At 37.1% G+C, this 144179-nt stretch overlaps 7 protein-coding genes, 1 long non-coding RNA gene and 3 pseudogenes across 8 annotated transcripts; 1 reads left to right on the top strand and 10 right to left on the bottom strand.

Annotated features, from left to right (window-relative positions):
• LOC139196262 (wall-associated receptor kinase 3-like) overlaps positions 1-4518 on the bottom strand; it is a 5330-nt pseudogene extending 812 nt beyond the window's left edge.
• Positions 4519-51744: 47226 nt separating this feature from the next.
• Positions 51745-58165, bottom strand: LOC139196552 (uncharacterized). The gene is made up of 2 exons (XR_011581596.1): positions 53716-58165; positions 51745-52911 (listed from the first exon to the last, which is right to left on the bottom strand). It is a non-coding gene; the product is annotated as an uncharacterized lncRNA (long non-coding RNA).
• Positions 58166-80441: 22276 nt separating this feature from the next.
• On the bottom strand, positions 80442-88880 carry LOC114825170 (wall-associated receptor kinase 3-like; annotated as a pseudogene).
• Positions 88881-90628: 1748 nt separating this feature from the next.
• On the bottom strand, positions 90629-93502 carry LOC114824995 (putative wall-associated receptor kinase-like 16). Its single transcript, XM_029103037.2, has 3 exons — positions 92475-93502; positions 92197-92361; positions 90629-92019 (listed from the first exon to the last, which is right to left on the bottom strand). The coding sequence occupies exons 1-3, from the start codon at positions 93361-93363 to the stop codon at positions 90809-90811; spliced, it is 2265 nt and encodes a 754-aa protein (XP_028958870.1). The 5' UTR covers positions 93364-93502; the 3' UTR covers positions 90629-90808.
• Positions 93503-94308: 806 nt separating this feature from the next.
• On the bottom strand, positions 94309-99107 carry LOC114825264 (putative germin-like protein 2-1). The gene is made up of 3 exons (XM_029103674.2): positions 98849-99107; positions 98151-98654; positions 94309-94759 (listed from the first exon to the last, which is right to left on the bottom strand). The coding sequence occupies exons 1-3, from the start codon at positions 98961-98963 to the stop codon at positions 94683-94685; spliced, it is 696 nt and encodes a 231-aa protein (XP_028959507.2). The 5' UTR covers positions 98964-99107; the 3' UTR covers positions 94309-94682.
• Positions 99108-102072: 2965 nt separating this feature from the next.
• LOC103446096 (putative germin-like protein 2-1) lies at positions 102073-103150 on the bottom strand. Its single transcript, XM_008385155.4, has 2 exons — positions 102946-103150; positions 102073-102811 (listed from the first exon to the last, which is right to left on the bottom strand). The coding sequence occupies exons 1-2, from the start codon at positions 103055-103057 to the stop codon at positions 102276-102278; spliced, it is 648 nt and encodes a 215-aa protein (XP_008383377.2). The 5' UTR covers positions 103058-103150; the 3' UTR covers positions 102073-102275.
• A 4666-nt stretch (positions 103151-107816) lies between these two features.
• Positions 107817-108933, bottom strand: LOC114825263 (putative germin-like protein 2-1). The gene is made up of 2 exons (XM_070821652.1): positions 108783-108933; positions 107817-108653 (listed from the first exon to the last, which is right to left on the bottom strand). The coding sequence occupies exons 1-2, from the start codon at positions 108895-108897 to the stop codon at positions 108118-108120; spliced, it is 651 nt and encodes a 216-aa protein (XP_070677753.1). The 5' UTR covers positions 108898-108933; the 3' UTR covers positions 107817-108117.
• A 5996-nt stretch (positions 108934-114929) lies between these two features.
• Positions 114930-115888, bottom strand: LOC114824994 (putative germin-like protein 2-1; annotated as a pseudogene).
• A 1119-nt stretch (positions 115889-117007) lies between these two features.
• LOC114824993 (tubulin beta-7 chain) lies at positions 117008-119433 on the bottom strand. Its single transcript, XM_029103036.2, has 3 exons — positions 118906-119433; positions 118145-118414; positions 117008-117906 (listed from the first exon to the last, which is right to left on the bottom strand). The coding sequence occupies exons 1-3, from the start codon at positions 119297-119299 to the stop codon at positions 117236-117238; spliced, it is 1335 nt and encodes a 444-aa protein (XP_028958869.1). The 5' UTR covers positions 119300-119433; the 3' UTR covers positions 117008-117235.
• Positions 119434-127992: 8559 nt separating this feature from the next.
• On the top strand, positions 127993-130345 carry LOC103446161 (uncharacterized). The gene has a single exon (XM_029103035.2). It carries the CDS (start codon positions 128652-128654, stop codon positions 130128-130130), a length of 1479 nt encoding a protein of 492 aa, XP_028958868.1. The 5' UTR covers positions 127993-128651; the 3' UTR covers positions 130131-130345.
• A 1246-nt stretch (positions 130346-131591) lies between these two features.
• Positions 131592-132479, bottom strand: LOC114825262 (putative germin-like protein 2-3). Its single transcript, XM_029103672.2, has 2 exons — positions 132363-132479; positions 131592-132247 (listed from the first exon to the last, which is right to left on the bottom strand). Exons 1-2 carry the CDS (start codon positions 132475-132477, stop codon positions 131709-131711), a joined length of 654 nt encoding a protein of 217 aa, XP_028959505.1. The 5' UTR covers positions 132478-132479; the 3' UTR covers positions 131592-131708.
• Between the last annotated feature and the right edge of the window lie 11700 nt (positions 132480-144179).

Below are 144179 nucleotides of genomic sequence, written 5' to 3'. Positions count from 1 at the left end.
GGTGTCTCCAAATAGCAACCTAGTGTTGGGGCTTAAAAAGACTTCACTACTTTGGAGATATTTATCTCACAAAGAAGAATGTAACGCAGCGGAATTGATAGGCAAGAGAAAGAAAGAACACTCAAAGTTTTTACACAAAATTTTTATTCACTCACAAACTAGTACAAGAGGAAACACTCAAACACTTTTAGAAGCTTTGTTGCTTCTTCTCACTTCTCACTACTTACTCTCTTGGTTATTTCAAATGGTGTGGATGCCTTCTCCTTTTATAGGTATGGATGGAACCTTGGAGAAGCATGGAAGCATCATGCTAGAGATATCTAGATAATTCCACTACCTTCTGATGCGTAAAATAAGTTAACACACAAAATTAAACCCTCTTTTTATCAAATGTAGTAAAGTATGTAAGTAGGGATCGTTCTAGGCCGGGGATTAGGAGGGATTGCTAAACACTTGAAAACTGACTTAAAAACATAAAAACAAAATTTAAAACACTAAACTAGACTCAAAGAATGCAAAACTATACTTTAAAATACTTAAATAAACATAAAACTCAAAACAGCAACCTAATGACTCAAAACTGCCTAAAAACCACTTTCTGGGCAGTTTTGAGAACCTAACAAGAACTTGGACGAAGTTGGATGAAAACTTGAATCAAAACACTTAGAAACACAAATCAAAACACTTTCTAACTAATCTAAGACTTCAAAATAAAGGGGGATTTGTTTTGGACGAAAATTGAAAACAAAACAGAAACTTTAAAACAAAACAGATTGTAAAACGTTTTTGGATGAAAAGGATGGATAAAAGGCTAGTTAGGAGGTTCTTCTCCACACATGACACACTTGCAAACAAAATGATTTTCAGTTGTTCTTTCAATAAATTATGAAACTCAACACCCCAAGTTAATTAGATACGCTTAAATTAACCTTCAAGTTCTCCTTAAGTTAATGGATTGGATGGAAAAGCGCATACAACAATTCAAAGCATTCCTCAAAGGTTCCTTACGTGATGAGCACAATAAAGATACAATCAAGAATCATGAAGCACAATGAGAACTATAAGTGTTGACGAGGCATTCGTTACTATGATGAGCATGAAACTAGTGCCAAGAATTCATTCAACGCGATCGTTTTCAAGCGACCTTCACTACTTGTGATTATAAGATTGTAACTATTAGGTGAAACTCCCTCATAATCTAGCATTATATTCATGCATGAAAACTAAGTGTGCACTCTCAATCAACATACACAAATAAGTTATCAATCAAGTAGATGAACGAATTGAATCCGCAACTTATGAAATAACAACTGAATGTAATCAAATCATATTGCAAGCATGTACATGGTTTCGAATCACCCCCCAACTAAGGGGGTTTAGTTCCTCATTCTTGCAATACAAAGATACATAAAATTAGACATTAAAATCAAAGGAAAGAAAACACCTAAAATGCTCCAACTTGGAAAGCAAGTGCATCAATGGATCTCCCTTCCTCCTTGTTGCGGCATGAAGCTTGTGGACAGATTTTTGGGTGGATTTATGGTGTAGAATGGATGGGGAATGATATGGAGGGGTTTAGGGTGAGTGTGGAAGAGTGTTTGATGGTTGGAAGGTGGTGGAGAACTAGGCAAAGAAGGTGGAAGAAGGTGGAGTGGCTGTTATGTTTTCTAGGCACTAGAATGGTGTTTTTGGGGTGTTTTGCTTCCTAGGGTGTGTATGGACGAATTTCTGTGATAAAATGATGAATATGGGGGATTATCTTTTGCCAAGGGGTGTAAACATGTATTTATAGGCCCCAAAAACCTTAGAAAATCAGGTTAGGTTAAGGATGAAATGCATGGCAATTTGTGTGTGTGGTGTGCAATGGTCCAAGGGTGAAAATGAAGTGATGATGCAAAGTGTGAAGGGTAAAATGGAGTGGTCTTGTAGCTAGGGGGCATGAATGATTGTGTACATTGCATAGAGATGGAAAGGGAGGTGAAAATGTGTCAATAAATGGGTCAAAGGTGCAGCAACATGTGGTACACAAGGCATGGGATTCCAAATGTGAATGATGGAGCATCAATTGGTGCATGTAATGGATGTAAATGTTGTCTAAAATCTAATGAGTGAAGGGAACAAGAGGTATCAAGCAATTGAGTGTAATAATTAAATGAATTGAAGCATGAAATTAGAAATTATGTAGGGGACAAGAGTGATCAAGCATGGCATGGAATCCAAAGGGAATTCTATGTGGTTTGCATGGCAAGGAATGCAAGTTGGGGTGACAGATTTTTGGGCTGTTTTCTTCATCTTTTGGACCATAATTCTTCATATTCTTGGCCTCTTTAGTTCTCAAATTCGTCCATCCACTTGGCCCATGCATTTGCTATCCATTCCAAGCCTGAAACATGCTCCGAAGGCCTCCAAAATGCATCTTCTTGCATACTTTGTACTTAGAGTCTGAAAACACACGAAAATGACTTTAAACATTAAAATAACTAAGGAAACACGACATAAATGCACAAGAACAAGCCAACTAAGTCGCATAACCTATCACCTTCATAAGCTAGAATTATCTACATTAATCTTATATGTTGGTGGAATCCTCAACATTCTTCTAGACTCTTCCACCAACTTGAACTTTACTAGAATTCTCTAGCATGTGCATGGATCTTCCTTTGTGTATGGGCCGGATCAATTGTCTTGGGCCAAGACAAGATTACATTTCAACATCCCCCCTTAATCTTGTCTTGTGACGCCGATTGATTTCCTCAATCTAACAAAGTCTTCTTGTTTGAGTGGCTTGGTGAATATGTCGGCAACTTGGTCTTGAGACTTCACGTATTCCACTTGCACATCCTTTCTTGCAATACACTCTCTTATGTAATGATAACGGGTATCTATGTGTTTGCTCCTGTCATGGAATACTGGATTCTTTGCTAGAGCTATTGCAGACTAGTTGTCGACATAGATCTTTGTTGGCTCTTCTTGTGGCATGCTTAATTCTTTCAACAAGTTTCTCAGCCAAATTGCATGACAGACACATAAGGTAGTAGCTACGTATTCAGCTTCGCAGGTAAAAAGAGTGACAATCAGTTGCTTCTTCGACATCCATGTGAATGAAGTGTCTTCCATGAAGAACACAAATCCAGTAATGCTTTTTCTATCATTGAAATCTCCTACCCAATCACTATCGCTATACCCAACAAGTTTGTAGTTATCAGAACTTGAATAGAACAAGCCAAAGTTAATAGTACCTTTAAGGTATCGAAGAATTCTTTTGGCTGTCTTCAAATGTGTAGTTGTGGGATTCTTTTGGCTGTCATTTTTGTACCCTTTCGGACATTCACAAGAATAATTTCCCACTGAATTTATGCAGGTTCCAATACTGCAGGAGTTGGAAGCTTTGCACATCAATATCTGAAAAGAAAAAGAATGAATTAAAATCCAATATAAGGTAAAATCTCAAATTTGAGCCATTCTGTCAACAACTCACTGCTAAAAAATGCCAAAGGCCACAGTTCATGTACTATATATCAATATATACAAAACCACAGCATTTGTGGCTAATTGGTATAATTATTCTCACATTATATCAATATATACAAAATGAAGGAAATGTTCTTTAGCTTATTACTGCATAGTGCATGCTTTACTAATGTAGTCATCACCCAATTTTCTTGTCTCTAGCTAACAGCAATTCGCACCCCAACCAAAGTGGCAATTATTTGCTTACTACTGCTGTTTTTTTCTGCTAGTACTTCGCAACAGATGATAAGATATAAAGGGATCCAATGTATGCTGAATCCCTCAACGCAACTCCAATGAGCCTAACAATACAATCATATATACCAAGAAAGTCGAGCAAATTGAAAATTTATTTGTTTTTTTTTTTTTTTGAACAAACGATATTATCTACACTAAAGGGGTGAGGAGCTAAGCCTCACAATAGGCTACCAATAATGTGATTTAACCATAATCAAATAAGTAGGCAGTTGAATATCAGAGTGCGCAATGAACGAGATTAACAAAATAATATGAATATTATTAAACTAACGAGAATGCCGGAACGGCTACAAAACCCTAAGAAACTACATTGTGACTAGCTTGATTTCTAATGAATAACAAAGCATCCTATTTATAATAACCTAACCCTAATCTCTAACAAAACCTAATTCTAACGGGCTAAGCCCAGAAAACCAAACATTCAAATAAACCAAAATACTAATATTTTCCAACACCCCCTGTCAAACTCATGACGGTATACGACACGTGTTTGTAAACAAGCAGATGCGGACTGGCTCCGTTAGGCGGACAGACAGGCAGGCTCTGCAACGTGGATAGACAAGCAGGCAGGCTCCGCAGCGCGGACAGACAGGCAGGCCTTGCAGCGCGGACAAACAGACAGACAGGCTTCGTAGCGCGGACAGACAGACATGCAGGTTGGCGAACTGGCTAACTGATTCTTGATTCTTGCTGGCAAACTAAATCTAATTCAAACTGGCTAGTGTTGAGAGTATGGAAATAACCCGTCATTAAACGAACGAGATTTTCATATCCTAATTGTAGCAACGAACGAACGAACAAACACAAATACTATCACTTGTGTGGCCCAAACACAAACTTAACCATGTTTTTTTTTTTTTACCTTGCCCGTGAGGACCTAAAACAAACAGCAACAATTTTTTCTTTTTTCTTTTCTTCACTTCCTTTTGCTTCTATTTTCCTTTCTTTCTTTTTCCTTTTTTTTTCTTACTTCCCTTTCCAAAGATCTGGTCTTCTTCATACCTGCAAAACAAGCACAGCAAATGCAGGTTTAGCAGCATGACAGAGTTGGGTCGAAGGCGGCGGGAGGTTCATCAGATCCGATCCGACGCGGCGCTCAGGCAGCAACTTCAAGTGCGGGTCATCGGGTGTTTCAGACTGGGTGCAGGGTGGCGAGGTGGTGCGGGTCTAGACGCAGCAGTAGTTCAAGGAACGAAGTGGTGATACGGTTGGTATTGGAGACGAACGGCAGTATGCTGGGTTTCTAGTTGCAGTGGCAAGGTGCAGATTGGGTTCACGGGTCTGGGTGAGAGTGAGAACGAGTATACGGGTCAGCGGACGAGTTTACAGGTTCAGCATGCAGGTGGTTCCAGGCGGCAGCGAGATGGTGATGGTTCGGTATGATGATCAAGCGGCTACAGGGTAGAGGGTTGGTCAGGCAGTAAGTAGCGATGTTATTCTGGTGGGTGTGATGGCGAGTTTCTGGCTCGATGACGGAGTGGAGTGGATGCCAACGGCAGCTTCGGTGCAGGTTTGGGTTCTGGTAGATAACGAAAGGCGCAATGAGTTTTGGGTTCTGGATTCAATTTTTTTCTTCGTTTTCAAACAACAAAACCCGAACTAAAAAAAAATTGATAGTTTGATACTGAACAAACAGATCGATATCAACCCCCCCAAAATAGATTAATTCCCGAAGGATTTAACCTGCTTTGATACCAAGTTGAATATCAGAGTGCGCAACGAACGAGATTAACAAAATAATATGAATATTATTAAACTAACGAGAATGCCGGAACGGCTACAAAACCCTAAGAAACTACATTGTGACTAGCTTGATTTCTAATGAATAACAAAGCATCCTATTTATAATAACCTAACCCTAATCTCTAACAAAACCTAATTCTAACGGGCTAAGCCCAGAAAACCAAACATTCAAATAAACCAAAATACTAATATTTTCCAACACCCCCTGTCCAACTCATGACGGTATACGACATGGGTTTGCAAACAAGCAGATGCGGACTGGCTCCGTTAAGCGGACAGACAGGCAGGCTCCGCAACGTGGACAGACAGGCAAGCAGGCAGGCTCCGCAGCGCGGACAGATAGATAGGCAGGCTTCACAGCGCGGACAGACAGACAGATAGGCTTCGCAGCGCGGATAGATAGACAGGCAGGTTGGCGAACTGGCTAACTGATTCCTGATTCTTGCTGACAAACTAAATCTGATTCAAACTGGCTAGGGTTGAAAGTAAGGAAATAACCCGTCACTGAACGAACGAGATTTTCATATCCCAATTGTAGCAACGAACGAACAAACAAACACAAATACTATCACTTGTGTGGCCCAAACACAAACTTAACCATGTTTTTTTTTTACCTTGCCCGTGAGGGCCTAAAATAAACAGCAACAATTTTTTCTTTTTTCTTTTCTTCACTTCCTTTTGCTTCAATTTTCCTTTTTTTTTTCTTACTTCCCTTTCCAAAGATTTGGTTTTCTTCATACCTGCAAAACAAGCACAGCAGATGCAGGTTTAGCAGCATGACAGAGTTGGGTCCAAGGCGGCGGGAGGTTCATCAGATCCGATCCGACGCGGCGCGCAGGCAATAACTTAAAGTGTGGGTCATCAAGTGTTTTAGACTGGGTGCAGGGTGGCGAGGTGGTGCGGGTCTAGACGCAGCAGCAGTTTAGGGAACGAAGTGGTGATGAGACTGGTGTTGGAGACGAACAACAGATGTGCTGGGTTTCTAGTTGCAGCGGCAGGGTGCAGATTGGGTTCACGGGTTTGGGTGAGAGTGAGAACGAGCATGCGGGTCAGCGGACGAGTTTACAGGTTTAGCAGGCAGGTGGTTCCAGGCGGCAGCGAGATGGTGATGGTCTGGTACGATGATTAAGCGGCTACAGGGTAGAGGGTTGGTTAGGCAGTAAGTAGCGATGTTATTTTGGTGGGCGTGATGGCGGGTTTGCGGCTCAATGACAGAGTGGAGTGGATGCCAATGGCAGCTTCGGTGCAGGTTTGGGTTTTGATAGATAACGAACAGCGCAATGAGTTTGGGGTTCTGGGTTTAGCGCGGTGTGCATCCCAAGTCCCAAACAAACAGATTCAATTTTTTTCTTTGTTTTCAAACAACAAAACCCGAACTAAAACAAAATTGATAGTTTGATACTGAACAAACAGATCGATATCAACCCCCCCAAAATAGATTAATTCCCGAAGGATTTAACCTGCTCTGATACCAAGTTGAATATCAGAGTGCGCAACGAACGAGATTAACAAAATAATAGGAATATTATTAAACTAACGAGAATGCCGGAACGGCTACAAAACCCTAAGAAACTACATTGTGACTAGCTTGATTTCTAATGAATAACAAAGCATCCTATTTATAATAACCTAACCCTAATTTCTAACAAAACCTAATTCTAATGGGCTATGCCCAGAAAACCAAACATTCAAATAAACCAAAATACTAATATTTTCCGACAAAACATACATACATACATACATTTACAAACACACATGTATACTATGTTGGGTAAATCGCCAAAATGGTCCCTAAGATTTGCATAACTCATCATTTTGGTCCCTGAGATTCCAAATCGATAAAAGTGGTCCATGAGATTGTCCACCATCCATCATTTTGGTCCTTCCATTAAAAACTCCGTTAAGTGTCCCAGAGCTCTTGGCCGGAAGTTTAGGCAATTTTCAAAGCTTCGGAACTCAATCGTTTCTTAACCAAATTCGACCCATAATATATCAAAATGAAGATAGAAAAGTGTAGAATAATATTATACCTATTTCGAAGCCCAATGGTTTCCAGAGATTGCCAGAAAATAGCCTTAAAGTTGACTGGTCAGAGTGAAAACTTGAAAACTCGTCGGAAACTGGGTAAACTTTAAACGTTCATAACTTCTTCAATACTCAACGAAATCAAGTGATTTAAAAACTAAAATCATATTTCTCGACGAGACAAAGAGAGTGGTACTTTTTTTTACAGCTAAATCGCTGTGGTTTGGCCAAAAAAAGGCTCAAAAGTGGCTGAGTTCGCCACTTTTGAGCCTTTTTCCGGCCAAAACACGGCGCTTTAGCCATAAAAAAAGGTACCATTCTCTTTTTCTCATCGAGAAGTATGATTTTTGTTTTTGAATCACTTAATTGCATTGAGTATTGAAGACGTTATGAACGTTTAAAGTTTACCCAGTTTTTGGCGAGTTTTCAAGTTTTCATTCGGACTAGTCAACTTTGAGGCTATTTTCTGGCAATCACCGGCAACCATTGGGCTTCGAAAGAGGTATAATCTTATTCTACACTATCCTATCTTCATTTTGATATATTATGGGTCGAATTTGGTTTAGAAACGATTGAGTTACGAAGCTTTGAAAATTGCCAAAACTTCCGGCCAAGAACTCTGGGACACTTAACGAAGTTTTTAATAGAAGGACCAAAATGATGGATGGTGGACAATCTCAGGGACCACTTTTATTGATTTGGAATCTCAGGGACCAAAGTGATGAGTTATGCAAATCTCAGGGACCATTTTGAAGATTTACCCTACTATGTTTTGATAAACACAAAATTGTTCATCATAATAATCAAATGGTCAAATGGTGTCTAGATTTATTCGCCTTGCATGCAAAAGTGCACACGATAATAATCAAATGGTGTCTAGATTTATTCACCTTCGCAACCACCTAGGAGGTATGGGTTCCCTACGAAACCTGGCAGGCACCATCATGTGTAACCTGAAGACCGATCATGGCAGGAGTATTTGCCTTGCATGCAAAAGTGCTCTCGTTATTAGCTGCTATATCACATTACTCATCCCCAATTTCCCAATCAAGAATCGCCGAAAGTCGGGTTGTGTCGTTTAGTTCTTGAAAACTTGTACTGTTGAAGTTGAACTCACCTTCTTGCACAAGCAAGGCGTAGCTGCATGGGTTGAAGTCCCACACATCCGTATGATTGTTAAAGGTTCTCAAATTTAGAGTCTGATTTTTCAGCCCACTAGGGATTTTAGTTTGGCTACATCCAACGCCAGAGGAAGTGTCTAACTGATCGATAGCGTTGTCAAGATTGTCACATATGGACATGCACCCGGTTGTGTACTTTTGTTCACACGGTGACCGATAAAAAAAGCACATGTGTCGCATCCAACTACGACGAACCTGTTTTTAATTTCGGTGATAAGACAAAAGCTGAGTATCAAGCACACTGTGTATCGAAGAATTGTTACAGAAGCTGAGTATCGAGCTCATCCATAGAAGTTGAGTATTGAGCTCTTGCTATCACAACTGCTTAAATAGCCTGGATAAGATAGTTATTTTGTGATTTACACATTCCCCTTTATCAAGCACCAATGAATCACTGTGATAACATCTCAGCCATAACTCTATCAACCAATCCTGTGTTTCATGCCAAGTCCAAACCCATCGAGATCGACTATCACTTAATTTGTGAAAGAGTTACACAAGGAGATCTTTAATAGCAACATGTTTTAAGAAATGTCATGGATCTTCATTCAGAAATTGTGGCATGTTTGGGTATATTTGTTGCACTGTTTAGAAGTAGTGAGCTCAATCAACAGTTACCCATAAAATTTGAAAATCTCAAGCGCGGGAACCAATTAAATTTTGACATTCAGCTTAGAAGTGTAATTGTTCTAAAACAAGAACATTGAACTAAACCTTAGAAGTTTGTGTGTTTTTTTTTATCTTAAAGTTCTACTAGTGTCATAAAGTTGTTTGGATAAGAAGCTAAACTGGTTAAGCTTAAGCTGCCTGTAGCAGATATATTGTTGGCCGATATCCAGTTGATCATTTTAACATTGTTAAAACCTTAAATGCCAACAAACTAACGAGGACACTGATTTGCGGGTTTTCCAAGATCGTAGCAGATGACCACATATTTACATTTTGATAGTTTTAGATGGAGAGGTTTGTCTCCACTGATGTAGCAAAGTTACATGTTAAAAAGGCAATGCTAAGATTTTCTATTTTGAAATGTTTGCAACCAATTTATGTGCTCATGTATAGACTAGTTAGCCCATTATTGTAATAGACAAGTTCTGACGGTAGCTATGTTAGCGTATATTTGAAGCTTTCACATATCTACCTGTTACAAAAGATCAATCCGTACCTTGAATTTCTGATACGAGTATGTGTTCATGATCATTCTTTTATGAATTAGAGTGATGTGTTTACCGCATTTGTTTACAAAATCGCTAATCGCTTGGTCAACAAAGAATTAGTTTTCAAAGAACCATTGTCATTTGATGAATGAAGAAAAAAGATTGTGCGTTATAATCACATCACATTTACAAAATAGTTAGATGAAGAACTATATAGTAAATATTTACATAATGGTAATGTCGTGAAGATCATTATCTCTTGTGTTTCGGAAGACTTATTCTAATATAAGACAAGCTACGCGCCTGTTCTCCCCCTCACAATCATTGTATATGAGTTCGATGATGAAGCATGCATCGTCACCCCATGCAATGATACGCTTGGTCGAGATCCATGGGCAGATATCATTACTTGGTTACCAACAATAACCTAGTGCTTATCTAGAGTTATATCTCTTCTGGCGACCTAGTTACCTGAATACGAGATCGAGTTGACATATAAACTTGGTTAATAACAATCAACTAGTTCTTAGTCTAGAGTCATTGCTATTCCAAATATATCGCCAGTTCAGAAACAACGAAACTTAATAGCTTTTCGCTACACGTGTTGTATTGAATTCAATACTTGCCAGATTCATGTAACAGTCATTGATGCGGATAATTAAAAAGAAAGTTGAACTTGATTATATTTAGAAACAATTATCAATTAATTAGTTATGAATAAGGGGATTTTTGCGGTTACATCATACTAATCTCACAATGAGTTTAGATAAAGAACAATATATATAGTATATATATAAAATAATGGGCATCATCTTCAGCTGAAAAGGGTAGACTTTGGGTAATGGCTTGAAGTTTCATCAATCACTTGTGGTTGCGAAGATTTATTTTAATTTACGACCACTTCGGCACCTCTGCGATAACGACGAGATGGCGGCGGCAGGCAACGTTAGTCCTTACAATGAATGGGCTGGTCGTGCCTCATGACTGAATAACCAATGAATTTTGCACTCGCTGTTTCGATGCAAACCGAGCACACCAAGACAGCAATGATGCAAAGTGTAAACATCTTGGACATGGCCATATTTTCAGAACAAATTTTAAATGGTTCAACTTGGTCTCTATAGAGGCTAGTCAAATAATGAGGATTGTGGGAGATCGGATGGGATTTAGAAGAGGTGATGATGTCAGGGATTTGAGAAATTCCCTATTTATTGTGATGGCATTTGGCAATTTTAGGCAATATTTGTTGCAATTTTGTTTATTCATTGTTGGTATAATGTCATTGTGACATCTTGTTTTATAACTCAAAATTTCTATATATGGTTTTCAACAACATGATAGCTCTGGATTGAAGGGTTAAGCTAGAAATGTGTTTGGACTTTGAACCGAGGTCTTGGTTTTGTAAAAAATATAGAGTTGTCGAAATGCTTTCTTTTTAATTTTTTTCAAGAAATTTAAAACAAAAATGAACAAACGGGCAACCAAAGTGAAATTTAGGGATAGTAAGAAGATATTAAAGAAACAACGTTCCCATGCACTACATTAATTACCAACTGTCCAGATCTTTGCAGCTGCAAACTTAAAGTCATAGTACACCAGAGTATATCTTATGATGTTTATCTTCTACCACAGAATTTCATTACTTCGTAGCTTGATCCTACAAAATATTTAAGGCAGTATTAGTGAAGCATAATTGAAGGTTAGGAAAATCTATTTTGTTCAATGCTTTCTCCGTTTCCACATTCCTTCCATTTCTGAAAAGAGACATACACACATCATCAGGAGGATGAAACAAGAAACACGAAAATTGGTAACATGTTTAAGAAATGCCATGGATCCTCTTTAAGACAATGTGGTATGTATGGGTATATTTGTTGTACTGTATAGAAGTAGTGAGCTCAATCAACAGTTACCTCTACAATTTGAAAATCTCAAGCGCGGGAACGAGTTAAATTTTGACCTTCGGCTCAGAAGTGTAATTGTTCTAAAAAAGGAACATTGAACTAAACCTTACAAGTTTGTGTGTTTTTTTTTTCCGTAAAGTTCTATGAGTGTCATAAAGTTGTTTGGATAAGCAGCTAAACCGATTAAGCTTAAGTTGCCTGTAGCAAATATATTGTTGGCCGATATCCAGCTGATCATTTCAGCATTGTTAAAACCTTAAATGGCGACAAACTAACGAGGACACTGATTTGTGTGTTTTCCAAGATCTTAGCAGATGACCACATATTTACAATCTAATAGTTTCAGATAAAGAGGTTTGTCTCCCCTGATGTAGCAAAGTTACATGTTAAAAAGGCAATTTTAAGATTTTCTATTTTGAAATGTTTGCAAAGAATTTCTGTGCTCATGTATAGACTAGTTAGCCCGTTATTGTAATAGACAAGTTCTGATGGTAGCTATGTTAGCGTATATTTGTAGCTTTCACATATCTACCAGTTACAAAAGATCAATCCGTCCCTAGAATTTTTGGAACGAGTATGTGTTCCTGATCATTTTTTTTACGAATAAGAGTGATGTGTTTACCGAATTTGTTTACAAATCGCTAACCGCTTGGTCAACAAAGAATTAGTTTTCAAAGAACTATCGTCATTTGACGAATGAAGCAAAAAGATTGTGCGTTATAATCACATTACATTTACAAAATAGTTAGATGAAGAACTATATAGTAAGTATGTACATAATGGTAAAGTCTTGAAGATCATTATCTCTTGTGTTTCGGAAGATTTATTCTAATTTTAGACAAGGTACGCGCCTGTTCTCCCCCTCACAGACATTGTATATGAGTTCGATGATGAAGCATGCATCATCACTCCATGCAACGATGCCTGGTCGAGCTTCATGGGCATATATCATTAGTTGGTTACCAACAATAACCTAGTTCTTGTCTAGAGTTATATCTCTTCTGGCGACCTAGTTACCTGAATACGAGATCGAGTTGACATATAAACTTGGTTAATAAGAATCAACTAGTTCTTAGTCTAGAGTCATTGCTCTTCCAAATATATCGCCGGTTCGGAAACAACAAAACTCAATAGCTTTTCGCTACACGTGTTGTATTGAATTCAATACTTGCCAGATTTGTGTAACAGTCATTGATGCGGATAATTAAAAAAGAAAGTTGAACTTGATTGTATTTAGAAACAATTATCAATTAATTAGTTATGAATAAGGGGATTTTCACGGTTACATCATACTAATCTCACAATAAGTTTAGATAAAGAACAAAATATATATATATATATAGTATATATATAAAAGAATACGCACCATCTTTAGCTGAAAAGGGTAGACTTTTGGTAATGGCTTGAAATTTCATCAATCTATTGTGGTTGTGAAGATTTATTTTAATTTACGACCACCTCGGCACCTTTCCTTAAGCTCACAACCTCTGCGATAACGAAGAGATGGCGGCGGCAGGCAACGTGAGTCCCTACAATGAATGGGCTAGTCGTGCCTCATGACTGGATAACCAATGGATTTTGCACTCGCAATTTCGATGCAAACTGAGCTCACCAAGACAGCAAGAATGCAAAGTGTAAACGTCTTGGACATGGCCATTTCTTCAAAACAAATTTTAAATGGTTCAACTTGGTCTCTATAGAGACTAGTCAAATAATGAGGATTGTGGGAGATCGGATGGGATTTAGAAGAGGTGATGATGTCATGGATTTGGGAAATTCCCTATTTATTGTGATGGCAATTGGCAATTTTAGGCAATATTTGTTGCAATTTTGTTTATTCATTGTCGGTATAATGTCATTGTGACATCTTGTTTTATAATTCAAAATTTCTATATATGGTTTTCAACAACACGATAGCTCTGGATTGAAGGGTGAAGCTAGAAATTTGTTTGGACTTTGAACCGAGGTCTTGGTTTTGTAAAAAATATACAGTTGTCGAAATGCTTTCTTTTTTAATTTTTTTTAAAGAAATTTAAAACAAAAATGAACAAACGGGCAACCAAAGTGAAATTAAGGGATAGTAAGAAGATATTAAAGAAACAACGTTCCCATGTCACCACATTAATTTCCAACTGTCCATATCTTTGCAGGTGCAAACTTAAGGTCATAGTACACCAGAACATATCTTATGATGTTTATCTTCTACCACAGAATTTCATTACTTCGTAGCTTGATCATACAAAATATTTAAGGTATTATTAGTGAAGCATAATTAAGGGTTAGGAAAATCCACTGTGTTCAATGCTTCCTTCGTCGCCACAGTCCTTCCATTTCTGAAAAGAGATATACACACATCATCAGGTGGATGAAACAAGGAACACGAAAATTGGTAACATGTTTTAGAAATGCCATGGATCCTCGTTAAGACAATGTGGTATGTATGGGTATATTTGTTGCACTGTTTAGAAGTAGTGAGCTCAATCAATAGTTATCTGTAAAATTTGAAAATCTCAAGCGCGGGAACGGGTTAGATTTTGACCTTCAGCTTAGAAGTGTAATTGTTCTAAAACAAGAACATTGAACTAAATCTTACAAGTTTGTGCGTTTTTTTTTCCTTAAAGTTCTACTAGTGTCATAAAGTTGTTTGGATAAGCAGCTAAACTGGTTAATCTTAAGTTGCATGTAGCAGATATATTGTTGGCCGATATCCAGTTGATCATTTCAGCACTGTTAAAACCTTAAATGGCGACAAACTAACGAGGACACTGGTTTGCGTGTTTTCCAAGATCGTAGCAGATGACCACATATTTACAATCTGATAGTTTCATATAGAGAGGTTTGTCTCCACTGATGTAGCAAAGTTACATGTTAAAAAGGCAATGTTAAGATTTTCTATTTTGAAATGTTTGCAACCAATTTATGTGCTCATGTATAGACTAGTTAGCCCATTATTGTAATAGACAAGTTCTGATGGTAGCTATGTTAGCGTATATTTCTAGGTTTCACAAACCTGTTACAAAAGATCAATCCGTCCCTTTTATTTTTTATATGAGAATGTGTCCATGATCATTTTTTTTACAAATAAGAGGGATGTGTTTACCGAATTTGTTTACAAAATTGCTATCGCTTGGTCAACAAAGAATTAGTTTTCAAAGAATTATCGTCATTTGATGAATGAAGAAAAAAGATTGTGCATTATAATCAAATCACATTTACAAAATAAGTTAGATGAAGAACTATATAGTAAATATGTACATAATGGTAAAGTCTTGAAGATCATTATCTCTTGTGTTTCGGAAGACTTATTCTAATTTAAGACAAGGTACATGCCTGTTTTCCCCCTCATAGTCATTGTATATGAGTTCGATGATGAAGCATGCATCGTCACCCCATGCAACAATACGCCTGGTCGAGATTCATGGGCAGATATCATTACTTGGTTACCAACAACAACCTAGTTCTTCTGTAGAGTTATATCTCTTCTGGCGACCTAGTTACTTGAATACGAGATCGAGTTGACATATAAACTTGGTTAATAAGAATCAACTAGTTCTTAGTCTAGAGTCATTGCTCTTCCAAATATATCGCCAGTTCGGAAAGAACGAAACTCAATAGCTTTTCACTACACGTATTGTATTGAATTCAATACTTGGTAGATTCGTGTAACAGTCATTGATGCGGATAATTAAAAAAGAAAGTTGAACTTGATTGTATTTAGAAACAATTATCAATTAATTAGTTATGAATAAGGGGATTTTTACGGTTACATCGTACTAATCTCACAATGAGTTTAGATAAAAAAAATGTGTATATCTATATATATATATATATAGAATATATATAAAAGAATGGGCACCATCTTCATCTGAAAAGGGTGGACTTTTGGTAATGGCTTGAAGTTTCATTAATCTCTTGTGGTTGTGAAGATTTATTTTAATTTACGACCACCTCGGCACCTCTCCTCCGGCTCACAACCTCTGCGATAACGACGAGATGGCGGCGGCAGGCAACGTGAGTCCCTACAATGAATGGGTTGGTCGTGCCTTGTGACTGGATAACCAATGGATTTTGCACTCGCTGTTTCGATGCAAACCGAGCACACCAAGACAGCAACGATGCAAAGTGTAAACGTCCAGTACATGGCCATTTCTTCCGAACAAATTTTAAATGGTTCAACTTGGTCTCTATAGAGACTAGTCAAATAATGAGGATTGTGGGAGATCAAATGGGATTTAGAGGAGGTGATGATGTCATGGATTTGAGAAATTCCCTATTTAATGTGATGACATTTGGCAATCTTAGGCAATATTTGTTGAAATTTTGTTTATTATTTGTTGGTATAATGTCTTTGTGACATCTTGTTTTATAACTCAAAATTTCTATATATGGTTTACAACAACACGACAACTTTGGATTGAAGGGTGAAGCAAGAAATTTGTTTGGACTTTGAACCGAGGTCTTGGTTTTGTAAAAAATATACAGTTGTCGAAATGCTTTCTTTTTTAATTTTTTTTAAAGAAATTTAAAACAAAAATGAACAAACGGGCAACCAAAGTGAAATTAAGGGATAGTAAGAAGATATTAAAGAAACAACATTTCCATATCACTACATTAATTACCAACTGTCCATATCTTTGCAGCTGCAAACTTAAGGTCATAGTACACCAGAACATATCTTATGATGTTTATCTTCTACCACAGAATTTCATTACTTCGTAGCTTGATCATACAAAATATTTAAGGTAGTATATATATATATATATATATAATCTCACAATGAGTTTAGATAAAGAACAATATATATATATATATATATATATATATATATATATATATATAAGAATGGTTCAGCTGAAAAGGGTGGACTTTTGTTAATGGCTTGAAGTTTCATCAATCTCTTGTGGTTGTGAAGATTTATTTTAATTTACGACCACCTCGGCACCTCTCCTCCGGCTTACAACGTCTGCGATAACGACGAGATGGCGGCGGCAGGCAACGTGAGTCCCTACAATGAATGTGCTGGTCGTGCCTCATGATTGGATATCCAATGGGTTTTGCACTCGTTGTTTCGATGCAAACCGAGCACACCAAGACAGCAACGATGCAAAGTGTAAACGTCTTTGACATGGCCATTTCTTCCGAACAAATTTTAAATGGTTCAACTTGGTCTCTATAGAGACTAGTCAGATAATGAGGATTGTGGGAGATCGGATGGGATTTAGATGAGGTGATGATGTCATGGATTTGAGAAATTCCCTATTTATTGTGATGGCATTTGGCAATTTTAGGCAATATTTGTTGCAATTTTGTTTATTCATTGTTGGTATAATGTCATTGTGACATCTTGTTTTATAACTCAAAATTTCTATATATGGTTTTCAACAACATGATAGCTCTGGATTGAGGGATGAATCTAGAAATTTGTTTGGACTTTTAACCAGGTTCTTGGTTTTGTAAAAAATATACAGTTGTCGAAATGCTTTCTTTTTTTTTAATTTTTTTATAAGAAATTTAAAACAAAAATGAACAAACGGGCAACCAAAGTGAAATTAAGGGATAGTAAGAAGATATTAAAGAAACAACTTTCCATGTCACTACATTAATTACCAACTGTCCATATCTTTGCAGTTGCAAACTTAAGGTCATAGTACACCAGAACATATCTTATGATGTTTATCTTCCTCCACAGAATTTCATTACTTCGTAGCTTGATCATACAAAATATTTAAGGTAGTATTAGTGAAGCATAATTAAGGGTTAGGAAAATCCACTGTGTTCAATGCTTCCTCCATCGCCACAGTCCTTCCATTTTTGAAAGGAGATATACACACGTCATCAGGTGGTTGAAACAAGAAACACGCAAATTGGTAACATGTTTTAAGAAATGTCATGGATCCTCATTAAGACAATGTGGTATGTATGCGTATATTTGTTGCACTATTTAGAAGTTGTGAGCTCAATCAACAGTTACCCGTAAAATTTGAAAATCTCAAGCACGGGAACCAGTTAAATTTTGACCTTCAGCTTAGAAGTATAATTGTTCTAAAACAAGAACATTGAACCTTACAAGTTTATGTGTTTTTTTTCCTTAAAGTTCTACTAGTGTCATAAAGTTGTTTGGATAAGTAGCTAAACTGGTTAAGCTTAAGCTGCCTGTAGCAAATATATTGTTAGCCGATATTTAGTTCATTTCAGCACTGTTAAAACCTTAAATGGCGACAAACTAACGAGGATACTGATTTGTGGGTTTTCCAAGATCGTAGCAGAAGACCGCATATTTACATTCTGATAGTTTCAGATGGAAAGGTTTGTCTCAACTGATGTAGCAAAGTTACATGTTAAAAAGGCAATGCTAAGATTTTCTATTTTGAAATGTTTGCAACGAATTTCTGTGCTCATGTATAGACTAGTTAGCCCGTTATTGTAATAGACAAGTTTTGATGGTAGCTATGTTAGCGTATATTTGTAGCTTTCACATATCTACCTGTTACCAAAAATCAATCCGTCCCTTGAATTTCTGGTACGAGTATGTGTTCATGATCATTCTTTTATGAATTAGAGTGATGTGTTTACCGCATTTGTTTACAAAATCGCTAATCACTTGGTCAACAAAGAATTAGTTTTCAAAGAACTATCGTGATTTGATGAATGAAGAAAAAAGATTGTGCGTTATAATCACATCACATTAACAAAATAGTTAGATGAAGAACTATATTGTAAATATGTACATAATGGTAATGTCTTGAAGATCATTATCTCTTGTGTTTCGGAAGAATTATTCTAATTTAAGACAAGTTACGCGCCTGTTCTCCCCCTCACAATCATTGTATATGAGTTCGATGATGAAGCATGCATCATCACCCCATGGAACGAAACGCTTGGTCGAGATGCATGGGCAGATATCATTACTTGGTTACCAACAATAACCTAGTTCTTGTCTAGAGTTATATTTCTTCTAGCAACCTAGTTACCTGAATACGAGATCGAGTTGACATATAAACTTGGTTAATAAGAATCAACTAGTTCTTAGTCTAGAGTCATTGCTCTTCCAAATATATCGCCGGTTCAGAAACAACAAAACTCAATAGCTTTTCGCTACACGTGTTGTATTGAATTCAATACTTGCCAGATTCGTGTAACAGTCATTGATGCGGATAATTAAAAAAGAAAGTTGAACTTGATTGTACTTAGAAACAATTATCAATTAATTAGTTATGACTAATGGGAATTTCGCGGTTACATCATACTAATCTCACAATGAGTTTAGATAAAGTTGAACTTGATTGTACTTGATGCGTGAATTACTTGACACACAAATTAAACCCTCTTTTTGACAATTGTAGTATAGATGTAAGTAGGGTATCGTTCTAGGCCGGGGATTAGGAGGGATTGCTAATCTATTAAATTAACTTAAAAATATTAAATAAGACTCAAGGACACAAAACTAGGCTAAAAACTCTAATAACTCGAAACACACTTAAAATGACTCAAAATAATGAAAACAATTAAATTAAACACTAGGAACTGAAATGGACGGAAATTAAATTAAAAGACTAACAATAAAGAAAACTAACTAAATAATATAATTTAATAATGGAAGGGTGTTTGGTTTTGACTAGAAGTAAATTAAACTTAAATAAATTACAGAATTGACAAAAACATAAAATTAAGGTAAAATGATAAATGACGGACTAGCTAGAGGGTTCTTCTCCACACATGTTATACTTGCATACAAAATGATTTCCAGTTGTTCATTTAATAAATTGTGAATCTCAATACTCCAAATTAACCGTGAATAGCACTTTTTTAATCTTCAAGTTTTCCTTAAGTTATTGAATTGGACGGGAAAACGCATACAACAATTCAAAACATTCTTCAAAAGTCCCCTACGTGAAAAGCACAATAGAGATAAAATCAAAGATCATTAAACTTTGTGAAAACTATAAGCATTGACGAGGCATTCGTAACTATGAAAAGCATGATACTCTTGCCAAGAATTTACTTAACGTGATTGTGACTAGCAACCTTTACTACTTGTGAAAATAAGTTCATAACGATTAGGTGAAATTCACTTATATTCTAGCATCAAATTCATGCATGTAAATTAAGCGTGCACTCTCAACCAACATACACAAATCAGTTTTTATACGAACGGATAAGTAAATTGAAATCACAACTTATGAAATCACAACCGAAGGTAATCAATTCATATTACAAATATATTCATGGTTTTGAATTAACCTTTAGCCAAAATAAATTTAATTACACATTATTAAAAATAGAAATAAAATAGAAGTTTAGAGAGATTAAACCGAAAGAGAAAAAGATCTCTGTCTGCGTTTCCACTGAGCAGCCCTCTCGCTGCCCAAAGGCAGCGCCTATCTTTCTGCGTGCTGTCTCCTGCTCGTTTCTGGTTCTCTCCACCCCTTTTCTCTCCGCAGCTTCACGCTGCCCAAAGGCAGCTCCTATTCTTTTGTTTTTCTTTTCTGACCTGCCCGTTATTTTTTTTTTTATTCCATCTTTTTCAGCTGCCCCAGCAGCTTTCTTTTCCTTTCCGTAGCTGTCTCCCCCCCCGTGCTCACCTCTTCCCTTTTTCACGTTTTCTGCTTGCCTTCTTTATCTCCTTTGCCTTTTTTCCTCGTCTATGCTATTATTCCCCCTTTTGTTTGCCCCTTGTTGACCTGCTTTCCTCCAGCTGCAAAGGCAGCTTGCTTTCCTCTATATTCTCCTCCCGATGCTCTCCATTCTGTTTTCTTTCTTTTTTTTTTTACGCAAATTAAGTGGAATCCCCACTTTTCTGGCAAAGCCACGCACCTTTTATTTTCATTTAGTTTCTAGCAGCCCCACATAGCAGAAAAATAAGTTCTTTCGATCATGTTACTCCTACAAACACAATATATCAAAAGTATCATAAATACTTAAAGCTTCCAACTAAATTAGACAAGAAAAGAAATATAAAAGGATGAAATATATAGTTTAAATATTGGTTTATCATTTAGCGTCACAATGGGTTAGCAATATTGTAATTTAAATTTGCTTTTGACGAATTTATTACATAAAACTTCGCTAGTTCTATTTTTATTTTCTTTGCATAACAAATCCTATAAACACAAAAATAACGTAAATAGCTCAAAAATATAAGGAACTAACTAAGAAAAGATGAGTGAATTCGAAGTAAAAATATATATAAATATGATCCGATCAAATACCCCCACACTTAACTTTTGCTAGTCCTCGAGCAAAACAAAGAAAACATGAAAAAGTACTAACATGAAAAACATTAGTTTCCCCCTATGTGACCCTCATAGAATTTCATTCGAGAAAACAAATCGTCAAGAACCATAGCTAGCACCAAACAAGTTAATCCAAGTTCATCTTCCTTATTCAAATATTAGCAGTAATCTTTGAATCATCCTTGAAGTGTAGTGTGTGAGATAGCCATGCTAATGCAATTTCAAGTTTTTATTTTTAAAATCATCATATGCAAACTAGTAACCTTCTCACGGGATATGCACTCAATCACACATGTGTTTAGTTTTAATGTGTTTCGCTCAAAGAATCAAATGTGAAATTTCTACCATAAGCTTACATAAAGATCACTTCTCCACAGTCATAATTGCAAAACTTAAATCAAGAGGACTTTTATTGGATGTAATGAGGCTTAGGGATAGGGTTATTGAAATGAAAGAATAGGAAAACACAAGTTCCAAGCTACATTGCAAGCAATTCTTTTCTTTAGATTTATAAGAACTCAAGCTCTCCAGCAATTCTTCTAGCACCTCCAACCATACTCTTAAACTGAAACTTGAACAACTTTTTATTTTCTTTGTGTACAATTTTTCTTTTTCTTTTTCTTTTCTTCTCTTTTTTTTCCTTTTTTTTTTTTTTTTTTTTTTTTTTTTTATAATCACAAACATGAAATACCCCCACACTTATTCTTTTGCCAAACATCTTCACAGTACTTCACAAACGTTTCTCATAAGACAATCTCGCATTGCTCGCTTGGAAAGGGTAAGAAAAAATGTTTCAGGTATAAGGGTAGACATATCTGGTGATAAGAAATAAAAGGTTCAACATACACGGCTCAAATTGGCAATCTAATGATATCATTTTTCTTTGGGAAACATGGTTCTTTGGGCCATATTGGTAAACCTAATGCCTCTATCATTTCCAAATTCATGCAATCAATGACAAACATTTCGAAAGATCGTTACGCAAGTTCTAGAGATGTATCTCACATAAGTTCATCACACATAAAAAAAATAGGAGTGTATGAAAAATGCACACACTTTCAATAGGCTCAAAAACTCACATAGGATGTATATGGTCACTAAATTCACATATGAAGCTTTAAGTCATGCTTTAGTTTCACATCAACAAGGCTATGTGCATTTGGTTTTTTCAAAGATGATCAAACATGTACAAAACTAACAAGAGAATTAGGAATTTCACAAAACACATGTTAACTAAGTTCTTGATAATCATGATTCAAAATTTGATCCAATTATATCATTGGGTCGGGAAACTAACAAAAATCTAATTCAAAACAATAAGGGAAACAAGACAATTTTTATTTTTTAAATTTTCCGATTTTTTTTTTATTTTTTTTATTTATTTTTTATTTTTTTATTTTTATTTTTTTTTTAAAGAAAACAAAAAGCAACAACACAGAAACAAATGAAAGTCTAGAGATGTCTACCCCCACACTTAAACTTGACATTGTCCCCAATGTCAGAAAATATTATAATGCAAATAAAAAATAAAATAAAACAAATAAATAATAAGAAACAAAATAACGCAATTGGACTGAAAACTTCCCTAATTTGCAGTAAAATCAAGCGATGACCCCCAAGCTAAAATTCTGCAATCAACTTCAAGGGTGGAAATAACCAAAAGTTCCTGCAAAGAAAAGAAATAATTCAGTTAAGTACGCAAGAAAATTAATTAAAAAAAAATTGCAAACGAAAAATTGAAAATTACGATAAAAGATAATGAATAAAACTAATAAGTAATCATTGGTCGTGCTTGTTGACTTTCCACAGCTTTCCTCTTGAACAGGGTGACACTTAGCTTTTTACTATTTGATGATATTGTACGGCGGAGCTTTGCTCTTTGGTTATGTTGCAGTTCCTTATTTGTTCTCCAAGCAGATGTGGCAGCTTCTCTAGTTCCTCAGTTCGGACTCCTTCCGCTGGGATGATTGTGCAAGCTGCATTCTTCTCTGCTTGTTTCTTCTGCACAACGGGCAGGCACGAGGGAAAGGTGTTGGTCCTTATTTTTTTCTTCAATCTTTCCAAGTGCCCACCTCTTGCTTTCTTTCTCCTTGTCCCTAGCTGAATTGTCTCCACATGCTTCGAGGTATCATTTTCACTTCCCTTACTGTCCCCCAGGCAGATGTGGTAGACGAAGAGAAAGCATAAAATGATGAAGATGAGTACTCGAGAGCAAGGCTAGGTAAGCAATCAGGAAGGGGTTCCAGGCAGTTGGCTCCAGATTGGAAGATTGATACCAAATGCTGGCTGATTGCTCTCTTTCTCCTTGTCGGAAAACAAAGACAAGGAGAAGGACATGGAGAAAGCATGATATGAGATACTCTTGCTTTGAACCTTTATGATATGAAATACTTTTGCTTTGAATGGGTTGTTCGCAGGAGTATCCCAAGGAATGAGGAACACAGAGTGACTCGAGAGGATTCTTTGGGAATGCATTTTCGGAGATGAAGAAGTGTTGAGAGGGTGTGCTGAGAGAGTGTGCTTTTGCTGTGGAAGGCGAAGGTAGAAACTTATAGGACTTGTCTTCACAACCGGAACTGTTCTCTCACTTAGTGTCGGCAGCCGGTGGATGGGTGAAGAATACAAATTACGCGCTTTCTGACAAAGCTGCCCGTAATTTCCGCAAAGCTGCCAGTTGCATGTGACAAGTGCTGACTAGGCTGAGAGAGACAGATGGTTGGAATCGGCACTTCGACAGACTGCCCGTGATTTTCGCAGAGCTGAGTTTGCGTGTGACGGGTGACAACACGTCTGGACGAATTGATCTTGCGAAATCCGGGGTTCGGCTCGTGGTTTCTGAGCAAGCCCAATTTTTAAGAAATGAAACGCCTCTTTTGAGAAAAGAATCCGACTTTTGAGAAAGGAGCCCCTCTTTTGAGAAAAAACTCCGGCTTTTGAGAAAGGAGCCCCGACTCTTCGATTTGCGAGAGGACGCCTCTCTGAGGAGCGCCTCTTTGATTTCTTCTTTTTATAGAGGCGTTAATTTTGTTCCACAACACACTTGAGTACCCTCCTGTAAACACTCCCTTCTTGCACTTGTTTAATCTTGATCATTCCGACTCTCTTCTTTCTTTACCACCTCTGAAAAATGTCTGGCCCTTCTGATCGTCGTTTTGACTTGAACATTGGTGAAGAGGCAGCTCCGCCTTCACCAGACAACATATGGCGGCCATCCTTCATATCCCCTACCGGTCCCCTTACCGTGGGGGATTCGGTGATAAAAAATGATATGACAGCTGCGGTGGTGGCCCGAAACCTTGTCACCCCCAGAGATAACAGACTGCTCGCAAGGCGGTCTGATGAATTGGCGGTTAAGGAGTCTCTGGCTCTTAGCGTGCAGTGTGCCGGTTCCGTGTCCAACATGGCCCAACGCCTATTTGCCAGAACCCGTCACGTTGAATCCTTGGTGGCTGAAATACAGAGTCTCAAGCAAGAGATTAAAGGGCTCAAGCATGAGAATAAGGAATTGCACAAGCTCGCACACAGCTATGCCACCAGCATGAAGAGGAAGATTGACCAGATGCAGGACACCGATGGTCAAATTTTACTTGATCATCGGAGGTTTGTGGGTTTGTTCCAACCGCATCTGCCTTCGTCTTCTGGAGCGGCACCGCGTAGTGAAGCTCCAACTGATCAACCTCTGCTGCCTCCTCCTTCTGTGGCCCCGCCGACTGCTGAAGCCCCGCCTACTACTGAAGCACCACCCGACCAATGAATACTATTAGTTTACATCATTGTAAAATATTTGTACTTTTTTTTATTTTTTATTTTTTATTTTTAATTTTTATTTTTATTTTTTAAAAAAAAAATTTTTTTATTATTTTTTTTTTTATGTAATTTTTTTTTTTTTATCATTAATTTTAAATTTTATCTTTTTTTTTTTATTTTTATTTTTTATTTTTATTTATTTAAATTAAAGTAGAAAGACTTTGGTTAACCTTCCCCCATACTTAAACTAAATAACACAAACTCACAGAAATCAAACAAATAACACAACTAACTAAACAAAACAAAATGAAAGCAGTAAAGATAAGGGTGTAAAAATGCAAATCTGATTGGGTTAGCGATTCCAAAGTCTCCCTTCGTTGAATGCTTGGGTTGCCTCCCAAGAAGCGCTTGATTTAACGTCTTTAGCCGGACGCATCTTTCCTTTAAATTTCCCTCAGCTCCATTTGTGCCTAAAATCAAAGAAAGAAAAATAAATCAAATATCAAAAGTAAAATACACAAACACCAATATAAACATAAACAAAAACAAAAATAAAAGGATTAGCAAAGTTACTAATCCCCGGCAACGGCGCCAAAATTTGATGCGTGAATTACTTGACACACAAATTAAACCCTCTTTTTGACAATTGTAGTATAGATGTAAGTAGGGTATCGTTCTAGGCCGGGGATTAGGAGGGATTGCTAATCTATTAAATTAACTTAAAAATATTAAATAAGACTCAAGGACACAAAACTAGGCTAAAAACTCTAATAACTCGAAACACACTTAAAATGACTCAAAATAATGAAAACAATTAAATTAAACACTAGGAACTGAAATGGACGGAAATTAAATTAAAAGACTAACAATAAAGAAAACTAACTAAATAATATAATTTAATAATGGAAGGGTGTTTGGTTTTGACTAGAAGTAAATTAAACTTAAATAAATTACAGAATTGACAAAAACATAAAATTAAGGTAAAATGATAAATGACGGACTAGCTAGAGGGTTCTTCTCCACACATGTTATACTTGCATACAAAATGATTTCCAGTTGTTCATTTAATAAATTGTGAATCTCAATACTCCAAATTAACCGTGAATAGCACTTTTTTAATCTTCAAGTTTTCCTTAAGTTATTGAATTGGACGGGAAAACGCATACAACAATTCAAAACATTCTTCAAAAGTCCCCTACGTGAAAAGCACAATAGAGATAAAATCAAAGATCATTAAACTTTGTGAAAACTATAAGCATTGACGAGGCATTCGTAACTATGAAAAGCATGATACTCTTGCCAAGAATTTACTTAACGTGATTGTGACTAGCAACCTTTACTACTTGTGAAAATAAGTTCATAACGATTAGGTGAAATTCACTTATATTCTAGCATCAAATTCATGCATGTAAATTAAGCGTGCACTCTCAACCAACATACACAAATCAGTTTTTATACGAACGGATAAGTAAATTGAAATCACAACTTATGAAATCACAACCGAAGGTAATCAATTCATATTACAAATATATTCATGGTTTTGAATTAACCTCTAGCCAAAATAAATTTAATTACACATTATTAAAAATAGAAATAAAATAGAAGTTTAGAGAGATTAAACCGAAAGAGAAAAAGATCTCTGTCTGCGTTTCCACTGAGCAGCCCTCTCGCTGCCCAAAGGCAGCGCCTATCTTTCTGCGTGCTGTCTCCTGCTCGTTTCTGGTTCTCTCCACCCCTTTTCTCTCCGCAGCTTCACGCTGCCCAAAGGCAGCTCCTATTCTTTTGTTTTTCTTTTCTGACCTGCCCGTTATTTTTTTTTTATTCCATCTTTTTCAGCTGCCCCAGCAGCTTTCTTTTCCTTTCCGTAGCTGTCTCCCCCCCCGTGCTCACCTCTTCCCTTTTTCACGTTTTCTGCTTGCCTTCTTTATCTCCTTTGCCTTTTTTCCTCGTCTATGCTATTATTCCCCCTTTTGTTTGCCCCTTGCTGACCTGCTTTCCTCCAGCTGCAAAGGCAGCTTGCTTTCCTCTATATTCTCCTCCCGATGCTCTCCATTCTGTTTTCTTTCTCTTTTTTTTTACGCAAATTAAGTGGAATCCCCACTTTTCTGGCAAAGCCACGCACCTTTTATTTTCATTTAGTTTCTAGCAGCCCCACATAGCAGAAAAATAAGTTCTTTCGATCATGTTACTCCTACAAACACAATATATCAAAAGTATCATAAATACTTAAAGCTTCCAACTAAATTAGACAAGAAAAGAAATATAAAAGGATGAAATATATAGTTTAAATATTGGTTTATCATTTAGCGTCACAATGGGTTAGCAATATTGTAATTTAAATTTGCTTTTGACGAATTTATTACATAAAACTTCGCTAGTTCTATTTTTATTTTCTTTGCATAACAAATCCTATAAACACAAAAATAACGTAAATAGCTCAAAAATATAAGGAACTAACTAAGAAAAGATGAGTGAATTCGAAGTAAAAATATATATAAATATGATCCGATCAGTACTTAGAAACAATTATCAATTAATTAGTTATGAATAAGGGGATTTTCGAGGTTACATCATACTAATCTCACAATGAGTTTAGATAAAGAACAATATATATATATATATATATATATATATATATATATATATATATATATAAGAATGGTTCAGCTGAAAAGGGTGGACTTTTGTTAATGGCTTGAAGTTTCATCAATCTCTTGTGGTTGTGAAGATTTATTTTAATTTACGACCACCTCGGCACCTCTCCTCCGGCTTACAACGTCTGCGATAACGACGAGATGGCGGCGGCAGGCAACGTGAGTCCCTACAATGAATGTGCTGGTCGTGCCTCATGATTGGATATCCAATGGGTTTTGCACTCGTTGTTTCGATGCAAACCGAGCACACCAAGACAGCAACGATGCAAAGTGTAAACGTCTTTGACATGGCCATTTCTTCCGAACAAATTTTAAATGGTTCAACTTGGTCTCTATAGAGACTAGTCAGATAATGAGGATTGTGGGAGATCGGATGGGATTTAGATGAGGTGATGATGTCATGGATTTGAGAAATTCCCTATTTATTGTGATGGCATTTGGCAATTTTAGGCAATATTTGTTGCAATTTTGTTTATTCATTGTTGGTATAATGTCATTGTGACATCTTGTTTTATAACTCAAAATTTCTATATATGGTTTTCAACAACATGATAGCTCTGGATTGAGGGATGAATCTAGAAATTTGTTTGGACTTTTAACCAGGTTCTTGGTTTTGTAAAAAATATACAGTTGTCGAAATGCTTTCTTTTTTTTTAATTTTTTTATAAGAAATTTAAAACAAAAATGAACAAACGGGCAACCAAAGTGAAATTAAGGGATAGTAAGAAGATATTAAAGAAACAACTTTCCATGTCACTACATTAATTACCAACTGTCCATATCTTTGCAGTTGCAAACTTAAGGTCATAGTACACCAGAACATATCTTATGATGTTTATCTTCCTCCACAGAATTTCATTACTTCGTAGCTTGATCATACAAAATATTTAAGGTAGTATTAGTGAAGCATAATTAAGGGTTAGGAAAATCCACTGTGTTCAATGCTTCCTCCATCGCCACAGTCCTTCCATTTTTGAAAGGAGATATACACACGTCATCAGGTGGTTGAAACAAGAAACACGCAAATTGGTAACATGTTTTAAGAAATGTCATGGATCCTCATTAAGACAATGTGGTATGTATGCGTATATTTGTTGCACTATTTAGAAGTTGTGAGCTCAATCAACAGTTACCCGTAAAATTTGAAAATCTCAAGCACGGGAACCAGTTAAATTTTGACCTTCAGCTTAGAAGTATAATTGTTCTAAAACAAGAACATTGAACCTTACAAGTTTATGTGTTTTTTTTCCTTAAAGTTCTACTAGTGTCATAAAGTTGTTTGGATAAGTAGCTAAACTGGTTAAGCTTAAGCTGCCTGTAGCAAATATATTGTTAGCCGATATTTAGTTCATTTCAGCACTGTTAAAACCTTAAATGGCGACAAACTAACGACGATACTGATTTGTGGGTTTTCCAAGATCGTAGCAGAAGACCGCATATTTACATTCTGATAGTTTCAGATGGAAAGGTTTGTCTCAACTGATGTAGCAAAGTTACATGTTAAAAAGGCAATGCTAAGATTTTCTATTTTGAAATGTTTGCAACGAATTTCTGTGCTCATGTATAGACTAGTTAGCCCGTTATTGTAATAGACAAGTTTTGATGGTAGCTATGTTAGCGTATATTTGTAGCTTTCACATATCTACCTGTTACCAAAAATCAATCCGTCCCTTGAATTTCTGGTACGAGTATGTGTTCATGATCATTCTTTTATGAATTAGAGTGATGTGTTTACCGCATTTGTTTACAAAATCGCTAATCACTTGGTCAACAAAGAATTAGTTTTCAAAGAACTATCGTGATTTGATGAATGAAGAAAAAAGATTGTGCGTTATAATCACATCACATTAACAAAATAGTTAGATGAAGAACTATATTGTAAATATGTACATAATGGTAATGTCTTGAAGATCATTATCTCTTGTGTTTCGGAAGAATTATTCTAATTTAAGACAAGCTACGCGCCTGTTCTCCCCCTCACAATCATTGTATATGAGTTCGATGATGAAGCATGCATCATCACCCCATGGAACGAAACGCTTGGTCGAGATGCATGGGCAGATATCATTACTTGGTTACCAACAATAACCTAGTTCTTGTCTAGAGTTATATTTCTTCTAGCAACCTAGTTACCTGAATACGAGATCGAGTTGACATATAAACTTGGTTAATAAGAATCAACTAGTTCTTAGTCTAGAGTCATTGCTCTTCCAAATATATCGCCGGTTCAGAAACAACAAAACTCAATAGCTTTTCGCTACACGTGTTGTATTGAATTCAATACTTGCCAGATTCGTGTAACAGTCATTGATGCGGATAATTAAAAAAGAAAGTTGAACTTGATTGTACTTAGAAACAATTATCAATTAATTAGTTATGAATAATGGGAATTTCGCGGTTACATCATACTAATCTCACAATGAGTTTAGATAAAGAACAATATATATATATATATATATATATATATATATCTTGATTGTACTTAGAAACAATTATCAATTAATTAGTTATGAATAAGGGGATTTTCGAGGTTACATCATACTAATCTCACAATGAGTTTAGATAAAGAACAATATATATATATATAAGAATGGTTCAGCTGAAAAGGGTGGACATTTGTTAATGGCTTGAAGTTTCATCAATCTCTTGTGGTTGTGAAGATTTATTTTAATTTACGACCACCTCGGCACCTCTCCTCCGGCTCACAACGTCTGCGATAACGACGAGATGGCGGCGGCAGGCAACGTGAGTCCCTACAATGAATGGGCTGGTCGTGCCTCATGATTGGATATCCAATGGGTTTTGCACTCGTTGTTTCGATGCAAACCGAGCACACCAAGACAGCAACGATGCAAAGTGTAAACGTCTTTGACATGGCCATTTCTTCCGAACAAATTTTAAATGGTTCAACTTGGTCTCTATAGAGACTAGTCAGATAATGAGGATTGTGGGAGATCGGATGGGATTTAGAAGAGGTGATGATGTCATGGATTTGAGAAATTCCCTATTTATTGTGATGGCATTTGGCAATTTTAGGCAATATTTGTTGCAATTTTGTTTATTCATTGTTGGTATAATGTCATTGTGACATCTTGTTTTATAACTCAAAATTTCTATATATGGTTTTCAACAACATGATAGCTCTGGATTGAGAGATGAATCTAGAAATTTGTTTGGACTTTTAACCAGGTTCTTGGTTTTGTAAAAAATATACAGTTGTCGAAATGCTTTCTTTTTTTTTTAATTTTTTTTAAGAAATTTAAAACAAAAATGAACAAACGGGCAACCAAAGTGAAATTAAGGGATAGTAAGAAGATATTAAAGAAACAACTTTCCATGTCACTACATTAATTACCAACTGTCCATATCTTTGCAGTTGCAAACTTAAGGTCATAGTACACCAGAACATATCTTATGATGTTTATCTTCCTCCACAGAATTTCATTACTTCGTAGCTTGATCATACAAAATATTTAAGGTAGTATTAGTGAAGCATAATTAAGGGTTAGTAAAATCCATTGTGTTCAATGCTTCGTCCGTCACCACAATCCTTCCATTTCTGAAAAGAGATATACTGACATCATCAGGTGGATGAAACAAGAAACATGCAAATTGGTAACATGTTTTAAGAAATGTCATGGATCCTCTTTCAGACAATGTGGTATGTATGGGTATATTTGTTGCACTATTTAGAAGTAATGAGCTCAATCAACAATTACCTGTAAAATTTGAAAATCTCAAGCGTGGGAACCAGTTAAATTTTGACCTTCAACTTAGAAGTGTAATTGTTCTAAAACAAGAACATTGAACTAAACCTTACAAGTTTGTGTATTTTTTTTCCTTAAAGTTCTACTAGTGTCATAAAGTTGTTTGGATAAGCAGCTAAACTTGTTAAGCTTGAGCATCCTGTAGCAGATATATTGTTGGCTGATATCCTGCAGCTAAGAATTTTTGTATTCATCATTTCAATGCAAATAGAACACAACAATGAGCAACGACACAAAGGGTAAATGTGTTGCTCATGGCCATTTGATCTTTGGAACAATTAAGATAACTAGAGGACAATGGGGATTGTCAGACATGATTCGAAGAGATGGAATACATATTATCAGATTAAGAAATGATAAATGAAATGAAAATCTAAAAACCTGATAACTCTTTGGTACACACACCAATCCGAAAAATAATAACATTTGATTTGCAAATTGTTCAAATTGCTCTAAAAGAACAAGATGACCCACTTACTCATATACATGGTCAAATATGGCATTACTTGGTTACCAACAATAACTTAGTTCTTGTCTAGAGTTATATCTCTTCTGGCGACCTAGTTACCTGAATACGAGATCGAGTTGACGATAAACTTGGTTAATAAGAATCAACTAGTTCTTAGTCTAGAGTCTTCCAAATATATCGCCGGTTAGGAAACAAAGAAACTCAACAGCTTTTCGCTACATGTGTTGTATTGAATTCAATATTTTCCAGATTCGTGTAACAATCATTAATGCGGATAATAAAAAACGAAAGCTGAATTTGACTGTATTTAGAAACAATTATGAATTAATTAGTTATCAATATGAGGATTTTCGCTGTTACATCATGTTGTTGAATTGTAATCTTGTCTTGGCCCAAAGATAATGGATCCAGCCCATGCACAAAGAAAGATCCATGCACATGCTAGAGAATTCTTGCAAAGTTCAAGTTGGTGGAAGAGTCTATAAGAATGGTGAGGATTCCACCAACATACAAGATTAGTGTAGACAATTCTAGCTTAGGAAGGTAGTGGAATTATCTAGATATCTCTAGCATGATGCTTCCATGCTTCTCTAAGGTTTCATCCATGCCTATAAAAGGAGAAGGCATCCACACCATTTGTAACAACCAAGAGAGCAAGTAGTGAGAAGTGAGAGTGCCAAGTGAGAAGTGAGAAGAAGCAACAAAGCTTCTAAGAGTGTTTGAGTGTTTCCTCTTGTACTAAGTTTGTGAGTGAATAAAAATCTTGTGTAATACTTTGACTATTCTTTCTTTCTCTTGCCTATCCATTATGCTGCATTACATTCTTCTTTGTGAGATAAACATCTCTAAAGTAGTGAAGTCTTTTTAAGCCCTAACAAAGTGGTACCAGAGCTATGGCTAGCAACGTTATGGCAGCCTTCCAAGTTCCAGTGCTCAACAACAACAACTTCGATAATTGGAGTATCAAAATGAAGGCCCTTTTGGGAGCACACGATGTATAGGAAGTCGTGGAGAATGGCTACACTGAGCCAAAATATGAAGCTACTTTGTCCCAACCCCAAAATGAGAGTTTGAAAGATTCAAGAAAGAGAGACAAGAAGGCTCTCTACCTCATCTACCAAGCATTAAATGACAATGGCTTTGAGAAGGTCTTGAGTGTAACCTCTGCCAAGCAAGCATTGGAGAAGCTTCATACCTCTTACAAAGGAGCCTAACAAGTGAAAAATGTTCGACTTCAAGTATTAAGAGGTGAGTTTGAATCTCTACAAATGAAATGGTCTGAATCAATCTCTGATTATTACTCAAGAGTCTTAGCCGTTTCCAATCAATTAAAAAGAAACGGAGAAAAGTTAGAAGATGTTAGAATTATGGAGAAGATACTATGCTCGTTGGACCCCAAGTTCGAGCACATTGTCGTGACGATTAAAGAAACTAAAAACTTGGAACAAATTAGTATAGAGCAATTAATGGGTTCGCTACAAGCATATGAAAAGAAACATAAGAAAAGGAAAGGGAATGATGAGCAACTCCTCAAGACGCATGTCCAGCCAAAAAAGAAAGAAGAAAGCTTCGACAACGAGAGAAGCCAGTACGGAAGAAGTCGTAGTCGAGGTCGCGGACGTGGACATGGACGTGGACGTGGTTGGAACTTCAACAACCATAGTAACTACGAAAGAGGAGAAAGCTCAACAAAAGGTCATGGAAGAGGACGCTCAAACTTGAGGTATGAAAAATCTCAAGTTCAATGCTACAATTGTCACAAGTTTGGGCATTATGCTTGGGAATGTAGAGCTCCAAGCAACAGGCTTGATGAGAAGGTCAATTATGTGAAAGAAGAGAAAGAAGATAATGACGTTGTGCTACTAGCATGCAAGAACAATGATGGAGACCAAGACTATACATGGTACCTTGACACCGGCGCCAGTAACCACATGTGCGGAAGAAGAAGCATGTTCATAGAGCTCAATGAATCGGTGAGTGGCAACGTTTCTTTTGTAGATGAATCCAAAATACCCGTAAAAGGAAAAGGTAACATCCTAATTCCCCTAAAAATGGTGCTCATCAATTAATTTCAAATGTCTACTATGTGCCCAATATGAAAAGCAACATTTTGAGCTTAGGTCAACTCTTAGAAAAAGGTTATGATATTCACATGAAAAATTATAGCCTTTTTCTTAGAGATGACAAAGGAAGAATAATTGCCAAGGTGAAAATGTCAAAGAATAGGATGTTTCCTATGAATATTCAAAATGATGTTGCAAAGTGCCTCAAAACATGTTACAAAGACACATCCTGGCTTTGGCATCTTCGTTTTGGGCATTTTAATTTTGGGGGACTAGAGTTATTATCAAGAAGGAGATGGTGAAAAGCTTACCGTGCATCAACCACCTTAATCAAGTTTGCGAAGGATGTTTACTTGGGAAACAGTTCAGGAAAAGCTTTCCAAAGAAGTCGACCACAAGAGCCCAGAAGCCACTCGAGCTTATTCACAACGATGTGTGCGGTCTAATAAAACCAAGCTCTTTGGGTAAAAATAATGATTTCCTTCTCTTCATTGATGATTTTTCAAGGAATATATTTCTTGAAGCAGAAATTAGAGGCCTTTGGAGCATTCAAGAAGTTCAAAGTCGCTGTAGAAAAAGAAAGTGGTTGCAAGATCAAAGCCATAAGATTTGATCGAGGAGGAGAATTCACTTCGAAGGAATTTCAAGAATTTTGTGAAGCCAATGGAATTCGTCGACCTTCGACAGTTCCAAGATCCCCTCAACAAAATGGTGTGGCGGAAAGAAAAAATTGAACTATCCTTGACATGGCTCGAAGTATGCTCAAAAGTAAGAGGTTGCCTTAGGAGTTGTGGGCAGAAGCGGTAGCATATGCTGTCTACCTATCAAATCAGTCTCCAACAAGAAGTGTGTGGGAAAGACTCCATAAGAAGCATGTAGTGGAAGAAAGCCGGGTATCTCCCATCTAAGAGTTTTTGGAAGCATAGCCCATGTACATGTACCAGACGAAAGGAGAACCAAACTCGACGACAAAAGTGAGAAGTGAAGGAATTATTTTGAAAAACATGTTCATTTGAGCAACATCATATAGCATGCAATTAACAATTAAAGGCGGAATCATGCTTGTATGCACCCAAAAACAAAACATTACCATGAAATTCAAAGCCTAGTAGATTGGTGAACCAATAATCAACTCAAAACAAAGTGAGTTGAAATTAATACCTTTGTAGATTCCTCTTTGCATAAGCAAAGGCTAATCACTCAAAGAGATAGGGCCTTCATTCCTTGCTTCTTAGATCCATGGATTTGGATGGAAGAATAGGTTCTCTAAGTTCCCAAAATTGAGAACCTCTAAGTCTCTTCACCAAGGTTAGATTGTAGAAGAAATGAGTGACCTTGGAGTTGTTAGGATTGCTAAATGTACCCTCCAAGGTGTTGGCCTCTTTAGAGAGAAAATGGAGAGACTATTCTCACCAATTTTCCCCAAAATAAAAACCCTTAATCACTTTTTGAATATTTGGCTATAAAGTCATTTATATAGTCACTTCTTTAAGTGACCTAAACAACCAAAACCCTAATTCATACACTATGGCCGGCCATATTGGGATTTTTGGGCTTTTGGGCTTTAATGAATCTTTATTCATTAAATTGTCATACAACTTAAGTTAATGGGCTTGACGTTCGAAGCCCATTGGGCCTTAAGGTCCAAAACTATCCCGAAGTCTTTAACGAACTTATTCGTTTGATTATTTAACATATTAATTAATCCTTGCCATAAATAAATGATTAAACCATTTAATCATTCTTACTCATTTCCGTTTAATCTCCAATCTCTACCTTTTATGGTGTGCGATCCATTAGGTTCCTTTTAGCGAGGTAGTGGGCGATTAAAACCATTTTACATCGATTGTGAATTGAAACTATTTTCAATTCTCCCTTTAGTGATTACACACGTTTAGGGCTTCCACAAACCATGAGTGACACCTAGCAGCATATCATGGTTACCCAAGCTAATCAGAAGAGGTTAGAGAACCTATTCAGTTCGGGATTACAAATGCAATACGGTCTTTCTCTAATCTAATACTCTTGACCACATTGTTTGGTTTGATAGTTTATTTGCTCATGTCTACTATCCAATGTGAATCTTGTGCTTATATGATTTACTTGAATGTGATTTGGAACGCATTCCCTAATCTCATTCATACTCTGGCCAGAGATTCTAAATCATATCATAGAGTATTCTCCCTCAACTGTTTGAAGGTTAAAGATCCCTTGTTGCGCATTCACTTGTCTCCATAGCTAAGTCACTTGACCCCAACGATGCCGTGGACACCCCGAGGGGGTGACTTTGACATAATCAAAGATCAAGGACTTAACCATAAGACAACTGTGATGCCTCAGGTCAAAGGACTACTTTGCATTATCCCAACCATGAGTTCTTATGTGACATGGAATATGAGAACTCTTCGTTGATCACGTTCAGTGTACTCATTCTCTATTGAGCACCTACGTACTTGTCTTGATGTCACACACACCAATGACTCGAGACTAATCACTCTCCCTGAGAGAAGACATAGTACGTACCGATCTTAACGGACTGTCAATGCCCAATTGACAATCCTATGATCAGGAACATTTAGGATGTGTCTACGAAAGAATGGTCTCATGAATCTAACTTCATTAGATTACATTCTCCCAATCACATATTCCTTGGACTTTATCGTTTAAGCATATAACATTTATATGAGACGGCTCAAACAATAATCTTTGCCCTTTATATGTAAAACTAGATTAGTTTAACATATGAAATGTCCGTAAAGTATCATCACATGATTGGCTTTAGGGCACATTTCCAACAATCTCCCACTTGCACTAGAGCCAATCAGCTTGATAATCAATGATGATACCTCTTCTGCAGTCATTTCATAAATGGCTGAATAGTAGGCCTAGACAGTGGATATCTATATGTGTTATCCATAGAAGCAACCTTGAGAATAACGACATCACCATTATACATGATTCTCAATCATGTGGTTCAGTCTCTCATTTGAGTTCGGATCTTGATGAGACCTTGATTCCCAGGCTTGAGCTATCGCCCCATTAGTGTCAAACACTTTCTGGTTGGAACCGAATAGAGAGTTCATAAATGAACTTTCCCATCCAAACAACATTGTTGTAAACTTCTATATGGCAATATATCTTGCATTCATAATGGAACACACTAAAGTCATTACTTTAATGTTTCCATCCAAATATCTCTTTAGTCATAATAAAGAGATATCTGTTTATCTCTTCATTCATAATGGAGAAACATCCAATGATGGATTAGATTCATAATCTAATACATTTACGCTTCCTTTTCGTTACTTTGATTCTTCCTCGATCTTTGAGGAATTTATCCTTTAGTATTTCTTAAATACTTAAGGACTCTTGACAGTTGTCATGGTTCTGATCCTGGGCTTGCACTGATATCGTCTTGTACCGTTCTAGGTACAACTCATATCAATGTTTTTCATACAATATGAAATACATAAATAACCTTTCTGCGTATGCATAAAGGATTCAATTTACGCATTATTTCTTTGGGAGTCAAAGGGGCACGTTCCCTTTGAGAAGGGCAACTTACTAGTCTTACTAGAGTCATCCTTCTTATTGAAGTTTATCATCATATGAGAAACTTCCTAGCATCCATTGTCTATTATTAGGGATTGATATAATCCAATTATATCATGAAATATATCATTATAGATTTCCATCCCATGTATATAGACTATATCTCCCATATACATTCTATCTTCATATAATGTATTAAAGTCATAACTTTAACGAAGAAGTATTCTTTTCATTTCCAAAATTAATATATCATATATACTTAAATTTTAGGAACATGATTAACTCCCACTAATCTTTTGTAAAACTCGTAAACAAAAGATTCATTTACATCTTTATGAGAAATCAAACGATTTGATCCTTTTTCCTCATAAAATGCAAATAGCTCCCACTAACTTGCTAAGATCCATGATGGATGGATCTCTACAACTTACATGTCTTGTGATTTATAGTTTTAGACATATATTATCAAGACTATCTTAATAATGGTTTCGGAAACCCATATTATGTCCAAACATTGAATCACCATTTAGTTGTAGCTAGCAATCTTCGAAATTAATTGAAACTAAGACTACGTCAAAAATGGTTCCTTTAAAGTCAACCATTCTCTTTGATTGTAGTCACCTTAAGCTACCAATTAGCTTATGAAGGTTTCATTATTTCGAGTCAAATGGTACTTTATCATTTCCTTGAGTATATATCGTATATGCACTCAATGTAGTCATAAGGATTTTCATTCTTATCGACTACTTTGGAGCTTGTGGTATAGGAACTCGGTTGTTATATTTGTTGATTACTTTCTTGTCTCTCAAAGAACCCATTCTTTGAGTTCTATCTCTCGTTCATTTGCTTTTAGGCAAATCACATTGTAGAATTACAATGAACTACCCAACAAAACAACATTTGTTAGTTGGTTTATAGAAGCGATATCCAAAAGTTATTTTAAGGATATCCTACAAGATTGTTATCAAACAAATATTGCTTATTAGCACACAACCCCAAATCTTTAACATGCTTAAGATTTGTCTTTCTTTCCAACTACATCTTATGGAGTCATGAAAATATTGGAAGATCTTCTCATTGACAATCATATTGTTTTAGAAGTATATATCCTATATATATGGGTAATAGATAACATCTAACGAACTAAATCTTATTCAAGTTCGTTCTTCTCCTAATGGAGAAATACATTATCTTATGATGCTTATTTCCTTGATATCTTTCAAGGAAACTGTTCTAAAGTGTTACCTTATCTTGGATCAAATCTAAGGAGGTAAATACTTTAGACGTCTTACTCATCAACTTACATTTCTTGAATTCTTTGAAACATTTTGCAAAGTATTCGGACTTGTGTTTATTCAAAATAAACTATAGTCCAACCAAGAGTGTTCTTCGGTGAATGTCATACAACATGAGTAGTATTATGTTTGTGGACAAATGCCACTAACATTTAAGTGAATTAACCTCAACAACTTTGTGATTCTTTCTTCTTTCCAAAAGAATAAAGATTCGAACATTTCGCCTCCATACAATTTTAACAAGAAGGTATTGGATCCGGATCTAACGATCCAAAGCGTCCATCTATGACCAACTCGTAATTTATGTTTTAGAGGTATCACAACTTTAGTTGGGATTAGTCACTTCCTTGCAACCTTTTGGGTTTTAAGCATCATTATTTTCTAAACAGTTAACACTACCATATTATCTCTACTATAGAGATAATTAATTAGATTACCATAATCCAATCATTGATTAATAAAGAACATTGTTTTGTCAAACAAAACATTTATCCATTTCACATAGTGACGGAATTTAGTTCCTTAAAATTGGAATATAAAGACAATCTATGTTTTTCCAATTTCTTTGGTAGTTCATATGAGGAAGTAAGTACCATCTGCTTTCGCAGAGATCTATATTTGATTCACGTTTCCGAATGTGAAGCACCTTTTCTTCACTCATATATCTTCTACTTCTTATTAGTCACACTTTTACAACGATTTGTAAAACATAGTTACTAATACGGAATCAAGCATTCAAGTAGAAGAACCAACTGTTTTGAACTTTTCAAGAACATTTTACAACACCTTCGAAAGGTGTGTTCTTGACACTTGCAAGACATTTCTTGCAAATACCCCTTCCAATGTCCATCCTTTCATAAAGAAAGTTTGTTCCCTTGGAGTTATTTATCTTCTTCATTTGACTTCTTCTTTGACTACAATAGTCATGGTCCCTAAACTCCCACTATCTCTCTTGAAACCTTTTTCAATTGTGTTATACACATCAAACATTTTGGAGAGCATGTGGTTTATTGTTCACTACATAGTTTACAATAAGCTTAGTGAACGATTAGGATAGGGAAACAAAGGTGAAGTCCTTGCCTAGTTTCCGTCTCGTTAAGTGTTTTAACACTTCAACACTTAATGTTTCAAAATCATCATAAGTCCATGTTAATGGACTATTTTTGTCAACCAACCATTATGTTCTAAACATAATTACAAACCTTCAAGAGTTGTACAAGGCAACTCTCATTTCTTCATACAACAATTGTAAATGAAGAATCATGGCACATTAAGTGTTCATGCCTTTGTGCTTTCTTCTCAAGTTCCTTGTTCATGCAACAAAGAAACAAGCACTAAGTGTTTGTATTGACTAAGAGTTGTTCAAAGCAACTCCTATTTCTTCATACAACAAATTGTAATTGAAGAATTATGACATTTTAAAAGTGTTGTCCTCTTTATGATAGACCTTTTCTAACATATTCTTCTAATGATACATTATCAATAGTAAGATTGTGAGGATGAGACTACTTAGATACATATGCAATCCTTTTAAGACATTCTTTGGGATTGTGTTACCTAAGTACGGAAACTAAAACATTCGGTTTTTATTTGTCAAGTGTTGGATAGCGTTTGCAAATATATTGGTAAACAAATACATAACGAATATAAATTGATTGATTTTAAGCCATTTGATTCGGGTCTTTAAATCAAAATAGCACCACCCACTATTTTTGGCAAATTCCATATCCCTCATCGGAATTCGAGAGTTTTGGATGAAACTCTTAGTAGGTTATGGGAGACTCACTATTACCAAGCCCACCTCAGAAGAACTCCATATTGGCTAGCAACAATAATAATGAGAGAGTACGCTTACTCATTTGCAACTAATGCAAGTACCCATCTCGTTTGGCCTCTAGAGAATGATGCCTCAGAAGAACTCCATATTTGCACCATTGCACTTAGTTAAGTCATTCCCACCATGCTAGTTCAAGTAGGGGTTCAAGAATAGCCTCAGAAGAACTCCATATTGGCCACACTCGTTGCCTACCTTTCACTTCATCATATGTTTATAGGCTTCTCCTGAATGTAAGCACATACTTTGCAACCCCAGAACTGGACGAATACATTGTACGAGTCACAAACGATTGAAGCCCACCACGGTGGAAGGCCACGAATGAGTGTTCTAAGCACTCTCACGCTTATCAACTTAATAATGGTTTGGTTGAGGGTTTTAGGTCTCATCACATATCAATATACATTTTAATCTCTATTAAAACAATTTTGGTCCTATTACAACTATTGGTCCATATGATTGTTTTAGTTGTACATAATACTCCCACTATGCTTTTAAAACGGTTTTTAAAGCAAGAGTATATGTTACTACTAACATAAGGTTTGCATTCATTTGATGGACTATATAGTTGCCTTAGGGTCTTAGGATGACTATGAACCTTTGTTTAGATTCAACACGAGCCTTGTGTTGAATCTCGGTCTAGGGATGGAGATTGATTTTAATTACGCGTTTAATCACATTAAGGCGTGTTGTCATAGGGGCGTTGAACCCAATTACTTCATTTTCATGCATATCATATAAAGCAAGAAAGAAATACTTCAAAGTAAAAGTGAGCTTATGCTCATTACAACATTTGAACAATTCAAATTACAACCAAAATCTTATCTACACATTCCCATGGTTCAAACAAATTTGAAACGGCCTTTCACATAGCTCAATTATTATAGGCTTAGGTTCATAATCATCCTTTAATTAATTAACATTTTAACTAATTAAATTGAATGCAACATTTTCATTTGGATTTTGTATCCATAAAATTGATTTAAGTGGAGCTAAACAAAATGAAAATCCAATTCTCATTTAAAGAGACAAAACAATTTTGTTCTCATCCTATTTGGGCCATCATGCAATAACCACAACTTTTTGGGCCATATTGCGAAAACATAAACTTTTGGGGTCACTTTGTAAAAACACAAAAGTCACTACTTCATGTAAATACAACTAGAACCCAAAATTTAAATAAACTCAAAACTTCATTAAAGGAGCAAAACAATTTGTCCTTTAGCGTTTTTAGGCCTTAACGTCAAAACGTAAACTTTCGGGTCAAAGTACAAATACACAAAAGTATCAAAACTTTATGTAATTGCATAAAAGCCCCAAAAATACCCTATTTTAATAGGGTGGCCGGCCATTTAGGGATAAAAGGTGTGGTGTGTGTTTTGATTTATTAGTTTTGTCAAAAACATTCAAGTGGTGCATAAGAAAAGAAATTCTTATCACCTTTTCTTTTACCTTTCATAATGATGATATATATTTCTTTTGCTATTTAATCAAATATCTAATATTTTAAATATATGATAAATCATTTGAAAAACATATAACATAAACTTTATGAAATAATCAAAACTTTGAATCAAAACACAAAACCTTTTAGTTCTTGGCAAGAACATCAAGAACAATGAAGAACATCCATGAAAACCCATAAGAGCTCCATGAATGTTTTCAAGCCATAAAACTCAAATTTTCACCATTCAAAATGATGTTAACATCCTAGGGTACTTAGGGGTTACAAAAGTCACCTCAAAACACTTTTAACAAGACAAACATGAACCCAAAAAATCACCCTTTGGATTTGGCCGAAAATCCCCAAAATCATGGCACCAAATTTTAGCTCCAATATTCATCCTCATATGAACTACATCTACAACATTTGAGATGGCAAATTTTCAAACAAAATTTACATTCAAAGAAGTAAGAATAAAGCTTGTAACAATTACAACTTTTAAATCATAAACTTATGAACTACAAAACCCAAAAGGATTCACCAACTACTAGACCTAGGCTCTGATACCACTTGAAGGAATTATTTTGAAAAACATGTTCATTTGAGCAACATCATATAGCATGCAATTAACAATTAAAGGCGGAATCATGCTTGTATGCACCCAAAAACAAAACATTACCATGAAATTCAAAGCCTAGTAGATTGGTGAACCAATAATCAACTCAAAACAAAGTGAGTTGAAATTAATACCTTTGTAGATTCCTCTTTGCATAAGCAAAGGCTAATCACCCAAAGAGATAGGGCATTCATTCCTTGCTTCTTAGATCCATGGATTTGGATGGAAGAATAGGTTCTCTAAGTTCCCAAAATTGAGAACCTCTAAGTCTCTTCACCAAGGTTAGATTGTAGAAGAAATGAGTGACCTTGGAGTTGTTAGGATTGCTAGATGTACCCTCCAAGGTGTTGGCCTCTTTAGAGAGAAAATGGAGAGACTATTCTCACCAATTTTCCCCAAAATAAAAACCCTTAATCACTTTTTGAATATTTGGCTATAAAGTCATTTATATAGTCACTTCTTTAAGTGACCTAAACAACCAAAACCCTAATTCATACACTATGGCCGGCCATATTGGGATTTTTGGGCTTTTGGGCTTTAATGAATCTTTATTCATTAAATTGTCATACAACTTAAGTTAATGGGCTTGACGTTCGAAGCCCATTGGGCCTTAAGGTCCAAAACTATCCCGAAGTCTTTAACGAACTTATTCGTTTGATTATTTAACATATTAATTAATCCTTGCCATAAATAAATGATTAAACCATTTAATTATTCTTACTCATTTCCGTTTAATCTCCAATCTCTACCTTTTATGGTGTGCGATCCATTAGGTTCCTTTTAGCGAGGTAGTGGGCGATTAAAACCATTTTACATCGATTGTGAATTGAAACTATTTTCAATTCTCCCTTTAGTGATTACACACGTTTAGGGCTTCCACAACCATGAGTGACACCTAGCAGCATATCATGGTTACCCAAGCTAATCAGAAGAGGTTAGAGAACCTATTCAGTTCAGGATTACAAATGCAATACGGTCTTTCTCTAATCTAATACTCTTGACCACATTGTTTGGTTTGATAGTTTATTTGCTCATGTCTACTATCCAATGTGAATCTTGTGCTTATATGATTTACTTGAATGTGATTTGGAACGCATTCCCTAATCTCATTCATACTCTGGCCAGAGATTCTAAATCATATCATAGAGTATTCTCCCTCAACTGTTTGAATGTTAGAGATCCCTTGTTGCGCATTCACTTGTCTCCATAGCTAAGTCACTTGACCCCAACGATGCCGTGGACACCACGAGGGGGTGACTTTGACATAATCAAAGATCAAGGACTTAACCACAAGACAACTGTGATGCCTCAGGTCAAAGGACTACTTTGCATTATCCCAACCATGAGTTCTTATGTGACATGGAATATGAGAACTCTTCGTTGATCACGTTCAGTGTACTCATTCTCTATTGAGCACCTACGTACTTGTCTTGATGTCACACACACCAATGACTCGAGACTAATCACTCTCCCTGAGAGAAGACATAGTACGTACCGATCTTAACGGACTGTCAATGCCCAATTGACAATCCTATGATCAGGAACATTTAGGATGTGTCTACGAAAGAATGGTCTCATGAATCTAACTTCATTAGATTACATTCTCCCAATCACATATTCCTTGGACTTTATCGTTTAAGCATATAACATTTATATGAGACGGCTCAAACAATAATCTTTGCCCTTTATATGTAAAACTAGATTAGTTTAACATGTGAAATGTCCGTAAAGTATCATCACATGATTGGCTTTAGGGCACATTTCCAACAAGAAGTTCATCTTCATCGGCTATGACTTAATTTCAAAAGGCTATAAGTTGTATAATCCAAACAATGGGAAAACGGTGATTAGTCGAGACGTGACGTTTGATGAAGAAAAAGAATGGGATTTTGGCTCTCATGCAGGTAATCTTCACTTCTTTCCTCGGTTTGAAGAAGAGAATGAACAAGGGATGATGAAGCAAACAAGAGAGGTTCAACAAGAATCCACTACTCCATTTGTTTCACCAATATCAACCAATCATGGTAATTCACCAACATCAGCATCATTGAGTGGGAGTCTAAATGAAAGAGAAGTACCACGCACAAGAAGTTTATGAGATCTCTATGAGGTAGCTGAAAGACTCGATAATCATACACTTTTCTATCTCTTTGCTAATTGTGAACCAGTCGACTTTGAAAAAGCAGTGCAAGATACTAAGTGGAGGATAGCAATGGATGAAGAAATCGAATCAATCCAGAAAAATGGGAACTCGCTATTCTTCCGAAAGAACACAAAGCCATCGGAGTCAAATGGGTGTACAAGACAAAGAAAAATTCCAACGAAGATGTCGAAAGATACAAGGAGAGACTAGTGGCGAAAGGCTATAGTCAAAGAGCTGGAATCGACTACGATGAGGTATTTGCACCCATTACTCGGTTGGAAACTATACGATTACTAATTTCTTTGGCAGCTCAAAATAAATTAAGATTCAACAAATGGGTGTGAAGTCCACTTTCCTAAATGGAGTCCTTGAAGAAGAAGTCTACATTTAGCAACCGCCAAGCTATGAAATCAAAGGGCATGAAGACAAAGTTCTGAAGCTGAAGAAAGCCCTCTATAGGTTAAAACAAGTGCCACGAGCATGGAATAGTCTCATTAACAAGTACTTCCAAGAAAACAACTTCACCAAGTGCCCTTATGAACATGCTCTCTACGTCAAAGTCAAAAATGGAGATATTCTAATTGTGTGCTTATATGTGGATGATCTAATCTTCACCGGAAGTAATCCAAGCATGTATGAAGAGTTCACGAAAGTGATGACCAAAGAATTCGAGATGACCAACATCGGGCTGATGGCATACTACCTAGGCATTGAAGTCAAGCAAAACGAAGAAGGAATTTTCATCTCCCAAGAAAGCTACACAAATGAGGTACCAAAAAAGTTCAAAATGGACGACTGTAAGCCCATAAGCACACCAGTGGAGTGCGAAGTCAAACTAACCAAGCATGACAAAGGAGAAAGCGTAGATCCAACATTTTTCAAAAGTCTAGTTGGAAGCTTGCACTACTTGACTTGCACAAGACCAGATATTCTTTATGCCGTCGAATTAGTCAGTTGCTACATGGAGAATCCCACAACTACACATTTGAAGACCGCAAAAAAAATTCTTCGATATCTTTACGGTACTGTTAACTTTAGCTTGTTCTATTCAAGTTCTGATAACTACAAACTTGATGAATATAGCGACAGTGATTGGGCAGGAGATTCAGATGATAGAAAAAGCACTACTGGATTTGTGTTCTTCATGGGAAACATTGCATTCACATGGATGTCAAAGAAACAACTGATTATCACTCTCTCTACCTGCGAAGCTGAATACGTAGTTGCTACCTTATGTGTCTATCACGCAATCTGGCTGAAAAACTTGCTGAAAGAATTAAGCATGCCACAAGAAGAGCCAATTGAGATCTATGTCGACAACAAGTCTGCAATAGCTCTAGCAAATAATCTAGTATTTCATGATAGGAGCAAACACATGGATACTCGCTATCATTACATAAGAGCATGTATTACAAGAAAGGATGTGCAAGTGGAATAGGTGAAGTCACAAGACCAAGTCGCCGACATATTCACCAAACCACTCAGGCAAGAAGACTTTGTTAGATTGAGGAACACAATCGGTGTCACAAGACAAGATTAAGGGGGGATATTGAATTGTAATCTTGTCTTGACCCAAAGATAATGAATCCAGCCCATGCACAAACAAAGATCCATGCACATGCTAGAGAATTCTAGCAAAGTTCAAGTTGGTGGAAGAGTCTAGAAGAATGGTGAGGATTCCACCAACATACAAGATTAGTGTAGACAATTCTAGCTTAGGAAGGTAGTGGAATTATCTAGATATCTCTAGCATGATGCTTCCATGCTTCTCCAAGGTTCCATCCATGCCTATAAAAGGAGAAGGCATCCACACCATTTGTAACAACCAAGAGAGCAAGTAGTGAGAAGTGAAAGTGCCAAGTGAGAAGTGAGAAGAAGCAACAAAACTTCTAAGAGTGTTTGAATGTTTCCTCTTATACTAAGTTTGTGAGTGAATAAAAATCTTGTGAAATACTTTGAGTAATCTTTCTTTCTCTTGCCTATCAATTCCACTGCATTACATTCTTCTTTGTGAGATAAACATCTCCAAAGTAGTGAAGTTTTTTTATGCCCCAACACATACTAATATCACAATGAGATTAGATAAAGAATAATATATATAGTATATATATAAAAGAATAGGCACCCTCTTCAGCTGAAAATGGACTTTTGGTAATGGCTTGAAGTTTCATCAATCTCTTGTGGTTGTGAAGATTTTAATTTACGTCTTTTCCTTGGTATTCTGCATACTATTCCTCTGATTGTAGTTGATTCAAGGAGAGAGGTTGATGAAGTAAAAGAATTAATAATCATTGTAAAGGAGTATGTTCTGGGTTTGAAGATGGAGATTAAGAGGAGGGAACTTAAAGGCGATCCGGTTCGCCAACAGGAGCTAGCAGCTTACTTCACCCACTGTAACCTTCAGATCCCTCACTTGAGGCTAGCATTACTAAATGCCTCGACTGTTTGCTATAAGGCTGGTAATCTCAACACGGCAGCTAACTTTGCCAGGCGACTTTTGGAGACCAACCCCAGCGTTGAAAACCATGCAAAGACAGCAAGACAAATCCTGCAAGCTGCAGAAAAGAACATGACTGATGCAACCCAGCTAAACTATGACTTCAGAAACCCATTTTGAAGGAATTATTTTGAAAAACATGTTCATTTGAGCAACATCATATAGCATGCAATTAACAATTAAAGGCGGAATCATGCTTGTATGCACCCAAAAACAAAACATTACAATGAAATTCAAAGCCTAGTAGATTGGTGAACCAATAATCAACTCAAAACAAAGTGAGTTGAAATTTTTACCTTTGTGGATTCCTCTTTGCATAAGCAAAGGCTAATCACCCAAAGAGATAGGGCCTTCATTCCTTGCTTCTTAGATCCATGGATTTGGATGGAAAAATAGGTTCTCCAAGTTCCCAAAATTGAGAACCTCTAAGTCTCTTCACCAAGGTTAGATTGTAGAAGAAATGAGTGACCTTGGAGTAGTAGGATTGCTAGATGTACCCTCCAAGGTGTTGGCCTCTTTAGAGAGAAAATGGAGAGACAATTCTCACCAATTTTCCCCAAAAATAAACCCTTTTAATCCTTAATGAATATTTGGCTATAAAATCATTTATATAGTCACTTCTTTAAGTGACCTAAACAACCAAAACCCTAATTCATTTCATCATGGCCGGCCATTTAGGGGATTTTGGGCTTTTGGGCTTTAATGAATCTTTATTCATTAAATTGTCATACAACTTAAGTTAATGGGCTTGACGTTCGAAGCCCATTGGGCCTTAAGGTCCAAAACTATCCCGAAGTCTTTAACGAACTTATTCGTTTGATTAATTAACATATTAATTAATCCTTGCCATAAATAAATGATTAAACCATTTAATCATTCTTACTCATTTCCGTTTAATCTCCAATCTCTACCTTTTATGGTGTGCGATCCATTAGGTTCCTTTTAGCGAGGTAGTGGGCGATTAAAACCATTTTACATCGATTGTGAATTGAAACTATTTTCAATTCTCCCTTTAGTGATTACACACGTTTAGGGCTTCCACAAACCATGGTTGACGCCTAGCAGCATGTCATGGTTACCCAAGCTAATCAGAAGAGGTTAGAGAACCTATTCAGTTCGGGATTACAAATGCAATACGGTCTTTCTCTAATCTAATACTCTTAACCACATTGTTTGGTTTGATAGTTTATTTGTTCATGTCTACTATCCAATGTGAATCTTGTGCTTATATGATTTACTTGAATGTGATTTGGAACGCATTCCCTAATCTCATTCATACTCTGGCCAGAGATTCTAAATCATATCATAGAGTATTCTCCCTCAACTGTTTGAAGGTTAGAGATCCCTTGTTGCGCATTCACTTGTCTCCATAGCTAAGTCACTTGACCCCAACGATGCCGTGGACACCCCGAGGGGGTGACTTTGACATAATCAAAGATCAAGGACTTAACCACAAGACAACTGTGATGCCTCAGGTCAAATGACTACTTTGCATTATCCCAACCATGAGTTCTTATGTGACATGGAATATGAGAACTCTTCGTTGATCACGTTCAGTGTACTCATTCTCTATTGAGCACCTACGTACTTGTCTTGATGTCACACACACCAATGACTCGAGACTAATCACTCTCCCTGAGAGAAGACATAGTACGTACCGATCTTAACGGACTGTCAATGCCCAATTGACAATCCTATGATCAGGAACATTTAGGATGTGTCTACGAAAGAATGGTCTCATGAATCTAACTTCATTAGATTACATTCTCCCAATCACATATTCCTTGGACTTTATCGTTTAAGCATATAACATTTATATGAGACGGCTCAAACAATAATCTTTGCCCTTTATATGTAAAACTAGATTAGTTTAACATGTGAAATGTCCGTAAAGTATCATCACATGATTGGCTTTAGGGCACATTTCCAACACATTTGTGGTTTGAGGGGGAACATACGTGCCTATTTACCGTGGACAGAAGGATGTGTCATGCCCGTACTGCAGCTCTCGGTTTGTTCCGGACCATGAAGGGAAGATCTGTTCTGTTTGTGATCTTGCAGTGGTTGGATCAGATGCATCTGGTTTGCTCTGCTCTCCTACCCAGATAAGATGATCTCCTGTTTCAACCTTCACATATGACAACGGTTATGTTTAACTCTCTCGTCTCCTTGAGCAAGGTTTATCTTTTAAAGAACGCAATTTGATTAGGTTGTGCTTCTCTTGTATTTCTATTTCAAATTTTATTGCAAGGTTCGTGATCATGATTTTCACTGTAATGAACAGGTTGAGCATTTTGGTCTCAGTGATTCTTGTGACTTTCGAGAATAAACAAATTAGATTGAGTTGTCCAAATTACTTGCTTTTTCTGAGACTTGTAGCTTTGAAATTCCATATATTGTAGACACCATTTTCGTGTTAGAACTCGTTTGTGAATTCCACCGGAGAAATGTCAATCTGCCGGGGATTTTGAATATGTTGTGCTTGAAATGTATTTCATTTCTTGTGTGCCTGAGTAGCTTTCTGTTAATTATATTCGAAGATGTACACTATTGAGAAACGATGGATTATCGACCATCACCCTGTCGCATTAACATTTCGATTTGCATGCATTCGTACACACTAGTTGCACCAATGGTTATGCTACTACTAGAACAACTATCACCTCTAGCATAAGCCATTGAAGGCGGCTCGAGCAAGTATTCATTATCCTCTGGACTGAAATCAGCAGTTCGTGGATGCTTCGCCGCAGTTTGTATCCCCTCTAGCTCCATTATTACCTTTTTCATGCTAGGCTTTTCCCCCATTTTCACCCTTAAGCATCTACTTGCAAGATTAGCCACTCTTTTCAGTGTCTCAAGATTTCTGTCGGTGACTATGTCGTCATCGAGAATTTGAGTCAAGTGATCCTGTTCCACGGAACAAACGAAGAAGTTTGCCAGGTTTCTCTCTTCTTCAGGCCTGGTAAATGATAGTGCCAGTTTTCTTGTTAGTAGCTCCACAAGAACAACTCCGAAACTGTAGACGTCACTCTATTCTGTTAGCTGGTTCGAATGGAAGTATTTAGGGTCCAAGTACCCTAGCATCCCTTGCACTAGAGTTGTGATTTGAGCTTGATCTAGATAAATCAATCACGAAGCTCCGAAGTCCAACATTTTTGCTGTTTAACTTTCGTCTAATAATATATTTATTGTTTTCACATCTCGGTGTATGATTGGCATGGAAGTTGAGGAGTGCAAATACGTTAGTGCTCCGGTAGTTTCAGCTGCGATCTTCAACCGTCAACTCCCACGAAAGTGACGGTTCTTTTCTCTTTACGTTATGAATATGATAATGAAGAGTTCCTCTGGCGATGAACTCGTAAACTAGTAAAGGCACTGGTGTCTCCAAATAGCAACCTAGTGTTGGGGCTTAAAAAGACTTCACTACTTTGGAGATATTTATCTCACAAAGAAGAATGTAACGCAGCGGAATTGATAGGCAAGAGAAAGAAAGAACACTCAAAGTTTTTACACAAAATTTTTATTCACTCACAAACTAGTACAAGAGGAAACACTCAAACACTTTTAGAAGCTTTGTTGCTTCTTCTCACTTCTCACTACTTGCTCTCTTGGTTATTTCAAATGGTGTGGATGCCTTCTCCTTTTATAGGTATGGATGGAACCTTGGAGAAGCATGGAAGCATCATGCTAGAGATATCTAGATAATTCCACTACCTTCTGATGCGTAAAATAAGTTAACACACAAAATTAAACCCTCTTTTTATCAAATGTAGTAAAGTATGTAAGTAGGGATCGTTCTAGGCCGGGGATTAGGAGGGATTGCTAAACACTTGAAAACTGACTTAAAAACATAAAAACAAAATTTAAAACACTAAACTAGACTCAAAGAATGCAAAACTATACTTTAAAATACTTAAACAAACATAAAACTCAAAACAGCAACCTAATGACTCAAAACTGCCTAAAAACCACTTTCTGGGCAGTTTTGAGAACCTAACAAGAACTTGGACGAAGTTGGATGAAAACTTGAATCAAAACACTTAGAAACACAAATCAAAACACTTTCTAACTAATCTAAGACTTCAAAATAAAGGGGGATTTGTTTTGGACGAAAATTGAAAACAAAACAGAAACTTTAAAACAAAACAGATTGTAAAACGTTTTTGGATGAAAAGGATGGATAAAAGGCTAGTTAGGAGGTTCTTCTCCACACATGACACACTTGCAAACAAAATGATTTTCAGTTGTTCTTTCAATAAATTATGAAACTCAACACCCCAAGTTAATTAGATACGCTTAAATTAACCTTCAAGTTCTCCTTAAGTTAATGGATTGGATGGAAAAGCGCATACAACAATTCAAAGCATTCCTCAAAGGTTCCTTACGTGATGAGCACAATAAAGATACAATCAAGAATCATGAAGCACAATGAGAACTATAAGTGTTGACGAGGCATTCGTTACTATGATGAGCATGAAACTAGTGCCAAGAATTCATTCAACGCGATCGTTTTCAAGCGACCTTCACTACTTGTGATTATAAGATTGTAACTATTAGGTGAAACTCCCTCATAATCTAGCATTATATTCATGCATGAAAACTAAGCGTGCACTCTCAATCAACATACACAAATAAGTTATCAATCAAGTAGATGAACGAATTGAATCCGCAACTTATGAAATAACAACTGAATGTAATCAAATCATATTGCAAGCATGTACATGGTTTCGAATCACCCCCCAACTAAGGGGGTTTAGTTCCTCATTCTTGCAATACAAAGATACATAAAATTAGACATTAAAATCAAAGGAAAGAAAACACCTAAAATGCTCCAACTTGGAAAGCAAGTGCATCAATGGATCTCCATTCCTCCTTGTTGCGGCATGAAGCTTGTGGACAGATTTTTGGGTGGATTTATGGTGTAGAATGGATGGGGAATGATATGGAGGGGTTTAGGGTGAGTGTGGAAGAGTGTTTGATGGTTGGAAGGTGGTGGAGAACTAGGCAAAGAAGGTGGAAGAAGGTGGAGTGGCTGTTATGTTTTCTAGGCACTAGAATGGTGTTTTTGGGGTGTTTTGCTTCCTAGGGTGTGTATGGACGAATTTCTGTGATAAAATGATGAATATGGGGGATTATCTTTTGCCAAGGGGTGTAAACATGTATTTATAGGCCCCAAAAACCTTAGAAAATCAGGTTAGGTTAAGGATGAAATGCATGGCAATTTGTGTGTGTGGTGTGCAATGGTCCAAGGGTGAAAATGAAGTGATGATGCAAAGTGTGAAGGGTAAAATGGAGTGGTCTTGTAGCTAGGGGGCATGAATTATTGTGTACATTGCATAGAGATGGAAAGGGAGGTGAAAATGTGTCAATAAATGGGTCAAAGGTGCAGCAACATGTGGTACACAAGGCATGGGATTCCAAATGTGAATGATGGAGCATCAATTGGTGCATGTAATGGATGTAAATGTTGTCTAAAATCTAATGAGTGAAGGGAACAAGAGGTATCAAGCAATTGAGTGTAATAATTAAATGAATTGAAGCATGAAATTAGAAATTATGTAGGGGACAAGAGTGATCAAGCATGGCATGGAATCCAAAGGGAATTCTATGTGGTTTGCATGGCAAGGAATGCAAGTTGGGGTGACAGATTTTTGGGCTGTTTTCTTCATCTTTTGGACCATAATTCTTCATATTCTTGGCCTCTTTAGTTCTCAAATTCGTCCATCCACTTGGCCCATGCATTTGCTATCCATTCCAAGCCCGAAACATGCTCCAAAGGCCTCCAAAATGCATCTTCTTGCATACTTTGTACTTAGAGTCTGAAAACACATGAAAATGACTTTAAACATTAAAATAACTAAGGAAACACGACATAAATGCACAAGAACAAGCCAACTAAGTCGCATAAATATGCTCCTATCACCTTCATAAGCTAGAATTATCTACATTAATCTTGTATGTTGGTGGAATCCTCAACATTCTTCTAGACTCTTCCACCAACTTGAACTTTACTAGAATTCTCTAGCATGTGCATGGATCTTCCTTTGTGTATGGGCCGGATCAATTGTCTTGGGCCAAGACAAGATTACATTTCAACATCCCCCCTTAATCTTGTCTTGTGACGCCGATTGATTTCCTCAATCTAACAAAGTCTTCTTGTTTGAGTGGCTTGGTGAATATGTCGGCAACTTGGTCTTGAGACTTCACGTATTCCACTTGCACATCCTTTCTTGCAATACACTCTCTTATGTAATGATAACGGGTATCTATGTGTTTGCTCCTGTCATGGAATACTGGATTCTTTGCTAGAGCTATTGCAGACTAGTTGTCGACATAGATCTTTGTTGGCTCTTCTTGTGGCATGCTTAATTCTTTCAACAAGTTTCTCAGCCAAATTGCATGACAGACACATAAGGTAGTAGCTACGTATTCAGCTTCGCAGGTAAAAAGAGTGACAATCAGTTGCTTCTTCGACATCCATGTGAATGAAGTGTCTTCCATGAAGAACACAAATCCAGTAATGCTTTTTCTATCATTGAAATCTCCTACCCAATCACTATCGCTATACCCAACAAGTTTGTAGTTATCAGAACTTGAATAGAACAAGCCAAAGTTAATAGTACCTTTAAGGTATCGAAGAATTCTTTTGGCTGTCTTCAAATGTGTAGTTGTGGGATTCTTTTGGCTGTCATTTTTGTACCCTTTCGGACATTCACAAGAATAATTTCCCACTGAATTTATGCAGGTTCCAATACTGCAGGAGTTGGAAGCTTTGCACATCAATATCTGAAAAGAAAAAGAATGAATTAAAATCCAATATAAGGTAAAATCTCAAATTTGAGCCATTATGTCAACAACTCACTGCTAAAAAATGCCAAAGGCCACAGTTCATGTACTATATATCAATATATACAAAACCACAGCATTTGTGGCTAATTGGTATAATTATTCTCACATTATATCAATATATACAAAATGAAGGAAATGTTCTTTAGCTTATTACTGCATAGTGCATGCTTTACTAATGTAGTCATCACCCAATTTTCTTGTCTCTAGCTAACAGCAATTCGCACCCCAACCAAAGTGGCAATTATTTGCTTACTACTGCTGTTTTTTTCTGCTAGTACTTCGCAACAGATGATAAGATATAAAGGGATCCAATGTATGCTGAATCCCTCAACGCAACTCCAATGAGCCTAACAATACAATCATATATACCAAGAAAGTCGAGCAAATTGAAAATTTATTTGTTTTTTTTTTTTTTTGAACAAACGATATTATCTACACTAAAGGGGTGAGGAGCTAAGCCTCACAATAGGCTACCAATAATGTGATTTAACCATAATCAAATAAGTAGGCAGTTGAATATCAGAGTGCGCAATGAACGAGATTAACAAAATAATATGAATATTATTAAACTAACGAGAATGCCGGAACGGCTACAAAACCCTAAGAAACTACATTGTGACTAGCTTGATTTCTAATGAATAACAAAGCATCCTATTTATAATAACCTAACCCTAATCTCTAACAAAACCTAATTCTAACGGGCTAAGCCCAGAAAACCAAACATTCAAATAAACCAAAATACTAATATTTTTCAACACCCCCTGTCAAACTCATGACGGTATACGACACGTGTTTGTAAACAAGCAGATGCGGACTGGCTCCGTTAGGCGGACAGACAGGCAGGCTCTATCCAAGCAGGCAGGCTCCGCAGCGCGGACAGACAGGCAGGCCTTGCAGCGCGGACAAACAGACAGACAGGCTTCGTAGCGCGGACAGACAGACATGCAGGTTGGCGAACTGGCTAACTGATTCTTGATTCTTGCTGGCAAACTAAATCTAATTCAAACTGGCTAGTGTTGAGAGTATGGAAATAACCCGTCATTAAACGAACGAGATTTTCATATCCTAATTGTAGCAACGAACGAACGAACAAACACAAATACTATCACTTGTGTGGCCCAAACACAAACTTAACCATGTTTTTTTTTTTTTTACCTTGCCCGTGAGGACCTAAAATAAACAGCAACAATTTTTTCTTTTTTCTTTTCTTCACTTCCTTTTGCTTCTATTTTCCTTTCTTTCTTTTTCCTTTTTTTTTCTTACTTCCCTTTCCAAAGATCTGGTCTTCTTCATACCTGCAAAACAAGCACAGCAAATGCAGGTTTAGCAGCATGACAGAGTTGGGTCGAAGGCGGCGGGAGGTTCATCAGATCCGATCCGACGCGGCGCTCAGGCAGCAACTTCAAGTGCGGGTCATCGGGTGTTTCAGACTGGGTGCAGGGTGGCGAGGTGGTGCGGGTCTAGACGCAGAAGTAGTTCAAGGAACGAAGTGGTGATACGGTTGGTATTGGAGACGAACGGCAGTATGCTGGGTTTCTAGTTGCAGTGGCAAGGTGCAGATTGGGTTCACGGGTCTGGGTGAGAGTGAGAACGAGTATACGGGTCAGCAGACGAGTTTACAGGTTCAGCATGCAGGTGGTTCCAGGCGGCAGCGAGATGGTGATGGTTCGGTATGATGATCAAGCGGCTACAGGGTAGAGGGTTGGTCAGGCAGTAAGTAGCGATGTTATTCTGGTGGGTGTGATGGCGGGTTTCTGGCTCGATGACGGAGTGGAGTTGATGCCAACGGCAGCTTCGGTGCAGGTTTGGGTTCTGGTAGATAACGAATGGCGCAATGAGTTTGGGGTTCTGGGTTCAGCGCGGTGTGTGTCCCAAGTCCTAAACAAACAGATTCAATTTTTTTCTTTGTTTTCAAACAACAAAACCCGAACTAAAAAAAAATTGATAGTTTGATACTGAACAAACAGATCGATATCAACCCCCCCCAAAATAGATTAATTCCCGAAGGATTTAACCTGCTTTGATACCAAGTTGAATATCAGAGTGCGCAACGAACGAGATTAACAAAATAATATGAATATTATTAAACTAACGAGAATGCCGGAACGGCTACAAAACCCTAAGAAACTACATTGTGACTAGCTTGATTTCTAATGAATAACAAAGCATCCTATTTATAATAACCTAACCCTAATCTCTAACAAAACCTAATTCTAACGGGCTAAGCCCAGAAAACCAAACATTCAAATAAACCAAAATACTAATATTTTCCAACACCCCCTGTCCAACTCATGACGGTATACGACATGGGTTTGCAAACAAGCAGATGCGGACTGGCTCCGTTAAGCGGACAGACAGGCAGGCTCCGCAACGTGGACAGACAGGCAAGCAGGCAGGCTCCGCAGCGCGGACAGATAGATAGGCAGGCTTCACAGCACGGACAGACAGACAGATAGGCTTCGCAGCGTGATGTGAGAATTACTTGACACACAAATTAAACCCTATTTGTGACAATTGTAGTAATGATGTAAGTAGGGATCGTTCTAACCGGGGATTAACTAGGGGTGCTAAACACTTGACTCAAATAAATAAAACTAACTTTTAAAACACTAAGACAAACCAAAAGACTCAAAACAAGTTCAAAAGACTCCAAATACTTAAAAAGCATAAAATAAGATAGATTTTGAACGACTAAGACTTTAACAAAATATGGGGAGGGGGAATTGAGTTGTTTTTGACGAGATTAAATTAAATGGACAGATTATAATTAAGGGCAAAATGTAAATATGAATGCGATGAAAAATATGGATGATGGAATAGCTTAAGGGGTTCTTCTCCACACATGTCACACTTGCAATACAAGATCGATTCTCAGTTGGTCTTTCGATAAATTATGAAACTCAACACCCTAGGTTAATTAGGTCCGCTTAAATTAACCGTCAAGTTCTCCTTAAGTTAATGAATTGGATGGGTTTGCGCAACGCAATTCACAACATTCTCCAAAAGTCCTTTACGTGAAAAGCACAATAAAGATACAATCAAAGATCATTAAGCATCATGAAAACTATAAGTGTTGACGAGGCATTCGTTACTATGAAAAGCATGAAACTAGTGCCAAGAATTCATTTAACGCGATTGTTTATAAGCAACCTCCACTACTTGTGAATATAAGTTCATAACGATTAGGTGAAACTCACTTATATTCTAGCGTCATATTTATGCATGAAAATTAAGCGTGCACTCTCAATAAACATACATAAATAAGTTATCAATCAAATGGTTAAACAAATTGAATCCACAACTTATGAAATTCCAACCAAAGGTAATCAATTCATATTGCAAGCATAAACATAGTTTCGAATCACCCCCTAGCTAAAGGGTTTAGTTCCTCATACTTGCAATTAAACAAAAACAATTGATATTAAACATAGAGAAACAAAGTAGAAAACACCTAGAATGCTCCAACAACTCCAATGGAATGGCTAGCACAACTCCAAGCACTCATCCTTCTTTGCAAGCCTTGGAACTAATGGAAATGTGTATGAATTTCTGTGTGTCTTCCTTGAAGGCTGAATGGTGCTTATATAGAGGTTGGAAATGAAAAGAATTGCAAGGCAATGGACATGACAACTCACGGCAAAGAAGAAAGGATGATGCCAGCTTTGTTTTTGCATGTGTGTGTGCTGTTTTTGTGCTCTTTCCACCTAGAAACAATCATTCCAAAGCCACCCAAAGTTATAAGTGGAAGACCAACCAGAAATCCACCTCATAGTGGTCCAATTTCTGCCATTCCTTGCTGTCCATTCACTACCAAAGTTGTAGAAATCTGCCAACTCCATTCCATTGCCGTGTGTGTGTGTTTGTGTTGTCATCATCACTTCCCACTCTTCCATGCTTTAATTTCTGATTCCTTGCTGCCCATGTGGTGTGTGTTTTGCTGTTTTCTTTCCTTCTTGCTGCCCATGTGGTGTTTATACTTGCACATGCATGTTCTTCATCCATTTAGCTAGCAATAAACACATTTTCTGCCATCACATGGCAGCTATGATGTTTGAAGTTGTAGGCCAACACTTTGCACACACACATGCAGATTTCTAGCCCTTTGAATCATCAAATTCGTCCATCCTCATGTCTCCATGTTTGCACCATCCAATCTTGGCCCAAAAATGCTCCAAAGTGCTCCAAAATGCACCTACTTGCATCCTTGGCCCAAAGAACCTACAAACACACAAAAATGGCTTAAACTACTAACATAACTAAGAACTAAGAACATAAATGCACGAAAACAAACATACTAAGTCGCATAAATATGCTCCTATCACAGCGCGGACAGATAGACAGGCAGGTTGGCGAACTGGCTAACTGATTCCTGATTCTTGCTGGCAAACTAAATCTGATTCAAACTGGCTAGTGTTGAAAGTAAGGAAATAACCCATCACTGAACGAACGAGATTTTCATATCCCAATTGTAGCAATGAACGAACAAACAAACACAAATACTATCACTTGTGTGGCCCAAACACAAACTTAACCATGTTTTTTTTTTACCTTGCCCGTGAGGGCCTAAAATAAACAGCAACAATTTTTTCTTTTTTCTTTTCTTCACTTCCTTTTGCTTCAATTTTCCTTTCTTTCTTTTTCCTTTTTTTTTTCTTACTTCCCTTTCCAAAGATTTGGTTTTCTTCATACCTGCAAAACAAGCACAGCAGATGCAGGTTTAGCAGCATGACAGAGTTGGGTCCAAGGCGGCGGGAGGTTCATCAGATCCGATCCGACGCGGCGCGCAGGCAATAACTTAAAGTGTGGGTCATCAAGTGTTTTAGACTGGGTGCAGGGTGGCGAGGTGGTGCGGGTCTAGACGCAGCAGCAGTTTAGGGAACGAAGTGGTGATGAGACTGGTGTTGGAGACGAACAACAGATGTGCTGGGTTTCTAGTTGCAGCGGCAGGGTGCAGATTGGGTTCATGGGTTTGGGTGAGAGTGAGAACGAGCATGCGGGTCAGCGGACGAGTTTACAGGTTTAGCAGGCAGGTGGTTCCAGGCGGCAGCGAGATGGTGATGGTCCGGTACGATGATTAAGCGGCTACAGGGTAGAGGGTTGGTTAGGCAGTAAGTAGCGATGTTATTTTGGTGGGCGTGATGGCGGGTTTGCGGCTCAATGCCAGAGTGGAGTGGATGCCAATGGCAGCTTCGGTGCAGGTTTGGGTTTTGGTAGATAACGAACGGCGCAATGAGTTTGGGGTTCTGGGTTTAGCGTGGTGTGCATCCCAAGTCCCAAACAAACAGATTCAATTTTTTTCTTTGTTTTCAAACAACAAAACCCGAACTAAAACAAAATTGATAGTTTGATACTGAACAAACAGATCGATATCAACCCCCCCAAAATAGATTAATTCCCGAAGGATTTAACCTACTCTGATACGAAGTTGAATATCAGAGTGCGCAACGAACGAGATTAACAAAATAATAGGAATATTATTAAACTAACAAGAATGCCGGAACGGCTACAAAACCCTAAGAAACTACATTGTGACTAGCTTGATTTCTAATGAATAACAAAGCATCCTATTTATAATAACCTAACCCTAATTTCTAACAAAACCTAATTCTAATGGGCTATGCCTAGAAAACCAAACATTCAAATAAACCAAAATACTAATATTTTCCGACAAAACATACATACATACATACATTTACAAACACACATGTATACTATGTTGGGTAAATCGCCAAAATGGTCCCTGAGATTTGCATAACTCATTATTTTGGTCCTTGAGATTCCAAATCGATAAAAGTGGTCCATGAGATTGTCCACCATCCATCATTTTGGTCCTTCCATTAAAAACTCCGTTAAGTGTCCCGGAGCTCTTGGCCGGAAGTTTGGGCAATTTTCAAAGCTTCGGAACTCAATCGTTTCTTAACCAAATTCGACCCATAATATATCAAAATGAAGATAGAAAAGTGTAGAATAATATTATACCTATTTCGAAGCCCAATGGTTTCCAGAGATTGCCAGAAAATAGCCTTAAAGTTGACTGGTCAGAGTGAAAACTTGAAAACTCGTCGGAAACTGGGTAAACTTTAAACGTTCATAACTTCTTCAATACTCAACGAAATCAAGTGATTTAAAAACTAAAATCATATTTCTCGACGAGACAAAGAGAGTGGGACTTTTTTTTACAGCTAAATAGCTGTGGTTTGGCCAAAAAAAGGCTCAAAAGTGGCTGAGTTCGCCACTTTTGAGCCTTTTTCCGGCCAAAACACGGCGCTTTAGCCATAAAAAAAAGGTACCATTCTCTTTTTCTCATCGAGAAGTATGATTTTTGTTTTTGAATCACTTAATTGCATTGAGTATTGAAGACGTTATGAACGTTTAAAGTTTACCCAGTTTTTGGCGAGTTTTCAAGTTTTCATTCAGACTAGTCAACTTTGAGGCTATTTTCTGGCAATCACCGGCAACCATTGGGCTTCGAAAGAGGTATAATCTTATTCTACACTATCCTATCTTCATTTTGATATATTATGGGTCGAATTTGGTTTAGAAACGATTGAGTTACGAAGCTTTGAAAATTGCCAAAACTTCCGGCCAAGAACTCTGGGACACTTAACGAAGTTTTTAATAGAATGACCAAAATGATGGAGGGTGGACAATCTCAGGGACCACTTTTATTGATTTGGAATCTCAGGGACCAAAGTGATGAGTTATGCAAATCTCAAGGACCATTTTGAAGATTTACCCTACTATGTTTTGATAAACACAAAATTGTTCATCATAATAATCAAATGGTCAAATGGTGTCTAGATTTATTCGCCTTGCATGCAAAAGTGCACACGATAATAATCAAATGGTGTCTAGATTTATTTACCTTCGCAACCACCTAGGAGGTATGGGTTCCTTACGAAACCTGGCAGGCACCATCATGTGTAACCTGAAGACCGATCATGGCAGGAGTATTTGCCTTGCATGCAAAAGTGCTCTCGTTATTAGCTGCTATATCACATTACTCATCCCCAATTTCCCAATCAAGAATCGCCGAAAGTCGGGTTGTGTCGTTTAGTTCTTGAAAACTTGTACTGTTGAAGTTGAACTCACCTTCTTGCACAAGCAAGGCGTAGCTGCATGGGTTGAAGTCCCACACATCCGTATGATTGTTAAAGGTTCTCAAATTTAGAGTCTGATTTTTCAGCCCACTAGGGATTTTAGTTTGGCTACATCCAACGCCAGAGGAAGTGTCTAGCTGATCGATAGCGTTGTCAAGATTGTCACATATGGACATGCACCCGGTTGTGTACTTTTGTTCACACGGTGACCGATAAAAAAAGCACATGTGTCGCATCCAACTACGACGAACCTGTTTTTAATTTCGGTGATAAGACAAAAGCTGAGTATCAAGCACACTGTGTATCGAAAAATTGTCACAGAAGCTGAGTATCGAGCTCATCCATAGAAGTTGAGTATTGAGCTCTTGCTATCACAGCTGCTTAAATAGCCTGGATAAGATAGTTATTTTGTGATTTACACATTCCCCTTTATCAAGCACCAATGAATCACTGTGATAACATCTCAGCCATAACTCTATCAACCAATCCTGTGTTTCATGCCAAGTCCAAACCCATCGAGATCGACTATCACTTAATTTGTGAAAGAGTTACACAAGGAGATCTTCAATAGCAACATGTTTTAAGAAATGTCATGGATCCTCATTCAGAAATTGTGGCATGTTTGGGTATATTTGTTGCACTGTTTAGAAGTAGTGAGTTCAATCAACAGTTACCCATAAAATTTGAAAATCTCAAGCGCGGGAACCAATTAAATTTTGACATTCAGCTTAGAAGTGTAATTGTTCTAAAACAAGAACATTGAACTAAACCTTAGAAGTTTGTGTGTTTTTTTTTTATCTTAAAGTTCTACTAGTGTCATAAAGTTGTTTGGATAAGAAGCTAAACTGGTTAAGCTTAAGCTGCCTGTAGCAGATATATTGTTGGCCGATATCCAGTTGATCATTTTAACATTGTTAAAACCTTAAATGCCAAAAAACTAACGAGGACACTGATTTGCGGGTTTTCCAAGATCGTAGCAGATGACCACATATTTACATTTTGATAGTTTTAGATGGAGAGGTTTGTCTCCACTGATGTAGCAAAGTTACATGTTAAAAAGGCAATGCTAAGATTTTCTATTTTGAAATGTTTGCAACCAATTTATGTGCTCATGTATAGACTAGTTAGCCCATTATTGTAATAGACAAGTTCTGACGGTAGCTATGTTAGCATATATTTGAAGCTTTCACATATCTACCTGTTACAAAAGATCAATCTGTACCTTGAATTTCTGATACGAGTATGTGTTCATGATCATTCTTTTATGAATTAGAGTGATGTGTTTACCGCATTTGTTTACAAAATCGCTAATCGCTTGGTCAACAAAGAATTAGTTTTCAAAGAACCATTGTCATTTGATGAATGAAGAAAAAAGATTGTGCGTTATAATCACATCACATTTACAAAATAGTTAGATGAAGAACTATATAGTAAATATTTAAATAATGGTAATGTCGTGAAGATCATTATCTCTTGTGTTTCGGAAGACTTATTCTAATATAAGACAAGCTACGCGCCTGTTCTCCCCCTCACAATCATTGTATATGAGTTCGATGATGAAGCATGCATCGTCACCCCATGCAACGATACGCTTGGTCGAGATCCATGGGCAGATATCATTACTTGGTTACCAACAATAACCTAGTTCTTGTCTAGAGTTATATCTCTTCTGGCGACCTAGTTACCTGAATACGAGATCGAGTTGACATATAAACTTGGTTAATAACAATCAACTAGTTCTTAGTCTAGAGTCATTGCTATTCCAAATATATCGCCAGTTCAGAAACAACGAAACTTAATAGCTTTTCGCTACACGTGTTGTATTGAATTCAATACTTGCCAGATTCATGTAACAGTCATTGATGCGGATAATTAAAAAGAAAGTTGAACTTGATTATATTTAGAAACAATTATCAATTAATTAGTTATGAATAAGGGGATTTTTGCGGTTACATCATACTAATCTCACAATGAGTTTAGATAAAGAACAATATATATAGTATATATATAAAATAATGGGCATCATCTTCAGCTGAAAAGGGTAGACTTTTGGTAATGGCTTGAAGTTTCATCAATCACTTGTGGTTGCGAAGATTTATTTTAATTTACAACCACTTCGGCACCTCTCCTCCGGCTCACAACCTCTGCGATAACGATGAGATGGCGGCGGCAGGCAACGTTAGTCCTTACAATGAATGGGCTGGTCGTGCCTCATGACTGGATAACCAATGGATTTTGCACTCGCTGTTTCGATGCAAACCGAGCACACCAAGACAGCAATGATGCAAAGTGTAAACATCTTGGACATGGCCATATTTTCAGAACAAATTTTAAATGGTTCAACTTGGTCTCTATAGAGGCTAGTCAAATAATGAGGATTGTGGGAGATCGGATGGGATTTAGAAGAGGTGATGATGTCAGGGATTTGAGAAATTCCCTATTTATTGTGATGGCATTTGGCAATTTTAGGCAATATTTGTTGCAATTTTGTTTATTCATTGTTGGTATAATGTCATTGTGACATCTTGTTTTATCACTCAAAATTTCTATATATGGTTTTCAACAACATGATAGCTCTGGATTGAAGGGTTAAGCTAGAAATGTGTTTGGACTTTGAACCGAGGTCTTGGTTTTGTAAAAAATATTGAGTTGTCGAAATGCTTTCTTTTTAATTTTTTTCAAGAAATTTAAAACAAAAATGAACAAACGGGCAACCAAAGTGAAATTTAGGGATAGTAAGAAGATATTAAAGAAACAACGTTCCCATGTCACTACATTAATTACCAACTGTCCAGATCTTTGCAGCTGCAAACTTAAAGTCATAGTACACCAGAGTATATCTTATGATGTTTATCTTCTACCACAGAATTTCATTACTTCGTAGCTTGATCATACAAAATATTTAAGGCAGTATTAGTGAAGCATAATTGAAGGTTAGGAAAATCTATTTTGTTCAATGCTTTCTCCGTTTCCACATTCCTTCCATTTCTGAAAAGAGACATACACACATCATCAGGAGGATGAAACAAGAAACACGAAAATTGGTAACATGTTTAAGAAATGCCATGGATCCTCTTTAAGACAATGTGGTATGTATGGGTATATTTGTTGTACTGTATAGAAGTAGTGAGCTCAATCAACAGTTACCTCTAAAATTTGAAAATCTCAAGCGCGGGAACGAGTTAAATTTTGACCTTCGGCTCAGAAATGTAATTGTTCTAAAAAAGGAACATTGAACTAAACCTTACAAGTTTGTGTGTTTTTTTTTTCCGTAAAGTTCTACGAGTGTCATAAAGTTGTTTGGATAAGCAGCTAAACCGATTAAGCTTAAGTTGCCTGTAGCAAATATATTGTTGGCCGATATCCAGCTGATCATTTCAGCATTGTTAAAACCTTAAATGGCGACAAACTAACGAGGACACTGATTTGTGTGTTTTCCAAGATCTTAGCAGATGACCACATATTTACAATCTAATAGTTTCAGATAAAGAGGTTTGTCTCCACTGATGTAGCAAAGTTACATGTTAAAAAGGCAATTTTAAGATTTTCTATTTTGAAATGTTTGCAACGAATTTCTGTGCTCATGTATAGACTAGTTAGCCCGTTATTGTAATAGACAAGTTCTGATGGTAGCTATGTTAGCGTATATTTGTAGCTTTCACATATCTACCAGTTACAAAAGATCAATCCGTCCCTAGAATTTTTGGAACCAGTATGTGTTCCTGATCATTTTTTTTACGAATAAGAGTGATGTGTTTACCGAATTTGTTTACAAATCGCTAACCGCTTGGTCAACAAAGAATTAGTTTTCAAAGAACTATCGTCATTTGACGAATGAAGCAAAAAGATTGTGCGTTATAATCACATTACATTTACAAAATAGTTAGATGAAGAACTATATAGTAAGTATGTACATAATGGTAAAGTCTTGAAGATCATTATCTCTTGTGTTTCGGAAGATTTATTCTAATTTTGGACAAGGTACGCGCCTGTTCTCCCCCTCACAGACATTGTATATGAGTTCGATGATGAAGCATGCATCATCACTCCATGCAACGATGCCTGGTCGAGCTTCATGGGCATATATCATTAGTTGGTTACCAACAATAACCTAGTTCTTGTCTAGAGTTATATCTCTTCTGGCGACCTAGTTACCTGAATACGAGATCGAGTTGACATATAAACTTGGTTAATAAGAATCAACTAGTTCTTAGTCTAGAGTCATTGCTCTTCCAAATATATCGCCGGTTCGGAAACAACAAAACTCAATAGCTTTTCGCTACACGTGTTGTATTGAATTCAATACTTGCCAGATTTGTGTAACAGTCATTGATGCGGATAATTAAAAAAGAAAGTTGAACTTGATTGTATTTAGAAACAATTATCAATTAATTAGTTATGAATAAGGGGATTTTCACGGTTACATCATACTAATCTCACAATAAGTTTAGATAAAGAACAATATATATATATATATATATAGTATATATATAAAAGAATACGCACCATCTTCAGCTGAAAAGGGTAGACTTTTGGTAATGGCTTGAAATTTCATCAATCTATTGTGGTTGTGAAGATTTATTTTAATTTACGACCACCTCGGCACCTTTCCTTAAGCTCACAACCTCTGCGATAACGAAGAGATGGCGGCGGCAGGCAACGTGAGTCCCTACAATGAATGGGCTAGTCGTGCCTCATGACTGGATAACCAATGGATTTTGCACTCGCAATTTCGATGCAAACTGAGCTCACCAAGACAGCAAGAATGCAAAGTGTAAACGTCTTGGACATGGCCATTTCTTCAAAACAAATTTTAAATGGTTCAACTTGGTCTCTATAGAGACTAGTCAAATAATGAGGATTGTGGGAGATCGGATGGGATTTAGAAGAGGTGATGATGTCATGGATTTGGGAAATTCCCTATTTATTGTGATGGCAATTGGCAATTTTAGGCAATATTTGTTGCAATTTTGTTTATTCATTGTCGGTATAATGTCATTGTGACATCTTGTTTTATAATTCAAAATTTCTATATATGGTTTTCAACAACACGATAGCTCTGGATTGAAGGGTGAAGCTAGAAATTTGTTTGGACTTTGAACCGAGGTCTTGGTTTTGTAAAAAATATACAGTTGTCGAAATGCTTTCTTTTTTTATTTTTTTTAAAGAAATTTAAAACAAAAATGAACAAACGGGCAACCAAAGTGAAATTAAGGGATAGTAAGAAGATATTAAAGAAACAACGTTCCCATGTCACCACATTAATTTCCAACTGTCCATATCTTTGCAGGTGCAAACTTAAGGTCATAGTACACCAGAACATATCTTTTGATGTTTATCTTCTACCACAGAATTTCATTACTTCGTAGCTTGATCATACAAAATATTTAAGGTATTATTAGTGAAGCATAATTAAGGGTTAGGAAAATCCACTGTGTTCAATGCTTCCTTCGTCGCCACAGTCCTTCCATTTCTGAAAAGAGATATACACACATCATCAGGTGGATGAAACAAGGAACACGAAAATTGGTAACATGTTTTAGAAATGCCATGGATCCTCATTAAGACAATGTGGTATGTATGGGTAAATTTGTTGCACTGTTTAGAAGTAGTGAGCTCAATCAACAGTTACCTGTAAAATTTGAAAATCTCAAGCGCGGGAACGAGTTAGATTTTGACCTTCAGCTTAGAAGTGTAATTGTTCTAAGACAAGAACATTGAACTAAACCTTACAAGTTTGTGTGTTTTTTTTCCTTAAAGTTCTACTAGTGTCATAAAGTTGTTTGGATAAGCCGCTAAATTGGTTAAGCTTAAGTTTCCTGTAGTAGATATATTGTTGGCCGATATCCAGTTGATCATTTCAACACTGTTAAAACCTTAAATGGGGACAAACTAACGAGGACACTGATTTGCGTGTTTTCCAAGATCATAGCAGATGACCACATATTTACATTCTGATAGTTTCAGATAGAGAGGTTTGTCTCCACTGATGTAGCAAGGTTTCATGTTAAAAAGGCAATGTTAAGATTTTCTATTTTGAAATGTTTGCAACTAATTTCTGTGCTCATGTATAGACTAGTTAGCCCGTTATTGTAATAGACAAGTTCTAATGGTAGCTATGTTAGCGTATATTTGTAGGTTTCACATAACTGTTACAAAAGATCAATCTGTCCCTTGAATTTTTTATACTAGTATGTGTTCATGATCATTTTTTTTACGAATAAGAGTGATGTGTTTACCGAATTTGTTTACAAAATTGCTAACCGTGTGGTCAACAGAGAATTAGTTTCATCAATCTCTTGTGGTTATGAAGATTTATTTTAATTTACGACCACCTCGGCACCTCTCATCCGGCTCACAACCTTGGGATAACGACGAGATGGCGGCGGCAGGCAACGTGAGTCCCAACAATGAATAGGCTGGCCGTGCCTCATGACTGGATAACCAATGGATTTTGCACTCGCTGTTTCGATGCAAACCGAGCACACCTTGACAGCAACGATGCAAAGTGTAAACGTCTTGGACATGGCCATTTCTTCAGAACAAATTTTAAATTGTTCAACTTGGTCTCTATAGAGACTAGTCAAATAATGAGGATTGTGGGAGATCGGATGGGATTTAGAAGAGGTGATGATGTCATGGATTTGAGAAATTCCCTATTTATTGTGATGGCATTTGGCAATTTTAGGCAATATTTGTTGCAATTTTGTTTATTCATTGTTGGTATAATGTCATTGTGACATCTTGTTTTATAACTCAAAATTTCTATATATGGTTTTCAACAGCACAATAGCTCTGGATTGAAGGGTGAAGCTAGAAATTTGTTTAGACTTTGAACCGAGGTCTTGGTTTTGTAAAAAATATACAGTTGTCGAAATGCTTTCTTTTTTTATTTTTTTTAAAGAAATTTAAAACAAAAATGAACAAATGGGCAACCAAAGTGAAATTAAGGGATAGTAAGAACATATTAAAGAAACAACGTTTCCATGTCACTCCATTAATTACCAACGGTCCATATCTTTGCAGCTGCAAACTTAAGGTCATAGTACACCAGAACATATCTTATGATGTTTATCTTCTACCACAGAATTTCATTACTTCGTAGCTTGATCATACAAAATATTTAAGGTAGTATTAGTGAAGCATAATTAAGGATTAGGAAAATCCACTGTGTTCAATGTTTCCTCCGTCGCCGCAGTCCTTCCATTTCTGAAAAGAGATATATGCACATCATCAGGTGGATGAAACAAGGAACACGAAAATTGGTAACATGTTTTAGAAATGCCATGGATCCTCGTTAAGACAATGTGGTATGTATGGGTATATTTGTTGCACTGTTTAGAAGTAGTGAGCTCAATCAATAGTTATCTGTAAAATTTGAAAATCTCAAGCACGGGAACGGGTTAAATTTTGACCTTCAGCTTAGAAGTGTAATTGTTCTAAAACAAGAACATTGAACTAAATCTTACAAGTTTGTGCGTTTTTTTTTCCTTAAAGTTCTACTAGTGTCATAAAGTTGTTTGGATAAGCAGCTAAACTGGTTAATCTTAAGTTGCATGTAGCAGATATATTGTTGGCCGATATCCAGTTGATCATTTCAGCACTGTTAAAACCTTAAATGGCGACAAACTAACGAGGACACTGGTTTGCGTGTTTTCCAAGATCGTAGCAGATGACCACATATTTACAATCTGATAGTTTCATATAGAGAGGTTTGTCTCCACTGATGTAGCAAAGTTACATGTTAAAAAGGCAATGTTAAGATTTTCTATTTTGAAATGTTTGCAACCAATTTATGTGCTCATGTATAGACTAGTTAGCCCATTATTGTAATAGACAAGTTCTGATGGTAGCTATGTTAGCGTATATTTCTAGGTTTCACAAACCTGTTACAAAAGATCAATCCGTCCCTTTAATTTTTTATATGAGAATGTGTCCATGATCATTTTTTTTACGAATAAGAGTGATGTGTTTACCGAATTTGTTTACAAAATTGCTATCGCTTGGTCAACAAAGAATTAGTTTTCAAAGAATTATCGTCATTTGATGAATGAAGAAAAAAGATTGTGCATTATAATCAAATCACATTTACAAAATAAGTTAGATGAAGAACTATATAGTAAATATGTACATAATGGTAAAGTCTTGAAGATCATTATCTCTTGTGTTTCGGAAGACTTATTCTAATTTAAGACAAGGTACATGCCTGTTTTCCCCCTCATAGTCATTGTATATGAGTTCGATGATGAAGCATGCATCGTCACCCCATGCAACAATACGCCTGGTCGAGATTCATGGGCAGATATCATTACTTGGTTACCAACAACAACCTAGTTCTTCTGTAGAGTTATATCTCTTCTGGCGACCTAGTTACTTGAATACGAGATCGAGTTGACATATAAACTTGGTTAATAACAATCAACTAGTTCTTAGTCTAGAGTCATTGCTCTTCCAAATATATCGCAAGTTCGGAAAGAACGAAACTCAATAGCTTTTCACTACACGTATTGTATTGAATTCAATACTTGGCAGATTCGTGTAACAGTCATTGATGCGGATAATTAAAAAAGAAAGTTGAACTTGATTGTATTTAGAAACAATTATCAATTAATTAGTTATGAATAAGGGGATTTTTACGGTTACATCATACTAATCTCACAATGAGTTTAGATAAAAAAAAAATGTGTATATATATATATATATATAGAATATATATAAAAGAATGGGCACCATCTTCATCTGAAAAGGGTGGACTTTTGGTAATGGCTTGAAGTTTCATTAATCTCTTGTGGTTGTGAAGATTTATTTTAATTTACGACCACCTCGGCACCTCTCCTCCGGCTCACAACCTCTGCGATAACGACGAGATGGCGGCGGCAGGCAACGTGAGTCCCTACAATGAATGGGTTGGTCGTGCCTTGTGACTGGATAACCAATGGATTTTGCACTCGCTGTTTCGATGCAAACCGAGCACACCAAGATAGCAACGATGCAAAGTGTAAACGTCTTGTACATGGCCATTTCTTCCGAACAAATTTTAAATGGTTCAACTTGGTCTCTATAGAGACTAGTCAAATAATGAGGATTGTGGGAGATCAAATGGGATTTAGAGGAGGTGATGATGTCATGGATTTGAGAAATTCCCTATTTAATGTGATGACATTTGGCAATCTTAGGCAATATTTGTTGAAATTTTGTTTATTATTTGTTGGTATAATGTCTTTGTGACATCTTGTTTTATAACTCAAAATTTCTATATATGGTTTACAACAACACGACAACTTTGGATTGAAGGGTGAAGCAAGAAATTTGTTTGGACTTTGAACCGAGGTCTTGGTTTTGTAAAAAATATACAGTTGTCGAAATGCTTTCTTTTTTAATTTTTTTTAAAGAAATTTAAAACAAAAATGAACAAACGAGCAACCAAAGTGAAATTAAGGGATAGTAAGAAGATATTAAAGAAACAACATTTCCATATCACTACATTAATTACCAACTGTCCATATCTTTGCAGCTGCAAACTTAAGGTCATAGTACACCAGAACATATCTTATGATGTTTATCTTCTACCACAGAATTTCATTACTTCGTAGCTTGATCATACAAAATATTTAAGGTAGTATTAGTGAAGCATAATTAAGGGTTAGGAAAATCCACTGTGTTCAATGCTTCCTCCGTCGCCACAGTCCTTCCATTTTTGAAAAGAGATATACACACGTCATCAGGTGGTTGAAACAAGAAACACGCAAATTGGTAACATGTTTTAAGAAATGTCATGGATCCTCATTAAGACAATGTGGTATGTATGCGTATATTTGTTGCACTATTTAGAAGTTGTGAGCTCAATCAACAGTTACCCGTAAAATTTGAAAATCTCAAGCACGGGAACCAGTTAAATTTTGACCTTCAGCTTAGAAGTATAATTGTTCTAAAACAAGAACATTGAACCTTACAAGTTTATGTGTTTTTTTTCCTTAAAGTTCTACTAGTGTCATAAAGTTGTTTGGATAAGTAGCTAAACTGGTTAAGCTTAAGCTGCCTGTAGCAAATATATTGTTAGCCGATATTTAGTTGATCATTTCAGCACTGTTAAAACCTTAAATGGCGACAAACTAACGAGGATACTGATTTGTGGGTTTTCCAAGATCGTAGCAGAAGACCACATATTTACATTCTGATAGTTTCAGATGGAAAGGTTTGTCTCAACTGATGTAGCAAAGTTACATGTTAAAAAGGCAATGCTAAGATTTTCTATTTTGAAATGTTTGCAACGAATTTCTGTGCTCATGTATAGACTAGTTAGCCCGTTATTGTAATAGACAAGTTTTGATGGTAGCTATGTTAGCGTATATTTGTAGCTTTCACATATCTACCTGTTACCAAAAATCAATCCGTCCCTTGAATTTCTGGTACGAGTATATGAGTTCGATGATGAAGATCATTATCTCTTGTGTTTCGGAAGAATTATTCTAATTTAAGACAAGCTACGCGCCTGTTCTCCCTCTCACAATCATTGTATATGAGTTCGATGATGAAGCATGCATCATCACCCCATGGAACGAAACGCTTGGTCGAGATGCATGGGCAGATATCATTACTTGGTTACCAACAATAACCTAGTTCTTGTCTAGAGTTATATTTCTTCTAGCAACCTAGTTACCTGAATACGAGATCGAGTTGACATATAAACTTGGTTAATAAGAATCAACTAGTTCTTAGTCTAGAGTCATTGCTCTTCCAAATATATCGCCGGTTCAGAAACAACAAAACTCAATAGCTTTTCGCTACACGTGTTGTATTGAATTCAATACTTGCCAGATTCGTGTAACAGTCATTGATGCGGATAATTAAAAAAGAAAGTTGAACTTGATTGTACTTAGAAACAATTATCAATTAATTAGTTATGAATAATGGGAATTTCGCGGTTACATCATACTAATCTCACAATGAGTTTAGATAAAGAACAATATATATATATATATATATATATATATCTTGATTGTACTTAGAAACAATTATCAATTAATTAGTTATGAATAAGGGGATTTTCGAGGTTACATCATACTAATCTCACAATGAGTTTAGATAAAGAACAATATATATATATATAAGAATGGTTCAGCTGAAAAGGGTGGACTTTTGTTAATGGCTTGAAGTTTCATCAATCTCTTGTGGTTGTGAAGATTTATTTTAATTTACGACCACCTCGGCACCTCTCCTCCGGCTCACAACGTCTGCGATAACGACGAGATGGCGGCGGCAGGCAACGTGAGTCCCTACAATGAATGGGCTGGTCGTGCCTCATGATTGGATATCCAATGGGTTTTGCACTCGTTGTTTCGATGCAAACCGAGCACACCAAGACAGCAACGATGCAAAGTGTAAACGTCTTTGACATGGCCATTTCTTCCGAACAAATTTTAAATGGTTCAACTTGTTCTCTATAGAGACTAGTCAGATAATGAGGATTGTGGGAGATCGGATGGGATTTAGATGAGGTGATGATGTCATGGATTTGAGAAATTCCCTATTTCTTGTGATGGCATTTGGCAATTTTAGGCAATATTTGTTGCAATTTTGTTTATTCATTGTGACATCTTGTTTTATAACTCAAAATTTCTATATATGGTTTTCAACAACATGATAGCTCTGGATTGAGGGATGAATCTAGAAATTTGTTTGGACTTTTAACCAGGTTCTTGGTTTTGTAAAAAATATACAGTTGTCGAAATGCTTTCTTTTTTTTTAATTTTTTTTTAAGAAATTTAAAACAAAAATGAACAAACGGGCAACCAAAGTGAAATTAAGGGATAGTAAGAAGATATTAAAGAAACAACTTTCCATGTCACTACATTAATTACCAACTGTCCATATCTTTGCAGTTGCAAACTTAAGGTCATAGTACACCAGAACATATCTTATGATGTTTATCTTCCTCCACAGAATTTCATTACTTCGTAGCTTGATCATACAAAATATTTAAGGTAGTATTAGTGAAGCATAATTAAGGGTTAGTAAAATCCATTGTGTTCAATGCTTCGTCCGTCACCACAATCCTTCCATTTCTGAAAAGAGATATACTGACATCATCAGGTGGATGAAACAAGAAACATGCAAATTGGTAACATGTTTTAAGAAATGTCATGGATCCTCTTTCAGACAATGTGGTATGTATGGGTATATTTGTTGCACTATTTAGAAGTAATGAGCTCAATCAACAATTACCTGTAAAATTTGAAAATCTCAAGCGTGGGAACCAGTTAAATTTTGACCTTCAACTTAGAAGTGTAATTGTTCTAAAACAAGAACATTGAACTAAACCTTACAAGTTTGTGTATTTTTTTTCCTTAAAGTTCTACTAGTGTCATAAAGTTGTTTGGATAAGCAGCTAAACTTGTTAAGCTTGAGCATCCTGTAGCAGATATATTGTTGGCTGATATCCTGCAGCTAAGAATTTTTGTATTCATCATTTCAATGCAAATAGAACACAACAATGAGCAACGACACAAAGGGTAAATGTGTTGCTCATGGCCATTTGATCTTTGGAACAATTAAGATAACTAGAGGACAATGGGGATTGTCAGACATGATTCGAAGAGATGGAATACATATTATCAGATTAAGAAATGATAAATGAAATGAAAATCTAAAAACCTGATAACTCTTTGGTACACACACCAATCCGAAAAATAATAACATTTGATTTGCAAATTGTTCAAATTGCTCTAAAAGAACAAGATGACCCACTTACTCATATACATGGTCAAATATGGCATTACTTGGTTACCAACAATAACTTAGTTCTTGTCTAGAGTTATATCTCTTCTGGCGACCTAGTTACCTGAATACGAGATCGAGTTGACGATAAACTTGGTTAATAAGAATCAACTAGTTCTTAGTCTAGAGTCTTCCAAATATATCGCCGGTTAGGAAACAAAGAAACTCAACAGCTTTTCGCTACATGTGTTGTATTGAATTCAATATTTTCCAGATTCGTGTAACAATCATTAATGCGGATAATAAAAAACGAAAGCTGAATTTGACTGTATTTAGAAACAATTATGAATTAATTAGTTATCAATATGAGGATTTTCGCTGTTACATCATGTTGTTGAATTGTAATCTTGTCTTGGCCCAAAGATAATGGATCCAGCCCATGCACAAAGAAAGATCCATGCACATGCTAGAGAATTCTTGCAAAGTTCAAGTTGGTGGAAGAGTCTAGAAGAATGGTGAGGATTCCACCAACATACAAGATTAGTGTAGACAATTCTAGCTTAGGAAGGTAGTGGAATTATCTAGATATCTCTAGCATGATGCTTCCATGCTTCTCTAAGGTTTCATCCATGCCTATAAAAGGAGAAGGCATCCACACCATTTGTAACAACCAAGAGAGCAAGTAGTGAGAAGTGAGAGTGCCAAGTGAGAAGTGAGAAGAAGCAACAAAGCTTCTAAGAGTGTTTGAGTGTTTCCTCTTGTACTAAGTTTGTGAGTGAATAAAAATCTTGTGTAATACTTTGACTATTCTTTCTTTCTCTTGCCTATCCATTATGCTGCATTACATTCTTCTTTGTGAGATAAACATCTCTAAAGTAGTGAAGTCTTTTTAAGCCCTAACAAAGTGGTACCAGAGCTATGGCTAGCAACGTTATGGCAGCCTTCCAAGTTCCAGTGCTCGACAACAACAACTTCGATAATTGGAGTATCAAAATGAAGGCCCTTTTGGGAGCACACGATGTATAGGAAGTCGTGGAGAATGGCTACACTGAGCCAAAATATGAAGCTACTTTGTCCCAACCCCAAAATGAGAGTTTGAAAGATTCAAGAAAGAGAGACAAGAAGGCTCTCTACCTCATCTACCAAGCATTAAATGACAATGGCTTTGAGAAGGTCTCGAGTGTAACCTCTGCCAAGCAAGCATTGGAGAAGCTTCATACCTCTTACAAAGGAGCCTAACAAGTGAAAAATGTTCGACTTCAAGTATTAAGAGGTGAGTTTGAATCTCTACAAATGAAAGGGTCTGAATAAATCTCTGATTATTACTCAAGAGTCTTAGCCGTTTCCAATCAATTAAAAAGAAACGGAGAAAAGTTAGAAGATGTTAGAATTATGGAGAAGATACTATGCTCGTTGGACCCCAAGTTCGAGCACATTGTCGTGACGATTAAAGAAACTAAAAAGTTGGAACAAATTAGTATAGAGCAATTAATGGGTTCGCTACAAGCATATGAAAAGAAACATAAGAAAAGGCAAGGGAATGATGAGCAACTCCTCAAGACGCATGTCCAGCCAAAAAAGAAAGAAGAAAGCTTCGACAACGAGAGAAGCCAGTACGGAAGAAGTCGTAGTCGAGGTTGCGGACGTGGACATGGACGTGGACGTGGTTGGAACTTCAACAACCATAGTAACTACGAAAGAGGAGAAAGCTCAACAAAAGGTCATGGAAGAGGACGCTCAAACTTGAGGTATGAAAAATCTCAAGTTCAATGCTACAATTGTCACAAGTTTGGGCATTATGCTTGGGAATGTAGAGCTCCAAGCAACAGGCTTGATGAGAAGGTCAATTATGTGAAAGAAGAGAAAGAAGATAATGACGTTGTGCTACTAGCATGCAAGAACAATGATGGAGACCAAGACTATACATGGTACCTTGACACCGGCGCCAGTAACCACATGTGCGGAAGAAGAAGCATGTTCATAGAGCTCAATGAATCGGTGAGTGGCAACGTTTCTTTTGTAGATGAATCCAAAATACCCGTAAAAGGAAAAGGTAACATCCTAATTCCCCTAAAAATGGCGCTCATCAATTAATTTCAAATGTCTACTATGTGCCCAATATGAAAAGCAACATTTTGAGCTTAGGTCAACTCTTAGAAAAAGGTTATGATATTCACATGAAAAATTATAGCCTTTTTCTTAGAGATGACAAAGGAAGATTAATTGCCAAGGTGAAAATGTCAAAGAATAGGATGTTTCCTATGAATATTCAAAATGATGTTGCAAAGTGCCTCAAAACATGTTACAAAGACACATCCTAGCTTTGGCATCTTCGTTTTGGGCATTTTAATTTTGGGGGACTAGAGTTATTATCAAGAAGGAGATGGTGAAAGGCTTACCGTGCATCAACCACCTTAATCAAGTTTGCGAAGGATGTTTACTTGGGAAACAGTTCAGGAAAAGCTTTCCAAAGAAGTCGACCACAAGAGCCCAGAAGCCACTCGAGCTTATTCACAACGATGTGTGCGGTCTAATAAAACCAAGCTCTTTGGGTAAAAATAATGATTTCCTTCTCTTCATTGATGATTTTTCAAGGAATATATTTCTTGAAGCAGAAATTAGAGGCCTTTGGAGCATTCAAGAAGTTCAAAGTCGCTGTAGAAAAAGAAAGTGGTTGCAAGATCAAAGCCATAAGATTTGATCAAGGAGGAGAATTCACTTCGAAGGAATTTCAAGAATTTTGTGAAGCCAATGGAATTCGTCGACCTTCGACAGTTCCAAGATCCCCTCAACAAAATGGTGTGGCGGAAAGAAAAAATTGAACTATCCTTGACATGGCTCGAAGTATGCTCAAAAGTAAGAGGTTGACTTAGGAGTTGTGGGCAGAAGCGGTAGCATATGCTGTCTACCTATCAAATCGGTCTCCAACAAGAAGTGTGTGGGAAAGACTCCATAAGAAGCATGGAGTGGAAGAAAGCCGGGTATCTCCCATCTAAGAGTTTTTGGAAGCATAGCCCATGTACATGTACCAGACGAAAGGAGAACCAAACTCGACGACAAAAGTGAGAAGTTCATCTTCATCGGCTATGACTTAATTTCAAAAGGCTATAAGTTGTATAATCCAAACAATGGGAAAACGGTGATTAGTCGAGACGTGACGTTTGATGAAGAAAAAGAATGGGATTTTGGCTCTCATGCAGGTGATCTTCACTTCTTTCCTCAGTTTGAAGAAGAGAATGAACAAGGGATGATGAAGCAAACAAGAGAGGTTCAACAAGAATCCACTACTCCACTTGCTTCACCAATATCAACCAATCATGGTAATTCACCAACATCAGCATCATTAAGTGGGAGTCTAAATGAAAGAGAAGTACCACGCACAAGAAGTTTATGAGATCTCTATGAGGTAGCTGAAAGACTCGATAATCATACACTTTTCTATCTCTTTGCTAATTGTGAACCAGTCGACTTTGAAAAAGCAGTGCAAGATACTAAGTGGAGGATAGCAATGGATGAAGAAATCGAATCAATCCAGAAAAATGGGAACTCGCTATTCTTCCGAAAGAACACAAAGCCATCGGAGTCAAATGGGTGTACAAGACAAAGAAAAATGCCAACGAAGATGTCGAAAGATACAAGGAGAGACTAGTGGCGAAAGGCTATAGTCAAAGAGCTGGAATCGACTACGATGAGGTATTTGCACCCATTGCTCTGTTGGAAACTATACGATTACTAATTTCTTTGGCAGCTCAAAATAAATGAAGATTCAACAAATGGGTGTGAAGTCCACTTTCCTAAATGGAGTCCTTGAAGAAGAAGTCTACATTCAGCAACCGCCAAGCTATGAAATCAAAGGGCATGAAGACAAAGTTCTGAAGCTGAAGAAAGCCCTCTATAGGTTAAAACAAGTGCCACGAGCATGGAATAGTCTCATTAACAAGTACTTCCAAGAAAACAACTTCACCAAGTGCCCTTATGAACATGCTCTCTACGTCAAAGTCAAAGATGGAGATATTCTAATTGTGTGCTTATATGTGGATGATCTAATCTTCACCGGAAGTAATCCAAGCATGTATGAAGAGTTCACGAAAGTGATGACCAAAGAATTCGAGATGACCAACATCGGGCTGATGGCATACTACCTAGGCATTGAAGTCAAGCAAAACGAAGAAGGAATTTTCATCTCCCAAGAAAGCTACACAAATGAGGTACTAAAAAAGTTCAAAATGGACGACTGTAAGCCCATAAGCACACCAGTGGAGTGCGAAGTCAAACTAACCAAGCATGACAAAGGAGAAAGCGTAGATCCAACATTTTTCAAAAGTCTAGTTGGAAGCTTGCACTACTTGACTTGCACAAGACCAGATATTCTTTATGCCGTCGAATTAGTCAGTTGCTACATGGAGAATCCCACAACTACACATTTGAAGACCGCAAAAAAAATTCTTCGATATCTTTACCGTACTGTTAACTTTAGCTTGTTCTATTCAAGTTCTGATAACTACAAACTTGCTGAATATAGCGACAGTGATTGGGCAGGAGATTCAGATGATAGAAAAAGCACTACTGGATTTGTGTTCTTCATGGGAAACATTGCATTCACATGGATGTCAAAGAAACAACTGATTATCACTCTCTCTACCTGCGAAGCTGAATACGTAGTTGCTACCTTATGTGTCTATCACGCAATCTGGCTGAAAAACTTGCTGAAAGAATTAAGCATGCCACAAGAAGAGCCAATAGAGATCTATGTCGACAACAAGTCTGCAATAGCTCTAGCAAATAATCTAGTATTTCATGACAGGAGCAAACACATGGATACTCGCTATCATTACATAAGAGAATGTATTACAAGAAAGGATGTGCAAGTGGAATAGGTGAAGTCACAAGACCAAGTCGCCGACATATTCACCAAACCACTCAGGCAAGAAGACTTTGTTAGATTGAGGAACACAATCGGTGTCACAAGACAAGATTAAGGGGGGATATTGAATTGTAATCTTGTCTTGACCCAAAGATAATGAATCCAGCCCATGCACAAACAAAGATCCATGCACATGCTAGAGAATTCTAGCAAAGTTCAAGTTGGTGGAAGAGTCTAGAAGAATGGTGAGGATTCCACCAACATACAAGATTAGTGTAGACAATTCTAGCTTAGGAAGGTAGTGGAATTATCTAGATATCTCTAGCATGATGCTTCCATGCTTCTCCAAGGTTCCATCCATGCCTATAAAAGGAGAAGGCATCCACACCATTTGTAACAACCAATAGAGCAAGTAGTGAGAAGTGAAAGTGCCAAGTGAGAAGTGAGAAGAAGCAATAAAACTTCTAAGAGTGTTTGAGTGTTTCCTCTTATACTAAGTTTGTGAGTGAATAAAAATCTTGTGTAATACTTTGAGTAATCTTTCTTTCTCTTGCCTATCAATTCCACTGCATTACATTCTTCTTTGTGAGATAAACATCTCCAAAGTAGTGAAGTTTTTTTATGCCCCAACACATACTAATATCACAATGAGATTAGATAAAGAATAATATATATAGTATATATATATAAAAGAATAGGCACCCTCTTCAGCTGAAAATGGACTTTTGGTAATGGCTTGAAGTTTCATCAATCTCTTGTGGTTGTGAAGATTTTAATTTACGTCTTTTCCTTGGTATTCTGCATATTATTCCTCTGATTGTAGTTGATTCAAGGAGAGAGGTTGATGAAGTAAAAGAATTAATAATCATTGTAAAGGAGTATGTTCTGGGTTTGAAGATGGAGATTAAGAGGAGGGAACTTAAAGGCGATCTGGTTCGCCAACAGGAGCTAGCAGCTTACTTCACCCACTGTAACCTTCAGATCCCTCACTTGAGGCTAGCATTACTAAATGCCATGACTATTTGCTATAAGGCTGGTAATCTCAACACGGTAGCTAACTTTGCCAGGCGACTTTTGGAGACCAACCCCAGCATTGAAAACCATGCAAAGACAGCAAGACAAATCCTGCAAGCTGCAGAAAAGAACATGACTGATGCAACCCAGCTAAACTATGACTTCAGAAACCCATTTGTGGTTTGAGGGGGAACATACGTGCCTATTTACCGTGGACAGAAGGATGTGTCATGCCCGTACTGCAGCTCTCGGTTTGTTCCGGACCATGAAGGGAAGATCTGTTCTGTTTGTGATCTTGCAGTGGTTGGATCAGATGCATCTGGTTTGCTCTGCTCTCCTACCCAGATAAGATGATCTCCTGTTTCAACCTTCACATATGACAACGGTTATGTTTAACTCTCTCGTCTCCTTGAGCAAGGTTTATCTTTTAAAGAACGCAATTTGATTAGGTTGTGCTTCTCTTGTATTTCTATTTCAAATTTTATTGCAAGGTTCGTGATCATGATTTTCGCTGTAATGAACAGGTTGAGCATTTTGGTCTCAGTGATTCTTGTGACTTTCGAGAATAAACAAATTAGATTGAGTTGTCCAAATTACTTGCTTTTTCTGAGACTTGTAGCTTTGAAATTCCATATATTGTAGACACCATTTTCGTGTTAGAACTCGTTTGTGAATTCCACCGGAGAAATGTCAATCTGCCGGGGATTTTGAATATGTTGTGCTTGAAATGTATTTCATTTCTTGTGTGCCTGAGTAGCTTTCTGTTAATTATATTCGAAGATGTACACTATTGAGAAACGATGGATTATCGACCATCACCCTGTCGCATTAACATTTCAATTTGCATGCATTCGTACACACTAGTTGCACCAATGGTTATGCTACTACTAGAACAACTATCACCTCTAGCATAAGCCATTGAAGGCGGCTCGAGCAAGTATTCATTATCCTCTGGACTGAAATCAGCAGTTCGTGGATGCTTCGCCGCAGTTTGTATCCCCTCTAGCTCCATTATTACCTTTTTCATGCTAGGCTTTTCCCCCATTTTCACCCTTAAGCATCTACTTGCAAGATTAGCCACTCTTTTCAGTGTCTCAAGATTTCTGTCGGTGACTATGTCGTCATCGAGAATTTGAGTCAAGTGATCCATTTCCACAGAACAAACGAAGAAGTTTGCCAGGTTTCTCTCTTCTTCAGGCCTGGTAAATGATAGTGCCAGTTTTCTTGTTAGTAGCTCCACAAGAACAACTCCGAAACTGTAGACGTCACTCTATTCTGTTAGCTGGTTCGAATGGAAGTATTTAGGGTCCAAGTACCCTAGCATCCCTTGCACTAGAGTTGTGATTTGAGCTTGATCTAGATAAATCAATCACGAAGCTCCGAAGTCCAACATTTTTGCTGTTTAACTTTCGTCTAATAATATATTTATTGTTTTCACATCTCGGTGTATGATTGGCATGGAAGTTGAGGAGTGCAAATACGTTAGTGCTCCGGTAGTTTCAGCTGCGATCTTCAACCGTCAACTCCCACGAAAGTGACGGTTCTTTTCTCTTTACGTTATGAATATGATAATGAAGAGTTCCTCTGGCGATGAACTCGTAAACTAGTAAAGGCACTGGTGTCTCCAAATAGCAACCTAGTGTTGGGGCTTAAAAAGACTTCACTACTTTGGAGATATTTATCTCACAAAGAAGAATGTAACGCAGCGGAATTGATAGGCAAGAGAAATAAAGAACACTCAAAGTTTTTACACAAAATTTTTATTCACTCACAAACTAGTACAAGAGGAAACACTCAAACACTTTTAGAAGCTTTGTTGCTTCTTCTCACTTCTCACTACTTGCTCTCTTGGTTATTTCAAATGGTGTGGATGCCTTCTCCTTTTATAGGTATGGATGGAACCTTGGAGAAGCATGGAAGCATCATGCTAGAGATATCTAGATAATTCCACTACCTTCTGATGCGTAAAATAAGTTAACACACAAAATTAAACCCTCTTTTTATCAAATGTAGTAAAGTATGTAAGTAGGGATCGTTCTAGGCCGGGGATTAGGAGGGATTGCTAAACACTTGAAAACTGACTTAAAAACATAAAAACAAAATTTAAAACACTAAACTAGACTCAAAGAATGCAAAACTATACTTTAAAATACTTAAACAAACATAAAACTCAAAACAGCAACCTAATGACTCAAAACTGCCTAAAAACCACTTTCTGGGCAGTTTTGAGAACCTAACAAGAACTTGGACGAAGTTGGATGAAAACTTGAATCAAAACACTTAGAAACACAAATCAAAACACTTTCTAACTAATCTAAGACTTCAAAATAAAGGGGGATTTGTTTTGGACGAAAATTGAAAACAAAACAGAAACTTTAAAACAAAACAGATTGTAAAACGTTTTTGGATGAAAAGGATGGATAAAAGGCTAGTTAGGAGGTTCTTCTCCACACATGACACACTTGCAAACAAAATGATTTTCAATTGTTCTTTCAATAAATTATGAAACTCAACACCCCAAGTTAATTAGATACGCTTAAATTAACCTTCAAGTTCTCCTTAAGTTAATGGATTGGATGGAAAAGCGCATACAACAATTCAAAGCATTCCTCAAAGGTTCCTTACGTGATGAGCACAATAAAGATACAATCAAGAATCATGAAGCACAATGAGAACTATAAGTGTTGACGAGGCATTCGTTACTATGATGAGCATGAAACTAGTGCCAAGAATTCATTCAACGCGATCGTTTTCAAGCGACCTTCACTACTTGTGATTATAAGATTGTAACTATTAGGTGAAACTCCCTCATAATCTAGCATTATATTCATGCATGAAAACTAAGCGTGCACTCTCAATCAACATACACAAATAAGTTATCAATCAAGTAGATGAACGAATTGAATCCGCAACTTATGAAATAACAACTGAATGTAATCAAATCATATTGCAAGCATGTACATGGTTTCGAATCACCCCCCAACTAAGGGGGTTTAGTTCCTCATTCTTGCAATACAAAGATACATAAAATTAGACATTAAAATCAAAGGAAAGAAAACACCTAAAATGCTCCAACTTGGAAAGCAAGTGCATCAATGGATCTCCCTTCCTCCTTGTTGCGGCATGAAGCTTGTGGACAGATTTTTGGGTGGATTTATGGTGTAGAATGGATGGGGAATGATATGGAGGGGTTTAGGGTGAGTGTGGAAGAGTGTTTGATGGTTGGAAGGTGGTGGAGAACTAGGCAAAGAGGGTGGAAGAAGGTGGAGTGGCTGTTATGTTTTCTAGGCACTAGAATGGTGTTTTTGGGGTGTTTTGCTTCCTAGGGTGTGTATGGACGAATTTCTGTGATAAAATGATGAATATGGGGGATTATCTTTTGCCAAGGGGTGTAAACATGTATTTATAGGCCCCAAAAACCTTAGAAAATCAGGTTAGGTTAAGGATGAAATGCATGGCAATTTGTGTGTGTGGTGTGCAATGGTCCAAGGGTGAAAATGAAGTGATGATGCAAAGTGTGAAGGGTAAAATGGAGTGGTCTTGTAGCTAGGGGGCATGAATGATTGTGTACATTGCATAGAGATGGAAAGGGAGGTGAAAATGTGTCAATAAATGGGTCAAAGGTGCAGCAACATGTGGTACACAAGGCATGGGATTCCAAATGTGAATGATGGAGCATCAATTGGTGCATGTAATGGATGTAAATGTTGTCTAAAATCTAATGAGTGAAGGGAACAAGAGGTATCAAGCAATTGAGTGTAATAATTAAATGAATTGAAGCATGAAATTAGAAATTATGTAGGGGACAAAAGTGATCAAGCATGGCATGGAATCCAAAGGGAATTCTATGTGGTTTGCATGGCAAGGAATGCAAGTTGGGGTGACAGATTTTTGGGCTGTTTTCTTCATCTTTTGGACCATAATTCTTCATATTCTTGGCCTCTTTAGTTCTCAAATTCGTCCATCCACTTGGCCCATGTATTTGCTATCCATTCCAAGCCCGAAACATGCTCCAAAGGCCTCCAAAATGCATCTTCTTGCATACTTTGTACTTAGAGTCTGAAAACACACGAAAATGACTTTAAACATTAAAATAACTAAGGAAACACGACATAAATGCACAAGAACAAGCCAACTAAGTCGCATAAATATGCTCCTATCACCTTCATAAGCTAGAATTATCTACATTAATCTTGTATGTTGGTGGAATCCTCAACATTCTTCTAGACTCTTCCACCAACTTGAACTTTACTAGAATTCTCTAGCATGTGCATGGATCTTCCTTTGTGTATGGGCCGGATCAATTGTCTTGGGCCAAGACAAGATTACATTTCAACATCCCCCCTTAATCTTGTCTTGTGACGCCGATTGATTTCCTCAATCTAACAAAGTCTTCTTGTTTGAGTGGCTTGGTGAATATGTCGGCAACTTGGTCTTGAGACTTCACGTATTCCACTTGCACATCCTTTCTTGCAATACACTCTCTTATGTAATGATAACGGGTATCTATGTGTTTGCTCCTGTCATGGAATACTGGATTCTTTGCTAGAGCTATTGCAGACTAGTTGTCGACATAGATCTTTGTTGGCTCTTCTTGTGGCATGCTTAATTCTTTCAACAAGTTTCTCAGCCAGATTGCATGACAGACACATAAGGTAGTAGCTACGTATTCAGCTTCGCAGGTAAAAAGAGTGACAATCAGTTGCTTCTTCGACATCCATGTGAATGAAGTGTCTTCCATGAAGAACACAAATCCAGTAATGCTTTTTCTATCATTGAAATCTCATGCCCAATCACTATCGCTATACCCAACAAGTTTGTAGTTATCAGAACTTGAATAGAACAAGCCAAAGTTAATAGTACCTTTAAGGTATCGAAGAATTCTTTTGGCTGTCTTCAAATGTGTAGTTGTGGGATTCTCCATGTAGCGACTGATTAATCTGACAGCATAGAGAATATCTGGTCTTGTGCAAGTCAAGTAGCACAAGCTTCCAACTAAACTCTTGAAAAATGTTGGATCTACACTTTCTCCTTCGTCACGCTTGGTTAGTTTAACTCCGCACTCCACTGGTGTGCTTATGGGTTTGCAGTAATCCATTTTGAACTTTTTCAGTATCTCTTTTGTGTAGCTTTCTTGGGAGATGAAAATGCCTTCTTCGTTCTGCTTGACTTCAATGCCTAGGTAGTATGCCATCAGCCCGATGTCGGTCATCTCGAATTCTTTGGTCATCACTCTCTTGAACTCTTCATACATGCTTGGATTACTTCCGGTGAAGATTAGATCATCCACATATGAGCACACAATCAGAATATCTTCATCCTTGACTTTGACGTAGAGAGCATGTTCATGAGGGTACTTGATGAAATTGTTTTCTTGGAAGTACTTGTCGATGCGACTATTCCATGCTCATGGCGCTTGTTTTAACCCATAGAGAGCTTTCTTCAGCTTCAGAACTTTGTCTTCATGCCCTTTGATTTCATAACATGACGGTTGCTGAATGTAGACTTCTTCTTCAAGGACTCCATTTAGGAAAACGGACTTCACATCCATTTGTTGAATCTTCCATTTATTTTAAATTGCCAAAGAAATTAGTAATTGTATAGTTTCCAACCGAGCAACGGGTGCAAATACCTCATCATAGTCGATTCCGACTCTTTGACTATAACCCTTTGCCAATAATCTCGCCTTGTATCTTTCGACCTCTCCGTTGGTATTTTTCTTTGTCTTGTACACCCACTTGACTCCGATAGCTTTGTGTCCTTTCGGAAGAATAACGAGTTCCCATGTATCATTCTTCTGGATTGATTCATTTTCTTCATCCATTGCTTTCCTCCACTTAGTATCTTACACTGCTTCTTGGAAGTCAACTGGTTCACAATTAGCAAAGAGATAGAAAAGTGTAGGATTATCAAGTCTTTTAGCTACCTCATAGAGATCTCGTACACTTCTTGTGCGTGGTACTTCTCTTTCATTTAGACTTCCACTTGATGATGCTGATGTTGGTGAATTACCATGATTGGTTGATGTTGGTGAAGCAGGTGGAGTAGTGGATTCTTGTTGAACCTCTATTGCTTACTCCATCATCCCTTGTTCATTCTCTTCTTCAAACTGAGGAAAGAAGTGAAGATCACCTGCATGAGAGCAAAAATCTCATTCTCCTTCTTCATCGAACGTCACGTCTCGACTGATCACCATCTTCCCATTGTTTGGATTATACAGCTTATAGCCTTTTGAATTTGAGTAATAGCCGATGAAGATGAACTTCTCACTTTTGTCGTCGAATTTGGTTTTCCCCTCGTCTAGTACATGTACATAGGCTATGCTTCCAAAAACTCTTAGATGAGAGATACCTGGTTTTCTTCGACTCTATGCTTCTTGCGGAGTCTTTCCCCACACACTTCTTGTTGGAAACTGATTTGATAGGTAGACAGCACATGCTACAGCTTCTGCCCATAACTCCTTAGGCAATTTCTTGCTTTTGAGCATGCTTCGAGCCATGTCAAGGATGGTTCGATTTTTCTTTCCGCCACACCATTTTGTTGAGGGGATCTTGGAACTGTCAAAGGTTGACGAATTCCATTGGCTTCACAGAATTCTTGAAATTCCTTTGAAGTGAATTCTCCTCCTCGATCAGATCTCATGGCTTTGATCTTGCAACCACTTTCTTTCTCTACAGCAGCTTTGAACTTCTTGAATGCTCCAATACCTCTGATTTCTGCTTTAAGAAATACACCCAGGTTTTCCTTGAAAAATCATCAATGAAGATAAGGAAATCATTATTTTTACCCAAAGAACTTGGTTTTATTAGACCGCACACATCGGTATGAATGAGCTCGAGTGGCTTCTGGGCTCTTGTGGTTGACTCCTTTGGAAAGCTTTTCCTGAATTGTTTCCCAAGTAAACATCCTTCGCAAACTTGATCAGGGCGACTGATGCACGGTAAGCCTCTCACCATCTCCTTTTTGGATAATAACTCTAGTCCCCCAAAGTTAAGATGCCCAAAACGAAGATGCCAAAACCATGATGTGTCTTTGTAACATGTTTTGAGGCACTTTGCAACATTATTTTGAATATTCATAAGAAACATCCTATTCTTTGACATTTTCACCTTGACAATTAATCTTCCTTTGTCATCTATAAGAAAAAGGCTATAATTTTTCATGTGAATATCATAACATTTTTCTAAGAGTTATCCCAAGTTCAAAATGTTGCTTTTCATATTGGGCACGTAGTAGACATTTGAAATTAATTGGTGACCGCCATTTTTCTAGGGAATTAGTATGTTACCTTTTCCTTTGACGGGTATTTTAGATTCATCTCCAAAAGAAACGTTGCCACTCACCAATTCATTAAGCTCTACGAACATGTTTCTTCTTTCGCACATGTGGTTGCTGGCGCCGGTGTCAAGGTACCTTGTATAGTCTTGGTCTCCATCATTGTTCTTGCATGCTAGTAGCACAGCGCCATTATCTTCTTTCTCTTCTTTCACATAATTGACCTTCTCATCAAGCCTGTTGCTTGGAGCTCTAAATTCCCAAGCATAATGCCCAAACTTTTGACAGTTGTAGCATTAAACTTGAGATTTTTCATACCTCAAGTTTGAGTGCCCTCTTCCACGACCTTTTGTTGAGCTTCCTCCTCTTTCGTAGTTGCTATAGTTGTTGAAGTTCCAACCACGTCTGTGTCCTCGACCACGACTTCTTTCGTACTGGCTTCTCTCGTTGTCCAAGCTTTCTTCTTTTTTCTTTGGCTGGACATGCGTCTTGAGAAGCTGTTCATCATTCCCTTGCCTCTTCTTATGGTTCTCTTCATATGCTTCTAGTGAACCCATTAATTGCTCTATACAAATTTTTTCCACGTTTTTAGTTTCTTCAATCGTCACAACAATGTGCTCGAACTTGGGGTCCAACGAACGTAGTATCTTCTCCATAATTCTAACATCTTCTAACTTTTCTCCGTTTCTTTTTAATTGATTGGAAATGGCTAAGACTCTTGAGAAATAATCAGAGATTGATTCAGACCCTTTCATATGTAGAGATTCGAACTCACCTCTTAATACTTGAAGACGAACCTTTTTCACTTATTCAGCTCCTTTGTAAGAGGTTTGAAGCTTCTCCCATGCTTGCTTGGCAGAGGTTGCACTCGAGACCTTCTGAAAGCCATTGTCATCTAATGCTTGGTAGATGAGGTAGAGCCTTCTTGTCTCTTTTTCTTGAGTCTTTCAAACTCACCTTCTGGGGTTGGGACATAGTAGCTTCATCTTCTGGCTCAATGTAGCCTTTCTCCACGACTTCCCATACATCGTGTGCTCCTAAAAGGGCCTTCATTTTGATACTCCAATTATTGAAGTTGTTGTTGTCGAGCACTGGAACTTGGAAGGCTGCCATAGCATTGCTAGCCATAGCTCTGGTACCACTTTGTTGGGGCTTAAAAAGACTTCATTACTTTGGAGATGTTTATCTCACAAAGAAGAATGCAACGCAGAGCAGTTGATAGGCAAGAGAAAGAAAGAACACACAAAGTTTTTACACAAAATTTTTATTCACTCACAAACTAGTACAAGAGGAAACACTCAAACACTCTTAGAAGCTTTGTTGCTTCTTCTCACTCCTCACTACTTGCTCTCTTGGTTATTTCAAATGGTGTGGATGCCTTCTCCTTTTATAGGCATGGATGGAACCTTGGAGAAGTATGGAAGCATCATGCTAGAGATATCTAGATAATTCCACTACCTTCCGAAGCTAGAATTATCTACATTAATCTTGTATGTTGGTGGAATCCTCACCATTCTTCTAGACTCTTCCACCAACTTGAACTTTGCTAAAATTCTCTAACATGTGCATGGATCTTTCTTTGTGTATGGGCCGGATCAATTATCTTGGGCCAAGACAAGATTACATTTCAACACAGTAGCTTCACCACATTTCTGTGGTTGACTTGAGAAAGAACAATAACTTCGTTTATAAACTGCTCACTTTGGATTGAAGCTCCGGTTTTCGACTTTTTTACGGCAACCACTTCACTGTCTGGTAGTATTCCTTTGTAAATTGTACCGTAGCCTCCTGCGCCGAGGACTCTACTCTAGTCTTAGTTGTCTGTGGCCTTCTCAAGTTCTTCTGCTGTAAAGATTTTTGTTGTCTCCATCAATCCTCCTTGGCGACTCGCTAGTCGTCATTGTAACAACATGCCACCATTTTCTTTGAAATACTTTTCTCTGAGTTTGATGTAGTTATTTTTCTTCATTCCCCAGTAAGTCCATAAGCCTCCACCTTGAAGATGTGAATTTATGTGCTTCCACCTTGAAGTGAATTTGTAGTTGAATTTTTTTGAAGTGAATTTGTAGTTGAATTTTTTTTCTTTGGAAATGAGTTGTTGAAAGTCTTTTGTGAGAGCTGCATAGCCTGTTTTTAGAGTAAAAACAAGAAGGAAATGAAGATGGTGGAGAAAGGATTTATGGACGTTTTATTGGTCTCTAGAAAAATGAAATTAGTCAAGTAAAGTTTATTTAAAGGATTCAAGGACAAAGATTTTGAAAAACATTTTTTCACTTTTTAGTATTAAGTCAAGAATTAATGATTGCCGATAGAAACTTAATTAATCAACTTGGGGAACAAATGAAAAGAAAGATGTGAATTTATGTGTTTACACCTTGAAGTGAATTTGTAGTTGAATTTTTTTTCTTTGGAAACGAGTTGTTGAAAGTCTTTTGTGAGGGCTGCATAGCCTATTTTTAGAGTAAAAACAAGAAGGAAATGAAGATGGTGGAGAAAGGATTTATGGACGTTTTATTGGTCTCTAGAAAAATGAAAATGTAGATATTGATTTCTTGTTTCTCTAGAAACCAATAAAAGGTTGATAAGTTCTTTCTTCTACGCTCTAGCTTTTCCCTCTGGATTTTTAATCTTAAAATACAGACTTACACTATTTAAAATAAGTTAACGAAAAACCCATGATTAACATGAGCAATGGGAAAACGTTTTCCTGCACTAAATTAATATTGGGAAATTTACCAAACAATATAAAAATTTGCAAGGAACAGTACAGTCGCATCATCCGAACGTCAGATCTTACCAAATTAGTAAGTAAAGGCATGCTTATCCTTGGTCGTTTCATCTAAATTCGTCTAAATCGGAAATAATTTAACTAGTAAATTGTTTTCGACTTGTCGTGAATATTTTCATTGTGTTTTCAGCAACATTATATCTATCTATTTTTAGATTGTCACAATTAGATATTGAAATGCATTTGGATTTGGACGAAGTTTTTAAAAATGATCTATGAATGAGAATCTAAAAACTAAATGATTGGGGTCGTGGGAAAATATTGTGAAATGAAACCAAGCACATGGTTAGCACCGTAGTAAGTTAATATAGCTGACTGCGATTAGGCGCTCTTTATATATATATATATATATATATATATATATATATATTAGAACTAGAAAATTTGCCCGTGCTTTGCTACGGGTTCTGAAACCATTGTCCATAATAGACATGAACAATTTCCACATAAAGTAACTAAAATGACGGTCGAGTGCCTAAGAACCAACGAAGTGAAACTTTGCTTGCTATATATGGATATGCATGCTATAAGAAAGATTCATTCTTATTGGTAAAAAATCATTTAGTTTGCAAATTTTGTCTCTCTAACATTATCCTTTTTTTTTAATATTTAACTTATAGGGCACAATTAAAAAAAAATTGTGCTAAGATGAACTTGAAAAGTCATCTAACAGAGTCTTCAGAATAGGGGCCCAAAAAAAAAAACCCTTAGTTGTGCTTACCTCTTTGAGCACAAAACAACATATTGTGCCCTATGATCAAAGGGCACACCCATAGAGAGCACACATAATATTTTAGTTGGTACACTATTGGTGTTCTTAAACCTCATAAGGCATTAATAACTCTTTGTGTACAGAATCCATATTTTTTATGGCGACCTTTTCAAAATTATATATACTAACGGAAATCCATGATAAAAAGTTGATTAGAAAGCAGAAATATGCTCCTATATAATAATATACTTCAAAGAAACCCAATACCCAACACATCAGGGTAGAAATATGCTCCTATATACTAATATACTTGAAAGAAACCCAACACGATCTTGACAAAATCCCACTACACAATTTTGTCAATTTGAGATTTTATTTTTTGGGTACATTACCTGATTTATCTGCCATCATCATATGGCATTAACATTTGGATTTCCATGCTGCCCTTCGTTCCACTAAAGTCACCTCTAACAGCAACAGTACTGTAAGTGTCTGAACTAGGTGAACCAAGATAGTACTGAGTCTCTTCTGGAGTGAAATCAGCTTTCCCCCATGAATGATTTGATGTAGTTCTCATTCCCTCTAACTCCATCGCTACTTCTTTCATCGTAGGCCTGTCCCCTCCTTTTAACCTCACACATCCTTTTGCGAGATTGGCCACATGTTTCACTGTCTGAATGTTTCCATCGTTGACTATGTCTTGATCAAGAATTTGATTCAAGCGATCCTCCTCCATTGCACAAACAAACAAGCTTGCTAGGTTTCTCTCTTCCTCAGGCCTGGCAAAAGAAAGTGCTACTTTGCTGGTTAGTAGCTCCATAAGGACAACCCCAAAGCTATACACATCACTCTTTTCGGTTAGTTGATTCGTTAAGAAGTATTCAGGGTCTAAGTATCCATATGTCCCTTGCACTAATGTTGTTAGCTGATTTTGATCCAAGGGAATCAATCGTGAAGCTCCGAAGTCTGACACTTTTGCTGTGTAATTGTCATCTAATAGTATATTTGTCGCTTTCACATCTCGGTGTATGATTTGCATGAGAGCGGAGGAGTGTAAGTATGCTAGTGCTCCTGCGGTTTCTGCTGCTATCTTCAATCGTAATTCCCATGAAAATGATGATCCTCTGCCATTTTTATGATGGATGTGCTCAAAAAGAGTGCCATTCGTGATGAACTCGTAAACTAGTAATGGCACTGATGTCTCTAAACAGCAACCTAACAGTCTCACCACATTTCTATGGTTGATTTGAGATAGAACAATCAACTCATTAACAAACTGCTCCTTTTGGGTTGGCACACCAATTTTGGACTTCTTTATGGCAACTACTTTATTGCTATCTGGCAATACACCTTTGTAAACTATTCCATAGCCTCCTTCGCCAACGATTCTACTGTCATGGTAATTGTTTGTGGCCCTCTTAAGTTCTTCTCCAGTAAAGATTTTTATTGCCTCCACGGAGCCTTCTTGACTAGCCAGTTGTTGTTGCAACAACAAGCCGCCATTTTCCTTGAAGTATTTTTCTTGGAGTTTGATGATCTTTCTTCTCTGCATTGCCCAATACGTCCATGAAATTCCAGCTAGTAAAATCAAGAACCCACCAGTGACACCTGCACATAATTGAAAAATCACAACTAAGTTTGCTTTTATAAGTTGCTGGGAGCAGATGGACAGTTGCTGACAAAGTAATATGGAAATTGAAACCAGATATATGACTATATGTATATATAGATGAAAATGATTATTATTCATGTTAGGCTGTTAGCATGTAAATTAGTGAAACATACCTAATGAAATCATAAGCAGGAGATTGTTCGGGTTGTCCTTGATGCAACTCTGTCTATCCGTGCCATCATTTTTGTACCCTTCGGGACATTTACAGGAAAAGTTTCCTGGTACATTTACGCACGTTCCGATACTGCACGGGTTTGAGGACTTGCACTCATCAATATCTGAATTAAATGAAAGGAAAATCCATGAAGGTGATACTAAAACCCCAATTTAAATATTTTCTAGGAAAATCAACAAATATGTTAATATATGAATTAATATTAGATAAAACTACCTTGGCAACTATGGGGGAGGTATGGATTCCCTTGGTAACCTCCCAAGCACTGACAAATGTAACCAGAACCACTGATATTAACGGCCCGGTTGACACACACGCTATTATTTGCCTTGCAAGCAGAATAACAAGTCTTATCTTCAATTTCCCAATTAATAACCATCGGAAGTAGGCTTGTGTTGGTGAGTTGATCAAAACTTGTGCTGCTGAATTCGAACTGGCCTTGTTCGACAGTGAAAGCATAGCTGCAGGGATTGAAGTCCATTATAAAGCTATGATTGTAATAGCTACTCAATTGAACCGTACAATTTTTCAGTCCGCTGGGGATGGAAGTTTGGCAACATCCAACGCCTGCGCAATTAGAGTCACTGACGCTTCCAAGGCTGTTGCATAAGGACATGCACCCAGTGATGAACCTTTCTTCGCCTCTATAACCTTGGAAAAGGGCGTAAGTGTCACAACCAACTGCGATGAATCGGTTCTTGGTATCAGAGATGGTATAAGGAGGAGGCAACCAGAGTGCTGGGTTGTTCCGGTAGGTTCTGCGAGCATGGGAGTCAACCATGGCATAGCAATCTCGGGATATGAACATCATTACTTGCAACTCACCCTCACCAAGGGAAAATTTGGTAATACGGAATGTCTGACCGGTTAAGTTTGCTGCTGGGGGTGTGGCGGAGTGGTCACAAGTGATGTTGAATTCCGGTCGGAGGTAACAACCGTCACCTATGCCAAATGGATATGGAATTGTGAGATCACCACATTTGTCTTTGCAGCCAGGCAGGGCTTGAGTCAGGGGTCCATCAGCTGCCGCTAATTTGGTAATTGTAGCAGCTGATATTACGGCCAAAGAGAGTTGAATAAGCAGGGTCCTCCCATTTATGGCCATGGAATTAAGCGCCGGAAGGTATGCTAGCTGCTTCGGTAGTATTGCTGCGCAATGGTACGAATCCCTTAACTAATCCTCTATTGTATTTTCTTATTAGTGAAAGAAGTGGCATTTTACACGGAAGGAATTAGTAAAACTGATTTGTGTTAAATTGCTTTCTGTTCCAGTCAATGATCCGACTTGGTAATGGTCAGTAAGCAATGGCGTCTGCGCAAACTCAAGCACCAATTGTGAGAAGATGACTTGAACTAACAGTAGTCTTTTTATTTTATATTATTTTAGTGCCGTTAACTTTGGGGATAAGCGAAGAAGAACGAAGGTAGATTCAATTGTCCTCTTTTCAATTCATACCTTGTGATTTGTCAATAGGACTGGGAAAGATTGTTTTAAGAAACTATATTATAAGTCTCTATTCACCAAATTAGTAAATTCAAAAATAATTTTATATTTCAGTGGGTTGATAGTCATTTTCACAAGGAGGCGGTCTTCCTGTTATGGTGCTCTTCTCATCCCCTTCTATTTGTGCGGTCACAGTTAAGTCACATCAATATTTTATATTCCTATTACTTTTTATCTTATTATCTTTATAAAAAAATCAATATAAAATGTTGACATGCCTTAACCATGACCGTACAAATAGAAGGGGATGGAAATAACACCATAACAGGAGGGCAGACAATCTACCTCCTTTTCACAAAGGTTAATTGAAACAATTGTCTATTTCAATCAAGGTAAATAAAAACAAATATCCTCTCAAACTCAATCCCACTTGCTAATTGTTTTTCCTTTGGCCTCTCTTTAAAAGCACAAAATATTGGTTGACTCAATCCTGATGTTAAAAATATTTTGTGACACACAACTTACCCCTTTTAAAATAGCTGTTGATTGATCCAACTGAAAATAAATTAATAACTACTGCCCAGCTACAATCCTACAGGTCAATTGATTAATTATCTCCCATCATCAGATGGAGAAATTTTTCAATCGGAAACACGATCGGTACACTATGTCATAATACAAGTAGTTAATTTTTTTTTTTTTCAAGTATTAAATCACTTATATTATGACACACCTTGAAAAATCTCTACATCAAGTGACATTAACATGATTTGCATGCTGACATAGCCGCGTGTAGTACCGAATCAGCAATAACATCGACAAAATAAGTGTCTGAATTAGGTGACCCACGTAAGGACCCAGTCTCTTCTGAACAGAAATCAGCTTTACCCCATGGATGCTTAGCCGCAACTTTCATCCCCTCTAGCTCCTTGGCTACTCCTTTCATTGTAGGCCTTTCCTCCCCTTTGAACCTTAGACATCTATCTGCAAACTGTCTCAATATGTCCATCATTGTTTATGCCATCATCGAGGATTTGATTTAATCGATCTTCCTCCTCTGAACAAACAAAGAAGCTTGCTAGGTTTCATAAAATAAGCACTCAAGTTTCAGAGGTGAAGTATTCGACAAAAAGAAACAAATATCACAAATACATTTATGTGATAACTTAGCAATGACTCTGAATCCGTGATTTATGAAAGCTTGTTTCTTCACATCAATGGTCAGCTTGCCTTTTAAAACGTCTTTCTGGTTGTGCACATAATTTTATTTATTTAGGGGACTTGGCTTCCCGAAAGTTATTAACTATTGATTGGAGTAGGGTGTGTGTGGACCTAACCATGAAGGTGGGCTTGGTCTTTGTGATTGGGCTGCTTTGATCTTAGCGGCTTTGCTTAGTTTTGGTTGGGATGCTTTACAATCTTCCTCTTCGTGGGGTTCTTTTGCTCATCAGCGTTTTCTCTTGCGCCTTACAAACAACAAGATGTCCATTTACGGTCTTCTGTGTGGCATGGTTGAAAGCATGTTTTGCCTAATTTGAATAATAAGTCGTCGGATTACTGGTGATGGGAAGTCAGTCTCTTTTTTGTTCGACAAATGGTTGGATGGCTTGATTATTGGCCCTTCATTATCTTTGGTCATTTCACCTACAGTTCTTTCTTGGGTTTCAAATGCTATTGAAGCTCAAAGGTAGTCTTTACTAGATTATTTTGTAGATTTATTCCTTTCTGTGGTCTAATTGGTTCTTCGTTTACCTTTGCCTTTAAATGTACAGGATGACGAACTGATTTGGGAGCCTTCGTCTACAAGGAAATTTTCCTTTTCTTCTGGTTAGCATCTTATTCGGAAAAAGCATAGCAATTGTGCTTGGGCTAAGGTTATTTGTCGGCATTTTATTTCACGTCGACTGTCTATTTTGGCTTGGCAAATTTTTCATGACAAACTTCCTACCGAAGGTGCATTACAACGACGTGGTATTTTTCTTGCATCCATTTGTTGTTTATTTCATAGTTTTGAGGAATCTACTTTTCATCTTTTCTTCGGGTGCTGGATATCTAGGTAGCTTTAGAGGTAGTTAGCTTGTCAATTTGGTACCTTTTTGTCTTTTTCAGATTCATTGGCTATTTTTTTGGATGTCTACGTATGTAAGCCATTTTCCCAACAGATGCACAATCTCTAAATTTTTGTGGATCTTTATACTATTTTGGCTATTTGGAAAGCTCAAAATAAGTTTATTTTTTAGGATTGCCCAATCTATTTTCATCATCTCTGCATGTCTATCAATTATGGGATCATTCCTGGTGCGAAGTTTATTCTTGGTTACTCTTAGGGTTTTGACACTCGTATCATTTCTTCTCTAGGGATTCAACCTATCCCTCGCATGACACTAACTATTCTTCCTGTTCTTTGGTCTTCTCCGTGCTTCCTTTGGATTAAACTTAATACAGATGGTTTGTCTAAAGGAAATCCTGAACCTACTGCTTGTGGAGGAGTTTTTCGGGGATTGTCATGGTCAGTTTCTTGGTGGTTTCTGCCAAGGGATTGGTCATCGCACTTTTTTTACAGAATTACTAGCAGTTATTATTGGTGTAGAGTTTGCATATCAATGGGGTTGACATTGTCTTTGGTTGTAAAGTGACTTTTCTAGTGTTATTTTTGCTATCTAATTTACTAATTTTGGTCATCCTTGGCCTCTTCATATGCAATGGTCTATTTGTTTGGACCACATTCAGGTGATGGCTTTCTACGCCTCTTACATATATCACGAAGGAAATGTGGTTGTGTCTCCCGACCCGAGCTCCACCATATCTCGAGCTCGACTCCGCCGTAGCACGATATTGTCCACTTTGGGCCCTGACCACACCCTCACTGTTTTGTTTCTGGGAACTCATGCGAGTAGAACTTCCTAGTGGGTCACCCATCCTGAGAATGCTCCAGCCTATTCTTGCTTAACTTCAGAGTTCCTACAGAACCCGAAGCCAGTGAGCTCCCAAAAGGCCTCGTGCTATATGGAGGTGGACATGTACATATAAGGCATAAAGGATCCACTCCCCTAGACAATGTGGGATCTAACAATCCACCTCCCTTAGGGGCCCGATGTCTTCGTATGCACACTTCCAGCCAGGGATTGGCTCTGATACCAAATTGTCATATCCCGACTCGGGCTCCACCACATCCCAGGCTTGACTCTGCCGTAGCACGATATTGTCCGTTTTGGGCCTCGACCACGCCCTCATGGTTTTGTTTCTGGGAACTCACGCGAGCAGAACTTCCCAGTAGGTCACCCATCCTGAGAATGATCTAGCCCATTCTCGCTTAACTTCGGAGTTCATACAGAACCCCGAAACCAGTGAGCTCTCAAAAGGCCTCGTGTTATATGGAGGTGGCCATGTACATATAAGGCAAAGAGGATTCACTCATTTGGGCGATGTGAGATCTAACATTGCAGACAATTTTCCTAACATGGGCTTGTCTTCTCCAATTTTGGTATGACTTGATTCCCCTCTGACGATAGTTTGTGCTACTTTGTTTTCAGACTATGTAGGCTTTATTGACTTCTGCTTCTCAAATTAATTTTCTTCTCGGCATATAGGTTTGTCTTACTTTCTTGGTTTTTTTCTTAACCTTGTGAGGTTGCTTGTTCTGTTTGCAGATTTAGACCTTTAGGTTCGGCTTTATAGGGGTTAGGTTTCATGTCCCCCGCTTTTCCTTGTATCCTTGTTGTTTTTGTTTCTAGATGGGTAAGGTTTATGTCACCCCTTCCTTTCGTGTATTTTTTTTATCCTTTTTCATTGTATTATAATGGGTTTGGTTTACGTCCCCCCTGATTATAGGTGTATTATTTCTTCGATATCAATAAAATTTTCCTCATACCATCGATGTTTTCTTAAAAAAAAAAACAAAAAACCATCTTAATTAGTAATTTAAAGAAAAAAAAGTTCTTTACCATATTGAAGACCTAGAAGATCTCAATTCAATGAATTTCCATTTAGCATGGGCTTTCCAAGAATCTCAATTTAGTCCAATAATTTCAAACCTTGTAACATAAAGGAATTTCAAGGCGTTGTAACATAAACATACAAGGCATATGTGAATTATGAGTTAGACCAGTTGGTCAAGGTAATATGCCTATTTCCTTACAATACAATTCGAATTCTCCCTCCTCTTAAATTAAAGTAGTTTACAGTAGAATATCGTATTGTAAAAAAAAAAAAGTATTATACAAGCTAAATGCACCTAATGATTAATTCACCAAGGTAAAGCCACCATCTTGGATGTTGGAATGGATTTCTTATAATTAAGAGATCTTAATTACATATTTCTCTCCTAATGGTCACAATGCAACATAATTGGATAGTGGGGGATAATTTACTGTCACATATATTTAGAGTTTCTTTCTTTTTCAACGAGTTACATATTTAGAATATCGAATGGAGGTAGTTGACAATACCTTTATCAACATGGAATGCCTTCACAAGAATGTCATTGACAATACTAGGCCTGGACCCAAAAACAGAACTGGCAATTATCACCACACCGGGATTTTGGCTGCTGAGAGCTGCAATAGCCACAGCATTACCAGAACCTACATTTCTCTGATAGTGCACAAGTCCAATTGGAAAAACAAACACATCACCCTTCTGCAACACCTTAGTGATGTGACGGTTCTCGGGGCTGGATGTCACAAACCCGACTTCAAGGCTGCCTTCCAAGAGTGTTAAAACTTCGGAGGCGCGAGGATGAGTGTGTGGAGGGTTGACACCTGATGGTGCATAGTCGATTCGGACAAGTGAAATGCCAAGAGTGTTGAGACCTGGTAGTTGAAACACGGTTACTGGTGTCACACTTGACCCAATTGGGTTAGATGTGTTGCCTTCTAAATGAAGTCCACCAAATGAAAAATCATTGTCTTCAACTGTCTTAGGGTCCTTGCAAGCTAGACCATTGACCACCACTGCCACATGTAACTTCGCAAGTTAATTTGTTAAATAAATTTTCTATTGTCCAGATTTCAAGCAAATCCTAGCTAGAGGGTTGGGATACTAATTACATCATAAAAACAACATAATTCCAACCAATTTCAGTCTTTTGGTTAAGTATATATACACAAGAAAAGAAGCAAAAACAGACAAAAAATATAGCTAGTACCTTGACTTTTCGGGTCCGCAACACAGAAATCTTGAAGTGGACTATGATCCGATGCAATGGCGACTGACAAATAAAAAGATAATACAAACCCAAAGAAGGAAATATTAGTGGCCATTTGGTAATTTCAATGTATATGCTGCTCTAGCTAGGAGAAGAACAAGAAGCAGATTTAAATTAAGTTGTGGGAAACGTAGTTTGCTGATTTTCTTTGAACAAGAGCACAACTATATTTATAAATAGTCTTTGTCCCTTCTTTTTCTTTCTCTTTTTTGTTAATGGTTATTGACTAGGCGCGTGCTACGCAGTTCTAGCATGCAGACATGCATTTCTAAATATTGAGAGCTGAGGGGTCGGCCCTATATCTTGGCCTACCATTGACCAAAGTATGTTTATATATAAGAGACAGAGTTATAGCCTTTTTCCCATGCGCACTTTCACATTTTGGTTTTGCTTTGGCATACCTTGATGAGCCAACTAGGAATGGTCTATTCAGTCCACATAGACAGTACTAATATGTGTTGTCTTTATTTATTGTGTGAGAATTCTACATATTTCCTCACATGGTAAAGCCTTTGGCTATATCGGTTTCATGCTTCAGTCATGTGGTTCGATGTGACCATAGGTCATTCAGTTTGATTTTTAGGATGGCTTATGTTGTTGTTGTTCTTATTATTATTACTAGCCTAAGCCGACACACTTTGTGTGTGGAGCAGTCTTTTTGCTTCTTCATTTTTTTTTTTTTTTTTTGAAAATATACGGGAGAGAGAAGTTGGAGAGAAATGCAAAACAAGAGGGAGGGAGGAAGAGAGAGAGAGAGAGAGAGAGAGAGAGAGAGAGAGAGAGAGAGAGAGTGGAGAGATGTTTATAAAAAAAAATTTAAATTAGAGATATGTTGTAATGATAAGTGGGTGAGGAATGAAAAAAATAGTAAAATTTGGCTTATTCGGAATTACATTACTACCCATGATTTTATTTTGTAATATAAGACTCTTTTGATTGACAAAGAGAATTTTGTTAATAGGTAGTTTAGATTATTATTGTTTTTTTTTTTTTTGGAGAATGACAAATCGAAGCAATGCATAGTTGAATCTTGATGGATCGAGGCAGCGTAGTGTTATTGGGGACTTGATGTTAAGTATTGAACTGAACAATGAAAGAGGGTGAAAGGCTGAAAAAATCAGAACACAATAGAGGAAAGGCCTAAAAAAGCAGTAAAATGTTAAAAACTGGACCAGGCCACACAATGCAAGGAAGATAATCAAACAAAACAACATACAACTTGGAGTACAATGCTAGCTAATTGGGCAGGAATAAATTATCATGTAACAGGTCAAACAAATTAAACCAAATAATTTATCTGGTCATACCTCATAACGTTATAGTTGATTCAAGATAACGGAAGCGCGCCTTTGCAAGAACATAACCAGGGATTTCAGGATTTGATCCAAATACCGAATTTACAATGGTAGTAACACCTGGATTTTTGCTGCTGAGAGCTGCATTACCATTTCCAACACTGCGCTGGAAACAAACACCTCACCGGCATGAAGAACCTTAGTGATGAGACGGCTCACGGGATTTGAAGTGACAAAAGGACTATCAAGACTTCACTTGCTCTAGGATGTGTATGTTGAGGATTAATGCCGCATGGTGCATAATCGATACAAGCAATCGAGATGACAAGAGTGTTAAGTCATGCGATTTGAGCTGCGTTAACTGGGGTTAATCGTGAGCCAACTGAGTTTGCCTGCTAGATGAAGTCCACTGAAGAAGTCATTTACTTCAACAAGCGTGGGTCTTTGCAAACAAGACCATTACTGCTACTGAAAGCATAATGAGAACATTACAATAGAAACATGTACAATATATTATGTTGGTTTGGTATTACTGTGCTTTGAAAAAAAACTGCTTCTACTGTGCTGTGAGAATAAGCTCATTTTTGCTGCTTCACGTTTTCAGCTTTTTTTTATCCAAAACTATGAAAATAAGTTGTTTTTAAGTGTTTACCGAACACCTTTTTGAGCTCAATTTTTTTATACTCACTTTTTATAAAAACACTTCAGTACCAAACCAGTACTAAGTTGATAACTGATAAGTACCATGACCGATTTCCACTCACATTTATTTATTTATTTACATAAATGTTCTCATGCCAGATTGTGAATCTAAACTATTTATGAAGTTTAGTATTCCAGAATTGGCAGTTCAAATTGGTCAGTACATGTCTAGCAATTTGTTTTTGTAACGTGTGTGACAATTTGTGATCACTAAAGCTTGTCATTGCTTACCTCACTTTATTTTTAGGTGCCGGCATCCAAAACTTGAAATGGTTATTTCCTGAATATGACAAGTATAGCTAAGCCAGGTCAGGTTTAAGTCTACATTTACTCACAAATCTTACCCTGCAGTATTGGCACTTGCAGATTGTAAAAATCTTACCGCGTGCGTACCTGTTTTGCGCCCCCCCCCCCCCCTCCCTCCCTCCCTCTTTTAATGCATAGATTTATGTCATTCATGTTTTTTATTTACTAGTTATTAATTTGTCCACAAACATGTACTAGTTGTTAATTGGAGTATGCATGCAATTTTGATATAGATAATGTTAGGAAGACTAAATTTGTAGACCAAATTTTGTAAACCAAATGACATGGAAGTTAATGATTGAATTATTACTTAAATGTTAATTAACGTGTTTATTTTTTATTGGTGACACATTATTTGGTTTGCAAATTTGATTTACCCATCATTACTCTTTTCATATATATCATATAGACAAGCAAAGCAGCTGGAACCTTCAGAAAATTTAAAAGAATGATTAATAGTTCATTAAAGTCTTGTTACTTGATTAGAGGTTTCTATTTGTTCGAAGAAAATGTAAATATTGGAAATCCTTTCTACACTCTTTGAATATTGTACACAAGGAACCAGATCATGTCTATACTTAAAAGGCCTGTGTATCATTAGGAGTGGAATTATTTATTATATTAGTTTTTTCAATATTCCGATGTGGGATTTTGTGTTCTTCAACATAAATTTCTGCAGACAGCATTTTAACCAAACATATATGCACGGGCTTGCGGCGAGATGCATATAAATAGGCTGATTCTTAACTGGAAAGTTTTTATATTGTAAATCACTGGTGATGATGAAATATAGAAAGGCCGCGGATAGAAAAAGTTTCCGAATTTAAAGCACTCATGTTTTACCTGAAATTAATTTCAACATATGGAACTTCCAATTTTATAATACAATTATGAAACAAAATAACAACTTAATCACATTTCAATTTAAATCTTTTGAACCAAACAAACCAATAGACCAACACGACTGCCATGAAAAACAAATTGTAACATTTTTCTAAAGCCACACTTCAAATGAGCTATGAATCCCGTTTGATTTAATCAGAGGTTCCAAATTGGAATCTATTCTAAAACTTGGACTGAAGACTGTAGATCGCGTTTGTATCCACTTGGAAAGCCTTTGCAAGAATATCAGCAGGGATATCAGGATTTGATCCAAATACTGCATTTGCAATGGTAATGACACCTGGATTTTGGCTGCTGAGAGCTACAAGGGCAACTGCATTAACATTTCCAATATTCTGCTGGAAATGCACAAGACCTACTGGGAACACAAAAACATCACCCTTCTGAAGTACCTTGGTGATGAGGCGGTTTTCGGGGTTGGAGGTGACAAAACCAACTCTGAGGCTCCCTTCCAGGACTGTCAAAATTTCACTGGCTCTAGGGTGTGTATGTGGAGGGTTAAGACCCCATGGGGCAAAATCAATACGCGCAGCAGAGATGCCAAGGGCATTAAGTCCTCCAATTTGTGCTACACCAACAGGAGTCACACGTGAACCAACTGCGTTTGATGTGTTGCCTGCTAGGTGAAGCCCACTGAAAAAGAAATCGTTGGCTTCAACAAGCTTAGGGTCCTTGCAAACACGACCATTAACCAGTACTGAAACCATGATGAGAAAAATTACATTAACATTAGCAACATATACATAATTACCAATTGATACCTATGATGCATTTTTTTATTTTTGGGACACATGTACAACGGAAAATATACGAAAAAACGATTTTAGCTACCTGAACTCATTGCGTCTGCAACGCAGAAATCCTGAAGAGAACTCGGATCCGATGCCAAAGCAATGGAAGAAGTTACGGCAAGGAATGCAAAAAATAGAAACTGTGAGGCCATTTGAGCAAGGCAGTAAGCGAAGAGAGACTGACCAACTTTGCTCAACTTTGTAAGAGCGAGGATAAATTTGAGCTGTGGATTGAAACCCTATCTATATCTCTGCTTTTATAGAGAGAAGGATCTCTCTGCATGTATTGCTTACTATAAACTCATGAAAAGATTTGGTCTTAAATTTGAAAACGCGTAGTACAAAATTTTAATTTTTATATTCTACACTGAAGGCCGCTGCTTGTGTGTCATGGCACTTATCTGACAACTTTATTTTCAGGTGCCGGCATTGATGCTGGGCCTGCTGGCATTGAGGAATGTTTCCTGTTTCTTGACTTTGAATTGGTTTTCTGGGAGAAAAAAAAAAAAAACTAATGAAAAGAGCTTGAAAACTTTAAGTTTTAACAAAAACAAAATAAAGGATAAAGTGAATAGTATCAAGATTGACTTTTTAGTGTAAAAATGTGGTTTTTCGTTAAAATGAACAGTACCGGAAGCTTTTCGTTAAAGTTCCTCAAAAAAATTGTACTAATTAGCAGCTATTTCTCTGCTTGTTCTCTAACAAAAATAATATAGATTTCAAATTATTATATACATGTATTCTACTCAGCCAATCTTATTTTATCAATATGGTTAATATTTTATTATTCTACATGCAGCTGGAAGCATTAAACAGATTATTATGGACTATTCATATATTGGAGGTTTTTTTTCGTTTTCGAGCAAAGTTTGGTTGAAAAGTTGGTTCTCTTAATTTGACTTGATCAACAAATTAAGATAAAGTTGGAGTAGATAGGGACATGTTATTTGCATACAAAAATAAACCTTAAAAAAATTGTTTAACTTAGATTACTATTATTTTATGATGATTTTTTGGAACCACCTATAGTACTTAGATTACTATTCCTTTTGTTTTTAAATGAAATCATAGATCATTCTGCGCCATGCAGAGATAAACCCTAAGTACATCAGACATCAGAAATGCATTAATTTAGGCTGCAGACCATTCTAACAAAATAGATACACATTCATTTTATCTAACATGGTCTCATCGCAGGGGTAGTCCGCTAAGAGACCATGTTAGTTAATTAGGTCTAAGGGCCATACGCTCCACTCATGAGTAGGCGTGTTGAGAGTGAGTTTTGGTTTTGCTGATTCTTATATGTTGCAGGGTATGCAGACTTGCAATTGATAACTTCCAGGCTTCTGCCATTTATTTTGGGCTCAAGCTTTCTTATTCAACTCTCTGTGGGTAGAGAGTTGAAACTCCAAAGAATGAGGACCATGTTATATATGTGGAAAACTCAATGTGATGTACAGGTTTATATATATGTACTTCCTACATATAGTTTGAAAAACAAAAAGGAGAAGCTTTCCATATATTGATGTAAATTGTGTATATCCATTTGTTGCCTAGGTAACCATTCTTTATAAACGAGCTTAACCTCTGCTAAAAGCATGAATATCGAAAAGAGTATGCATGTTCCTTGAATTATATATATATTCACAAAAGAACGATACCAAACAAACCTGTCATCATTTTGATAAACATTTCTGCTTCGGAGACTAGCTAGTGGCAACCAAGCACTTTCAATTGCTTAGGGTTATTTGGTATTCAATTTGAAAATAATTTGTAGTTTTTAAAAATAATGAAATCTAAAAAATTGGGGTGTCATTTCCTTTATTGGTCATGTTAGGCCGAGCCAGGCGGAGTAGGTTTACTACAAGTCTGCAACTTGATTAAAATGAGGTTTGAGTTGTTTGACGTTCGCAAGAATGAATTCAGAACCAATCCTTGGAGGAACATACTTTTCAGTGGTTACTCTGTTGTTTGGTTCTGCATGATAGGTACTAGCAGGATTGATACTGTTGAGGAAAAACTTAGAGTACACAACTCTAACTCAAGTGTTGGAGAGACAACACAAGTAACAAATTACTTGTGTTACACACACAAAATATTACAACACTCAAAACTCTCAAAGACACTTTAGAAGCAATGACACTCACTCTTTCTAGAGACACACTCTAGATCACTCACACTCCTACAAGACTATTCTTGCTTCTCACTCTCACTTGGTTGCCTAATCACTTCTTCATTATAAGCTTACTTGGTTGGAACCTTGGAGAAGCATGGAAACATCATGCTAGAGATATCTAGATAATTCCACTAACTTCCTAAGTTAGAATTATCTACATTAATCTTGCATGTTGGTGGAAACCTCACCATTCTTCTAGACTCTTCCACCAACTTAAGGAACAACCTTCTAGTCCTTTCTACAAGGGACTACTTTAATCTAGCTAACCAACTTTAGTGAACATTCTAGAATTCTTTACTCTAGATCTGTGTAGATCTTTCAATGAGATGGGGTTGATTTCCTTAACACTCACCCTCAACACCATCTCATTCTTCTCTCTACGCTGGGTTGACAACGCTTTATCTTGAACACCTATTTGCATGATATGAGTTTCACATCTCTTGGCCTTGCCACTGGATCCCAAGTTTGATATTTCTTTAATGCGGCGACCTCTTCTCCTAGCTTTACACCACTCAAAATTCTATGATGCTTTTTTACGCATCTCAGCTTCAACTGCTTCTTCTACTATGGTTGTGTTGGCGTATTTGGGATTTGGCTTCGTTATTCCCGTTGACCTCCTTAGTTGTGATCATGGAGTTGATACTTCCACTTCACTAGGTCTAACTTCTCCTGGTAGTTGATACACACCAGTTTGCCAAGGACTCTTAGGCACTTCTTGCTCAACATCGTCTCTATCAAGCAAATCTTCGAGCTCATCTGGACTCGATTAAACTTAGGCAGCTTGGTCTCCCATTTTCTCCTGCAACGTATCTTCAATCTCTCTCGAGTCAGGCAACACCTCATTTTCTGAGCACCACCAAGAAGATGTTTCAGGGTCCAATTCTTCCTCCATAGCTAGATATGCTATGACGTCCCAATCATCTTCACTTTTCTTCTTTGAGTTGGCGACATTACTCTCTGCGGGCTTTTTGAACTAGCACTCTTTCGCCATGTGGTCCTTTTTTCCACAATTGTAGCACTTGCCCTCAAACCTTTATTATTCTGGGACTAACCACGGTTGCCGTGATACTTCGAAGCTCCCCCTGGTCGAGAACTCCCTCCTCCTTGTCACCATTTCTTTTAGATCCTCCACCAGCACGCTGTTTGAAGCTGCCTTTACTGTTGGTGCAGAGCGCTTGCTCCTCACCTTTTAACGAGACCCTTCCCATTTGCTTTGCCAAAGCTTCTTGATCGGCAAGCAAATTCTCTAACTCAACAAGTGATGGTTGGGTCGGCCATCCTTGTACAGCGACAACGAGGCCTCTATATTCGGGTCTTGATTCATGGATAATTATTCTTTTTATCCTGGATTCTACAATGGCAGCACTAGGATCTAATTCAAAAATTTCACGACAAATTGACTTTACCTTGTGGAAATACTCGGCAATCATCATGTCTCGTTGGGCCACCGATAACAACTCATTCTCGAGAAGCTGCAGCTTTGTATCATTTCTCTTTGCAAAGAGTGTGGCGAAGGTGTCCCACGCTTCTTTTGGTGTCTTGGCCTTCCCTATATGCTCTAACATGTCATCTTCAACTATAGTTTTTAAGGTGAACATTGCCTTACCTACTTTGATCTTCCATTTCCGCAAAGTGTCGCTGATGTCTTCTTCCGGCTGCGTAACTTCATTACCACCAATGACATCCCAAAGATCTTGGTAAGACTCCATACATGTCCCCCATGTGTTGTAATTTTTGTTGTTCAACTTCTTGATTGCTCCAACAACTTGAAGATCTCCCATCGAATCAGCAGAACTTCAATAAGCCGAACAAGATTAACTAATAATCTTGCGAAGTACTAAACTTCTCACGATTCTCGAAAGTTTCACTAGACGGTCCCTGATCGTACCGCTCTGATACCAATCGTTAGGGAAAAACTTAGAGTACACAACTCTAACTCAAGTGTTGGAGAGACAACACAAGTAAAAAAATTACTTGTGTTACACACACAAAATATTACGAAACTCAAAACTCTTAAAGACACTCGAAAAGCAATGACACTCACACTTTCTAGAGACACACTCTAGATCACTCACACTCCTGCAAGACTATTATTGCTTCTCACTCTCACTTGGTTGCCTGATCACTTCTTCGTTACAAGCTTACTTGGTTGGTTGATTGTTACAAATGGTATGGATGCCTTCTTTTATAGGCATGGATGGAACCTTGGAGAAGCATGGAAACATCATGCTAGAGATACCTAGATAATTCCACTAACTTCCTAAGCTAGAATTATCTACATTAATCTTGCATGTTGGTGGAAACCTCACCATTCTTCTAGACTCTTCCACCAACTTAAGGAACAACCTTCTAGTCCTTTCTACAAAGGACTACTTTAATCTAGCTAACCAACTTTAGTGAACATTCTAGAATTTTTTATTCTAGATTTGTGTAGATCTTTCAATGAGATGGGGTTGATTTCTTTAACAGATACCACTGCCCAAAATCGTACTCCATGACAGTTAGGCGATAGTATGAGGCACGTCGAGAAGAGCCTAGCTTGTGACTGACGTAGATATTTGGGGATTGAAGGACGCCAATATTCCTCATAGCAGTAATCCTTCTTGGTTGGGCTTTTGCGCCTCTAAATGAAGTGCATTTTGCATGCTTAAAAAGAAATGAAAAGCCTTTTCATTTTTGGCCTAAACAAATCGAAACAGTTTTCCAAACTCAAAGCGCTCATGTTTTACTTGAAGTTGGTAGCAAACATCCGCTTTTATTATATCTTGGATCAATGGAATAAAGAAATAACAACTTGATCACACTTCAAAAGAGCATACAACAACAAAACGGCCTTATCCCGACATGACCAACAGGGATATCAGGTTTCAACAACATTTCAAATGAGCATATAAACAAATTAAATCTTTTGAGTCAAACAAAACAGTAAACCAACATGACTGCGATGAAAAACAAACTGTAACAATTTTCTAGGACACTTCAAATGAGCTATAAATCCCTTTTGATTTAATCAGAGGTTCCAAATTGGAATTTATTCTAAAACTTGGACTGAAGACTGTAGATCGCGTTCGTATCCACTTGGAAAGCCTTTGCAAGAATATCAGCAGGGATATCAGGATTTGATCCAAATACTGCATTTGCAATGGTAATGACACCTGGATTTTGGCTGCTGAGAGCTACAAGGGCAACTGCATTACCATTTCCAACATTCTGCTGGAAATGCACAAGACCGACTGGGAACACAAAAACATCACCCTTCTGAAGTACCTTGGTGATGAGGCGGTTTTCAGTGTTCGAGGTGACAAAACCAACTTTGAGGCTCCCTTCCAGGACTGTCAAAATCTCAGTAGCTCTAGGGTGTGTATGTGGAGGGTTAAGACCCCATGCGGCAAAATCAATACGCGCAGCAGTGATGCCAAGGGCATTAAGTCCTCCAATTTGAGCTACACCAACAGGAGTCACACGTGAACCAACTGCGTTTGATGTGTTGCCTGCTAGGTGAAGCCCACTGAAAAAGAAATCGTTGGCTTCAACAAGCTTAGGGTCCTTGCAAACACGACCATTAACCAGAACTGAAACCATGATGAGAAAAAGTACATTAACATTAGCAGCATACATAATTACCAATTGATATCTATGGTGGATGTATTTATTTGTGGGACATATTTACAATGGAAAATGTACGAGAAGGCGGTTTTAGCTACCTGAGCTCGTTGCATCTGCCACGCAGAAATCCTGAAGAGAACTCGGGTCCGATGCCAAAGCAACGGAAAAAGTTACGGCAAGGAATGCGAAAAATAGGAACTGAGAGGCCATTTGATCAAGACAGTAAGCAGAGAGAAATTGACCAACTTTTGCTTAAACCTTGTAAGAGCGAGGATTGTGGATTGAAACCCCATCTATGTCTCTGCTTTTATAGAGAGAAGTACCTCTGCATACATGTATTGTTTCCTATGAACTGAAAAAGTCTAGTCTTAATTTGTAACCGCATAGTACAAATTTTTCATAGGAAGCTGGTGCTTGTGCATGTATATGTCATCACTTATCTGATAACTTTATTTTTTCAGGTGCCGGCATTGGTGCTGGGCCGGCTGGCATTGAGGAACATTTCCTTTCTCTCTACGCAAGAAGTTTTGATGTCCCTACACTTGGCGCAAGGTGTACTTTTTTACGTATTATAATATAGATGAACGAAATGGTTGATATTCTATTTCTAAGCTATATTAATAGTTAAAATGAATACAGGCGTTACAAGTGGAATTATGACATCATACTACGGTGTTCCAAGTACACAACAACAATGTAACAGGAAGTGCAAATTTGATGAAGAAATATATTGCTCGCAAATTTGAATTGGCCTTCTAGAATAAATTTTAAACACTCTTATTGACATCCTTTTCTCTGCTCTTTCTCCATTTAACAGAGTACAGATTTCATACATTCAGAAAATCTTATTCAATAAGCATGATTACTACAAATATTCTATTCTGTATGCAGCAGGAAGCATAAAGTAGAATATTGTGGACAATTGATGTTGGAGGTTTCTTTTTGTTTTCAGGCAAATTTTGCTTTGAAAGCTGGTTGTTGCTTGCTTTGACTTAAACAAACTAAGATAAAGTGTGGAGTAGGGGACGCATATATATTCAATATGACGTAATTTGCAGAGGCATGAAACTTTAAAAAAATGTTTAACTTCTATATTAAATATGTTATCTGATTCCTGCATTTTTTTTATGATATGTTGGAATCAAGCTAGCTAGTAATTTTTTTTTTTTTTTAACAAACGATATTATCTATACTAAGGGAAATGGGTTAAACTTAGTCTTATAATAGGCTAGCAATAATGTGGTTCGAATTTGCTCTGGCATGAATCGAACCTTAGACCTCTTCATTTACAAATGAAGAGGAATATCAACGAAGAAATTGCAAAAATGGCACCTGAATTATGGCTTAAGTAGAATAGTAATCGCTGAACTAAAAATTATTAAATTTGATACCTAAATTTGACAAAATGTGGAGCAATAATCCTCAAGTTTAACTCTGTTTACTTTTCACCCATTGTGCTTGTGCGGCATGCACCTGAGGCCCACAATGATATTTTTAATTTTTAATTATAGACTTTTTTATGATTTTTTTTTTTTTTTACAGAAGGAGCCTAAAGTAGAATTGCTAAACAAAGAAATACATCAACCCAAGGGCCTTACACAAATAGCCCGAGTCCTAACAACCCCAAAAATATCATCTAGAAATAAATCAATGTTGTAGAACAGTGGATGTCCACTCAAAGAATTAAATAATGGGTAAGTTGCCCTTCCGAGGCTTGCTTCACACGACTCTTATTTTCTATATAAATACAAACTCCTAACAACATCAAAGGTAAGGAAGATACGGAAGAGGAAGAGAGAAAAGAGAGGAAGAGGAGAGGAGATAATAGAGAGAGTTATTTTTGTACTCCTATTATTCCAAATTAAAATAAAAGCACCACTATTGCCCCGAGGACGTACTCCAGTCACACTGACTATAGAGGAACCTCGTAAATTTTGTGTCTTGTTTCATTTATTCCACTGCACACACCGTCGATTTTACAACACGTTATCAGCACGAGAAGCTCTCATATCAATGGAAAGCATAACGCCATAAATTCGGATAAACACAAGTCGAACTTGCGGTACTAGAAGCAGTTTAGCTCTGAGAAGTAGCACCAGAAAAAACAGAGGAGAGACGGCAAGCCAGACACAACTTGCAATCTCGTATCTCTCTCGTGGACAAGAGAGATGGAGAAATCCTATAGACAAACAAAGGCGCAGCAAAACAAGCAAAGGTATGTCCATTTTTCATCTCTCCCACAGTGCCTGAAGCGCCCACCGAATTCCGATGCGAATTAAAATTTACAACTTGAAGTCGTCACGAGATAAGAAAACTTGTATTTGACAACTAGTTTCCAGAGATCCAGAAGAATCTCATCAAATTTGGAAACCCAGATCGTGTCGTTTTCAATGGATCTTGAAAACTCCCATGAATACTCGGTTGTCTGAGATGGTGATGGCATGACTAACTCCACACAGGCTTCCCTCTCTTATGCCTCTGTCAACCCCACTGTCATTTATGTCTCTGTAGGGAGGTTCTTGCTTTGCGATGCCATGTTCTCTGGGCCATGCAAGAACAACGCCAGTATCTGGTAGCCTTTTTATATTGAATTGGTTTTGTGTGACCTCCACAACAACCCAGCTCGTCCTGGGTTTCGAGATTGATAGAGACAGACAAAGAAAGAAATATATATATTTCATGTTATTGTTATTTATGTGAATGGTGTTGGCTTAAAACACTTTCACAAGTTCTATTTACTTTAAAGCAATTTATTTATCATGGACGGTTTTACCGCCTACTGCTTTAAGTTTTGATTTATGTGAATGGTGCTGAATTAAAGCCCTTGTCACAAGCTTTATTTACTTAAATGCAATTTATTTACTATGGCTGGAATTACCGCCTATTGCTTTAATTTATTTATTGTACTTATCTTTTGTTACGATGAGTATATAACAAGGACCCGAAGTTCCTTGAATAGATCAGAACCTGCAGTTTCTTGATCCTCATTATATAAAAATGATTGGACCTGAAGTTCCATCATGCAAAAAAATCAGGCATGAAGTCCCTTGATCCTCAAGATCATGACATGAAGTTCCTTGATGAATACTTAAGTTTGAAGTGTCGCAGTGCCTCAACTTAATTGTAATAGAGGCTATAAGAGTCTCAGTCTACAAACTATTAAATAAGGACCAGAAGTTCCTTATGTCCATACTCAAAATGATTTAGCAGAAACATTTATTAAGCGAATGAAATTGATTACCCGCGCTCTACTCATGAAAACGAAATTGCCAGTTTTCTACATGAGACATGTAAACTTTACATGATGCATTATTAATTCGGTTGAGACATGTTACCAACCATCAATACTTTTCAGTACAACTCGTGTTTGGGAACTAGCCAAACATTATACTTTTACGAGTTTTTTGTTGTGTTATCTATGTGCCTATTGCACTGCCACAACGTACTGAAATGAGGCATCATCGCGGATTAGGCATTGATGTTGAACATCATCTATCATTCAATATTTGGAACCCTTAACTGGGGATATGTTTACCGTGTGGTTTGCGGACCATCAATTTGATAAAACAATTTTCCCGTTGTTAAGGGGAGAAAATATCGTTCCAGAAGAACGATGAGAAAATATCATTCTAGAATAATAATGAGAAAAGACCATTCCAGAAGAACGAAGAGAATTTGTCTTATTTTGATTCACGAAGCAATCAACATGAAAATGAAGTAAGAATAATTGAATGATGCAACAATGTATCAATCAAATGCCAGATGCATTTAATGATGCAATGAAAGTGATGAAATCACATATATTTGCTGCAAATGTGCCTACAAGAATTGATGTCCCTGTTGGACAAAATAATAAGGCAGTAAATTATTTACCCGTTGCACGCCTGAAGCGTGGCAGACCCTCAGACTAAAAAAAAAGATTCAGTCTTTCGAAAGAAGAAGAATATGGCACTATTGAACTATCGCATTCCTAAAGCATAACTGTTGCATGCCAGAAACATGACAGTCGTCGCATGGATACACGTCCCAGAAAGGACAATCCATGGACATAGGAATATTGATGTCTCATGCATGAAGCATGATAGACGTATAGGTTTTAATGACTCAACTCTCGGAAGTGGAGATTAAAATCCAAGCTCTAAAACGCTCAAGAAGAGGTTATGATCTGCATTCTCTAAATTACGACTATCCTGGAAGAGATAGTGTAATGCCCTTGAAGATGCAATGGATATCCAAAAGAAATGAAAAGCTTTTATGCATGCGCATGCACACAAGAATATGGGATCACAAATTGATGATAACCAATGGTAATTTTGGTTTTTATAAGTAGCTACTAAATTCATCAATGAGCTGTGTTGATATTGAGTCTCATTCTTTTCCGTCAACAAAAATAACTCTCTATATTATCTCCTATCCTCTTCCTCTCTTTACTCTCTTCCTCTTCTGTATCTTCCTTACCTTTGATGTTGTTGGGAGTTTGTATTTATATAGAAAATAGGAGTCGTGTGAAGCAAGCCTCAGAAGGGCAACTTGCCCATTATTTAATTCTTTGAGTGGACATCCACTGTTTTACAACACTCCCCCTTGGATGGCTACAAGTCTTCGATTGACTAGTTAAAATCTTGATCTGTTTTTGGATGCTCAGAACCTTTCCTGATTGCTTACCTAGAATTGCTCTCAAGTAGCCATCTTCAACTGTTAATGGAGCTGGGTCTCAAGTCACCAAGAAGTGATGGACCATCCAAATGCAAGGTTTGCATTCCACTCCTGCATCAGTGGACAAATACTACAAGAGAAGATGTCACACATGCATGGGGAAAAACCAGGGAAAATACCACTTATGCAAGGGCAACAGATAAGGCAAGTGAAAATGATACATTAAAGCATGTAGAGACAAGCGCAACAAACACGTGCTTGTTCATCCCCGACAAAACCGAAGATCACTTGCCACGTAAAGCTCCTCATGGTCCAATTTCATTCAAGATCAAGCCTCGAAAGTCCTTGAAGAAATCACAAATCTGATTCAAGATCAAGTGTCCACCACCCTTGAATCAAATTTAGCTCTATATAAAAGAAGTAAATTCAGACCTTTGGAGGAAGTCCAGCAGAAGGCCCTCTACCCAATTCAAGAACAAGCCTGTGGAAAGTCAACAAGCACAACATATATGGTATTACTCATCAGGGGGAGCATCAAAAAATAGATCAAGATTTTAACGAGTCAATTGAAAAGTTGTGGCCTTCCAAGGGGGAATGTTATAGAACAGTGGATGTCCACTCAAAGAATAAAATAATGAGCAAGTTGCCCTTCTGAGGCTTGCTTCACACGACCCCTATTTTCTATATAAATACAAACTCCCAACAACATCAAGGGTAAGGAGGATACGGAAGAGGAAGAGAGAAAAGAGAGGAAGATGAGAGGAGATAATAGAGAGAGTTATTTTTGTACTCCTATTATTCCAAATTATAATAACAGCATCACTACTGCCTCGATGACGTACTCCAGTCGCACTGACAGTAGAGGAACCTCGTAAATTTTGTGTCTTGTTTCATTTATTCCACTGCACACACCGTCGATTTTACAACAATCAACAATTAAAGGTAAAAAGTCATCCAACGTAATACAACTCAGATCCAAAGAAAAACTTAGCTTTGTCAAACCATCAGCCACCATGTTCCTTTTTCCGATAAATATGACTTAAATCACATTGATCAAATCGAGAAAATCAAATGATTACAGCAATGTAAAAAAGAAGCCAAAATCATTCACAACACATTTGAAGAGTGAAACTAAAACACCAGGTTCAGATTCTCAAGTATCCTCCTAACAGCCTTATCCAAAGCTCAACTTCATGGACTTCTCCTACTCCCATATTAGCTGAAAAGCCCCCGATCCAAGAGCCCTGATGATCTCTTATTGATCGAAATTGTGTTGCCTAGCTAACCCTTCTTTATAAACAAGCTCAACCATTGTTGATTAAAACATGAATATATCGAAAAGAGTAGGGCAGATTCCTTGAACTAAGGCACAAAACAAGGATAATATAGATGTGTGGAGTAATGATAGTGAAGTTCGCAGAAAGCAAATCTGTATAGCATTTGACAGACATTTCTGGTTCGGAAACTAGCTATATAGTAGGCAGCCACTTTCAACTGCTTAAAGAATTAAACGGTTTTCATGCATATAGTCTTGTAGATTGCAAAGCTCTTGGAGGAAAGGCCTCCCTAACTACTAAGCAAACAAATAAAGCAAAATAGATCAACTCTGATTGCGTTTCTATCCGAGGAGAAATAAATTATCCTCTTGAAGTATCAGAATCTAACACAATTACAGTCCCTTGTTCTTAAAATAACAAAAATTACAAAATAGCAGACCAACATGATTCACTTGAACTGTAAGTCAGATCCCTTTCGATTGAATCGGAGATTCCAATGGGACTCTAAAATTTTGCCTGCAAATCGAAGACTACGTTGCTGTCCACTTGGAAAGACTTTGCAAGAACATCAGCAGGGATGTCAGGCTTTGATCCAAATATTGTATTTGCAACAGTAATGGCACCAGGGTTTTGGCTGCTGAGAGCAGCAAGGACTACTGCATTACTATTTCCAACATTGTGTTGGTAATGAACAAGTCCTACTGGGAATACAAACACATCACCCTTCTGAAGCACCTTGCTGATATGACGGTTTTCTGGGTTGGAAGTGATAATACCCACTTGGAGGCTCCCTTCCAGGACTTCAAGACTTCTGTAGCGCGAGGATGCGTGTGTGGAGGGTTAATACCCCATGGGGCATAATCGATACGCACCATGGAGATACCAAGAGTATTAAGTCCTGGAATTTGGACTGCTTTAACGGGGGTCACCCGTGAGCCAACTGGGTTGGATGTGTTGCCTGCTGCTAGGTGAAGTCCGCTGAAGAAGAAGTCATTGGCATCGACAAGTTTGGAGTCCTTGCACGCAAAACCATTCACCAGTACTAAAATCATGGTGGAAAAGAATACATTAGAAAAAAATATAATTCCAATACTGACTAGCTGACTGATATTATGTACATACATGTACGATATAATTATGATTTAGCTTAGGTGCCTACCTGAGGCTTTATCAGCGACACAGAAATCCTGAAGGGAACTCGGGTCAGATGCCGAAGCAATGGAAGAAGATACGGCAAGGAATGCCAACAAAAGAAGCTGAGAAGCCATTAGAAATTCGAAAATCTTTTGCTCTCTTTGGTTTGCTTAAACTTTGTAAGGAAATTAGGGTAAATTTGAATTGTGGATAAAGACCTAGCACGTTGCTGCTTTTATACAGAGAGTGGAGCTCGTATTTTTTGTGCACTGAAAAAGTCTCGTTTTCTAACCGCGTGTGAAATTTTTTTGTTTAACTCAAGGCTTGTCATCTATTACCTCGTTTTTACTCAGGTGCCGGAATTGAAATTATTCCTTTCTGTAAAAGATAATAAATTAAGGAAAACTAACGAAAATGGTTTGAAAATGATTTGAAAACTTTGAGTTTTAATAAGGACAAAATAAAGGGTAAAGTGAATAGTTTTGATTTTTTTTAGTATAAAAAATATGGTTTTTCGTTAAAGTAAACATTACCGAGAGCTTTTCGTTAAAGTTCCCAAGAAATTAAGAATAACCAAGACAAATATAACAGAGTCTTGCATTACTCGTAAAATAAGAACTAACCATCTTTAGATATCAAATTTTAAACATAAAATTTAAATTTGAAGGCTTATGTGGCACATTAATATTTTTTAAAATTTTGTTCTTCAACCGATATATCAATTTTAAACCACTATTTTTATTACACTATTTAATTTTTATAGTTACATTTAGTATTTTAAAACAAAAGATAAGTATAAAAATTATAAAAGCATTTATCAATTACTAAAAATAGATTTGAAGCTGCTCTCAAATTTGACAACTCTCTCTACTGCCTTTCCATGTCATGTCACATAGAAATTAGCATTTCATTTGGAAAACACTAGCAATGTCTTTTTTTTACCGTTATTGCTGATGTGGACATTTTGACATCTCATTTGAAGATACTCTAAATTTAGCTTTCTTTGTAAGTAAGAATTAAATTTATAATTATTATATGCAAAATTTAAACAATTGATGTTTCGGGCCACTCAACGGTATGGAACATGAAAAAAAAAATTGGTATGCATATACGATATTATAATTAAAACATTAAACTGCATCCCTTTCTTCGAATATAATTCATAGCACGCAAAGGAAACGATGGGTATTTGGGCGGCTCCATTTTACCAAAACAAATACAAATACAAAAAGCATATGGTGCAAGACAGAAAATTCCATCACTGAAATATAAGTTTCGACATTATATGCCTTACTCGGTACAACATTCAAATCCAACACAAAAGCGTCTTTACAAAACCCATCTCTTATACAAGGACCCCTCCCACATTCCATACATCCATGTCAAATCTAAATTGACTGAGCAACAATCAATTTTTCGAATTAAGCCACAAACATAACGAGTTTACACAAATTGAGAAACCACGACCATGGCACGATTCATCAAGCACCAACCTCCTCTTCCTCCCCTTCGTACTCCTCTTCGTAGATAGTTGCATCCTGGTATTGCTGGTACTCAGCAACCAGATCATTCATGTTACTCTCAGCCTCGGTGAACTCCATCTCATCCATTCCCTCTCCCGTGTACCAATGCAAGAAAGCCTTTCGCCTGAACATAGCTGTGAACTGCTCGCTAACTCTCCTGAACATTTCCTGAATTGAAGTCGAATTCCCAATGAAAGTGGATGCCATTTTCAGACCCTTGGGTGGGATGTCACACACGCTGGACTTAACATTATTGGGAATCCACTCGACAAAGTATGAGGAGTTCTTGTTCTGGACATTAATCATCTGTTCATCAACTTCTTTGGTGCTCATCTTACCACGGAACACAGCAGATGCAGTAAGGTAACGTCCATGGCGTGGATCAGCAGCACACATCATGTTTTTGGCATCCCACATCTGCTGGGTCAATTCGGGCACAGACAGAGAACGGTACTGCTGTGATCCTCTTGAAGTTAGGGGTGCAAACCCAACCATAAAGAAGTGCAGCCGTGGGAAAGGGATAAGGTTAACTGCAAGCTTGCGTAGGTCAGAGTTCAACTGTCCAGGGAACCGAAGACAACATGTGACACCGCTCATGGTAGCAGAGATGAGGTGATTAAGATCACCAACTGCATTAGCCGTGCAAAAAAAAATGTTAAGAGATCACATGACATTCCTTCTAAAAATCTCATAAGAATTCACACAAACACATACAAATGCGTCTCATATCATATCAGTATAAGATGCCAGTCTATGATTTATCAAAATCTTTTTTACTTAAGATACAATCAAACAGAAAAAGATCATTATATAACTCTACAATCACGGTCACTTGTCAGCCGCCATATATCTAAGATTTGGACTTACAAGTAGGGTTGGATAGCTTGAGGGTGCGGAAGCAGATATCATACAGAGCCTCATTGTCCAAAACCATACATTCATCAGCATTTTCAACAAGCTGGTGGACGGAAAGGGTGGCATTGTATGGCTCCACAACCGTGTCAGACACCTTTGGGGATGGGAAGACAGAAAATGTCAACATCATTCGATCCGGGTACTCCTCTCTGATCTTGGAAATAAGAAGAGTTCCCATGCCAGAGCCGGTGCCACCACCCAAAGAATGACATACTTGGAATCCTGTTCAAAACACATGGCCAACATTACAAAGCTGAATCATTTCATTCACACCAATCAGCCATTCAAATTATAAACTCAAAAGAAACACTAGATATCGATCAAAACCGCTCTTGTTCATTCCTTCTACGTTATGCTTAACTGCACTTGTGGACCAAATATTTGTGACATCGATCAGATGTCAACGACGTGTCCACATTTAAATAAAATGCGATTAACCGCAACGGATAAAAACTTAATTTACAAAAAAAATTAGCCATAATTTGAGAGATAGGAAACAGAACAAGACATTCAATCAAGCTAACCCAAATAAGACATGATTAAGCACCACAATATCATATCCAATCCAATCCAATCATATTAACAACAATCAACGAATTAACAAACACAATTGAGATTCAATTTCAAACCAAAAGCACGATCAAATCAGATAAACAAAACAAACCCAAAAAACAATTTCAACCCAAAATCTTGGTTTTCAATTTTCACCATACCCTGCAAGCAATCGCAATTCTCAGCCTCTTTTCGCACCACATCGAGCACGGAATCGATAAGCTCGGCGCCCTCCGTATAATGCCCCTTAGCCCAATTGTTCCCGGCCCCAGACTGCCCGAACACGAAGTTATCGGGTCTGAAAATCTGCCCAAACGGGCCGGATCTGAGCGCGTCCATCGTCCCAGGCTCCAGATCCATAAGCACCGCACGTGGGACGTACCTTCCTCCGGTGGCCTCGTTATAATAGACATTGATTCGCTCGAGCTGGAGCTCGGAGTCGCCGTTGTACCTTCCGGTGCTGTCGATGCCGTGCTCATCGCAGATCACTTCCCAGAACTTGGCGCCGATCTGGTTGCCGCACTGGCCTCCCTGGATGTGGAGGATTTCTCTCATTCTTGGGGGTTCGAGACCTGTTTGGTTGCCGGGAAAATGGGAGGGGAAAGCGAGGGAAAATGTTACCGTGATAGGTTTTGGTTTTGCCGCGATTGGATGGAGCGGAACGGGTAGTGGGGAAAATGGCTTTGGGAATTGTATATTTTAAAGGGTGGGTCCGGTGAAGTTTGGGGAATGTGTAGGGGTATTTTGGGGAATCAAATTTGGATTATTATAGATAATGTTTTTGTGGGTTTCGGGATTTTTCTAATTTTGGGGGCGATGTGCTGTCACAGTTTGCCCTAAAACTTCCTGAGACACCAACACCAGAATGGTTTGTGGGTGTGAAATTTGGATATTGATTTGGAGTGGAGAGAAATGTTAAAGGAGATTATTTCAAAACTGATACTTTCTTAATAGTAGGATCATCTGTCATCTTATATTTTTTACACAATGTTTTATAAAATTGACATGAGAATTAACGTTAAACTATGAGGTGGCGGAAAGTCCATGAAGAATTTCACTTTAAACGAGTCTCTTTAGCATTTCTATGTTATGAATTATTTTTGGAGCCACATAATCCCACATTTGTGGCCAGGCTAGCAATCGGGTTGTGTTCGGGTTAGTTATTTATAGGTGTGTCCTGTTCATGTTGATATACGATTGATTAGCAGGCACATTGATTGAAAAATAATATATAACGCAATAACTAGTAGAGAATTGTTATTGAAAGTCCAAAATTTAATTGTGCACTTTCTATATTTTGAAAAAAAAAATTACGAGAATTGCACAATTAAATTTTTAAAGTGCCAATAATAATTCCTTAACTAATACTATACTTAACAAAATGAGATAATTTATAATTTAATTAGTGTTTAAAGTATGTGAACAATATTGTTCCTCTGTACGTACCCATCAAATTTTATATTCATGCAAATTTCGAATTGGAATAAATGTATCATGATCGAAATTGTCACCTGATTTTGTCACTTGTACCAATCCACAAATTTCCAACAATTTCCACCCTAGTGAGATCTAGGGCCAAGCTAACCTTCCATTACAAACCCCATGCACTTTTTTTTTTTTTGGCAAACAACCCCATGCACTTTCAAAAGCAATTCCACCACCTTAATTACACTTCCAAATTAGGATTTTTTTTTGTTGTAAAACAATAGATTTGTTAAATTATAGAACCAAACAAATTTTGAACCCACGCCGTGATGCAAGGACAACATTCCTCGTAGAGGGCCACTTGCGGATATTTTGGATCTTTGATAGTTTATGGTGGATGGGATATTTTAGTTTATTTTATAATTTATATTAAAAAAATATTATGAGTTTTTTTTTTTAAGAATTATTAGAGAGTACCCACCACTGAGCAGTGTTTCTTTTGCTTCAAGGCAAACAAAGATGACAAAAGCTATAGAAGGATATATATGTCCTACTATTTTGGGTGATCTATTTTTATGGTTTCTGATAGCCACCCAAAATCTACTATAGTTTGTGCTTTAAATATATACAAAATCTTATCCTTAAAACCTAACTATATAAAAAAGAAATAAAGCATATCTTATCCTTAATCAAATCTCTAACCCCACACCATTCCTTCCCAGCCCCTAAATAAAAGGGATAACCGTAGCTTGCCATCAGTTGTCCCTTTTAAAAATAAAAATAAAAAACAGTAGGTGCGGCTACCTTTCAAAGTTATAATTGAAAAGCCATGATCACAGTATTTTATACTATAATCGAGAATATATCCTATGTATCTACTACTCCCATCGTTTGGCTATACATACAGAATATATGTTTAGTTTTATGTGAGAGAATAAGATGAACACAAAAGAGTAGCCATTGTTTGAGAGGTGCAGTTTAGTTTGCTTTAATTCTTAATAGATGGATACCAAGTAATAGTGGATAATATGATTTAATCAATCATTTTCATACCATATAAGCCCTCTATATTAATCTAGTAATTAGAATTCGAAAGGCCAACTTCTTTGTTTTACACAAAGATGATATGGAAATAGAACCAATGGATGAGAAAAAGCTATTAGGATTCTACTTAGGTTTAAATATGAAATTGACTCCCGATCTTCATCCCTAATTAATTTATTTCTTTTTTTTAATATAAGCGACACTTTTACTTTAAATACATAAAAAAAGTTTGAACTTGAAAAATAATAAATTGAAGAGAAAGATCATGATCATCAAGGCAAATCCACCACTTGCGATTTCTTTTGTTTTCATCTTACATATATTCTCAAAAGGGTTTTTATCACAAATGGCCTCTGCAATTGACCCTCACCATCAAAATGGTTCTTGAAATTAAAAATCATTCAATGTAGTTCCTGAAAATATATGTCACAAATCAATGTGGTCATTCCGTCAATACTCTGTTAAGTGTTGTTGTGGCACATAAATTGGCCACACAAGTCTTTTTTTTTTCTCACAAATGGTCATTGAAATTGACCCATGACATATAAATGGTCCTTGAAATTGACCCACAACATTAAGATGGTCCCTAAAATTAACCCACACCATCAATATAGTCCCTGAAATTGAAAATCAATCAATGTAGTATTTGAAAATAGGTGTTGCAAATAAATATGATCCTTACGCCACAATTTTGTAAAAAAAAAATTGTTATGTGCTGATGTGGGTTTAATAATTAATTAAAAAAACTGTCTAAATACCTTTTTACACAATGGAATTTTTTTTTTATATAGTAAGGCCTATTCCGAAGAGAGATATCTTCCATAAATTCTCAAAGGCACAAGCCTTAACCAAGGCCTAAGAGGGGGTGTGGAAATAGTTTTCAACCAACAATCGTCCTCGGTTATAACCTCATTATCGCAAGGCAAACCTCATCGTTCTTTGCATCGCCAGAACATCAAGGAAGCGTCAAACAAGCTTTTCAAGATTAAGATTGTGAGGATATTGATCGCCTAAATGTTAATGGTGATGTCCCATTAGTCGTTGTCAATGGGCCAAGCCATCACCAAATGTAATCTCGATCCAGGTTCAATTCGGTGAAGGGTGTTGAAGTGTGTAAAGATAGGTGTATTGAGATTTTTTTAGACAATAGAGAGCAAATGAGGTAGAGAAATGTGGAATGGGATCGGAGGTGATTGCAGGACTGGATTTTTGGGTTGACAATTTTTTTATTAACTATTAAATTATTAATACACCTACTTGATTTGAGAAACAAAATTTTTGACATAATTGTGACGAAATAACTACATTGATTTAAGATACTTACTTGTCAGACTACATTGATCAATTTTCAATTTCAGGGACCATTTATATGTCGCGGGTCAATTTCAAGGACTATTTATATGTCGCGGGTCAATTTTAAGGACTATGTTGATGTTGTGAGTCAATTTCAATGACCATTTGTGAGAAAAAATAACTTATGAGGTCCGTTTATGTGCCACATCAGCATTTAACAAAAAATTTAACAGAATTGTAACGGAATGACCACATTGATTTGCAACACCTATTTCCAAGAACTACATTGAATGATTTTTAATTTGAGGGACTATCTTGATGGCGATAGTCAATTTCAGTGATCATTTGTGATAAAAACCCTTTTCAAAATAAATCTCATGTTCAATCGTTTGTAGATCTCAGACTTATTGGGTTTGGAGCTCGGGCTTAGGCTGTGCACATAGCCCATCAGGCCATGTTAATGTTGGGCTAAATGGGTATTTACAGATTTTGGGCTTAAATGTTGGGCTAATATTGCAATTATAATCTGATGAATGCATATGCATAATGTGATTAAACAAAAGTGAAGGGTAGTAATATTCATATACCTATTTTTACTTTTTATCTTTTCAATTTTTGGTTATCAGATTGAATAAATTGAAAAATATCAATGACCACCAATTGTGTGTGAATAGGACTATCCAAGTAGAAATTTGTTTTCTTTGTCAATGGTCAACGACTCAACGGTGAGTAGCAAATAATATCCCTTCCCCCTCTATATGGAATTTAGCTATTCTCCACTTCTTATTGAACAAAATCAAGGGAGGAACGTGAGATGGAGCAGATGCAGCAAATTTCCAGGCTACTCTGGTCGCCTGCCTGGGAGAAGGGAGGGAGTGGATAGTGACTTGGTCTGATCCCCATAGTCTAATACGTATGCTAAAGAAGGAGTGTACTGCAGAGGCTACGTTGGAGTGTGTTTGATATCTGGTATTTAGCAAATCAGTTTAGAGAGGTTGAGTTCAGTTTTGTTCCGCGGGGTGGGAACCTTGCTGCCCACCTAGTGGCTTCGCATGTTGCTTGTCATGGAAGTTCTTTCATGTGGGATGTTTTAGGTCTCGATTTTCTTTTCAATATCTTGGCCGAAGATATAAACGTTTCCAATAGATTATAATCAAGTCTACTCTTTTGACAAAAAATAAAAATAAAAAATGACACCGTCCAATGTGCTTCCAGCTTTGCTTTCCATAGACTTAAAAATTCGGCTACAAACCTTTTTTTTACTGATTTTGTGTTAAATAATTAGAGTACTAGAACATCAATTTACTCATGTTACAGCGTATACACTGATTGTCAATATTATATTTTAGGGATGTGTTATCCACACACCTCATTTTACTTCTCACACACGCTTTGTTCGTTGATCTTCTTCAATTCATCTGATCCGACGGCTGAAAATTAAAGAGGTATGTGAGAAGTAAAAAAATGTGTATGGATATCACACCCCACTGTGTAAACTTGCCGACTTGTCGACCACCTAACTGTTTCGGTATTTTTCCTTCATTTAGGAAGCAAGTCGGTAAGTTGCATGGGATGGGTAACCTTTACTATATTCCATCTAAATCATGTTTAAAACAAAACTCAACACAACCTCAATAGAATTAATATTTAGTGTTAATGAATAAAATATATGTTATAATTGTGTAGTGTAACTTACAACTTCGCTACTACGGGGTGACCCAGTGGTTAGGGATAAATTTCAGGCTTGTATTCCACAAGACATGTTCTGAATTCGATTCTTAGTGCAGGTGAATCGCACGATAGTGGCGAGGGGAAGACATAAATGCCTCTGTGAGTTTTCTCAGCCCTCGAAAGGAACGAGTCTTTGTGAGTTTTCCTGGCTCCCGGAAGGAATGACTGCTATACCGAAGCCACCAGCTAAACTTCTTTTAAAGAAAAATAAAAATTATAACCCTAAGCACAAATATCACAGCCACACTTAAAAATTTCTGCTTTATCTACCTACGCGTGTTAAACTAAGATCTTCGTACGTTTTCGAAGTTTCAACTTTTGCTTTCATGTACAAGCACATTCAACTTTGCTTTTGGTGATGTTTGAACTTTGAAGTAGTAAAGAAGCAAAATAGTTGTAACAGCTGTATCTCAAATAATCAAAAAACATGTGACCAAATGAGTAGAAACTGAAAAGAAAAATGAACTCAATCATCATCGGTCAATTTACACCAGCATTTTCTGGTCGTTTACCTGCAAGAAAAGGTTACACCAATGGGGATGGGGTCTCCCTTTTTATTCCCTGTAATCTCTCCATAATTAAGTACACGTTTTACGTGAGCACAATGAACAAAACATTTTTAATTACTTGAGATTTTTTTCCAAGTTAGTTAATAATTATAATATTTGAGCACTTGATAGAGTTACTATAATTTAGAGTTTGTTTGAAAGTGTTTTTAAAATGGCTGAAAGCACTTTTGGTAAAAATATTTTTGAAACCAATTCTAAGTAAAACTGCAAGTGAATCCTAAAAATTCACTTAAAGTGTTCCGTGCAAGAAGAATTGGTGTTTCTTGCAAGAAACACTTTAAGTGCTTTTGCAACTCTAAAATATTTTCTCTAAAAATACTTTCAAACAAACTATTACTCTTTTATAAAAAAAATAGAATATATGCCACCAAGACTTTATTAAATTTCCCGTACCAATTGAGACGTTTTAGCTTTTTTGTTTAGTGAAAGAGAGATTAATGGCTGGTTTGGTATTGCTGTGTTTTGAAAAAAATCTGCTGTGAGAATAAGCGGCTGTGCTGTGAGAATAAGCGGCTGTGAAATAAATCAGCAGAGTGTTTGGTAAACCTTTTTTGTAAAAGTGCTTTTGAAAAAAAAAGCAGTCTAATATTGAGTCTTTTAATTAAAGAAGCACTGTAACTCCATGTGCTTTGAAAAAAAGCCAATTTTCCAAAGCTACAAATAGCAGCTTCAGCTTTTTTCTTTGATTTCAGCTTATTCTCACAGCAGCTTCCAAAATAAGCTATTTTTTTTCAGTTTACCAAACACCTAAAACCCTCACAACTTTTTTTCATGGTTGCTTTTTTTTTAAGCACCTCACTCCCAAACTAGGTCTAAGCCTTTTTGCAAAGAGTCTATGGCTTTACGCGAAAAACACGACGAAGACATGCATGCATTATTTGTGTTCTTTTGTTTTTTTCAACCATCATCTTTGTTTAATGGTAAGAATACAACATATTTTAGTAAACAGTTTATGAAATATGCGATGAATTATTGTCAGTCTACAGTAAATATTTTAAAAGAATTTTCGCTAGAGATGGGCATTTATATTGATTGCAGAAGCAGAAACCTGATCAGATCACTGAGAATCGTAGACACCAACTTTAGTTTTGTTCCTTCCAGATGTGAATTTCATTTTTTTATTTGAGAAGAAATTAATGACATAATAGTGGTTGGACCTCTAGATGGTTCTATAATTAAAATATTTTTTGTAAATTTTAATATAAAAGTTAGGATATATTTCATATATTTCTTTTAATCTTATAAGCTTGTGAAAAAAGAAGTGTACTTAGTGAAGTTTCTTTTGGCCATACAAATAAATAACCTTCTGAATGTTGTGTTTTCTTTGGTTGTCATCCATATTTATAAAAAGTTTATATAAAAGTATATCAAACATTTTAATAATGTATTTTGATTTTTAAACTCTAAACATCTTTACAAACTTTTATTAAACACTTTATTATTTTATTTCACAACTGATTATTTTTATTTTTTACTGCACAACAGAAACATTTCTTTAAAAACACAATAATACCAAACTAGGTCCCGTCTCGACTGTGATATTCTACGTGCTTGGTTCTTAAGCCAACATGTTTCATTTCTTCTTCCCCTTCTCACTTTACCAATAATATTTGTGTACATATTATACAATATAGTTATCTTTTTCCATCTTTATATGGGATAAAAGCAAAAACAGCCATCGGATTCTAAGCACATCATGGTGAAATTGGGGTCCCATCCAAGAAATATCCTAACTTGGTCCAATAATTCCATCGAGTGGTTTTCAGTGAGGAGTGGGGGACATCTTACACATGAAAGGGCTGAAAGTGGATTTGTTGGTGACAATTGCTCCTCCAGATGCCAGTTTATGCATAATGCGTGTTGCGATGTCTGTACTTTGCTCGTCTTTGTTAATAGTTTGTTTTTATTTTCCAATATGGTAAAGCAAATTACAACCTAAACATCCGGTAAAAGCAAGACATTGAGTTACGACGTCTTTTTAAGTCAAAATAAATTGGGATTATAATATATTTATTGTGATAATTCTTGTTAGTTAGATCAATCAGATTCAACAATTAATTATGCAAATAGTACTCGATGATTTAGGTGTCGAAGAAAAAAATTGCCATGAAAGAGTTGTTGATAATTTAGTGACACCTTTCATTGTTTGCACTAAATGAGCAATTGCGTATTGGATAAAGGTTAGGTAAGCTCACTATTGGATGGCAACTTGAAAGATATTTCAAGCACAATAAGCTAAAAGGAGCATTCACCTACAACAAACTAGTAATAATAAAATAAAGCAAAAAGTTTAAATGGATGGGACACTTGCACTAGTTAGTAGTTAGCCACTTTAAGGAGATTCAAGACAAACAGTGTGTGTGAAGTTTTTTCGAGTATTTCATATGCATTGTGCATATATGTATATTGATGTAGCAATTTAAGAAAATATAAAATAATATAACTTCTAATGATGATAAGAATATGGATTTTAAGGTTTGCCAAAATTGCATGAAAGAAGATTAGGTTAACAAAATTGCACATTTGGCTTATATAGTCATGCATGGATTGCCTCTTGCTACTCTTATAGGCTAATTGATTAGGTTAACAAAATTGCCCATTTGGTTTATATAAGCATCTTGGTATGGGTGGATGTGAGTTCTAATTAAAAATCCAATACTTACGGAAAAACATCTACAACGAATCGGAATCGATTGATTGTTACATAGTTACTTTAAACTTTTGCCCCATGTATAATCGGAAAATGAACGATATTAATATACGGTTATGTGAGTTTTATATTTTGAATCTCATTAATGCATTTTAGAATCTAATAAAATCCTTGATAAGAAAAAAAAAGAGAAAAGAATCTAATAAAATCTGAATATGATACTAGATGATCACTAAATTTTAAAAGATGAGCCATAAATTTATAATTAGTTTACAACATTCATCCTTGCATCGTAAATTCTAGTTTTGGTTATTTCATCCTTAAATATCGCTTGTATAAATAACAACATTGCGACAAAACTTCAGCATTAGACAAGACTATCATATCAATCAATGCAATAGTTCTTACCCTTTTTTTTTATTTTTTTGTCATTAGACTTTATTGGATTCTATTGGTAATGTGCCCATCGTTTGCCAAAAATGAAAAGAATTCAGGACCGATAAAATCCCACAAATGAGAACCACCATACTTAACTACGTATAAAACCAGAGAGTGTGCTGCCTCAACTACTATCTCGAGGGACAAACAAAAATACAACGAAACTCATGGTTCTATGTAAAAGCCCAAATGTCCCGTAGAATAGGGCATCAAATCAATGTAGTAATTCTTACCACATAACTCTCACCAATTTCAAAACCGTTTGTTTGTTTCAGTTTAATTAGTAACTCTTCCTCTCCACCCAAAAATTGGTTACTCTTGCTCTTCATCACTTACCTCCTCCTCCCCAAGAACGCTTCCTCACTCATCTCTCCTAACAAAAAAACAGAAAACAAATCCAACAGAATATGGACTTTTAAAATGGATTCAATTTCCGGCACCCATGTCCAAAAACAAAACAAAATTTTCCGGACCCAGATCGGAAACATACAAAAAGAACTTTCAACTCTGCCGCGTGCCGCGTGCCGCGTTCAAAGATCCAACCTTTCACCCAACAACCGCACCCCCATCTGATTTCAACTCGCTTTCCCATTTCTTTTCTTTAATTTTTTTTTAATTAATTGAAATAGTAGACGATGACTGCTATAAATCAAAACCCCATAATTTATTTTTTTCTCAGAAATTGAGTGTTTCCTTTCGAAACCAATTTTTCTCTGCTCTGTTTTTCTTTTTTTTTTTCCCCAAATTTTCAGTGGCGATGCCGCTTCCGTGGAAGAAGATGAGGGCGAATCGGATTTCCCAATTCGTCGCCGATCTCCAGTCGCCGAAGCGCGGCGGTTCGCTCGTCGTGCAGACCGGGTTTCCCACCTCTCTCATTGACCTCTTCGTCAAGAACCGCGATCACTTAAAGAAACCGTCGAAAAAGAATAAGAACAAGAGCAAGAAGAGAGAGAGTCGGGTCGAGGACCGGGTCGAGGACCGGGTCGACGATCGGATCACTCTGAATTGTGAACTGGGTTCGGGCGATTTGCCGATTTTGGTGAAACCCAGTTCGCCAAAGGTCGAGAATTTGAAGCCCAGAGAAGCCGATCACGGCGTTGAAGCTACTGGGATTGAAAATCGTAAGAAGAATTTTGTTGTTGGCGGTGAGGATTGCATCGGTGGCAATTGGGGGCCGGTTCTGACGGCGGTGATGAAGATGTTTGTGGTGGTGGTTTTGGCTCTGAGCACCAAGAAGCTCGTCGTTGGGGTCACATTGTCTGCTTTTCTGCTTCTGCTTCTCGAATACGCCGGTAAGCACTTGGCTTTGTTCTTGAAACCATGTTCGAATGCGAAATCTGTGATGGGTCAGAGATTGTCTGCGTTTTTATTGTTTTTGAATGGTTTCGAGAGTGATGATTTGAAGGGAGTGATTGCAAGAGAAAGGACTGTGTTTTTAGATTCTGCCATTGAAGAGATTGAGATTGTTGATGCTAACAAGAAGGGAAGATTGATTGAGTTGCTCCGTATAGATTGTGAGAAGGAAAAGGCGGCAGAGAAGGGAAGTGTTTGCGTTGATAAAACTTCCGGCGAAAAAAGTATGGTTGACTTGCTTGGGATGGAATGTAAGAAGAAGAAGCTGGTGGATAAGAGAAGGGTTTGTGCTGATAAGACTGTCGAGGATATGTCATTGGTTAAGTTATTGGGGAAGGATTATAAGAAGATAAAGCTCGTGGAGGGTGGCGAAGATGGAGGTGAATTTGTTGGGGATAAGAAGAGTAAGGGTAGCAAGAATGCTAAGATTAAAGCTAAACTTATCAAGAAATTTGTGCCTAAGAAGTTGCGTCGAAAGGGTAAGCCAAACGAGCAGGAGCTGGAGCCTGTGCTGTACGGTGGAGATTCTAGTTTCCTTGGAGTTGATAAGGTAGAGGGATGTGAAGCACAAGAAGACCATGAAGATGTGAATGAGGATGAACAAGAAAGCGAAAACATATCAGTGTTTTCACTAGATGCAGAAGAGAAGTCTGAAATCCAAGGATTGGATAGAGTTTCATTGGCTGGCGAAGAAACACCGTTGGTTGTTAAAAAGAAGGGAAGAGAAGGAAAAGAAGGGAATTTCGGGTATCTGTTTCTCTTCCTAATTGTTCTTGCCGGACTTTTTGGAGGTCGGCTTGTAGCCCTTTTGCTTACAGTCACTTTCTGTTTTTTGTCGAAATTGATTGGAACTCTGAGGAGACTGGTAAAATTATGTCCATGACAAGGTGTTCTGTCCCAGTCTCAAGTTAGACTGTCTTGTTTTGCTTCAGATATAGTTTTCTTCAGGTCTCGAATTGTAGTCTGAATGTGAAAACCACTGTGTGATAGAAAGAAATTCCAACCTTTTCGTTGGCAACCCAGCTTGATGTGTTGTACTCAAAACTGTAAAATTGTTGCAGATACAAATATTTAGTGCATAGTTCTTGTTTCATTTTATTGCTTTCGTTTCTCTGTGATATCCGAATCACTTTTTCGTTATATCTGTTGTTCTGCTTGAGACTCGGCGTGCAGAAAATAACGGCCAAGAGCCACTCATTTGTATACCAAAATTATTGAGCAACTTTGTTACTAGATGGTGAGAAACTTCATAAGACTAGTTTTCGTATAATTTCCGAGATATTATCTTCTACTATTAAGTCTAAACTGGAGAAAAATTCTGCACTCATTGTTAACCATCGGATTCAAACAAGCATTATCTTCTACTTCACAGGAATGTTGAGCATGAATTTCACCTACCATCATCTGGACCTTCTCAAAACCCCTTGGATGTGCTCTTCACTTTCTTTCACTGATTTTTTTACGACTCTTCGTGTCTCTGCGATTCTCAGTTACTTACCGGCTTTTCCACGGATGCCGGACAGCAGGGCATGAGCCCGGCAAATTGAGCACCAGACTTAATGGTATGGTTTCGCCTCCCAAAGGCCCAATAGTAGATTATTCTATGAGTTTTTTCCTTAGGTAGGCAGCTTCTATGAAGTGAAAATTTTCGCTTAGCAGCAGTTGATATCACTGACTGAGCTATGAAATTACCGCTAACGCCATCGGTCGTGTTCGAAGGTAAAGCTCCATCTTGCAGGTTTAACTTCCATGCACAGAATGCCAGCATGCTTTGGTAGAGTAACTGAAACCGAGTTATTACATAATCTGTTCACTTCTTCGGTTCTTAGAGATGCAGCTACGTTCGAGTCGCTTGACAGAGAATCAAAATGCATGGAACAAGGGTTCTAGTAGCTTGATTACTTGTTAGTCAAGGTTGCGGAAAAAGTAATTAGACTATTTGGATTTACTGAATTATTGTTTTAACATATTTCTATTGCCTAAAAAAGATGCTGAAATGTTAGGTATAGCTGGATTATTGTTTGAGGAAATCATAGTTGGATTATTGCTGTTTTGAAACACAAGCTTAACAAAATTTTCTTTCCCCTTTGCCACTAAACTCCATATAACACTCGGGTTGCCGGGTCAGTGTTGCGTTGGCTTCGATCGGAAACCAGAAGAAACTCAACTAAAACCCTATTTTCGGGTGTGTATTTGACTTAATCTTAAAAAAAAATGTTAATCACGAAATTTTGCTTCTTGGAGAGTATTTTCACTAGTTTTAAACGTTTCATTGTTTCACTAGTTCTGCTACTGTAAAAAAATGATATTTTCCACAAGGGGCACCCAGATACTGAGGAATTTCATATAAAACCATTCGATTTCAGGTGATTTCAGTACAATACTTTTACAAACATGCGAAAATCACAAAATAGACGGAGAGATGATATGAAATATCATAAACTATTTCCATGAAAAACATCTAAAATTTTGCTTGAAGATCACGAATTACAGATTTGTCCACCTGGAAAGACTTGGCCAAAACATCCTCAGGAATTGCGGGATTGGATCCAAACACAGCATTTGCAATGGTGTTGACTCCAGGGTTTTGGCTGCTCAAAGAAGAGAGTGAAATGGCCATTCCAGTGCCCACATTTTTCTGATAGTGAACTAGTCCGACAGGGAACACAAACGCATCACCCTTGTTAAGGACCTTTGAGATGAGCTTGTTGTCGGGGTTTGAGGTCACGAAGCCAACATCGAGGCTGCCTTCTAAGACGGTTAAAATCTCAGTGGCACGGGGATGAGTGTGGGGTGGGATGACGCCCATTGGTGCGTAGTCAATGCGAGCGAGTGAGATGCCAAGGGTGTTGAGTCCTGGAATTTGAGCCACATTGACGGGGGTAACTTTTCCACCAACAGGGTTTGAGGTGTTGCCTGGGATATGAAGTCCACTGAAGGAGAAATGCTCAGCTGTTGCTAGCTTGGAGTCCAAGCAAGGTAGCCCATTCACTCTTGTTCCTGTTACAGTTAACAAACCAACATAGAAGTTATAATCATTGTAGGATTAAGTAAGGAATCACAAGTATATATCTTAATGTAATAGTGAAAATTAACCAAAATATTCGACATAGACCTGAGCTAGTTGCATCAGCAACACAGAAATCCTGCAACGGACTAGGCTCGAAAGCAACGACCAGAGAACATGTCATGGCTAGGAAAGTAGTCAATAGCAGGATTTGGTTTGCCATCTCGATTTTTCAACTTCTTCAATGGGGGATTATATGTAAAGTTTATTGCAAGTTTAAAATAGAAAGGATTGAGAGAGAGGTGAAGGAACAGATGTAGGAAGTTGGTTATTTATAGAAAAGGCAGAAGAACAAACTTAAATTAGAAAACGCCGGCCTTTCAATATAGATAATGCATTATGTTAAAGCTTATATACCAAGCCAGCATACTGTTAAATTATTTGGGTCCAATTGGATGAACGTTAACTTGTAAAATAAACATTAAAAATCATGAAAAGTAAAATATAATAATAATTAATTAACCAAAGGCATATTTTTCTGTCTGTTTATTGCTCCGGCAGAGGCTGATATGGTCAGACTATCGGTTATATTGCCTTATTATCTTTGTCCAGACTCCAGATGCAAATTCTGGCCAGTTTCTCCCCAAGACTAAGTCACACTAGTGTGAAATGATGATTGTAAAGTTAAAAAAATTCTTTGATAACTAATAGTGCCGGAAGACAGTTGGAATTCCACTTCAAAATCAATTGGCAATGAAATGAGTAACTCAATTTCTTACAAGTTAGGCAAGGTTTCTTAACTTTCTAAAGTGAGGCGATTCTCTACATCCAGACAGTGCCCACCCCTTTCAAAGGCAAATTCAAATAATAACCATCCATTGTACTAACTGTGCAATGCTCATCTTTTAACAAATAAGAATGGCATATATAGGCTCTTATTTCTCTTCATTGATCATGAACTTTGAAGGGACATATACACTACCATAAGAGAGACAAAAAGCTCATTCACTTTGACAATTGACTAAAAAAAATCAGACGTATCAAGTGTTACTGTTCTACGTATGAACTTTTTGCTAGCTCCTTTTGGTGTATGATTGGTGAAATTTATATTAGAAGTGGTTTTGTGTATTGTTATTTTTTGCTTATGCTGCTCCTCTACTTGCCTACTTTTTATATCATAGTTTGTGTGCGGTGGCGGATACAAGATTGTAACATTAGGTCGTTTAAGGCACTAGTCAAGCGGCGAGCTGAACCTAGCACCTATGCTTCTAGATGGGCCTAGACAGGGGCTTATGTGGACTAAGTGGATTAAGTGAATTTATTATATATCATACAAATAAGAGCATGTTCACACTTAAAAAAAAAAATTAAAAAAAAAAAAACTATACTTGTATTGAGAATTTAGGTTTATTACTAACATAAAACTTACAAAATATCAGAATTTTTGCCTTTTATAATGAACTTTAAAAGAAATAACCGTGTTAAATGTATGGTATAAAAAGTATTTGATTGAGTAATACATCATCCCTTTGTTAATTAAAATGCTAAGTAAAACAACTTGATTGGACAATAATTAAAAAAAATATACAACAACAAATTAAACCCTCAAATTTATCTTATATAGTCATGGGCCAATCTAGTGCAAAATCTCTCCAGTTACATGATTCGGTTAAACTTAATTTGTGGCTGGATCCATGTATAACTTATATTATTGTTAAATCGTGATTAATACTGAGAAGTATCAATCCTTATAGAGTCTGATTAGGACTAGTTTGGTATTTGTGTGCTTTTTAAAAAACTAATTTTGATGTACTGTGAGAATAAACAACTGTAACATAAAGTTGTTGAGTGTTTGGTAAACTTATTTTAGTAAAAGGTCTTTTAACAAAAAAATTAGTATATGAGTGTTTGGTAAACTTTTATAAAAATTGCTGTGAATATGTTAAATAACTAAAAATGATATGGTATGTAATGTGATATAATAATTGTCAAAGAAAATAGTAGGGGCAAAGATTGTAATTTTAAAAAATATGTAGGGATATACTTGTCATTTGAAAATTTCATTAAATGAGCAATTATTACTATGCTGAAGATGAAGTATGCTCTGGGAAAAAAAAACCACTTTTTTTTAGAAACATGGTAGACTCTGCTTCTACTTTTCTACTGTCATTGACAACAATTTTTTAATACAACACCTTTTTTTTTTTTTTTACCAAACCCATTCTCTGTGTTCCTCTTTATCCGAAATTAGATCATTCTTCTTGGTTCAAAGCTTTGTTGCACAACATCTACATAGCCATGGTGGATTTCTCTCTTTCACCACGTGCTTAGACCGTTGGATGATCCTCAGATGTCCTCACATGCGCTGCTTCGGACTTCCAGGGAGTCCCAAGACCACCTGAATCCATGAATGAATCTGCCCATGTCTGCATGTGTGCTAGTTTTGGAAACTGTTTTGACTTTTATCGCCTCCACCAGAAACTAAGAAAAAAATTAAATAAAAAAGTATGAGAGTGGTCACTTGGGTGTGAAAGAAAGAAAGAGAAAGTCATTTCTCATCTTCATCTTCTCTTTTTCTTCTTCGCTAAACAAAGAACCAGAGACCAAAGATTGAGAAAGTCAACAAGTAGCTGATCTGCATTCATCTTTAAGTTCGAAAACAAAAAAAAAATGAAATTCCTAGACCGCTTAGGCCACCCAATCGCCCACCTAGGCCATCCCAGGGCCGCCAATGCCGTCTCGGCGGTCGGCTAATCCCTATCCCGATTTTTCTCACAATTATGAGTTAATCTCGGCGGGTGGCCATCGCCCAGCCCTAGGTGCTGCCTAGGCTGATTTTTTGAAACACTGCTAATTAGAGGAAATTAAACAAAGGATTAAATACCTAAAAACCCCCAACCTTTTAGTATCATTCCAAATTGGTCTCAACCTTTTTAAACATTCTAAATAAGTGCTCAACTTATTAAAAATGTCACATTTGTTAAGCCCAATTAAAAATCTGTTAAATTAACTAGGATTTATTTTGTCTCCAAAATCAATAGAAGGTCATGAAAACATAGCACCCACCAATTAACGGTCATCACTGTTAACATATCAATGATTCTGCCATTGATGAAGGCAAGAAGCATAGATATCACAGAACCTTATACTCGAAGAAATGAATAAAAGTGAAAGAGGATGAGAGAGAGAGAGAAGAAAGAGAAAGATTATCTTTGTATTTGTTTCAGAATTGAATTATACAGTAACCTTACAACCTTCTTATATAGACCCTTAGTCCTTAAGCTAGCTGACAGTTACTAACTAACTAACCATTTATCTGAGGTGGCATAACAGAATTGTTGAGATAGCATCTGATGTGGCACTATCTCCAACATCCCTCTGCAATCTCAACTGGGATTTTGAAGATTGTAGCAATGACGATTGAATGCTGGACTATGTAACCCTTTTGTTAAAACATCAGCAGTTTGATCTGCAGTAGGCACATACACTACTTCTAAATCATTCTTCTGTACTCTCTCCCTAATAAAATGATAATCGGTGTCTAAATGCTTAATCCGAGAATGAAACACTAGATTTGCACTTAATGTTATGGCTGACATATTGTCACAGTAGAGGACTGGAGGTGCAAACAATTGAACTCTTAGATCCTTCAAAACATTCCTCACCTATGCCAAATCAGCCGTAGTGTGTGCAAGAGCCTTATATTCAGCTTCAGTTGAACTTCTGGAGACTGAATGTTGTTTCTTTGCTTGCCAAGATATGGGATTATGCCCCAAGAACACAACATAACCAGTCACTGATCTTCTAGTGTTTAGATCCGCAGCCCAGTCTGAATCCGAGAATGCACTGAGACTAAACAATGTATTGGCAGTATAGTTAATGCCAATGTGAATAGTACCTTTCAAATATCTGATAATTCGTTTCATTGCACCAAAATGTAGCTCTGTTGGAGTATTCATGAACTGACAAACTGAATTAACTGCAAAGGCAATGTCTGGTCGTGTGAAAGTTAGGTACTGTAATGATCCAACCAAGCTCCTGTATAAAGATGGATCTGCCATTGGAATCCCTTCTGCATCAAGTAATTGATTGTGAGGCTTACAAGGTGTGTTTGCAGGTTTGCATGAATCCATTCCTGCCTTGTGAATCAAATCTGTAATATACTTTGATTGATTAACAAATATATCACCATTGGCTTTATATCGAATCTGTAAACCTAAAAAATAGGTCAACTTCCCCATATCCTTCAATTCAAATACTTCAGACAATTCTGTAATAATATGCTGAACCTTGGATGAATTTGATCCTGTGAGGATGATGTCATCCACATATAACAGTAATACAGTTGTATCAACACCATCATATTTAACAAATAAGCTTGTATCAGAAGGGGATGCAATGAAATTCAATGCAGCTAAGTAGCTTGTGAACTTGGAATTCCATGCGCGGGGAGCTTGCTTTAAGCCGTATAGTGATTTGATCAGTTTACAAACATGATTTGGTTGATCAGAATCAACAAAGCCTTGAGGTTGTTTCATATACACATCTTCTTGTAAATCACCATGCAAGAAGGCATTTTTAATATCCAATTGCCTTAGATCCCACTGATTGACTGCAGCAACTGCTAGAATGATCCTTACTGTTATGTGTCGTACTACAGGACTGAAAGTATCTAAATAGTCAATCCCATGTTCCTGAGAAAAACCTTGAGCCACTAATCGAGCTTTGTGCCTTGACACCGTTCCATCTGGATTCTTCTTAATCTTGTAAACCCATTTACTGCCAACTATGGATCGATCATGTGGTGGTGGAACCAATGTCCATGTTCCCTGTGCTCTGAGAGAATCATATTCCTCTTGCATTGCCAACTGCCATTGTGGCATACTAGCCGCTTTTCGAAATGTATTAGGTTCTGTTACATCACTAATTGCAGAAATTAATGAGTATCCTCCAGTAAATAAGTCATCTTCATTTAACTGTAGAGATTGCAATTCAAGTAATGAAGCAACCATGGCTGCATAATCTTTTCTTGGAATAGCACAACTTCTTAGTCTAGTTATAATAGACTCAGGAGGATTGGTAGTGGAGACATTAGAATCTGATTCTAAATGTACCGGAAAAATGACCTCAATGTGTGATGGAGAATTAACAGGCAACATGTGATTTGGAGATACAGATTCCATAACAAGTGAAACTCTGTCATTTGGCTCACTATGACATGAATTGATACCATCCTCTGCTCTTGTTTCTTCATTACTCACTTGGCTATTCATACATTCCTGTCGTTGCCTTTGATCATGCGTATCTAGTTCAGGCAAATGAATCACAATATGTGATTGAGTTGATTTTGACATCTCTGTTGTAGTACATGAGCCTGTATTATTCTTCTTCGTGAAAGGATATATATCCTCATCATGGATAACATGCCTTGACAATATGAACTTCCTCGACTTTATCTCAAAACATATAACCCCTTTGTATCCTTGAGTAAACCCAAGAAAAACACATTGAACTGATCTTGATTGCAACTTATTGTCATTGAAAGGCCTGAGTAATGGATATACTGCAGTACCAAATATCTTCAAACTGTGAATTTGAGGATCTTGATTAAACAGCACCTGGTATGGAGACTTCATTCCAAGTACTTTACAATGCATTCGATTTATCAAAAATGCAGCATATGAACATGCATGATACCAAAATGGTATAGGAACACCTGATTCATTCATCAATGTCAAAGCTGTTTCCACTAAATGCCTGTGTTTCCGTTCTGCAATCCCATTCTGCTGTGGGGTATGTGGACATGATAACTGATGAATAATACCCTTATTCTGCAGAAAATCCTTAAACACCTTACTTCTATACTCTCCTCCACCATCAGATTGAAGACATTTAACATTTTGATTGAATTGAGTAGTCACAAAAGCACAAAACTTGACAAAGATTGAGAATGAATCAGATTTATTCACCATAGGAAAGATCCATACAAACCTAGAATAGTCATCTATAAAGCTAATATAATACCGATAGCTTTCAACTGACTTTTGAGGTGATGGACCCCAAACATCAGTGTGAATCTTATAAAAAACAGCTTTGGATCTTTCTGATCTTACATGAAAAGGTAACTTGCTCATTTTTCCTTGAATACAAGCTATACACAATGAAGTACATTCATCTATACTAATTGGTAACTGACTATTCTGTAGCATAGACTTCAATATTTCTTCAGATAGATGTCCCAATCGTTTGTGCCATGTAACAGCTTTAACCTTCATTCCCAAAAATGCAGCACATCTTCCCAATCTCTCAGCAAAAGATCTCTAAAAAACATTTACTGGAATCTGGAACAAGTCTCCACCATCACTCTTTCCTTGGTACAGCATCTGATGTGTTGCCTTGTCCTGTATAAAGAATACCAAATCATCACATATAAACCAGCAACCATTGTCTTTACACAACTTCTTTACAGATAACAGATTCATAGCTATCTTTGGCACATGTAATACATTATGCAAAATGAGAGACTTAGAAGATGTATTAATGACAGATGAGCCAATGTTAGAAACTGGCAAATCTGCACCACTTCCAACAGTAATTGTAGCATCACCAGTATAAGGAGTTACTTGACTTAATATATCTAAATTTGCAGTCATGTGGTGAGTTGCACCTGTGTCAACAACCCAAGTGTCTGCACCTGAGAACTCATGAATCGATGGAGGTGAATGTGAATTGGGTATATTTGGCCCTTGTGCAGTCATTCCTACAAGAGATTGAGGTGGAGTTCCACCTTGATAGGCATAGTTGTTCCTGTGATAGCACTCCAGAGCTGTATGTCCTTTCTTTCCACATATTTGGCATACCAGAAATCCATTTGATGAAGGAGCATTGAAATTATGTCTTTGATAACAGTTTGGAGCTGTATGACCTCTTCTTGAACAGATCTGACATTCAGGTGACACTGTAGACTTATAATTGGTGTTACCATTCCAGTTGTTTCCTTGCTTAGAACTGCTTCCAGAGAAATTGTTTCCAGAACCGGAATTATTATTACCAGAAAATGAACCATTTGCTCCATGTGTGCCATGTTGTGGACTTTTCCCATTATCTGTGTAACCATTACCTTGTCTATTTCCAAAGTTTGAAAAAGACCTGGTATGATTGTTGTTACCATAAAACCTCCTGTTATTGCTGTTGAAATTATTCCGTTGCTATGGATGAAAGTTCTTTCCTCCATTGCCAATATAACCAGATCCACCATGAAAGCCTTGAAACTCTTGAGAATTCGAGCCCTCTCCATGTTCATAATTCTGAAAACATCCATGTCCTCCCTGTGTATGCGATGACTCTCCTTACACACATAAAGCAGACATAGAAGTAGTGAGATTTGTCATTCTTGACTCAATATATCTTTCTGCACCTAGAAGTTGTGCTCGAAAATCTTTTAATGATATACAAGAATCCCTTGCCAAGATTACTGTTTTAATGACTTCAAATTATGGTGGCAACCCAGATATCGCAGCAATGATAAAGTCATTATCAGTGATCTTTTCTCCAGCAGAAACTAGTTGATCTCTGATTGCTTTCAACCTTAACAAGTACTTATCCACCGAATCTGTTCCTTTCTGTATGGTATGAAACTCAGACTTCAATTGATTCACCCGAACAACAGAAACTGATGCAAATCTATCTTGAAGACATTCCCAAGCCTCCTGAGATGTTTTACAACCCACAATATGATCCATCGCCTCATCAGAGAGAGTAGCAATTAGCAAACTTAATAATGCCAAATCTTTCTTCACCCATTCTTTATATTCAGTTGTTATTTCCTTTGTAACCCCAGTTTCTGTACTCACAGAATACTTTGATGGACATTGAGACTCACCAGTAAAGAACTCAAAAAAATCATACCCTCTTAACACAGACTGAAATTGATAACTCCACTTTGTAAAATTGTCATCTTGAAGCTTCACAATTATCATTCCCAAAAGCCCTTCAATCTTTACAGAATTTACAGCCATTTTATCCAATTTCGAACACCTTTCTCACCCGGATTCCTTATTTCTTCTTCAAATTAACACCAACCAAACAACAATCAAACAAACATAACTTGTAATCAATTTCAAATCTAATACTTTGCACACTTTGGCATCGGCCTTTATCAAGTGTTAATCAAGAAACACAACTATATCGCTGCAATCACACTTTGGCATCGGCCTTTAACAAGTGGATATCAGAAAAACAACTTCACAATTATATCAAAATTATCAATAACGGCTTCGGCCTTGTATTGATCATTCACACAGCAACTGACATTTACACAAACACATAGAGTGCACTAACTTCAAACATACCCTGAAATCGCCATGAATCTTGAATCATGAACCCCAGATAGCACATCACATACTCCATATCCATTGCATAAAACCCTGACTCCAGAAAACCCAAGAACACCAACAGATTACCCCTTTCGAGCTATTTGCAAAGACCCCAAAGTTACCAGCAAAAGAAATACCCAGCAAAAGACCGTCCTGAGCAAAAGAAATATGGAAGACCACCAGCAGAAGACTCTGTAGATCTTGCAAGAATCACCAGCGGAAGAAATCACCAACAGAAGACCGTCCTGAGCGATTGATACCATGTTAACATATCAATGATTTTACCATTGATGAAGGCAAGAAGCATAGATATCACAGAACCTTATACTCGAAGAAATGAATAAAAGTGAAAGAGGATGAGAGAGAGAGAGAAGAAAGAGAAAGATTATCTTTGTATTTGTTTTAGAATTGAATTATACAGTAACCTTACAACCTTCTTATATAGACCCTTAGTCCTTAAGCTAGCTAACAGTTACTAACTAACTAACCATTTATCTGAGGTGGCATAACAGAATTGCTGAGATAGCATCTGATGTGGCACTATCTCCAACAATCACCACCCCATCAGGCCATCACCTCCAAACTTAAAGTAAAACCACCAACTTCATCCTACAACTTGCTCTGCTAACATTGAGAAAAGGTCATGGAGGTTGCTGAAATTGTAAGAATTGCCATGATGTGGCCACCACCATCTTCACTGCCCACAAAGAAGAAATGAAAGCGTTATGAGTCGAGAATCGGGGAATGAGAAAATCACATGAGCAGAAACAAGCTCCTTAAAACCTTATTTGAATTCTTAACCTTTCTTCTTCGTTAAAAAATTGCCCTCCTGATGTAATTTCAATTTGGGTCCATTTTTTATTCAATCTAATACTCATTTGATCATTGGATTCCATATTATTATACTGTCTATGTTTGAAATTTGGATTTTGAGGCAATTAATGTTATTTTGAGGCAATTAATGTTAATGTGGACCAAGATAAACCTACTTGGTAGGTTTTGGTTTAAAAATTTAGTTAAGGCTTAACGGATTTGGAATTTTCAATAGGCTGGTTGGGTACTTGTTTGGAATATTTAAAAAAAAATTGAGACCAATTTGGAATGAGACGAAAAGATTGTGGGGGGTTTTAGGTATTTAATCCTTAAACAAACTTAATGAATTAAAATGTGTATAATAATAATTTTTAAATTTAATGTGGAGACATTAAATATTAAAACAAAAAATAATGTGAATTTGAATTAAGTACACATTAAAGGACTAAAATCAATGTGTAATTTAACACCAGATTTTTGTTAAATTTTAATCTTCTTCAAGAATTAAAGTTTAAAAACCCCTTAAAAATAAAAAATAAAAAATGAAAAATGAAAAAGGAATGATTATCAAACCACGCTAGGGTATCACAAGCAAACTAAACAGACAATGCATGGTTCACGCCACGTATGATATAAAATTAATTATAATTAAATTTTATTTATGCAGCCATTGGTGATTAATAACAATCCATGTGGTCCGTGATGAATCACTGAATTGCAATGAGGGGTTCTGGCTGCAGTTAGCAATTCTATTGGAAGAAAGAATGGCAACTAGGGTTAGGTTAGGTTGCATGTTCACCGTACAAAGGATTTTAGGATGATAAATAGTGTTGTCAATTCCCTTAATTCAAGGGATGTGTCTCTTGTTGTCAATTCCCTTAATTCAAGGGATGTGTCTTATTTGTTCTTTTTTTGTTAGCTTTAGACGTAAATCAAGGAGGGATAGGTAGTCTTGTTTTCTTCCCTCTAGCACATATATATTTGTTATCTCTTGTACCTGATTGTCTCATGATGAATATACCATTCACAAAATTCAATATGGTATCAGAGCAGTGACCCTAACCGGCCTGTATCTGTGGTGTTCTCTTAAGAGATTTGTGAGCTTCTTCTTGTCCTTCAATCATGGCTAAAGAAAGCTAGTAAATTTGGAAGGAGATGGCTTTCATGCTACTCCACCATCACCACACTCAGATATTGATATCAACTCAAATCAACGTCTTAGTTCTGTCTTGCTAAATGAGTTTAACTATCTTCCATGGGAGAAAGCAGTTTCTCTTGCTCTAGAAGGACGATCAAAGCTTGGTTATGTTAATGGTGCTATTCCAATGCCTGAGACTACCTCACCGGAGTATGATGCTTGGCTATGCAAAGACCAGTTGGTCATGTCATGGCTACTCAATTCCATGGATCGTAAGATTGCAAAAATTTTTAGCTATGCTGAATCCTCCATGACTCTTTGGAAAAATCTCAAGGAAATGTATGGAAATCAGAACAATGTGGCTTGTGTGTTTCAGTTAAAGAAGGACATTGCTGGTTTGCAACAGGAAGGGAAGCCATTTGTGCAACATCTTGGAAAGCTGACCACTATGTGGAACGAGCTGAATGTGCATCGACCACACACCATCGACGCTGTTGTGCTAACTAAGAGAGCCGAGGAAGACAAAATATTTCAACTCCTAGCAAGCCTGAGCCCTGAATTCGAAGATCTTCGAAGCCATATCCGCATGAATCCCGACCTGCCTTCTTTTTCAAATGTGTGTGCCACAATTCAAAGAGAAGAGGTTCGAAGGAAAGTTATGACCTTGGACATAAAGGCAAATATACCAGAAGCTAAGGCTTACTTCTTTAACCAAAAATTTGGTGAGGAGAGAGGCTACAAAGGAAAGAAAATTGGCTTAAAATGTAGCCATTGTGATGCTGATGGGCACTTAAGAGACCGATGCTGGATTCTTCATCCAGAGTTAAAACCAAAGTTTCCTAGGAATAACAAAGGTGTCTCGAAAGGCTCGTACAACCCTTCTTACAAGGCAAATCATGTTGCCACAACTTCTTCTGAGAGAGCACTGAAGTTCACCACTAATCCAACTGCACTGATCAACGAGTTTGCTATGTTTCTTCACAAGAAACAAGGTCTTGGAGATAGTGAAGGACCACTAAATCAGTGTGACAACAATCAAACTGCACTACTAGGACAATTTGCTGGCTTCCTGGCTGGAAATGAAGGCGTGGTACAAAGGGACATGCCAGGTATCTTACACTCTTTCTCAACTGCTCTCAACATTGGTAATGTGCATGATTATTGGATTATAGATTCTGAAGCCACTGATCATATGACTAACAAGTCTACAAACTTGTATAAATTCGAAATTTTTTCTATTCCATCTCAAGTGTCAGTTACCAATGGAAAAAATGCTATGGTTGTGGGCAAAGGAAAAATACATTTGATCTCAAGTGATGTTGAGTCTGAGGCTCTTTATGTTCCCTCATTCCCTTTTCAACTTTTATATCTTGGCAAGATCACAAACTCATTAAATTGTCTTGCCATTTTCTCTCCAAAAAATGTGATCTTTCAGGATGTGGTCACCAAGAAAACGATTGGTGAAGGATTTTTCTTAAATGGTCTCTACTATCTTTCCAAGCATATTCAAGTTCCCAAGGTTTTTCAAGTCACTTCAAGCTTACCCCAAGAACAACAACTTTGGCACCAACGTCTAGCACATCCTTCTGAAAAAGTTTT

This window comes from Malus domestica, chromosome 05, assembly GCF_042453785.1.
Source record: "Malus domestica chromosome 05, GDT2T_hap1".
Classification (NCBI taxonomy): domain Eukaryota; kingdom Viridiplantae; phylum Streptophyta; class Magnoliopsida; order Rosales; family Rosaceae; genus Malus; species Malus domestica.
The sequence above is the reverse complement of the archived record's forward strand: the minus strand, read 5'-3'. Positions and strand labels throughout refer to the sequence as shown.

Bases quoted from the DNA above. Each gene is read 5' to 3' on its own strand.
- LOC114824995 (XM_029103037.2), bottom strand. From the start codon at position 93,363: ATGGCCATAAATGGGAGGACCCTGCTTATTCAACTCTCTTTGGCCGTA. The intron at 92,362-92,474 runs GTAGTTTTATCT...CATTTAATTCAG, and splicing joins CCTCCCCCATAGTTGCCAAG to ATATTGATGAGTGCAAGTCC. The intron at 92,020-92,196 runs GTATGTTTCACT...AATTATGTGCAG, and splicing joins CCTGCTTATGATTTCATTAG to GTGTCACTGGTGGGTTCTTG.
- LOC114825264 (XM_029103674.2), bottom strand. From the start codon at position 98,963: ATGGCCACTAATATTTCCTTCTTTGGGTTTGTATTATCTTTTTATTTG. The intron at 98,655-98,848 runs GTACTAGCTATA...TACATGTGGCAG, and splicing joins TGCGGACCCGAAAAGTCAAG to TGGTGGTCAATGGTCTAGCT. The intron at 94,760-98,150 runs GTATTGTCAACT...TTGTTTGTTCAG, and splicing joins GGCATTCCATGTTGATAAAG to AGGAGGAAGATCGATTAAAT.
- LOC103446096 (XM_008385155.4), bottom strand. From the start codon at position 103,057: ATGGCCTCACAGTTTCTATTTTTTGCATTCCTTGCCGTAACTTCTTCC. The intron at 102,812-102,945 runs GTAGCTAAAATC...TCATGGTTTCAG, and splicing joins TGCAGACGCAATGAGTTCAG to TACTGGTTAATGGTCGTGTT.
- LOC114825263 (XM_070821652.1), bottom strand. From the start codon at position 108,897: ATGGCCTCTCAGTTCCTATTTTTCGCATTCCTTGCCGTAACTTTTTCC. The intron at 108,654-108,782 runs GCTAAAACCGCC...TCATGGTTTCAG, and splicing joins AGATGCAACGAGCTCAGGTA to TTCTGGTTAATGGTCGTGTT.
- LOC114824993 (XM_029103036.2), bottom strand. From the start codon at position 119,299: ATGAGAGAAATCCTCCACATCCAGGGAGGCCAGTGCGGCAACCAGATC. The intron at 118,415-118,905 runs GTATGGTGAAAA...TGTTTTGAACAG, and splicing joins GAATTGCGATTGCTTGCAGG to GATTCCAAGTATGTCATTCT. The intron at 117,907-118,144 runs GTAAGTCCAAAT...CGGCTAATGCAG, and splicing joins CAAGCTATCCAACCCTACTT to TTGGTGATCTTAATCACCTC.
- LOC103446161 (XM_029103035.2), top strand. From the start codon at position 128,652: ATGCCGCTTCCGTGGAAGAAGATGAGGGCGAATCGGATTTCCCAATTC.
- LOC114825262 (XM_029103672.2), bottom strand. From the start codon at position 132,477: ATGGCAAACCAAATCCTGCTATTGACTACTTTCCTAGCCATGACATGT. The intron at 132,248-132,362 runs GTCTATGTCGAA...TAACTGTAACAG, and splicing joins TGCTGATGCAACTAGCTCAG to GAACAAGAGTGAATGGGCTA.